At 43.7% G+C, this 144,179-nt stretch overlaps 1 protein-coding gene across 1 annotated transcript; it reads left to right on the top strand.

The window, feature by feature from the left end:
• Nucleotides 1-75,795: 75,795 nt before the first annotated feature.
• LOC141091122 (alpha-1,4-N-acetylglucosaminyltransferase-like) lies at nucleotides 75,796-137,098 on the top strand. Its single transcript, XM_073576512.1, has 2 exons — nucleotides 75,796-76,356; nucleotides 136,131-137,098. The coding sequence occupies exons 1-2, from the start codon at nucleotides 75,796-75,798 to the stop codon at nucleotides 136,701-136,703; spliced, it is 1,134 nt and encodes a 377-aa protein (XP_073432613.1). The 3' UTR covers nucleotides 136,704-137,098.
• The last annotated feature ends 7,081 nt before the right edge of the window (nucleotides 137,099-144,179 follow it).

Here is a 144,179-nt window from a genome sequence, read left to right as displayed (position 1 = left end):
TTTACTGGAAAATATGTTAAGGAACATCCTTTCCAGGGTAACAACTTTTATATAAGGCAAAATAATTAACCAAAAACAAAAATGTTCCTCGATCGCTTGGGCTATGTTCACATGTTCACATGAGTTTTTGATGCGTTTTTCAACTTTAGTATTGCTTTAAATCAATACAAATGCATTCACTGGGAAATGTCATTTTAACAGTTTATAACCTTATCTGGCCATGTGGTGTGCGACACATCATCAGACATATCCTGTTTCATTTAAGAAGGAGGAACTCTGAAAGTCATAAAGTCTATTTTTAGAGGGCCAGCAGTTGGCCCTCACTATTCTTAGAGAGCCATCAGTTGGCTATGCTTTGCTGTTCCCTTTATTAAACATTTAGTCTCTTATACTGTTATTGCGTATGCAGTGAGTGGCAGGGCTGCTCAAAATTTGGACGCACCCCAACAACCCATTGAAGAGATGTCATGGATGACCATATGCAACCATAATTCCCAGCATTCATTTGGTACTCCCATACTGTTTGCTTATGTACTGAATGGAAGGCCTGCCCTTCACTAAAGTTACATGCACCCCAATAAGCCTTTGAACACACGTACTGGATGGCCACAGGAAAGCCAAGTTCACATTATTCATTTGGTACTCCCATACTCTTTGCTTATGCATTGAATGCAAGGCCTGCCCTGCACCAAAATTACATGCACCCCATTAATCCTTTCAACCAATTTACTGGATGGCCACATGCAAACAAAGTTTCCAGTATTCATTTTGTACTTCCATACTGTCTGCTTATGCATTAAATGGCAAGCCTTGCCCTGCACCAAAGTTACATGCACCCCAATAAGCCTTTGAATCGAAGTACTAGATGGCCACAGGAAAACCAAATTCACATTATACATTTGGTACTCCCATACTGTTTGCTTACGCATTGAATGCAAGGCATACCCTGCACCAAAGTTACACACAACTAAATAAGTCTTTGAACACATTTACAGGATGACCACATGAAACCAAAGTTCCCATTATTCTGATTATTTTAAGTCATCTAAAGTTTGCCCATGAGGTGAATACAAGGTCTGCCCAAAATTTGCACACTCTCCAATCCTCCAAGGAAGAAATGTGGAGGATGGTCTCTAAAAAATGTTTTCCCAGTTTAAAGGAGCAGGTCTCCTATACTTGTAATGCCCATACACTAGTTTATGGGCTAAAAAACATTTTGGGATAAAAAACATTTTCCCCTGGGGGGTACACATCAACCTATGGTGTAAATATGTTTTTTACGGCCATCTTAAACACCCTTGCAAAAAAACTATAGTGACTGTTGCATCACGGACCAAGCTAACCCTCAACATAGAGTGTAAACATTTTTGAAATGGGCATCATAAACACCGTAGAAAAAAATTCCTTGGCTGTTGCATCATGGAACCAGTAGAGAAGTGGAGGATGGCCTCCAAAAAATGCTTTCCCAGTTTAAAGGAGTGAGTCTCCTAAACTTGTAATACCCATACACTAAGTGTATAGGCTGAAAAATATTTTCCCCTGAGGGAACACCTTAACATAGAGTATAAACTTTTTTGGAATGGGCATCATCAACACCCTTGCAAAAATTTCTAGTGGCTGTTGCATTACGGACCATGGTCACCAGGGTGATCTAGTTGTGGATGATGAGGATGAGGAGAAGAGGCAGATAACAGCAAATAGCCAAAATCAGGAAGCATATACCCATGTGTGGATGTGAAGAGGGGCATGGGAATATACCTCCCAAGCAAAGACACTGGATTTGAGGTTAGGTTTCACTGTTATCATGCGGTGGTGTACAGAAGTCTTGCCCAATCCAGCCTTTGCTCATTTTTATAAGAGTCAGCCTGTCAGCATTTTCAGTTGACAGACTGATGCACTAATCAGTTATAATTCCACCGACGGCACTAAAAACGACCTCTGACAAAACGCTAGGGGCAGGATAGGCCAGGACCTCAAAGGCGTACAGATCCAGTTCATATCACGTATCCATCTTTGAGACCCAATAATTAAAAGGCACAGAGGAATCTTGGAGGACATTGGTACGGTCAGCAAGGTACTCCCTCACCATCTTTCATAACTTTGCACATCTTGTGAGAGTACCCCTCGCCTCAGGGCCACTGCGATGGCAGGGTCTGAAAAAACTCTCCCAAAACTTTGCCAGTGTTCCCCTGCCTCTGCTGGATTGGAGTTGTGTCTCTCTCGCCTGTACTCCTTGGTTGTCCAATGAAATGTGACCTCTGCCGCCAGTGTTTTCAGATGGGAATTTTTTTAATAATTATGCAACAAGGGCCTTCTGGCACTGCAACATTTTAGTACACCTGTCTGACTCTGGAAGAAGAAATTGAAAGCTCGCCATGTAGTGTGGGTCTAGAAGTGCCACCAACCAGTAATGACTATCAGCCAAAATTTTGACAATACAAAGGTCACGGGAAAGGCAGTGCAACATAAAGTCAGCCATGCATGGCAGACTGCTAACAGGCAAGACTTCCGTGTCCTCACCAAGAGAATGACTGACCATGCTCACCTCCTCCTTCTCCCTGTCCTCAGGCCATCCACGCTGAACAGACGGTATGACAGTTGTGATTGTAGTTCCATCTATAGTGCATGAAAGTAGCTCCTGTTCTTCCTCCTCTTCCTCATTGTCAACCAATCCACGTTGGGATGACATGAGGTTGGGCTGTGTGTAATCATCCTGTATGCTTCCTTGCTCCATCTCATCATGCTCAGTCTGCAATGCCACCTATTTGATTGTGATCAGAGAGCATTTCAGAAGACAGAAAAGCGGGTTGGTGGCATTAGTTATGGCGTCATTGCTGCTCACCATCTTGGTGGACTCCTCAAAGTTTTATAGGGTGGTACATATGTCTGACATCCATGTCCACTCCTGATGTGTTATGTGTGGAGCCTGTACTGAATACCGATGGCCTTGTTGATGCTGGTAGTCAACAACTGCCCTCTTCTGCTCACAAATACTTTCAAACATGTGCAGTGTTAAGTACCAAAGCGTGGGGACATCACACTCCAGTCGGTGAGCCGGAATCTGCAAACGCTGCTGGAGCTGACATTCCAAAATGTGCACAAAGGAGGCGTACTTTGACAAGCAGATCCGGCAGCTCCGAGTAGCTTTTGAGAAATCATTGAACAATGAGGTTAAGCACAAGGGTCAGGCATGGTACGTGTGAGCTGCTCTCACAGCCGCCACCAGGTTCCGGCCAATATCACACATGACCATGCCTCGCTGTAGGTTTGGCAGTGTCAGCCATACATCTACCTGCTCTTTCAGAGCTGTCCACAACTCTTCAGCATTGTGCAGTTTGTCACCTAAGTATATTAGTTCCAGCACAGCCGGTTGATGCTTGGCTGAGGCAGTGCTGCAGTGCTTCCAGCTTGTGACTGATGTGGTCATTTTGGAGATAGAGCCTGAAGAGGAGGAGGAGGATGAGATGCAAGAGCTGTAGACTGTGTGGGCAACCCTGATTGATGTAGGGCCTGCAATCCTTGGCGTCGAGAGGACGCGTTCCATCCGAAGGTCCCTCTGGGTCCCGGCTTCCACTATGTTAACCCAGTGTGCCACCAGCGCAATGCAGCATACCTGCCCACAAGCACTTGTCCACGTCTCCGTAGTTAGGTGGACTTTCCCAGTAACAGTATTGTTCAGGGCATGAGTAATGTTGTGGGAGATGTGCTTGTGTAATGCCGGGACGGCACACCGGGAGAAAAAGTGGCGGCTCGGGACCGAGTACCTTGGGACGGCCGCCGCCATCAGGTTGCGGAAAGCCTCCATATCCACATGCCTAAAAGGCAACATTAAGAGCGCAAGCAGACAAGAAATGTGTGAATTTAATACTGTGACCTGTGGAGCATTGGCTGCCTATTTACACTTGCGTTCCAATGACTGGGTTATGGACAACTGAAGGCAGCACTGAGACAAGGAAGTGGACATGCTTCATGATTGTGATAGTTGAGTGTGGGCAGTGACAGATGCAGGGCAGGAGGCATCTTCAGATGCAACATGGACAGGGGATTGGCTTGTATGCACAACAGTGGAAGAAGCAGTGTTTTCACCCACAGACACTGTTCCTGGATGTTCGGGCCACAAAGTAGGGTGCTTTGCTGCCATGTGCCTGATCATGCTGGTGGTGGTCAGTCTGGTAGTTATGCTGTCCCTGCTGATGCAGGCATGGCAGCTGGTGCAAATGACCTGTTTGGAGTTATCAGCAGAGTCTTTAAAAAACAAGCAGCCTCGGGAAGATCTAACAGTTGTACTGCCAACTTCCGTCATGTTGGTGTTACAAGGAACGGCAGCCCGTCTTCTATCTGCAGTTACCACACTGCTTCTTCCTGCCTGTTGGGGTGCTATGCCTCCCTCCCCCTGTGTACAGCTGTCCTCGTTCTGCATGTCCTACTGCCAGGTTGGGTCAGTTACTATATCATTCACCAGCTCAACGTCCACTTCTGCACTCTGGTCCTCCTCCTGACTTCCTGGCAATTGTGTATCATCATCATCCACCTGTTGTGACATGTTCCCACCGTCACCTTCATGTGAATGTGGCTGCTCAAATATCATTGCATGCGATCTCATCTTGCCCTGCTTCAAGTGTACTGAGCAAGAGGCACAAATCTATAAATGGAAAAGTGAACAGCTCTTCGGAGTGTCCAAGTGTGGGATCGGTTGTCTTCGGGCACTTGGCAGGGAAGGAGGAAGGAGGATCAGGGTGAGGAATATGCGGTCCAGAGTCACGGCTACTCAGACTTGACGGTGTGGAAGACAGGGTGCTGGTGGTGGTGGAAAAGTGACTAAAAGCATTATCCGCTATCCAACCAACAACTTTTGACACTGATCTGGTTTCAATATTGTTGTTCTGCGGTCCCCTATGAATTCGGACAGGAAGGTCATGTGAGTAGATGTTGGTGTTTGTTGTAGCACAATTTCAGCTTGCCCACGGCCTTGGCCTCTGCATGCACTATCACCATCATGTCAAATTCCCTGTCCCTTGCCACGCACCTTGCCCATTTTAATGGACTACAATATTTACCACATTCCCTACAAATGGCCGAATTGAGAGCGATCTTATATGTGATCCGTGTGCGAGAAAACCACACTTTAAAATATCTGGAATGTAGGTAAAAATGTATTTTTTCTTATGAAACTGGTGTCAATAACTAAGGTAAGACACAGAAAATTCAGTGGAATGGAGGCCTGAAATGCCACAATTTGCAGCCCACACATAGACCAGGCGTCTGACGGAGATACCACACTGCTCAATATGTGGCCTGTATTTATTTATTTTTTACCCCAAAATAGTGTATAGACCTAGGATAACAGACAGCAAATACAGTAGAATGGAGGCCTGAAATGCCACAATTTGTAGCCCACAGATAGATCAGGCGTCTGACAGAGATACCAGACTGTTCAATATATGGCCTGCATTTTTTAATTTTTTTGCCCAGCTAAATTGTGTAGGTTAAGTAGACTAAGACACAACAAAAAAAATTCTATAGAGGCCTGAAATGGCACAATTTTGAGCACAATGATATGCAATCCATGTGGCAGACAAAACCATATGCAAAATATTGCCCTGTAGCTAAATATTTTTTTGGCAGCTAAGAATTTTTTGGGCAGCAAAATGGTGTCAAGAAATTCTATAAGACACTCCAAAAAAATTTAACAGAACCACAAAAATGTCAGAAATTTCTGCGCACTCAGATGTGATGGCTGGGATGGGCAAACCTGTTTAAAATAGCTGGATTTTCATGCTGTACTATATAAAGGATCTGGCTGTATTCTGCAGTGTCAACAAGCAAATGGAGAAAACAAGGGGGCTCTGGATAGCTGTGGAATAAAATAATCAGGATTAAGATTCCAAAAAAATAATTCCTGGCCACTGATACCTGGGGCTAGATTTATACTGTCAATATATGTAATAGGCAGCAGCAGACAGTAATGGAATTGAATGGACCCTCTTGATGTATGCAATGAAGTATGGCACATACAATGCCTGCCTACTACTGATATCTATATAGCCACATACAGTGCCTGCATACCTTGCACAGATGTGTATATAGCCACATACCCTCCCTGCCTACCTAGCACTGCAATCTATATACCCCGTAATTAGTCCTTAGCAGGAATGTTGGTTTAGATGCATATGTGGATTCAACAATGGTATACCCACACTAACTAATAAAAGCACAAATCTCTCCTTATCTCAGCAGCAATTCTCCCTACACTGTCTGATTCTGGAGCCGACTATGCTGATCAGGGCGGCGCCAGGTCTGATATAGATCTGATGATGTTGTGCGGCCAGCCAATCACTGTAATACCACAACAAAGATGGCTGTGGCATTACAGTGCTTGGCAGACAATCCCTGCTTGCTGATTGGCACTCTAAATAGCGCCAAACATGCAAGGCGGGGACCCGAGCTCCCTCTAAATAATCCCGGAAATACTCGGTGCTCGCCGAGCACCGCGAGTACAGCGATACTTGGGCAAGTACCGAGTAGTGGCAACCATGCTCGCTCATCACTAGATATTAGACATGTCATCATTCCATATTAGGAGTGTATCGTCTATACACCTTGCATGGTATTTTATAGATTTATAAAAAGGATTATTTGTGTTGTAAATATGACTTTCCTCCCATCGTACCTGACTAAATTTGCAACCGATAGGGAGAACTTCACTCCCAAGAAAACACCACTTTTTTGGAGAAATTTTTTTTCGTTGAACATAAAATAGTCATGAGTAGAGTTGAGCGATACCAGCCGATACTTGAAAATATCGGATCGGAATGGATCGGCCGATCTTAAAAAAAAGTATCGGTATCGCCGATTCCAATACCGGGAACCAATGTAAGTCAATGGGGCCAAAATATCGGAATTAAAAAAACCCTTTCTTTCCTTGTAGGTTAATTCTACATGAAGAAAAACAACTAAGAATAATGTAGAATGTATTGTGGGAGGTGGAGGAGACATTAAAGCCATAGAGGTTTAGCCCAATCAAATGGAATAGCAGGAATTAAACTTTTTTTTTAAAGACGTTAGGAGTTACAAAGATATTGACTATGTTAGCCTCATTTATATTTTGCCAGACATGTATGTCTTCTTCTTCTTTCTTCTTTCTTCTTCTTTCTTATTCTTCTTCCTTTTTTTACCTTCTTCTTCTTCTTCTTATTCCTTTTTTTACATTCTTCTTCTTCTTCTTCCTTTTTTTACATTCTTCTTCTTATTCCTTTTTTTACATTCTTCTTCTTCCTTTTTTTAAATTCTTCTACTTCCTTTTTTTACATTCTTCTTCTTCCTTTTCTTACATTCTTCATATTCTTCTTATTCAACAATTATTATTCTACATATTCAACTTCTTCATCTTCTTCCTATTCTTCTTCATCATATTCTTGTTTGTGTCAGGCATTCCTGTAGTTGTTATCTAGAAAAGTTAGAAGTTTACACCTTCCGTTCTGCCTGTCACAAAAGATTTACAACAGGATTTGTCCCCGCTCAGTTTGGCCTGCAGCAGCAGGCCTTTTCTAGGGGCACCACGAGGAGGAACGGACTCACCCCCATACACTGCTTAGTCTTCTTCTGCTTATAAATAAGATAATATCATTTGCTCAGAGTATTAGTCTTATGCTTAATGTTCTTCTGCTTTGTTTTTTTATGCTTCTTTGTCTTCTCTCTCTTGTTGTTCTGCATCTTGGTGGTTGTCTTCCTGTTCTTTGTCCTCTTGAACCAGCTGACGGTACTGGCACCCGTAGGGGCAGCAGAAGGAACAAGAGCCAATGGCACTACCGAGGACCAGCTGACGGTGCTGGAACCCGGTTACTAAGCAGGAGGTACCTGTGCTACAAAGCACTACCAAGGACCAGCAGACGTTGCCGGAACTCGGATACCGAGATGGAGGCACCTAGGCCAAAGGCTCTGACGAGAACCAGCTGACGGTGCTGGAACCCGGAGGGGTAGCATAAGCTGCAAGAGAAAATGGAAATAGCGAGGACCAGCTGACAGTGCTGGCACCCGGAGGGGCAGCAGAAGGAATAAGAGCCAATGGCACAACCGAGGACCAGCTGACGGTGCTGGAACCCGGTTACTAAGCAGGAGGTACCTGTGCTACAAAGCACTACCAAGGACCAGCAGACGTTGGCGGAACTCGGATACCGAGATGGAGGCACCTAGGCCAAAGGCTCTGACGAGAACCAGCTGACAGTGCTGGAACCCGGAGGGGTAGCATAAGCTGCAAGAGCAAATGGAAATAGCGAGGACCAGCTGACAGTGCTGGCACCCGGAGGGGCAGCAGAAGGAATAAGAGCCAATGGCACAACCGAGGACCAGCTGACGGTGCTGGAACCCGGTTACTAAGCAGGAGGTACCTGTGCTACAAAGCACTACCAAGGACCAGCAGACGTTGCCGGAACTCGGATACCGAGATGGAGGCACCTAGGCCAAAGGCTCTGACGAGAACCAGCTGACGAGGGGTAGCATAAGCTGCAAGAGCAAATGGAAATAGCGAGGACCAGCTGACAGTGCTGGCACCCGGAGGGGCAGCAGAAGGAATAAGAGCCAATGGCACAACCGAGGACCAGCTAACGGTGCTGGAACCCGGTTACTAAGCAGGAGGTACCTGTGCTACAAAGCACTACCAAGGACCAGCAGACGTTGCCGGAACTCGGATACCGAGATGGAGGCACCTAGGCCAAAGGCTCTGACGAGAACCAGCTGACGGTGCTGGAACCCGGAGGGGCAGCTGAAGTTACCCCTGAAAAGCAAAGTTGGCATGCCGCAAGCTGGCCGCAGTTACCGAATCACACAGTCCTACAGGGGGTGCTTGTCCTACTGGCACTACGGAACAAGCCTTTCTTACCAGAACCCGCAGTCCACATAGGAAGCACCTAAACTGCTGGCACCCTAGCCTCGGCTAACCCAACCGCAACACGACATGGCAACTTGGGGTGGCAAACTGACATTGACACTTCCCGGAAACAGCAGGCAGGGCTGGAACCAAGCTGGGCAGGAGGGAGTACCCGTGCCAAAGTCAGTTATGAGCAGCAACTGGCGATGTTGGAGCCCAGGGACAAGCACTTAGCAGGCTGAGGCCTGATGTGCTGTCAATTGGGAGGCAGCAGGACAGATTGCCATCAAAACAGCAGGGGAACAGCTGACGTTACTGAACCCCACAAACACAGGAGCTAGTGTTTTACTCTGTGAAGACGGCACTTCCGAGCTACAACTGGCTGTGTTGAAGCCCAGGAAATAGGAGGGTGTAGGCAGAGGCCTACTGTCTTTGGAATGCGGAGACAGCAGGAGAGACTGCCATCTCCACAGCAGGGGAACAGCTGTCAGTGCTGAACCCCACTAACACTTGAACGAATGTGTTTGGCTCTGTGGAGATGACACTTCTGAACACCAACTGACGCTGTTGGAGCCCAGGATTAGGCGAGGAGCAGGCTGGGGCCTGTTGCTTTTGGCAGGTGAAGGCAGCAGGAGACTTGCCATCTCCACAGCAGGGGAACAGCTGGCAGTGCTGAACCCCACTAACACTTGAACGAATGTGTTTGGCTCTGTGGAGACGACACTTCTGAACACCAACTGACGCTGTTGGAGCCCAGGATTAGGCGAGGAGCAGGCTGGGGCCTGTTGCTTTTGGCAGGCGAAGGCAGCAGGAGACTTGCCATCTCCACAGCAGGGGAACAGCTGGCAGTGCTGAACCCCACTAACACTTGAACGAATGTGTTTGGCTCTGTGGAGACGACACTTCTGAACACCAACTGACGCTGTTGGAGCCCAGGATTAGGCGAGGAGCAGGCTGGGGCCTGTTGCTTTTGGCAGGTGAAGGCAGCAGGAGACTTGCCATCTCCACAGCAGGGGAACAGCTGGCAGTGCTGAACCCCACTAACACTTGAACGAATGTGTTTGGCTCTGTGGAGACGACACTTCTGAACACCAACTGATGCTGTTGGAGCCCAGGATTAGGCGAGGAGCAGGCTGGGGCCTGTTGCTTTTGGCAGGTGAAGGCAGCAGGAGACTTGCCATCTCCACAGCAGGGGAACAGCTGTCAGTGCTGAACCCCACTAACACTTGAACGAATGTATTTGGCTCTGTGGAGACGACACTTCTGAACACCAACTGACGCTGTTGGAGCCCAGGATTAGGCGAGGAGCAGGCTGGGGCCTGTTGCTTTTGGCAGGTGAAGGCAGCATTAGACTTGCCATCTCCACAGCAGGGGAACAGCTGTCAGTGCTGAACCCCACTAACACTTGAACGAATGTATTTGGCTCTGTGGAGACGACACTTCTGAACACCAACTGACGCTGTTGGAGCCCAGGATTAGGCGAGGAGCAGGCTGGGGCCTGTTGCTTTTGGCAGGTGAAGGCAGCAGGAGACTTGCCATCTCCACAGCAGGGGAACAGCTGGCAGTGCTGAACCCCACTAACACTTGAACGAATGTGTTTGGCTCTGTGGAGACGACACTTCTGAACACCAACTGATGCTGTTGGAGCCCAGGATTAGGCGAGGAGCAGGCTGGGGCCTGTTGCTTTTGGCAGGTGAAGGCAGCAGGAGACTTGCCATCTCCACAGCAGGGGAACAGCTGGCAGTGCTGAACCCCACTAACACTTGAACGAATGTGTTTGGCTCTGTGGAGACGACACTTCTGAACACCAACTGACACTGTTGGAGCACAGGATTACGCATGCCGCATGCAGAGGCCAATGGGCAGCGGTTTTTATGGAGGTTGTTGACTACTACTGATTCTAACCATGCTCCACTTAGGCCTCTGGCTCCACTGTCTCTACTATTTACCCTGGCCTCCAACCCCGCCAGCTACATCTCTGAAGTGGTGTCAGCACAATCTACACTTGTTCCTGTGTTACTGGTGCTCAGTCCCGTCAGTTGATCCCCTGATGTTTGTCCGGCAAGTTCGCCAGCTCTGTCCTCATTCCCACTACTGGTTATGGGAATGTGGACAGAGCAGGAGACCTTGCCGGACACACATCAGGGGATAAACTGATGGGACTGAGCCACAGGAACACAGGAACAAGTGTAGATTGTGCTGACGCCACTTCAGAGATGTAGATGGCGGGGTTGGAGGCCAGGGGAAATAGTAGAGACAGTGGAGCCAGAGACCTAAGTTGGGCACGGTTAAAAATCAGTAGTGGTTTGAATGTTGATGGAGCTGGTGACTTTGCCATCCACACAGCAGGGGATCAGCTGGCGTTACTGAACCCCACTAACACAGGAGCTAGTGTGTTTCTCTGTACAGACGACACATCTGAGGGACAACTGGCTGTGTTGAAGCACAGGGATTATAGTTCAGGTGGTAGAAAAATGAACACACCAGCAGACCTGGATACAGTTGACAACCACTAATTTAGTCTGTAAGAGGAATGGCAAAGTCTTTGGAGATCCAGGCCTTGTACATTTTCAGAAAAGTCAGCTGGTCAACATTATCAGAAGATAGTCGCGTGCGACGGTCTGTTAGTACACCACCTGCGGCACTAAAGACACGTTCCGATAATACACTGGCAGCAGGGCAAGCCTGCACCTCCAATGCATACTGGCTAAGCTCTGGCCATGTATCCAGCTTAGAGACCCAAAACTTGAAGGGGGAAGAGCCATCTGGGAGTACAGTGACAGGGCAAGACATGTAGTCTGACACCATCTGACGGAAGCGTTGCCTCCTGCTGACTCGAGGCGTCACTGATGGTGTAGACAATTGTGGTGGACACACAAAACTTTGCCACATTTGGGCCATAGTGGTCTTGCCTTGTTCTGCAGCGCTGCCTCTGCTCCCTCTTTGTGCAGAGTTTCCTCCACTGCCTCGACGCACAGAGCTGCTTTGTAAAGCACTAGCAACAATGCTGTCGGGTGGAATGGAAAACATTATGGACTGCACCAGTGACTCTTCGTACTCCCGCAGTTTACGCTCCCGGTTCAACGTTGGTATGAGCCTTTGTACGCTGTCCCGGTAGCGAGGATCTAGGAGGGTGTACACCCAATAATCAGCCGAGATGAGAATGTGGGCGATGCGGCGGTCGTTTCTCAGGCACTGCAGCATGAAATCAACCATGTGCTGCAGACTCCCAACTGCCAAAGAACCGCTGTCCCCTGTTTGAGGCGTGACCTCGGCCTGCTCTGCATCACCCCACCCTCGCTGTACATACTGAGTAGAGGTTTGTGTACCTCCCTCCTCTGGAGAGATGTCTTCCTCCTCCATCGACTCCTCCTCATCCTCCTCACAAAGTGTCCCCTGCCTAGGCCTTTGTGAGGAAACACGTAGCGCAGACTGTCCAGAAGCAGATGGCATTTGGGACTCCTCATCCTCCACCTCTTCTGAAACCTCATCCCTTAGTGCTTGCAGTGTTTGTTGAAGCAGGCAGATAAGGGGGACAGTCATGCTGACTAGTGCATCATCTGCACTCGCCATCCGTGTGGATTCATCGAAGGCACGCAAAACGAGGCAGATGTCCTTCATAGAGGCCCACTCAATGGTGCTGAAGTGTGAACGACGCACAGTGCGACTTGTTTGCGCCTGATGCAGCTGGTACTCCATGACTGCTGCCTGCTGCTCACACAACCGCTCCAACATATGTAATGTTGAATTCCACCGGGTGGGTAGGTCACATATGATGCGATGTTCCGGAAGGCCAAATCGTTGCTGCAGAGCAGCGAGGCGCGATCTTGCCGTGCTGGAACGCCGCAAGTGAGCGCACTCTATGCGGACCTTGTGCAACAGTGCATCAAGATCCGGATAGTCCCTCAGAAAGCTCTGCACGACCAAGTTAAGCACATTTGCCAGACATGGGATGTGTGTGAGGTTGCCTAGGCCAAGAGCTGCCACCAGATTTCGGCCACTGTCACACACTACCAAGCCCGGCTGGAGATTCGCTGGCCCAAACCACACATCGCTCTCCTGCTTGATAGCATTCCAGAGCTCCTGCGCTGTGTGGCTTCGATTCCCCAAAGAAATTAATTTGAGTACAGCCTGTTGACGTTTGGCCATGGCTGTGCTCATATCGGTCGTAACAGGCTCCTGCTCTGCTGTTTCTGAGGAAATTGAGTAGGAGGAGGAGTCTATGTGTACAGACTGGAGTCCTGCAATCCGTGGCGTTGGAAGAACACGTACAGCGCTACTCTCCAGATCTGTACCCGGCTCCACAACATTGACCCAGTGGGCAGTGAGGGAAAGGTATCGTCCCTGTCCATGGTTACTGGTCCACGCATCGGTGGTCAGGTGGACCTTGCTACTAACGGCGTTTAGTAGCGCATGTTTTATTTTGCCCTCAACATGTTTCTGCAGGGCAGGGACGGCTCGCCTGCTGAAAAAAAGCGGCTGGGCACGTTGTATTGGGGGACTGCCAATGCCAATAAGTCCCGGAAGGTGTCAGTGTCCACCAGCCTGAATGACAGCATTTCAACTGCCAGAAGTTTGGCAATGCCAGCATTCAGAGACTGTGCTCGGGGATGTTTTGCCGAGTAAGGGCGCCTTTTTTCCCATGCCTGTGCTACCGATGGCTGTGATGGATGGGAACGTGCTGCTATGGGTGGAATCTGACAGGGTCTCCGGACAACAGTGGCAGAGGTTCTTCCTTGGCGATCCTGTGAGGAAGCCGAACCAGCAGTGTGTGAGCTGGAGGAAGAGGCCCCAACACGAACTGAAGAGGTGGTAGGTGGTGCTGTACGTTGGCCTACGTATTCAGGGTGTCTCTGCAACTCCAACTCGTGCTTGGTGCGCACATGTTTCCACATATTTGTGGTATTGAGGTTGCTGACATTTCTCCCTCTTTTGACTATCTGATGACACAGCTTGCATTTGACAAAGCAAATGTCATCTGCAACTGTGTCAAAAAAGGACCACGCACTGCAAGTCTTGGGAGCGCCCGTTTTGCCTTTGGAATGAGGAATGCTCCTAACGGGTGCCGAAGTGGAGGGTACAGGCAACCAAGTCTTCCCCCTCCCTCTGCCTCCTGTTTTGGCCGGTAGGGGAATCTCTTCCTCCGAGCTGCTCCCACCACCTTCCTGTTCCTCACGCCATGATGGGTCAAGGACCTCATCATCTTCCCTCCCCTCTTCAAACAGCTGCTTCTCCGGGGTTGTCTCGCCAGCACCGTACGCACCAGAAAGTGGCAACTGAGTCTCGTCATCATCTGATGTGTACTGAGGTGTGCTGACCATAGGCACTGGCCCACTCGCCTCTTCAGATTCAGAGGGACAAAGAAGTTGCGCATCACTGCATACTCCCTCTTCTTCACATTCAGGAATGCTGCTTGGCTGGCCCCCTCTTTCCAAGCCAACAGATTCCGAGAACAGAAGTAGAGACTGTGATGGCTCCTGTCCATGTCTCTCTGACTGCCTGGGCACTTTGGCAGGTGGTGAAGAGACAGATGGTTGCTCTTCGGTGCTCTAGTCCTGAGAGGCTGTGGAAGTAATTGAAGTCGATGCGTTAGCTGCCATCCATCCGACAACGGCTTCAATTTGTTCCTCCCGCAGCAGTGGGGTACGTTGAGGTCCTACAAAGCTGCGCATAAAGGACTGTTGCCTGCTAAAACTGGGGGATGCTGATCCACTGGTGCCCGCAGCAGGCCCAGAATCCCCACGTCCTCTACCTGCAGAATCCCCACGTCCTCTCCCTGCAGAATCCCCACGTCCTCTCCCTGCTGAAACTCCACGCCCACGCCCACGCGCCTTACTCCCTGCCTTCTTCATCTTGCCAGACTGCTTAAGATAGGCAGAAAAGTACAAAGGGGGGCCTTAGTGTGCTTATTCCTGAACAGCTGGTTACAGGTACAAGAAACACTAATTTTATGAAGTGTGTGTGTGTGGACTACACTTTAATAGGAGCTGATGTGGCCTACACAAGTTCCAAATGTAGTGTTTGGTGAACTTTTTTTGTGGTTTCTTTGTTGGAAACAAACTCAAAGTATGTGAACAAAGAATTGAAACTGATAGTATCACCAACTTTTTGGAGCTATTACAATGCAGGCAGGTAACCTACAATGCAAAAGATGAGGGCTCCAAAAAAATTGGGTAATACTAATCTGGCTGCGCCGGCAGGGCACAAGCCAGAAAAAAAGGCTCCTCTATCTACTCCTATATAGTGTTTGCAACCAACCAATGTTGATGGATACGGATGGATGCACACTAATAGGAGAAGAAAAAATGAGCTGCACTCAAAGACAAATATGTGTGAGGCAGTGACACACGTTGAGCGTCCTACAACCAGACGTACAGTAGCTGCAGGACACTCTACTCTGCGTGAGCTGCACTCACACACAGTCAGAGACCTCTCAAACAGCCGTGAACAGTGCAGCTAAGTGGGCACTGGCACTGACAGGCTGCAGAAAGGCTCCGCTGTGTACTCCTATATAGTGTTTGCAACCACCGTAGATGGAGACGGATGGATGCACACTAATAGAAGAAAAAATGAGCTGCAATAAAAGAAAAATGTGTGAGGCAGTGACACGCTGAGCGTCCTACAACCAGACGTAGCTGCAGGACACACTACTCAGCGTGAGCTGCACTCACACACAGTCAGAGACCTCTCAGACAGCCGTGAACAGTGCAGCAAAGTGGACACTAGCACTGAAAGGCTGCAGAAAGGCTCCGCTGTCTACTACTAGTGTTTGCAACCAACGTATATGGATACGGATGGAAGCACACTAGATTGAAATTATGTAAAAAATGCAGCTCAAAAATTAAAAGATGTATGAGGCAGCAGTGAGGCACGCTGGGCAGCCTACAACCTGACGTGGCTGCAGGACCCACTCCACAGCGTGAGCTGCACTCACACAGCCCTTGCAGACAGCTGTGAACACTGCTGCTAGGGCAAAGAAGGCTACAGTGGTGGTTTATGTAGCCTGGGTAAAGCACTAGATGTTTGGTGGAATCGCTATTTCTAACTGTCCCTCACAGTCTTCTACAGCAGCCTGTCCCTAACTGAATTCACAGCAGAGTGAACCAGAAATGGCGGCTGCGGTGGCTTTTATAGTGCATCATGACATCATTTCGGCAGCCAATCACAGCCATGCCAATAGTTAACATGCCTACATGCCTAACAGGATGTGCCCACACTTCGGAGGATTCCCATTGGCTTAATCAAAGCAAGCAGGCTCATAGCATGATGGGAATTTCCGATTCCGATTCCGGTATCCGATATGACAAAAGTATCGGAAGTCAGTATCGGAATTCCGATACCGCTAATATCGGCCGATACCCGATACTTGCGGTATCGGAATGCTCAACACTAGTCATGAGTCAATAGAAATGACAGAACCAAATAGTAAAACTGGAGAGACAAAAAGCGTAAATAGGTAACCAAGTGGTACAGAATATTATAGGTACGCTCACCTGATAGGGTTGTGGCAGTCACAACACCTATAGAAACATGTAAAAGGCTGCAGCAGGACCACCAAGGAGTTATAATGATCATTGAGGTTTCATCCTTGTGAAGGGGTTTGGAAACTTTGAAACGCGGTGATAAATCAACCGCATTCATGCTTCACCTTCGTGTGTGATCGCATTTTTGAAATCATGGGCAGCGTGGAATTTAAACCACCATATTTCTCATTCATTACAATAGAAATTGCAAAACAGATTTAATGCAACCTTGAAGATCTACAGTATAGGGGCTGTGTGTCACGGTTTCACTCCTTAATGTGTCTGGGATGCAGTAACTCACAGCTCAGCCATCAAGTCTGGTGCAGGGGCATGCTGAGCTGATAGTATGTTGATTGACAGCTCTGCTGTCCAATCTGAGACTGGAAGGCACTGGCTGTCTCCAATTGCTCATTGTCCCAGGTGATTGCCAGGCTACTTCACTTGGCTTTTACTCCCAGACCTCTGCCAGACGTACATTCAGCTAAGTGTGGTTTGTTTTTCAGTGCCTTGCGTTCTGCCTGTAGATCTTTCTTTGCCTGACTTTGGAATGCGCTTTGTCTGCTTAACCCCTTCTGCTTGATCCACTATACCCTGGTATTCTGACCTCAGAACGTTACCTGACTACACCTTTGTCTCTTTCATCTGTTTATGACATACCTTTTGGGCTTTTGACTTTTGGCTTTTGGAAACTTGGGCGAAAAGGTGGGAGATGCAGTTTAATAATGATAAATGTAAGGTTATAGACATGAGAAGAAGGAATCAATATCACCATTACACACTGAACGATAAACCACTGGGTAAATCTGACATCGAGAAGGACTTGGGGATCCTAGTTAATGATAAACTTACCTGGAACAGCCAGTGTCAGGCAGCGGCTGCCAAGGCAAACAGGATCATGGGGAGCATTAAAAGAGGTCAGGCTACACATGATGAGAGCATTTTACTAACTCTGCACAAGTTCCTGCTTAGGCTGCACATGGAGTACTGTGTACAGTTTTGGGCACCAGTGCTCAGGAAGGATATAATGGAACTAGAGAGAGTACAAAGTAGGGCAACAAAATTAATAAAGAGGATGGGGGAACTACAATGCCCAGAGAGATTAGCAAAATTAGGATTATTTAGTCTACAAATAAAACGACTGAGGAGCGATCTAATAACCATGTATAAGTATATAAGCTAATTATGCAAATTGTCTCTTCAGAGAGGAAGAGGACTAGAACTCTAGTGCCACCTATTGGAGGTAGCAATCCTAAAAGTCAACGCTGACCCTTGACTTTTAGGATTGCTACCTCCAATAGGTGGCACTAGAGTTCTAGTCCTCTTCCTCTCTGAAGAGACAATTTGCATAATTACCATATTTCCCAGAGGAGCATTGCGGCTTTAAGTCTCCTCACCTCGACATGCTTAGCATGTTATTCTCCGCAAGGAGAAATGATACTTCTTGGATATAAGTATATAAGGGGACAATAGAAATATCTCTCTGAGGATCTGTTTATGCCAAGCAAGGTGACGGCCACAAGGGCATCTGGAGGAGAGAAGGTTTTTCCACCAACATAGAAGAGGATTCTTTACTGTTAGGGCAGTGAGAATTTGGAATTCCTTGCCTGAGGAGGTGGTGATGGTGAACTCAGATGAGGGGTTCAAAAGATGACTTGATGTCTTCCTGCAGCATAACAATATTGTATCTAAGGCTGGTTTCACATTTGCGTTTTTTTGCGCTGCATTTTTGTGCATACGTGCGCATGTGTTTTTTTCCCCTATATTTAACATGGGTGCGCATACGTGCGCATTGGCATGCGCACGTATGCGTTTTTCGTGCGCTGCATTTTTTTATGGTGTGAGTCCTTAATTTCCAGATGCTACATGTTGCATTTTTTGGTCCGCCCAAATGCTTAAAAAAAATGCATGCACACGTATGTGCACGTTTTGCGCAAAAAAATTACCATTATGGTATATTGGTGCGCAAACGTGCGCATTGGCATGCGCATGTATGCGTTTTTTTTGCGCATGCGTTTTTTTTTGGTGTCCATTGGTTAGACTAGTTATAAAAATCCCCACCAAAGAAAACTTCATGTCTATATAAAAGGAGGTGTCTGCCAGCAATGTACCATAACTATAGAGACAGCCTGGAGAGCAGAAAGACTGCAAAAGAAGACTCCATTTTCAATTCCAGCTTCAGCGGCAAGAATGTGAGTATTATTACATATAAAAATGTATGCCTGTCCTTTTAAATAGTATATGTACTAATGCTTTGTATTATTTTTACATGCAGTATGTCTTCGGAATCGGAATATTCATCATCCCGGCAGGAACTGGTGCAAGCAGACCGTGAGGTGATTATTTTCGTGCGTTTGGTAAGTATATCTTCTGCTTCTCAAAATCTCTAATGTTTGTTGGGTTTTTTCAGACATCGTCATCTTCAGCGGACGCGACTAGTGAGGGTGAACAGCATGAGCAGCCAAGCCAAGTCCGGAATGTAAGTATCAAATGATTTGTAATGTTCTTTATTTTTTATCTTCTATATTCCCTCTTTTCTGGATCTTTTTTATAACTTTTTATTCACACAAAATTTGAATATTCTAATGAATGTGCTTTGTCTAGGTTCCACAACGGGATGAAGACGTCTACCTGGATAATGAACACCTTATCCGCCTGGTCCAGGAGCGTGCCCCATTGTGGGACAGCCGTGACCGGCTGTAGAAGGACAATGTGGTGACACGGTGGCTATGGAATGAGGTGGCCGCAGCGTTGATGGATGGCTGGGACAGCGCCACTGCATCCTCCAAAAAGGCATTTAGTAAGTATTTCCCTGCTCTGTTATGCCGCAGTGACTATTGTCCTTGATGCCACTGTTGGGTTTCGTGCTAGATATATTCTAGCAGGAAACCCAACAGTGTCATCTGGCTCAACAGTGACTGCTTTGGGTATTGTATTGCTGTATTGTGCCGCAGTGACTATTTTCCTTGATGCCACTGTTGGGTTTCGTGCTAGATATATTCTAGCAGGAAACCCCACAGTGTCATCTGGCTCAACAGTGACTGCTTTGGGTATTGCATTGCTGTATTGTGCCGCAGTGACTATTGTCCTTGATGCCACTGTTGGGTTTCGTGCTAGATATTTCCTAGCAGGAAACCCCACAGTGTCATCTGGCTCAACAGTGACTGCTTTGGGTATTGTATTGCTGTATTTTGACGCAGTGACTATTGTCCTTGATGGCACTGTTGGGTTTCGTGCTAGATATATTCTATCAGGAAACCCAACAGTGTCATCTGGCTCAACAGTGACTGCTTTGGGTATTGTATTGCTGTATTGTGCCGCATTGACTCTTGTCCGTGATGGCACTGTTGGGTTTAGTGATAGCATATGTCATGCATCATACACAATTGTTAAATGTTGTTTATTTGTTTTTCCAACAGTAGACAAAGTCCGAACACGTTGTCGCTCGATCAAGGACCGCTTCAACAGTGATGTTCGTGCTGAGGGCCAGGTTCGCAGTGGTTCAGCGTCAAGGACAAGAACAAGATACTGGTACTATCAAGCGTTGCAGTTCCTAAGACCGGTCCTTGCCACCAGATCGTAAGTGTTATAATTTTTTGGTTTTTATTTTTATTAATCTGTGCTTTTCTAATCCACAGCTCATGCTTCTTGTAAAGGCATGATAGTAATGATTTTCCTTTCTTCCACAGCACCTGGAGCAGCACCCTGCATCCTTGCACTGGAGCGGTCCTTTATCGGACGACTTCGGACCAATCTCAGTCATCCGACAGCCAGGAAGCACCTTGCACGTCAGCAACACAAACAGCTGCTGACCAGGAAGCTGGTCAATCAGGTGTTCCCCTGTCCCAGGTATCTGCCACTGGTTATGCGGGCACTACCCGCCAGCGGCAGAGGGCCTTGGACAGGAATGTCTTGCCCGAGTTTATGCACTTGAGCGTGGCCTTTAATGCCAGCCTCAAATCGCTGTCAGACAGAGTGGAAAGCGGTTTTTCACTCATGGAACGTGGTTTTAACCGCATGGAACACCACTTCCATTCTGTCGAACAGCGCCTTGACCGTCTGGAGGCCGACCTCAACAGACCAGCGCACCATTTTTTTTAATAAGATTGAAAAGGGCATGGCAGAACACCTTAGTCCTGAGCAACAGCTGAGTGTGCTGCAGGCCTGCAACAATGCTTTTTTGCAGGCTATGCAGCATAATCGGTACGGGCAGCAGTCAGTGGTGTCATTTCCAACTGTGCCACCATTGACTCGCTTCACCTCACTACCGACTTGTGCTGCATACCACTGCAAGGACACCTCTATTCAAAGCCAGGACACCCACCATTACACCACCACAAGTCTGAGTGCTGCTTGTCACTTCACCGACACCACCATGGCAAGCGCTGCTCCTGTATGGAGCACTACTGCCACCCCCATGCATGCTTGGAGCACAGCCACAGTAACCACTCCTCAAACGTGGAACAGCCCTGCCGCAAACACTACAACATGTACTAGCCCTGCCACCACCACTCTGCAAACCTGGACCATCACTGCCACCACCAGTCCTCCAGCAAGGACGAGCACTGCCATCGCCACCACAGAGCACCAGCAGCAGCAGCAGCCACAACAGCAGCAGCAGCAGCATGCACAGCAGCAGCCACAGGAGCAGACGGGGACCCACATTCCTTATTTGTCCCAAGTTCCAGGCGGTGCCAACATTCAAGGTGGGCATTGGGCCCAAGTAGGTCCAGGCAGGCCAGTTTAAGAAGACAAACAGTTAGGACCACTGTAGCTGAACCTCTGTCCTCTCCTCCTAGTGTGTCTAGTTCCATTCCCATAACTGGACTCCCTTCCCCCACAAGTTTTGTTGCCCCTTCCCCTAGAACACCTTCATCGACTATAAGCTGTTCATCTTCACTGCACACCCCCAACTTGCAACCATCTGCCCCCAAACGCAGAAAAAAATAAAGTTTTTTATAACTTTTTGGGTTAAAAATAAATTTACATTTCTGGTTCACCATAACAAAGTTTGATTAATGTTTTTGGCGCCACCTACACACACTGCGCTGTACACACAATGTGCCTTAAACTTTGCAAGGTGTCATAAAAAGTATTTTGAGGACTGGCTGTTTTTACCATCCTCATTTCACTTATTGTGATACTAGGCAAGGGGGATTATACTGTGGGTTGAATCTACTGATGCAAAAAAAAAGTCGGAGTTTCGTTCGAAACCCTACCACAATGTTACTTAATGGGAAATAAAAGTCGGCATTGAGCGGATTACATTCATCCACTCAATGCAGACTTTTATTCCCCATTGACTTGCATTGGGGTCAGGTTTTGAACGAAACTACGAATTTTTTTCCACTAGTCGAACCAGTTTCATTTGAAATGAATTTGGTTTCATGAAACTCGATCCAACTAAAGTCGCTCAACTGTAATCATAACTACTTATCAATCATGGCCTGGTTAATACACATATCATATTTAACCTGCAGCATTGCTTACGTACCAACATAATTCACGCAGACTAGCGATGCTGCAGTTTAACTCATATGTGTATTTACCTGCCCAGGTGTGAGAACATCATGAATTCACAGGTATACATGGGAAGTTTTTTATTTGATTGGAGTGTAAAAAACATAGTGCACTCGGTACTGGTATCAATACAGGTTTTTTATTAACATACACACACGAAAACATTTTTACACCATTTCATCTTGCCAGTGCACCCAACCTACATCAGAGATAAAGTAGGCCGCAAATTGGTCCCTCATTTGGCCAACTTCAACGGATGACCTGAGAGAGTGCTGAGTGAATTCAGGCAATGGGTTAGGAGCAGCATCATCGAGTTCAAAGGTCGGGTGCTCTTTAGCCATCACAAAATTATGTAGAACCACACATGCCTTCACCACCTCATCCACTGTTTCAAGTTTAAGATTAATGGCTGTGCCGAGAATTCGCCATCTGGAGACAAGAATCCCAAAAGCACACTCTACAGTTCTTCTGGCCCTGGTCAGCCTGTAATTAAAGATTTTATTGGTGTGGTCCAAGTCACGGCTGGAGTAGGGTTTCAGTAGGTTTGCGCACATTTGAAAAGCCTCATCCCCAACCATTACAAAGGGCAGTGGTGGAGCTTCGGTGTGGGGAACAGGCCGTGGCATAGGGAAATTAAATTGGTTGCCATACAACCTCCGGCCCATGTCTGAGTTTTTAAAAGCCTGGGAGTCATTACCACGACCAAATGCTCCAATGTCCATTGCTACAAACTTACATCCGGCATCCGCAATGGCCATGAGTACTATTGAAAAGTACTTTTTATAATTATAGTACTCAGATCCAGTTCTTTTGGGTTTGATGATCCGTATGTGTTTACCATCAACAGCTCCCAAACAGTTGGGGAAATTGGAGACTGTCCAGAATTTGTCAGCAATTTCCATCCACTTTTCAGCGGTGGGCAGGGGAATAATTTCTGGACAAAGAACGTTCCAGAGAGCCTGGCAGGTGTCCGCAACAATTCCAGACAAGGTAGAGATTCCAATACGGTACTGGAAGTGTAGTGAAGATAGGGTCTCTCCAGTCGAAAGGAATCTGCTAAACAGAGAAAGAAGTAAAATTAATATTTCTGTACATGGTTTTTTAAAACTATAAAATGAAAAATTAGTACATTCACGAAAAATAATTAGCCCAGGTTTTGAATAGTACATGTAAAAAAAAAAAAAAGACCCCACCCCTTGGTTTTTAAATATTACGTACCGTAATGTCACCAGGAGCCATTCCTCAGGAGGAATCGCATAATGGAGCTGTGTGTCCTGTCTCCAGATGGATTCTTGGACACGAGCAAGCAAATCCCTGAAGCTTTCTTGGGACATCCGGATATAATCTGTAAATTTCTCCTGGTTTGCCTGTAGCTCACTGTAAAGGGTGTGGTAAGCCCCACGACTCTCCTTGAGTTCAACAATCGGATGTATCCACATACGCCACCACTGCCGTCTTCGCTGTCTCTCTCTCTTTCTTTGTTCACGGCAAGCAACTGCATATGCCCTAGCCATCGCAATGTCCAAATGCAAGTTGAAGTGAAAACTCTTCCAGCGCAGATCCATGTTGACACGAGAAAAATCAAGCAAATGTGAAGAATACTGTAGACAGGGTCTATATATTAACATACCCCACCACCACTGACGTCTAGATTTTTTTTTGGTGAGGACAAACAATGTGCAAAAAAACGCAAACGCACTAAAAACGCATACAAACGCATACAAACGCTGCATTTTTTCCTGCATGCGCATACAAATGCTTGAGAAAAACGCAGCATTTGTATGCGTTTTTGTCATGCGTTTGTGTGAGCAAAAAACGCACCACAAAAAAATGCAAGTGTGAAAGTAGCCTTACAGTTGTTAGTTTCTTTAGAAGGCTGTAGATCTGGGGATTTATTCTGATGGAAAATAGGCTGAACTGGATGGACAAATGTCTTTTTTCGGTCTTGATAACTATGTTACTATGGCCTCAGACTCTCAGACTCCTCAGACTGGCCTCAGACTCCTCCCAGCTATGGCTTGGCCATAAGAAGTGATTCAGTGTAACATTAAGTCTGCCCTATATGCTTTTTTTTTCACCAGTATGAAGCCTGTTCACACACTCTGGGACCAGGTGGCAAATTTGACGCAGATAACTCAGGACTTAGCTAAAGCCCCTGTCACAAGTCACTGAGTCACAAGTTTTGTGACACAACTGCGATCTCACCAGCGAGATCGCTGTGTGTGACACTGACCAGCGACCGGCCCCCCTGCCCGTTATCACTGATCGTCCTGAAATGGCCAGGACATTTTTTTGATCGCTGGCCTCCCGCTGGGCTTCTAAGCGGCGCACAGCGCTTAGAAACCCGATGTGTACCTTGGTTACCAGCTCCCTGTACCAGCACGCTGGTATCTAAGGTACACAGTGGGTAACTAAGCGACGTGCGTCGCTTGTTACCCCCGTGTCGCTGGTGCTGATCGCTGGTGAAGCTGCCTGTTTGGCAGCTCACCAGTGATCATGTAGCGACACACCAGCAATCCTGACAAGGTAATATCATTGTTGGGATCGCTGGTGCGTCGCTATGTGTGACGGGGCACTTAGGAATGCCAGAGTCTGAAGTCATCACAATGTCAGTTGCAGTGTCAGATAATTATTTTGATGAATACTTCCTATAGCCCTACACTGCCTGCAGTGGCTCTTACATCAGTATCTCTGATGTACAGATGGGCTCTCCCAAAACTGTTATGGCCCTCACTGATAAATTTTCAGGATGTCAAGACCAGTTTAGAGTATTCAGGGAGCGCTGTAGTTTATTTTTTACCCAGTGCACCTGGTCATCAGGGGAGAAGATCCAGCAGGAGGAAATCGTTTTGTACCTACTATGAAGGGGCCGAAACAGTGGTTCCCCCCACATATCAGGTATCAGCGTACTCAGGACAAATTGTACAACAACTTTGGAGGTCCAATTTCACCTGTTACCCTTGGCAAAATAAAAAAAAATTGGACCTGAAGTAATTTTTTTGTGAAAAAAAGTTAAATGTTCATTTTTTTTAAAATTAAACATTCCAATAATTCATGTGAAGCACCTGAAGGGTTAATAAACTTCTTGAATGTGGTTTTGAGCAGCTTGAGGGGTGCAGTTTTTAGAATGGTATCACTTTTGAGGATTTTCTGTCACATAGACCCCTCAAAGTGACTTCAAATGTGATGTGGTTCCTAAACAAAATGGTGTTGTAAAAATGGGAAATCGCTGATCAAATTTTAACCCATATAACTTCCTAAAAAAAAAAATTTGGTTCCAAAATTGTGCTGATGTAAAGAAAACAAGTAGGAAATGTTACTTATTAAGTATTTTATGTGACATATTTCTCTGTTTAAGGGAATGAAAATTCAAAGTTGGAAAATTGTGAAATTTTCAAAATTTTTGCCAAATTTCTGATTTTTTCACAAATAAATGCAAGTCATATCAAAGAAGTTTTACCACTATCATGAAGTATAATATGTCATGAAAAAACAGTGTCAGAATCAGTGGGATCCATGCAAGCGTTTCTGAGTTATTACCTCATAAAGGGACAGTGGTCAGAATTGTAAAAATTGGCCTAGTCATTAACATGGATGCTTATATACAGCAGAGAATAATATTTTGCATGTCCACAGTTTTCATCCCCCTCACACAATACAAGTTAATCCTGTTGGAGATCTCACCAAAGTGAAAACAAACTGTAGTGACAAAGTCTTTTCATAATGAATCATGTAATATTTAACAACCTTTAAGAAAAAGGAATAATCCCTCCTGGTCTCTGGATCGGTTCAAGAATATAGTACAGTCAAAAGCTGGACAAGATCATATGAAGTCCAAATCCACTAAATCTACTGAAATACTCACAAAAACCCACCTTAGTCCTGACATTAAAAAAATCCTACATAACAGAGAGGCATTTTGTATTTTCCTATTAAATGCACAAGTTCCTGCAGGTTGGAATAAGATAATCCTTTAATCGTCCCACCATGGGGAAATTCAGAACATTACAGCAGCAAGGCAGGAACAAGTACAGATAGAGATGCATAAAGGCTAGTGTTGAGCATTCCGATACCGCAAGTATCGGGTATCGGCCGATACTTGCTGTATCGGAATTCCGATACCGACTTCCGATATTTTTTCAATATCGGAAGTCGGCATCGGAATCGGAAGTTCAAAGTTGATTGACAGCCTGACGTCATCATGATGCGCGGTGTGTGTGCATCATGATGCGCCGTCATTTCGGGCCTTCCGGGGGTCTCTGCCGGCCTGCCGGGGGGCTGTACCGGCCTGCCGGGGGGCTGTGCCGGCCTGCCGGTGGTCTGTGCACCCTGTGGGGGTCTGTACCGGCCTGCCGGGGGGCTGTGCCGGCCTGCCGGTGGTCTGTGCACCCTGTGGGGGTCTGTACCGGCCTGCCGGGGGGCTGTGCCGGCCTGCCGGTGGTCTGTGCACCCTGTGGGGGTCTGTACCGGCCTGCCGGGGGGCTGTGCCGGCCTGCCGGGGGGCTGTGCTGATGTCCGGGGGTCTGTGCAAGCATCGTCCGATGGGACTCCAAGTCCCATCTGGCGATGCCTGCTACCATGACAGTGATTGACACATTAGCCAATGATGGGACAGTAGTAGTCCCATCATCCGGCTAATGTGTTAAAAGTTAAAAAAAAAAAAAAAAAATACTACATACATACTACATACATACTACATGCATGCTACATGCATACTACATGCTACATACATACTACATAACACATATATACTACATACATACTACATACATACTACATGCATGCTACATACATACTACATGCTACATACATACTACATGCATGCTACATGCATGCTACATACATACTACATATATACTACATACATACTACATATATACTACATACATACTACATACATGCTACATACATACTACATACATACTACATACATGCTACATACATGCTACATACATACTGCATGCTACATACATACTACATACATACTACATACATACTACATACATACTACATGCATGCTACATATATACATACTGCATGCTACATACATACTACATGCATGCTACATACATAACACATATATACTACATGCATGCTACATACATACTACATATATACTACATGCATGCTACATACATACTACATGCTACATACATACCACATATATACTACATACATACTACATGCTACATACATACTACATACATACTGCATATATACTACATGCATGCTACATACATACTGCATGCTACATGCATGCTACATACATACTACATACATACTACATGCTACATACATACCACATATATACTACATACATACTACATACAATACATTCATACAATACATACATAGACATACAGTACATATAACATAGAGTAACATACTTACCAATACTTGTCACATTGTTCCCCGAAGCCATTGTCTTTTACGGAATAAATATTAACATAACAAACCACAAAAATACTCACCCACGATCCGAAGCAGTCCACGAGTGTGTCCCACGACGATCTTGGGTAGAGAACTGCAGCATCAGCTGTTGCTGCCGTTCTCTACGGGCTGCAGGAATCCAATGACGGAAGGTAGGTATCCTTCCGCACTGTATTCCTCCGCCACTTAAAAAAAAAAAAGTCCCTAGTCTCACTTTATGCCATTGCTGTGTGGGAAATTCCCACGCAGCAATGGCATAAAGTGAGACTAGGGACTTTTTTTTTTTTTAAGTGGCGGAGGAATACAGTGCGGAAGGATACCTACCTTCCGTCATTGGATTCCTGCAGCCCTTAGAGAACGGCAGCAACAGCTGATGCTGCAGTTCTCTACCCAAGATCGTCGTGGGACACACTCGTGGACTGCTTCGGATCGTGGGTGAGTATTTTTGTGGTTTGTTATGTTAATATTTATTCCGTAAAAGACAATGGCTTCGGGGAACAATGTGACAAGTATTGGTAAGTATGTTACTCTATGTTATATGTACTGTATGTCTATGTATTTATTGTATGAATGTATTGTATGTAGTATGTATGTAGTATATATGTGGTATGTATGTAGCATATAGCATGCATGTAGTATGTATGTAGTATATATGTGGTATGTATGTAGCATGCAGTATGTATGTAGCATGCAGTATGTATGTAGCATGCATGTAGTATATATGTAGTATGTATGTAGCATATATGTAGTATGTATGTAGCATGTAGTATGTATGTAGTATGTATGTGGTATGTATGTAGCATGTAGCATGCATGTAGTATGTATGTAGTATATATGTGGTATGTATGTAGCATGTAGTATGTATGTAGCATGCAGTATGTATGTAGCATGCATGTAGTATATATGTAGTATGTATGTAGCATATATGTAGTATGTATGTAGCATGTAGTATGTATGTAGCATGCAGTATGTATGTAGCATGCATGTAGTATATATGTAGTATGTATGTAGCATATATGTAGTATGTATGTAGCATATAGTATATATGTAGTATGCATGTTGCATGCATGTAGTATATATGTAGTATGTATGTTGCATGTAGTATATATGTAGTATGTATGTTGCATGTAGTATATATGTAGTATGAATGTAGCATGTATGTAGTATGTAGTATGAATGTAGCATGTATGTAGTATGCATGTTGTATGTATGTAGCATGTAATTTTTTTTTTTTTTTTTTTTTACATTCAACACATTAGCCGGATGATGGGACTACTACTGTCCCATCATTGGCTAATGTGTCAATCACTGTCATGGTAGCAGGCATCGCCCGATGGGACTTGTAGTCCCATCGGACGATGCCTGCACAGACCCCCGAAGCCTGCACAGCCCCCCGGCAGACCGGCACAGCCCCCCGGCAGGCCGGCACAGCCCACCGGAGCCTGCACAGCCCCCCGGCAGGCCTGCACAGACCACCGGAGCCTGCACAGACCCCCTGGCAGGCCGGCACAGCCCCCCGAAAGGCCCGTACAGACCCCAGAGAGGCTGTACAAGGGAAAAACAGGATTTTTCTTATTCCGATACCGGAAGTCCCATAGACTTGATTGGGACTTCCGGTATCGGAATCGGCGATACCGATACTTTTTTTTAAGATCGGCCGATCCATTCCGATCCGATACTTTGAAGTATCGGACGGTATCGCTCAACTCTAATAAAGGCATTACATTGACAGTAGGTAGGTACATATACGAAAAAAAAAAAAATGTAACCTGACTGTCACAACTTTGGACCTATCAGTTCTCTGTTTGGGTCGTTCTCCGTTTTGGACAGTGCTGGTTATACAGCCTAACTGCAGCAGGAAGGAAGGACTTTCGATAGCGCTCCCTCTCACATTTAGGATGAAGTAGCCGGTCACTGACAGTACTGCACCTCTTTGTCATAGTCTCATACATGGGATGGGAATCATTCTGCAGCATGTAGCTCACCTTGGCCAGTATCCTCCTGACGCCTACTTCCTGAACTGGGTCAAGGGGGCATGCCAGGGCAGAGCTGGCCCTTCTAATCAGTTTGTCCAGCCTATTCCTGTCCCTGGTTGATATGCCACTACCCCAGCATGCCACACCAAAGAAGATGACTGATGCCACAACAGAGTTGAAGAAGGATGCAAGGAGTGCCCCTCTAACTCCGAAGGCTCTCAGCCTTCTGAGCAGATAAAGCCTGCTTTGGCCCTTCCTGTACACTGCACCAAGTGATGGGCCCAGTCAAGCTTATAATTGAGGATCACATCAAGGTACTTATAGGTGTCGACTATCTCAATGTCATTTCCCTGAATGTTCACCACTACTGGTGGATTTTTGCCCTTGCGAAAGTCCACCACCAATTCCTTGGTCTTCCCAGAATTAATCCTAAGGTGGTTCCTCTGACACCACTCCACAAAAGCTTGGTTAGTATCTCTGTACTCTCTTTCATCTCCTCCTGTGATGAGGCCTACTATTGCAGAGTCATCAGAATACTTCTGCAAGTAGCAGCTAGATGAGTTGCACCTAAAATCCGCAGTGTACAGTGTGAAGAGAAAAGGGTCAAGAACTGTACCTTGAGGTGCCCCTATATTGCAGATCACTGTGTCTGACACACTGTCCCGAACTTTTACAAACTGAGGTCGGTTCGTGAGGTAGTTAAGGATCCAGGTGGAGAGTTGGAGGTCCACACCAACAAGGCCCAGCTTGTCTCTCAGTAGACCTGGCTGTATGGTGTTAAAAGCACTAGAGAAATCGAAGAACATTATTCTCACAGTGTTCCCAGGTTTCTCCAGGTGAGAGAGAGTCCTATCTAGAAGGTGGATAATGGCATCATCCACACCAATGCCCGGCCTGTAGGCAAACTGGAGAGGGTCCATATCTGAGCTCACTAGAGGACGGAGACGTGTGAGAACCAATCTCTCTAATACCTTCATCAGGTGTGATGTCAATGCTACAGGTCTATAGTCATTAAGGTCTTTCAGATAAGGTTTCTTCGGAACTGGTACCACACACGATAATTTCCACAGTTGTGGTACCATACCCATTCTCAGGCTCATATTGAACAGATTTGTAATGATCTCACTCAGCTGGTGCCCGCAGGTTTTGATTAGCCTTGCACTGATGCCGTCAGGACAAGAAATTATGCTTCACTATTGATAAAGCAGGTTTCCTCTCTGTTTTGTATTTCTCATTCACATAGTATTTGTTGCATGCGGTGGTTAACTATGTCCTGGAACACAGCAAAATAGTTCCGGGGCATAGTTAACCTGCGCATGCTCAGTAATGCTTTTTGGCTTTGCCCGCAGTTGAACAAAGCATACTGCGAGTGCGCAATCCAAGATTGCTTCGCGCACGCCCGAAAGATGGAGGACACCTACTCCAATTCAATAAAAAAACTGCGGACAGAGGCCAAGGATGGGGAGGAGGGAAAGATAGGAAACACCGCCCATCGAACCGGAGAGAAGGCATTTAAATAGCCCGCCAAATCCAGGTGACAGATTCCCTGTAAATTTTTCACTCTTTGTTTCATTGCAGCCATTTGGTAAATTCAAAAAAGTTCATTTTTTTCTCATTAATGTACACTCTGCACCCCATCTTGATTGAAAAAAAACAGAAATGTAGAATTTTTTTGGAAATTTATTAAAAAAGAAAAACTGAAATATCACATGGTCATAAGTATTCAGACCCTTTGCTCAGTATGGAGTAGAAGCACCCTTTTGAGCTAGTACAGCCATGAGTCTTCTTGGGAATGATGCAACAAGTTTTTCACACCTGGATTTGGGGATCCTCTACCATTCTTCCTTGCAGATCCTCTCCAGTTTCATCAGGTTGTGTGCAGCAGAAGTATTCAACCATGCGTCTAAAATTATGGATATACCACCAGAATTACGGGACTTAATCCATGAGGTGGAAAAACTTTGTTCTTGGTTTGAGTTGGTACACATGCAGCATATAAATACATGTTCACATGGCCAAAAAGCATACAAAACCTACAAAAGACAAAATGAAAAAAATCATGCATTTGGTGGGATCAAAACACTGTAGAAAATTGAATTCACAAAAATATGATACCACGAGGTTTACATATAAAAAAATTCGAACAACAGTTTATCGTGAACAAAGTGTTACTGAATGGAATTGTTCCTTACAACTGATGCAACTTATAGTTAAATATGAAAACTCTGAACAAAGATTCAATCAAATCTAAAAAAACATTTTTATCAATAAAAACCATAATAACTACTGATGATTTTGACAAGTTTCATAAAGATTTCAAAATCAAAACAATTAAGTTTGAGGAGTCCATCATATGTTTTAAGAAGAACAAATTAAACCGTGATCTTTTTGATTATCAGAAAAATCAAGTTTATGAGTGGGCCGATGAACGACCATCTACATCACCAACCTAAATCAATACTCAAATAATGCAACCATTCTGGCGTCAAACATCCTCAAAGGAATTAAGTGATCGGATATAGAATCCTCGGATGCTTCAACAGATTGGTTCCTCGTCACAAGAAATCAGAATAGTTTTTATAACAAACCATAACAAACCTCAGAATAATAATGCTAGTAATGAAGCATTATCTTTTCTTCATATATACCACTAAAATGTCTTCTATATCATTTGTAGACCTACAACTGAAAGATATTCATGGCAAATTGATAGCCACATCCACTTTCTCCTAGCCCCTATCAGGTAACACCATTTTGCATGCTAAAATTTGCCACCCTCAACACACAATTAAAACAATACCGGTATGTGAAATAACACGCATCATCAGGAATTGCAGTGATACTGTCAAATTGGAAAAAGAGAGAGGAGGTGATGTGATAAATTTTAAAAAAAGGAGTTATCCTCAATAGACTTTGGATAGGGCATTAACCGCTTTCTGTCATGTGACATACTATCCCAGCCATGTGCCCTGGGACTTAATTCCCAGGGACGGGATAGTACGTCACAGCGATCAGTGGCGCCCACGTGGTGAGCGCCGCTAATCGCGGCCGGGTGTTAGCTGATTATCACAGCTGACACCCGGCACAATGTGTCAGGGGCGGTCACTGACCGCCCCGACACGTTAACCCATTGCACACCGCGATCAAACACGATCACGGTGTACCGGGGGTTAAAGGGAAGCATCGGCAGGGAGGGGGCTCCCTCCGTGCTTCCCTGAGCCCCCCACAGCAGCGCAATGTGCAGCGCTGCTGCGGGGTGCTCCATCCCTGCAGGTCCCCGAATCCAAGATGGCAACGGGGACCTTCGGGTGCCTGCAGGGAGCTGGCTTCCTCATGCCTGCAAAGCGCAGGCAAGGAAGAAGCCTTGGCAGAGCCCGAATCCAAGATGGACTAACTGTCCCATTAGTTAACCCCTTTAGCGAACCCCTTAAAAAATAAAAAAAAAACAAAGCAAAAAATAATGATTTATTATAATACCGACAACAAAAAGTGCAATAACGCATGATTAAAAAGACGCATATAAATATGCATGGTGCCGCTGAAAACATCATCTTGTCCCGCAAAAAACGAGCTGCCATACAGCATCATCAGTGAAAAAATAAAAAAGTTATAGCTCGCAGAATAAAGCGATGTAAAAATAATTATTTTTTATATAAAATTGTTTTCATTGCATAAAAGCGTCAAAACATAAAAAAAGACCTAAATGAAGTATCGCTGTAACCATACTGACCCGAAGAATAAAAGGACTTTATGATCTGTGAGGTGACAGATCGGCGATCTGTCACAGGACAGTGATGTCCCACCTGGGACAATGTAATAAAGTAAAAAAAAAAAAAAAAGTGTAAAAATAATTTTAAAAAAAATCGCTAAATAAATTTAAAAAAAAAATATTCCCTAATAAATTCATTTTTTGGAAATAAAAAAAAAAGCAATAAAAGTACACATATTTGGCATCGTCGCATCCGTAACGACCCGCCCTATAAAACTGTCCCATTAGTTAACCCCTTTAGCGAACCCCTTAAAAAATAAAAAAAAAACAAAGCAAAAAATAATGATTTATTATCATACCGCCAACAAAAAGTGCAATAACGCATGATTAAAAAGACGCATATAAATATGCATGGTGCCGCTGAAAACATCATCTTGTCCCGCAAAAAACGAGCTGCCATACAGCATCATCAGTGAAAAAATAAAAAAGTTATAGCTCGCAGAATAAAGCGATGCAAAAATAATTATTTTTTATATAAAATTGTTTTCATTGCATAAAAGCGTCAAAACATAAAAAAAGACCTAAATGAAGTATCGCTGTAACCATACTGACCCGAAGAATAAAAGGACTTTATCAATTTTACCGCACGCGGAACGGTGTAAACGCACCCCCCAAAAGAAATTCATGAAACGCTGGTTTTTGTTCATTCTGTGTCCCAAAAATCGGAATAAAAAGCGATCAAAAGATGTCACATGCCCGAACATGATACCAATAAAAGCATCAACTCGTCCCGCAAAAAGTAAGACCTCACATGACTCAGTGGGTTAAAATATGGAAAAATTATAGCTCTCAATATGTGGTGATGCAAAAACTATTTTTACAATAAAAAGCATCTTTTAGCGTGTGACAGCTGCCGAACATAAAAACCACCATAAATAGTAAATCAAACCCCCCGATATCACACCCTTAGTTAGGGAAAAATAATAAAATTAAAAAAATGTATTTATTTCTGTTTTCCCATTAGGGTTAGGGTTAGGGCTAGAGCTGGGGCTAGGGTTAGGGCTAGGGTTAGGGCTTGGGTTAGGGCTAGGGCTGAGATTAGGGTTAGGGGTGTGTTGGGGTTAGGGTTGGAGTTAGAATTGGGAGGTTTCCACTGTTTGGGCACATCAGGTGCTCTTCAAATGCAATCTCAATTCCAGCCAATTCTGCGTTGAAAAAGTCAAATGGTGCACCTTCCCTTCCAAGCTCTGCCATGCGCCCAAACAGTGTTTTACCCCCACATATGGGGTATCAGCGTACTCAGGACAAATTGCAAATCAACTTTTGGGGTCCAATTTCTCCTCTTACCCTTACGAAAATAAAAAATTGGGGGCAAAAATATCATTTTTGTGGAAAAAAATGATTTTTTTATTTTCATGCCCGGGCATTATAAACTTCTGTGAAGCACTTGGTGGTTCAAAGTGCTCATCACACATCTAGATAAGTTCCATGGGGGGTCTAGTTTCCAAAATGGGGTCACTTATGGGGGATTTCCACTGTTTAGGTACATTCAGGGCTCTCCAAAGGCAACATGACACCCGCAGAGCATTCCATCAAAGTCTGCATTCCAAAACGTCACTACTTCCCTTCCGAGCCCCGACGTGTGCCCATACAGTAGTTTTCTCCCACATTTGGGGTATCAGCGTACTCAGGACAAATTGGACAACAACTTTTGGGGTCCAATTTCTCCTGGTATCCTTGGGAAAAAAAAAATGGTGACTAAAAGATCATGTTTGTGGAAAAAATACAATTTTTTTATTTTCACGCCCGGGCGTTATAAACTTCTGTGAAGCACTGGGGGGTTCAAAATGCTCACCACACACCTATATAAGTTCCTTGGGGGGTCTAGTTTCCAAAATGGTGTAATTTGTGGGGGTTTTCACTGTTTTGGTACATCAGGGGCTTTCCAAACGCGACATGGTGTCTGATCTCAATTCCAGCCAAAAACGTCAAATGGCGCTGCTTCCCTTCCGAGCTCTGCCATGCGCCCAAATAGTGGTTTACCCCCACATGTGGGGTATCAGCGTACTCAGGACAAATTGCACAATAACTTTTAGGGTCCAGTTACCCTTGGGAAAATAAGAATTGAGGATGAAAAGATCATTTTTGTGGAAAAAATATAATTTTTTAATTGTATGGCTGTACGTTATAAACTTCTGTGAAGCCCTTGGGGGTTCAAAGTTCTCACCACACATCTACATAAGTTCCTTGGGGGGTTTAGATTCCAAAATGGTGTCATTTATGGGGGGTTTCCACTGTTTTGGTACATCAGGGGTTTTCCAATCGCGACATGGTGTCCGATCTCAATTCCAGCCAAAAAAGTCAAATGGCGCTGCTTCCCTACTGAGCTCTGCCATGCGCCCAAATAGTCGTTTACACCCACATATGGGGTATTAGCGTACTCAGGACAAATTGCACAATAACTTTTAGGGTCCTGTTACCCTTGGGAAAATAAAAGTTGGGGGTGAAAAGATCATTTTTTTGGAATAAATATGATTTTTTAATTGTACCGCTGTACGTTATAAACTTCTGTGAAGCCCTTGTTGGTTCAATGTTCTCACCACATATCTAGATAAGTTCCTTGGTGGGTCTAGTTTCCAAAATGGGGTCACTTGTGGGGGGTTTCCACTGTTTAGGTACATCAGGGGCTCTCCAAACGTGACATGGCGTCCGATCTGAATTCTAGCCAATTTTGCATTGAAAAAGTCTAACGGCAATCCTTCCCTTCTGAGCTCTGCCATGCGCCGAAACAGTGGTTCCCCCCACATATCAGGTATCAGCATACTCAGAACAAACTGCACAATAACTTTTGCAGTCCAGCTTCTCCTGTTACCATTGGTAAAATAAACAAAATTGAACCTGATTTTTTTTTTTGGGAAAAAAAGTCAAATGTTAATTTTTTTTTAAATATTCAAAAAATTCCTGTGAAGCACCTGAAGGGTTAAGAAACTTCTTGAATGTGGTTTTGAGCACCTTAAGGGGTGCAGTTTTTAGAATGGTGTCACTTTTGGGTATTTTCTATCATATAGACCCCTCAAAGTGGCTTCAAATGTGATGTGGTCCGTAAAAATAAAATGGTGTTGCAAACATGAGAAATCGCTGGTCAACTTTTAACCCTTATAACTTCCTAAGAAAAAAAAAATTTGGGCTCCAAAATTGTGCTGATGTAAATTAAACATGTGGGAAATGTTACTTATTAAGTTTTTTGTGCCGTATCTCTGTGATTTAAGGGCATAAAAATTCAAAGTTGGAAAATTGCGAAATTTTCAAAATTTTCGCCAAATTTCCATTTTTTTCACAAATAAACACAAGTTATATGAATTAAATTTTACCACTAGCATGAAGTACAATAAGTCATGAGAAAACATTGTCAGAATCACCAGGATCCATGGAAGCTTTCCAGAGTTATTTCCTCATAAAGGGACAGTGGTCAGAATTGTAAAAATTGGCCCGGTCATGAACGTGCAAACCACCCTTGGGGGTTAAGGGGTTAAATATTGTACAAACTAAAAAATCGGCAGGAGCTTATTACTCACAAACAAAAAATAAAATTGCAAATGGGAAACAAATCAGTTTTTTCCATTCCATTCATTTTAGTCCCCAATTTGCCAAAATAAAATCAATAATTCAGAAACATATTCTTTTACTGTATGAAGATGCTACTTTATTCACCATATTAGAACCAAAGAGCTGCTATGCTAAGAAATATCATTTTCTCAAGTTTTTAATCCCATTAAAGGGCACACAACTTGGCTAAATTATGTCGTTTTTTTCAGGTATGGAGATGTGGTAAAGCAGGTACACAGGATGCAGTGGCGAGTCGTGAGACTGAGTATACTTGTTGAAAATAACTTTTATAAATGAATGCCACTAGGGCTATACTTAAGCAACCAGAAAAAATAACAATAAATGTCCACACAGGGACTCAAAACAACCAAACACTATTAAAGGGAATATGACTACCCCGGCTACTATAAGGCCGCGGTTTGGCCAGCTACGGATCCTAAGTGTCTATATTGCCACTTATCCGTTCTGTCGTCCCTCAGTGTCTCTGAAGAAGATGCTTTGGTGTCGTAGTTGCTGGGCCCAGTTGTTGAGGATCTGGCGTCGTCTTCGGGTGCTCTGGCACCCAGGGGAGTAGGGGCACAACAGGCCCAGAAGGGGTCCTTTGAGGCGGCGACCTCCTATGAAGACAGCGGGGTCTCGCTTAGTCAAGGGTATTAAGGAGACCCCAGTCCCCCCAAGTGGAGTTGTGTCGCAGTTTCCAGGGGTGGCGGTTTACAGGCCACGTGCACGGCCTGGGCTATGCACTTCGTCTCTCTGCTAGCGAAGAGCAGGCCCCAACTGCCGACTGCAGCGGGGGAATGGCAGCTGTGGGCGGTGATGAACAGGTCGCAGCCACGGGCTGCACCTGGGCGGCAGCATCCACGGGAGGCCACTGTAGGCCACAACTGCTGGCTGAAGTCGAGCGGTAGTCACCACGAGAGGCAGCAGACAGAGTGTGACAGGCTGGAGTACAGCGGCAATGGCCGCGGATGTCCGTGGGTAGGCCGTGACTCCGGACTGGAGTGAAACGGTAGTCTCTGGTCGGTAATCCCGGCGTCTCCTAATGACAGGCCACTGTAAATATCCCCTAAGCTGCTGGCCTCTTCTCCGGTCAGTGTCCGTTGCTCCGGCTTTCTCATGCTCACACAGTCTCCTGCTCTGTCTCTGCCGTGCTGCTAACTGACTCCCCTGCGCGTTTCCTGTCCCTTTTATACTCACCCCTCCCCTTACTGTTCTGTCACTCTCAGCCGTCCACCTCCCACTTTCGCTCCCCGGGTACAGTTCCCTTAGGAACCTAGATGGCGGTCCCCTTGGTTCCGGCCCGGACACTCTGCGGGGGACTTCCTCCCTACAGAGAATTGAGATGTAGAACGTGCAAACATTTTGTAGTGACACGTGCATTCCCCAACACTGTCATCACACAACAGTGTGTGCAGAATTATTAGGCAAGTTGTATTTGAGAGGATTCTTTTTATTATTGAACAACATGATCTCAATCAACCCAATAGACTCATAAATATCAAAGTTTAATATTTTTGGAAGTTGGAGTTTTTTTTTAGATTTGGCTATCTTAGGAGGATGTCTGTTTGTGCAGGTAACTATTACTGTGCAGAATTATTAGTCAACTTAATAAAAACCAAATATATACCCATCTCACTTGTTTATTTTCACCAGGTAAACCAATATAACAGCACAAAATTTAGAAATAAACATTTCTGACATTCAAAAACAAAAAAAAAATTAGTGACCAATATAGCCACCTTTCGTTATGATGACACTCAAGAGCCTTCCATCCAAAGATTAATCAACATTGCGTGCAGCAGCCACCACAGCCTCCCAGACACTGTTCGGAGAGGTGTACTGTTTTCCCACTCTGTAGATCTCACATTTTATGAGGGACCACAGGTTCTCTATGGAGTTCAGATCAGGTGAACAAGGGGTCCATGTCATTATTTTTTCTTCTTTTAGACCTTTACTGGCCAGCCACACATTGTCCTGCATGAAAATCATGTTTTTCTTGAACGATATTGACTTCTTCCTGTACCACTGCCTGAAGAATGTGTCTTCCAGAAACTGGCAGTAGGTCTGGGAGTTGAGCTTCACTCCATCCTCAACTCGAAAAGGTCCTACAAGTTCATCTTTGATGATACCAGCCCATACCAGTACCCCACCTCCACCTTGCTGGCATCTGAGTCGGAGTGGAGCTCTCTGGTCTTTACTGATCCAGCCTCTGGCCCATCCATCTGGCCCATCAAGAGTCACTCTCATTTCATCAGTCCATAAAACCTTACAAAAATCTGTCTTAACATATTTCTTGGCCCAGTCTTGACGATTTATCTTATGCTTCTTGTTCAAAGGTGGTCATTTTTCAGCCTTCCCTACCTTGGCCATGTCCCTGAGTATGGCACACCTTGTGCTTTTTGAACTCCAGTAACGTTGCAGCTCTGAAACATGGCAAAACTGGTGGCAAATGGCCTCTTGGCAGCTTCACGCTTGATTTTCCTCAATTCATGGGCAATTATTTTGCGCCTTTTTTTATCAACACGCTTCTTGCGACCCTGTTGGACATTTGCCATGAAACGCTGGATTGTTTGGTGATCATGCTTCAAAAGTTTGGCAATTTCAAGACTGCTGCATCCCTCTGCAAGACATCTCAAAATTTTTGACTTTACAGAGTCCATCAAATCTCTCTTCTGACCCATTTTGCCAAAGGAAAGGAAGTTGCCTAATAATTAAGCACACCTTATATAGGGTGTTGGTAGTTAGACCACACCCTTCCTCATTACAGATTTGCATAATTGGCAGTTGGCTTTCAAGCCTATACAGCTTGGAGTAGGACAACATGTACAAAAAGAATGCTGTGATCAAAATACTCATTTGCCTTATAATTCTGCACACAGTGTAATTGTAATTCTTGCAACGTGGTATATATGATAAAGTGCATTGATGCAATCAGATTTTTTATATTGGTTACACCACAAGGAATTTAAAAGTAGGCATCTCTGAACATATAACTGAGGTCGTTTTTCTTTCCAGCTCTAATCGTGCTATTTCAATTGCATCTAAGCATTTTATCAATTGTCATGAAAGAGGCACAACATCGTTTAGGATAACTGGTATTGAGAGAATCATGAACTTACCGAGTGGAGGAGACGCCAAGAGACTGCTGATAACCAGAGAGACTTTCTGGATTTTTTACCTGGGAACTTGCTGTCCTACGGGACTAAATGCCCACAAGGAAATTATGTTTAATTATTAGCATTTTGGACTTCCAATCATGTTCAGACAGTTGTGTATATTAGTACATATTAGATAAGTCCACCGATGAAACCTGAAAGATAAGAAAAATGAGTTATATTATACTCACCCCGGCGTTCGTTCGGTCCAGTCCGATGGGTGTCGCCGTCACGTCCTGCGCCTCCCATCTTCATATGATGACATCCTCCTCCTTGCTTCTCCCTCGGCTCCTGCACAGTCGTACTTTATCTGCCCTGTTGAGGGCAGAGCAGAGTACTGCAGTATGCAGGCGCCGGAGCTCTCTGACCTTTCCCAGCGCCTGTGCACTGCAGTAGTTTACTCTGCCCTCAACAGGGCAGATAGAGTATGCCTGCGCAGGAGCCACGGGAGAAGCAAGGAGGAGGACATAATCATATAAAGATGGGAGGCGCCGGACCGGACCACGACACCCACCGCACCCGATCGCATGCCCCCGGTGAGTATAATCTAACGTGTTTTTCTTATCTTTCAGGTTTCATCGGGGGCTTATCTACAGCCTTACAGAATGCTGTAGATAAGCCCCTGATGATGTGGTCGCATCTTATAGTGCTAAAATGGGGTGACAGATCCCCTTTAATGGACTAATTATTTTAAAGAAAAACATTTCATGGAACAGCATAGCCCAATCTGCCTTATGGATCTGAATCCAGATGAAAAACCTTTCCAAGATGTAAGTGCCATCTCTTCATTCACCACAAAAAAATCCGGGTTTGATCCCTGTCCAAGCCCGCACAGTAGTCATGGAACATTTTTAAGATATTGTAGAAAAAGACATTAAAAATCTCTTAAATAGTACTGGTTGCCTTTCAGTTAAATATAATCTGCCTAAACAGGAACAAAATGCTTTAAGTGATTTATGTTCTTGTTAAGACATAATAATTAAAATGTCTAACAAAGGAAGATCAGTAGTACTGATGAATGAGAGCGATTACGTAATGTCCATTGAATACCAATGCTTGATGACACTAATACCTATATTTCTTTGAAATCTGATCTCACTGTTTCTTCTTTTACTTCATGCAAAGACATCATTAGTGAAGGTTTTTCTCTTGGAGCTTTTTTTTTTTTTTTTACAAAAAACAAGTAGATTATATTACTGTAGTTAACAATTCCAATCATTTATGCCCTCCCTAAAATCCGCAAAAATATCTTCCACCTGCCAATGCATCCCATCATTAATGGCATTGGATCAGTGAGTGAGCGCATAGGGCAGTGGCTAGATCTGATGAAGTCCAAATCCACTGAAACGCTCACAAAAACCAACCTTAGTCCTGACATATAACACTCATTATAGGGCGGTGTCCAACATTGTAAACCGTAATTTACACATTCTTAGAGATGACAGCACAATGGATTCAATACTTAAAAATGGCATTAGAATTGTTTCCAGACGAACACCTACTATAGGTAATTACTCATCTTCTAGTTTATATCGTCCACAAAAATAATTTTCCCCTTCATCATTGGCTTTCTTTTAATGGGTATTTCAAGTGCGGTCATTCTTCATGTAAAACTTGTTCATACTCAACTAATATGCAATCGTTGTCTAGTTCAGATGGTTAAAAAAAATTCAAATAAAAAATATTCTCAACTGCAACAGAGAACATGCAATTTATATTATTGAACGCCGTGCCTGCAACCGGAAATATGTTGTCTCCACCACAAGAAAATTAAAATCCAGAGTCAGGGAAAATCAGGGAACATCTCTATGATGATTGTCAATACACCAACCGTAATGTGTCAAATGTCTCAAATCACTTTATCTCAGTTCAAAACAGTTAAAAAATTGCTGTCTATGACATAGAACCCATCTCTAAACATATACACAGTAGTGACAAAGAAAAATTCCTGCATAAAAGCATTTTAGATTTTCCTATTAAGTACACGAGTTTCTGCAGGTTTGAATCTAAAACGAGAAATTATGCTTCACTAGTGATAAAACAGGTTTCCTCTCTATTTTTTCTACTTCTAATGCCCATAGCATAGTATTTGTTATTATATTTCACTTTATTCCATGTAGATACAGGAAAGATGTATATCTTTGTCATCTATTGCATTTTGTCTGTGCTGTATTGTGCATAAATATGTGACTCTTCAGATGTTGTATTAGTCTATGCCTGACGACGAGTCCTGAGTAGTCTCGAAAGCTTGCAATGTGTTACCATCTTTTCAGTTAGCCATTAAAAGGTATCAACCACTGAGGACTCTCAATTCTGAATATTTTTTTATTCCATGTATTGATTTTAAATTGTGTTTTTTTGAGACCAAAAAAACAATGTTAGAAGTTAGATGTTTTCCAGTTACCTAATTAATTATCTTGGTCATGTTGTACTTTTAAATCTCTTTCCTTCCTGTGTCCATTTTATCAAACCGAGTCTAAAGGGGCCTTTACACATAGCGATATCGATATCACTGATTTTGTGACGTAGCAACGATATAGCTAGCGATTTCGCTATGTGTGATACTTACCTCCAACTGGCTCCCGACTGTCTGTCGCTGATCGTGCGAGATCGTGCAGCTCCATTTCTCATCAGGCGCTTCCTGCTGGGCTTCCTGCTGGCGCCGTCGAGCGACGTGTGGATGCGGGCGGGAGGACGTCAGGATCACCGCGTCTGAAAGGTAAGTATTGTCCGCTGCTGCGTTGCTACATCGCTGTGAGGTCTGCCTGTGTGGCTGCTCACTAGCGACCATTTAGTGATGCACCAGCGATCCTGACCGGGTCGTATCGTTGTCGGGATCGCTGGTGCATCGCTAAATGCAAAGGGGCCTTAAGAGCACAGCTAGCATCCGGTTTCCACCCACTTACACCCCTTATCCCCCAACTCACACCTATTTCTATGTGTATGTAGTATTGCTTTATATGTTTTTAAAGAACAAATAATGTTTCTTGGATTTTGTGGATTGAAGCTGAATCTTTACATTTTTGCAAGATGGAAGTCTGCAAAGATGAGCTGTGGATGTGAAAAGTCATTCTGGCATCCGGACAAGATGAATAATCAAAAGAGAACGATTCCAGTTAAGGCCCCGTCTCACTAAGCGACTTACCAGCGATCCCGACACCGATATGAAGGTGTCAGGATCGCTGGTAAATCGCTATGTGATCGCTGGTGAGCTGTCACACAGACAGCTTCACCAGCGATCAACACAGCGATGCCGAGCGCCCGGCATCGCTGGCCATCCTGTAAAAAATAGAATCAAAATAAAAAATATAGTTATTCTCACCTTCCAACGTCCTGTTCAGCCATCCCGCCTCTCTCCACGCTCCGGTCCCAGTGATCCTTTGCACGAATGACCGCGAGATGTCACAGTCTCACGGGATAACAAAGTCTCGTGGTCATTCGTGCAAAGGATTACTGGGACCGGAGCATGGAGAGAGGCGGGATGGCTGAACGCGACGTCGGAAGGTCAGAATAACTATATTTTTTATTTTTTTTATTATTTTTTACACCTGATCGCTGGTCTCCCGCCTGTCACACACAGCGATGCGTGCTGGCCAGCGGGAGACCAGCGACCAAAGAAATGTCCAGAGATTTCTTGCAGCGATCAGCGATACCGGCAGGGGGGCCGCTCGCTGATCGCTGTCACACACAGCGATCTCGCTGGTGAGATCGCTGTTACGTCACAAAAGTTGTGACTCAGCAGCGATCTCGCTACCGAGATTGCTTAGTGAGACGGGGCCTTTAGAGACAACATCATCTATAAGATACCTGGATGTGAAAGTTTATTTATGATACTGACTAGTTCTCATCAGTACTGTGGAGTTTTAGCACATTGCACTTTCTTTTAAGGATTGCCACTTGCAAAGGCTTTTAAGGTTATATTAATATTTAAATCACTGATGGTTTAAGTCTTTATTGTGTGGTGATATGGTAACACCCTGTCCTGGTTTATTTGGTGTCCAGTAGTTCTTTCTAATGTATATTCATTATTTGTATTTAATAAAGATTGAATTTTAAGGATTATACTCTTTGGTGGTAGTTTAGTCACCTACTTTTGATGGTGATATACTGATCTCAATTCTGTGGAATTTTGGGTAGCAGACTGGACCAATGGCAAAAACTGGCCTAATTTGCTGTGAGTATACTGTAATGTTCAACCTCCAGTAATGTCAGAGAGGGGATTTAGCACAGTCAATGGCTATCACACTACAGTAGAAGATTTCATTTTATCCTCCATAAATGGGGAAATCCGACATTTCTGAAAATGAATCAGGAATGGATAATTCTTTCATCTATGGCAGATGTCAATGATTACATCAGTCATACAGTGCCATCTGCCAGCCTGCCTGCCAATTGTCTGTCCCCTATACCGTTCTGCCAGTTCTACCAGGGCTCAGCTGTGCATCTATTCTCTGTTCATCATGTCATCTTAACTGTAGCACCGCTGTTGCACGGGTTGCCGATGCAGGACCTTCTCTGCCAGACGTCTCCTTGCTTGACCCATCATAACAGTGGCAGCTTCTGAATGTGCCTCTGCCTCCAGACATCCACACCCATCTCATGCACTTGTTCAGTATGATGTGTCAATATTCTCCTGTAGGGAAGCATACTGTCTTGAGGCTACATAAGCATGAAACAGCTCTCAAAATAGGGCTATTTTTCATTAGCTTGTTGAGAAATCACTACTTCTTCACTTTGAAAACAGACTGTATTTCTAGCTCCTCAAAAATAATTTTTAGACACTGTGGTGAAAAGCTTTTGCAATTTTTTAATCATTTTGAGAATAACAAAACTGCTGTTGCTCCCCCCAAAAAGCAATTTTTTTTCATTACTAGTAGAGAAGCCATTAATTTTTCACTTTCAAAACAGAACACTTTTTTCTTCCTTGATAAAAATATAATTCTTGTGCAGCTTGTGAAAAATATATCACTTGTTTATTAAGCAAAAGAAAAATTTCTTAATACTGCCCAAATAGAGACAACTTTTTCACCACTCCGTGCGCAAAAAATAGCCATGGCTTCTTCCTCTTGCACTGCTTGTGTAGAAACACTAGCAAGTTATTTGTCCCCAAAAGTGGATAATTTTTGCCCCAATTTCACAATTTAGGTATCTTAAAAAGTCTTATACCAAAATGTGTTGATAAATACTCTATTGGATACTACTGGTTGCCATCCATCCATCCATCCAAAGGAATGCCAGTTGCCGGGCAGGAAGAAAAAGTGAGATGCACAAGGACATATGACATAGTTTCTAGCAGTAAAAAAATATATAAAATAACCCGGAGACCAGGGCAGGGGGGAAGAGTAACCATCTTAACTTGTGCTAGGTCAGACATGAAGTGTTAGCAGAACTGGCTTACAGCCTCATCCAATGGAATGAGAGAGCAGTAGTGCGAGGTCTCGATCCCGGATTAAGAAGTGTGGTTACAGGCAGGAGTCCTATTTAAAGATACATATAATGAAGAATAATTAAAGAGATACAGTCAATTGAGTAAGTGGTTAACGGAATATGGACTATCAAGTGAGCAGTTAAAGGGATACTGATGTTCAAGTGAGCAGTTACCATTGAGTCTTCAACTTCTGTGCCACTGCATTCATATTCCCGCTTACACTGTCCTGGGTCTGCATTGCTTTCTCTGGCACTGTCAATCTGTGGAGGGCAAGATGGATTCAATAAACAGGAATTACTATCAGAAATTGTCTTTTTTTGTGAGAAAGCTGAAGTATCGGTGACATCTGCAACACGGAATCCCAAGAAAATTTGTGAAAATTTGTGATCTGAGGGCCATTGTCCATGAGGCAAAAATTCAATATAAAATCCTGCTGAAGCTGGTGTCTGGTTATGCATCACATTTGCAGCAGGTCCTAACAATGAAAGTGCCCTGCTAAATAATAGAGAAACTACCATGAAGGAGATGAATAATTCTGAGACTAGAGAAGTCATTAAAAATGCCATTTTCGTGATGAACTACTGTATTTAGGCCATGTTCATGTGATGGCTAAATGTTGCAACTTTATAAACCCATATGGAAATTCATTTGAGATTGAACATGTTTTTATTGTCACCCAACATCCTAAGAAACCAGTATTATTTTTTTGAATTTACATAATTGTGGGAAACTCCACTTTGAACACAGACTTTGATTTGCAGATTCTATACTTATCTTGATTTTTCTCTGCTTGTATGGATTATGTTTTTTTATTTTACCTTAGAAAGACAACAAATGAATTGTTATTCTAGCAGTCATTCCAATGATCTACATTCAATAATATTAATATTATCCCGCCCAGAACACCTACAATATTATTTTCCCATGCAGAATATTTTAATGAGAAAATTTTGTTTCCATTTTTTTTCAGCATTCCCACATTATTAGCATGTCCATTGATCCTGTGATTTTTTAACATTTCTACGACTTTTAAACTCTTGGTGTTGCAATTCCAATGTTCATGAGTGTACATATTATTGCATAATAAATAAACTTTTAAAAATATTTAGCTTTTGTCTCTGCAGTTCAAGACCCATACCATTTTTAATTTTCCAATTATGGTGCTGTATGAGGGCTTATTTTTTTGATAGCTTACGTTTTTATTCATGCTATTTTGTGGTGTACAATTTTTTTCTATAACTCTTAAATCCATTTTTAGGAGGCAGGATGAAAAATTAATAGCAATTTTCTCCTTGCTTTTTAGTCTTTCTTTACATTTTTTTTAATTAAAAGCAATTTTGGAAGGGGAAAACAAATATGATTTTCATATTTTAATTTTTGGGATTTTTGTTCTCAGAACACTTTAATGAATATTTTTTTTTTACAATATTAGTTTTATAAATGGACTTGAATTGAGTGCTCTCTAAATGACTATGACTGAAGGTTCCTCTGATCCCAGTCATTAAAAAGCTGAGCACAAAGCCCCCTTCACACTTAGCGAGATCGCTAGCGATATCGCTAAAGCATCACCGATTTTGTGATGCAATAGCGGTATCGGTAGCGATCTCGCTACATGTGACACTTACCTCTGACCCGGCTCCCCGCTGGATATCGGTGATCGCGCGAGAATGGGTTGGTCTATTTCTCGTCGTCGGCTTCCTGCTGGCGCCGACGAGCGACTCCATGGAAGTGGGGGGAAGATGTCACCCTCGCTGCATGTGACAGGTAAGTGATGACCCCCGACCACTGCTGCATTACTGGTGAGATCTACCTGTTTGGCAGCTCACTAGCGACCATTTAGCGATGCCCCAGCAATCCTGACCTGGTCGTATCGTTGTCGGGATCGATGGTGCATCGCTAAATGTAACGGGACCTATCTTCAGCTGATAAGGACACATTCAATTAGGCAACAGCATAGTAAAGGTGGCACTATGGTTTTATAGCCCCTAAGTTTCAGGGTCACTTTAAAAAGGTGTATTTGTGGTCACTAAGAGATTATCAAATCTTTTGAAATTCAAATTTGCCAAGTACTACGATTACCCTTAAAAGATATGTATAACACAGCTGCAGTTTCTTATGACTGTGTAGGGTCGGTGGGCCGGGCTGGGGGGGTGGTCCCTCTACTTACCGCATTAAACATGGATGTGGAAACCACAAAAATACGACCAAAAGATCCTTTATCATGATATAAATATTTCTTTATTAGAAAGGACATAAAAGGACAAGAAGGCAGACATGTGCAAAATGTAAACTAAAGTGCAGATAGTGCCTAAAGACACCCTGGACCCCCACTAGTCACAGAGGAAAGGTAGAAAGATATACCACTCTATTATACAAGAGGCATCAAGTATATTGAGGGCAAACAGAGGCCAAGATTTAAAGTATATCACAGAGCTACACAGAAAAACCTATATCACCTCAAACAGAGGTGCCAGATATGAATAAATATCCATGATCGTATGTATATAGAAGGAACCACTGCCTATAACGTATGGTGTGCTCAAATGAACCTCCTATCCACTAATGCCATGAGCCCACATGTTGCCCACCGGGAAAACAATCCTTCCCAAAAAGGGCTAGAATATAGCCCATCTAGAGGGGTTAAAAAACCAACCCCAACAAACCTCAACACAGTCCTCAGATGACCAGGTGGTCCAGGTGTCACCCCAACGCGCGTTTCGGAGCCGATTGCTCCTTCCTCAGGGGGCCTATCTTGGCCTATGTTTGCCCTCAATATACTTGATGCCTCTTGTATAATAGAGTGGTATATCTTTCTACCTTTCCTCTGTGACTAGTGGGGGTCCAGGGTGTCTTTAGGCACTATCTGCACTTTAGTTTGCATTTTGCACATGTCTGCCTTCTTGTCCTTTTATGTCCTTTCTAATAAAGAAATATTTATATCATGATAAAGGATCTTTTGGTCGTATTTTTGTGGTTTCCACATCCATGTTTAATGCATAGCAGCGACTGATCCATGATGGTTCTTTACATGAGCACCAGTGTGTTATTATTCTATATATAAAATGCTCATATATACCTTGGTTATTTTATTTTGCCTCTACTTACCGCGCAGAGACGAAACAGAGACAAGATGGTGGCAAGTTCAGGGTGCAACAGGTCCAAGCTTTATTCTCTGGCCGTCCACTTGACAGCCTCCACAGTATACCGCACTTCAAAGCAATACACTTTACTTCGCTTCCCTTGTCGGCCCTCCGTTTCCAGAGCCGCTTCTCACACCGTACTTTACACTAGGGACGTGTCTGCACACACCGTCCCCTCCTCACTCATCGATGCTCCTGACAGGTCCGTCACTGTGGCCGCCTTAGGCCCGTAAACCAACAGCGCTTCCACTGATCAGTCGTCGTGTCAAATACGGTGTCTCACACCCAGTGCCTCATCCCTTCTGCGGTTCTTCCTGTCAGGACCTCCCCCTGACATTCTCTCTCCTCAGTCCCCCTGGTTTAGATTCTCCTCACAGCACACAGACTGTCTCAGTCCTCCTGTCACTGGAGCTCCCCCTGGGGACTGGAACCTTCTGGAACCCTCCCTCAGTATTTATAGCTCTCCGGGTCCCCTGTCACTGTAACCCCGCCTCCCATGACCAACGGTTTCTAAAGCCCTAAGCTGTTGTCAAGTCCTTTGCTCACACTCCTCCCTGCCATCTAATGGTCAACCCAAGGTACTGCATGTCCACTACACTTTCCTAGCTGTTTCCCCACTGTAATAACTGACACCTACCTACACTGTGCAAACCTTTCCTTCTTCACTCTGACTAGTCTGTCCGTCCATCAGGTCACCCTCCCTACACTCCTCCTTCCTTTGTCCATTGTCGTCCTCGACAATCGTCATCCCTGCCTTCGTCATTCTGAAGCTTCACCTACACTCTGTTGTCGGACCAGCTGTTCGACCAAACCCACTACCTGCGGGGGGCCGAACCATACTGGGAGCACCATGCTCTGAGCAGCCTACTGCTACTCACCAGCTTGCACGCCACATGACAACGTCTTTCAAATTGGACTAGGTACACCCATATTCTCTCTATGGCGTGTACCTTCCCCTACTCTCCCCTACTGTCATCTTCCACTATTCGGTACGCCATGATCGAGGTCTCATACATTCCAGATCATTACCAGCGCCCGCCTTCCTCCTTCAGGGGTGTCCGTGGTGTTGGGGACCTGACCTAGGACGGCTGTCTCTCTCACGTCTTCCAACTCATTTACCCTTCTTTCAATTACATGTCATGGTCGGCGTCCCGGTCTCCCAGACCTCCTCAACTCTTAGATCCCTACCGGATCTCACACTTTCCTTTGGTCCCGCACACCTTCCCTTACCCGGACCTGTTGCATTTTACTTTGGCATATTATACATTAAACAACTTTATAATAGCACAAGTACCCATTTTTATATATTTTTTTTTTCATTTTCTTTTGCTCATTTAAAACCAACATATAACAACATAACATTGCAGATCCCCATTCGTCCTCCCCCCTTCCTTGGACCAGGACACTCCTCCGCTTTTCCGTATCCCTGTTCTGTCAGGCAAACATATTTACGTTTACTTTCCATACAAGGAACATAGAAAGAAGAAAGAAAGAGAGAAAAATTGTTGCATCAGATAAACAACAACATAACATTTTTTTTTTAAACGCAACTGTCCTTATAACCTGCACAACGCTGCTGCAAACTCCCGACAGTTCAATCCGCCTTCTAGCGGTCAGTAGTGAGGGACCCCACAGCCGTGGAGTTCTGGGAATACTGAGGGTGTCCATTGAAGTCCTCTTTACGGGGGTTCGCTTCCTTCGGGCTCCGCTTGCACTGCCACCGCATAATACCCGCGGGGGCAGTATTCTTTATAGTAGGAAACCAAGTCCCCTTCTCCATCCTTTAAGGCAGGCCTGCCACAGAAGATGATGTATTAGCGGCGGCGATCCTGCCGACTATGCCAAATGTAGGGTCGGTGGGCCGGGCTGGGGGGTGGTCCCTCTACTTACTGCGCAGAGACGAAACAGAGACAAGATGGAGGCAAGTTCAGGGTGCAACAGGTCCAAGCTTTATTCTCTGGCCGTCCACTTGACAGCCTCCACAGTATACCGCACTTCAAAGCAATACACTTTATTTCGCTTCCCTTATCGGCCCTCCGGTTCCAGAGCCGCTTCTCACACCGTACTTTACACTAGGGACGTGTCTGCACACACCGTCCCCTCCTCACTCATCGACGCTCCTGACAGGTTCGTCACTGTGGCCGCCTTAGGCCCGTAAACCAACAGCACTTCCACTGATCAGTCGTCGTGTCAAATACGGTGTCTCACACCCAGTGCCTCGTCCCTTCTGCGGTTCTTCCTGTCAGGACCTCCCCCTGACATTCTCTCTCCTCAGTCCCCCTGGTTTAGATTCTCCTCACAGCGCACAGACTGTCGCAGTCCTCCTGTCACTGGAGCTCCCCCTGGGGACTGGAACCTTCTGGAACCCTCCCTCAGTATTTATAGCTCTCCCAGTCCCCTGTCACTGTAACCCCACCCCCCATGACCAACGGTTTCTAAAGCCCTAAGCTGTTGTCAAGTCCTTTGCTCACACTCCTCCCTGCCATCTAATGGTCAACCCAAGGTATTGCACGTCCACTACAATTTCCTAGCTGTTTCCCCACTGTAATAACTGACACCTACCTACACTGTGCAAACCTTTCCTTCTTCACTCTGACTAGTCCACCCGTCCGTCAGGTCACCTTCCCTACAACTGTACTAGCTACTTTTAAATGGGAGCATTTGAGTAGCAGAGACCATAGTATGATAAAATTGTATGTAATATTCAAAAAAAAAATTCAAAGGGGAAATGCAAAAACCAGGAACTTTATGAAAGTTAAATTCAATCAATTAAGTTGATGTCTTGATAAATGGTGCTACTGAATATAAATGGGTTGTGTTTAAAGATATACCATACTATTAGAATACAGTGGGAAGCGTATGTCCTCTGGTAACAAAATAAAACCTATAATATATAAAAAGATGGTACAAAGTATAATAAACAAAAATAAATGTAGTTAAAAACCTCAATCTCAATAGGAAATGTAAAAAAATGAAGCATTAAAATAAATCCCCCAAAAATGCATAAATACATAAATGCCAAAAAGAAAAAAATCTGATGGCATTTTCCCCTTAAAAGATGATTATAACCAGTTAATTATAGAAGACAAAGAAAAGGCTGAGATGTTAAATATTCACTTTTCATCCATTGAACTGACTGTTCCAGGGAACATTAAGCATGGCAGAAATCAATGTTCACCACCTGATATTCTGGGCACCACATTTTAAAAAGTTCAGTTGAAGAGGTACCAGGATGATGAGCAGACTACAGAGTATGTCCTACAAGGAATGGTTAAAGTATCCGGGAATGTTTAGCGTGCAAACAGAAGGCTGAGAGCAGACTTAGCTGTCTACAAGTATCTGAAGGGATAGAAGGGATATCACAGTGTAGAGGGATCATCCTTATTCTCATTTGCACATGGAAACACAATAAGCAAAAGAATAACATTGAAATGGAGAAGATACAGATTAGATATAAAAAAAAAAAAAAATTGACAGTGAGGGTGATCAATGAGAGGAACAGGTTGCCACGAGAGGTGGTGAGTTCTCCTTCAATGGAAATCTTCAAACAGAGGCTGGACAGATATCTGTCTGAGAAAGTTTAATAAATCCTGTGCTGCATTGAGCAGGGGGTTGGACATGATGACCTTTGAGATCCCTTCCAACTCTAACATGCTTTGATTCTATGATAACTAACACAAGAAGTACGCCTGCATCTGAAATATTGAGGGAGTTGAGCTCAGTCATTGACAGACTGCTGTATCTCTATTTCACTATGGAATTGGAGCTGTGCTGATGTGGTACCAATATTTAAGAAAAGTAGGAAGATGGATCCAGTCAAATACTGGTAAGTTTGACATCTCAGTGGTGTGCAAATTTTTTTGAGGGCATTATAAGAGATGACCTGCAGAAATACATTGCAGAGAAAATACAATAACTGACAAGCAACATGGATTCACGACAGATAAGATGTGAATAACCAACATGTTGGGATTCAATTAAGAGGTAAGTGCAAATCTAGATGTTGGTAATGTGGCTGATGTGATTTATCTGGACTTACAAAGGCAATTGATAGTGTACCACATAACAGCCTTATGCTGAAGCTCCAGAAGCAGGGACTAGTGGACACTGTATGCAGATGGATACTTAATGACTGCAGAAAATGATCTTACAGTACGTCAAGAAGTGTAGAAAATGAATACTGTATCAATAAAATATATCTTTATTGTATTTAATCATAATAAATGATAAAATAGGGTAAGGTGCCACATGCCAAGAGGAGATGCACTAACAAAAATGACTCTTAATAGACAGTAATAGTAGACACTGCACAGTAACTGCCTTTATAATCCTGGTACGTGTGTACAACCTAAATATTAATAGTCTGGACACTAGTAAAGAGTTCAAAAGAAGAAGCCTGGAGTAAATCAATTACTAACAATAAATTTGGTAATAAAATTGTTTTACCTAATACAAGAGTGCTTAGTTATTCCTATCTAGCCAATCAGAGCGCAGGAAACACCCACAATGTCCTGACACAATGGCTTGTGTCAGTGGCTGCTAAAATCACATGTCTCTCTCCATATAATTAGCAGACATCTTGTTTTAGCGCCATTTTGACACTGTAACAGTGCAGAGAGGCTGCTACTGACGCTGGCACTGTTAACAGTAAGATTTTAGCTAGTTAGTTAGGCGGTTGTATATCAATCAGTTAGTGTAGCTAGATAGTGTCCGGTGTGGCTGTAAAATTTACCATCCAGCATTTTTTTATTTTGTCATTACTGAGGTCCACAGGCAAAGCCAACAGGGCACACGTCCTACAAGTGTGTTGTGCACTGCATCTATTGTGCTCCATGCACGATTATAGCATTCTAATTAATGTTTTTTCACTAGGTAAATGTGAAACAGTCTGCTGTATCCCACCTTGTCATTTAATGCTGTGGTGATATGAAACTGTCTGCAGACCAAAGGCACATTACAAAAATATTATTCAGGCCGCCGTATCCCACCTTGTCATGTTGTGACGGTGATATGAACCTGTCTTCAAACCTTACACGCATTTAGAAAATTATAATATTTTCAGTCACTGAATGTGATACAGCCTGGAATCCCACATTGTCATTTTATGGCGGTGATATGAACCTGTCTTCAAACCTTACACGCATTTAAAAAATTATAATATTTTCAGTCACTGAATGTGATACAGCCTGGAATCCCACATTGTCATTTTATGGCGGTGATATGAACCTGTCTTCAGACCTAACGCGCATTAAAAAAAATTATAATTTTTTCAGTCGCTGAATGTGATACAGCCTGCCGTATCACACGTTGTCATTTTATGGCGGTGATATGAAGCTGTTTGCAGACCTCAAGCTCACTAAAATATTTTTTTTCTGTAGATAAGCATGATGCAGCCCGCTATATCCAACCTTTTCATTTAGTGGAGTAAAAATTGTTCTGTGTGCAGAGCTGTTGCACATTAAAATTAATTTATTTTATTTTTTTTACAAACTTGTTACAGCAGCCAAAATCTGAGTTTGAAATTGTTTTTAACCTATCTAACGTGACATCCTATCCATAGATTGACAACTTCTGTTACTGGATGTTGTCGTTTTTAGTGTGCTATATTATTCTTGCGTAATTGCAGTCTCTGATATCTTTAGTAGGGCTTATGTGCCTGCTGTTGCTGCTGCTGGAGATGTTAACACTAATTTGTGGAAATGTGAACAGTCCTGCTTGGATGTCCATCTGCTTGGTTGGTGTAGTGGAAGACCTGTTGGTCCCTATTAGACTATTTCTACTGTGGTGAAATTGATGTCACTTTGTTGATGTGTGCGTATAAATTTTTGTAAATATGCAGATTCTGTGTTGGGTCTCCGTCATGTGTGTTGCCTGTAGCAGTAGGCCCCTGATACCGCCAGTCCTCCACTGTCTTTGAGTCAACTACCAGTGTTGCAACCCTTGCATTTTTCTGACAATAATAATCTACGAAACTGATATGTGTGCCACCTGAGTGTGGCTGAGCATCACTTTCATTTTTTGGGGGGCTTATCACTTACATAGCGCCAATAATTCAACATTCGCTTTTCAGACATTACTGACACTGTCATCATTGGGACTCACAATCTAAATTTGCTGTCTTTATGTCTTTGTAGTGTGCGTAGAAAAATAATTACTGGGAGTAAACCCTGGCAAACACGGGTAGAACATACAAACTCTGCAAGGCTACTAACATTTTTGCGTTGACAACTGAATATTTCTGTGGTTGGAAGGCTATCACTGTGATTCAAATTGTATGCCTCACTGCTGTGTTGGGGAAAAGCACTGTCAAGATTGTCTTCCAGCATGTTTTGATACTGCAGCATGGGTGTGTCCCTTTCCAGGGGGAATCAACTGGCAAAATTTACTTTTGTATTGTGGATAGAACACACTGGCAACCCAGTAGTCTGCATTATTTGGAATCATAACTATACGGGTAACAATCCTGTTGCAGATAGTGCTGCAAGAAGGCACTCATGGGTCAGTCTCTTTCATGAGGTCCAATTCCACAGTGTGTTGGTGGTGATATAATACTCAAACTTTCTTCCTCCATCCCCTCCTGACATCCATGGACAACATAGAGAAATCACTTTATTGTCTTCATCTCCAAACTGTTGCGGGGTTCAACACCTCTTCCTTCTAGTCCTTTTCATGGTCTTTCTCCATTTGTTCCTACCATGGCAAATGTCTGTGAAATTACAGACCTAAACTTATAGATATTATTAACCCTAAATGTGTCCTCTTCTGCTTCCTCATCTTCCCCCAGGACCACCACCATCACCTCCTAACCCACACTATTTAATTTGTGCTCCAGCATGTAGATGACAGTAATAGGGATGATGATGACCACATGATCACCGATAACTATCTTAGTAGCCATTAAGAAAACATACAGAACTGTGCAGAGGTCCTTCATTTGCATTCACTACGCAAGTGTGAATTGAACAACGTCTGTACTGCGTTGTGCCAGGCTATGAAAAGTATCATACTGCACCAGGTCTCAGTTCTGCTGCCACAGTCGCTGCAACATGTGCAGAGTTTAGCTCTACGGTGTGGTCATATCGCATATCAACTGGTTAACCAGTAATCCGAAAGATTTCTATACCTACTAAAGTGGAATGGTGAAAGTCGGCACAACAGTGGTTTCTTCAGCAGTGCATACAGGCTGGGACAGTGGCAGAGGAATTGCTGTACCATCAGGTTGAGGATGCAAGCCTTGCAAGGCACGTTTGTAAGGTTGGCACGGCTTAGGGCCGCCACCAGGTTTGCACCATTATCACACACAGCCTTAACTGGCTCCAGGTTGAGTGTAGACCGCCATTGCTAAAACTCGGCATGGATGGCTGTCCACAACTGTTGATCTGTATGACAGCGATCTCCAAGGCATATTAATGTAAACACTGCCTAATTACAGTGAGCACTGCCTGGGCAGTACGGAGGTGGGGGAGGAATTCTCTTAAATGTGTGTTTAATTAAGGCAGAGGTTGATGGTGCAGGTGGAGGAGGCAGAAGCACTGCAGGAACTGTTACATACAGAGGTTTGTTCCGCAAGCCCTGGGGATTCCAAGACTTGGCACCTAGTGACACCTTGGTGTCTACTGCTTTAGTTCTCCATCCCCTGTAGTGTACAATTTTAGTTCTCCAATCCAAGCTGTTTAGTAGTTTAGTTCTCCAACCCCTGTTGTCTATTAGTTTAGTTCTCCATGTTCTGGTGTGTAGTGGTTTAGTTTTACAACCCTAGCTTTTTAGTAGTTTAGTTCACCAACCCTTCTTGTCTAGTAGGTTAGTTATGCATCTTATGCTGTGTAGTGGTTTATTTCTCCATCCCCATGTGCTCTGCAAGTCAACAGAGTCACACAGTGATCAGCCATCTAGATGTAACTCCCTTGTCCATGCTTGCTTGTTCAGGTGTCATTGTTGAAATGCACCCTGGCAGACATAGAATTTTTCAGGGAATGGATGATGTTGTCTGTGACTTGTTGCTGAAGCGCAGGCATACTTTTCTTAGAGAAGTACGGGTGACTGGAAAACTGGTACTGGGGGGACAGCGATGGCCATCTGCAACTGCAAGCCAGCTTCTATCTCTAGCCAATTCTCATGGCCTTTCACAACTTTTAAACTCTGAGACACCCAAAGACAGTAACACCCCTGATCTAGACTTTTCCCGGCTCAGCTCAATCTACCTAGATGACTCACCTCTTACCCTTTGTCCCCCATAAAATTAGGAGTATAACCACAACTTAGACATTTTTATGTGCTCCCTAAAAACACATCTGCTTAGGGAGGCCTATCACATTTCCTAATCAAAGTCTTTTTTATACATACAGCTCTGGCAAAAATTAAGAGACCACTTTCAAATGTTCAGTTTGTCTGATTTTTCTCTTTATAGGTATATTTTTGAGTAAAATGTAAATTGTTTTTTTGTCTATAAACTTCTGACAACATGTCTCCGAATTTCTAAGTAATACATTTTGTATTTTTTTTCTGACAAAGAAAAATGTTCAAAATTAAAAAAAAACAAAAAAAGTGGTTTCAGACCTCAAATAATGGAAAGAAAGCAAGTTCATAATCATTTAGAAACAACAATACTAATGTTTTAACTCAGTCAGGAAGAGTTCTAAAATCAATATTTTGTGGATTAACCATGATTTTTAATCACAGCTTTCATGCGTCTTGGCATGCTTGCCACCAATCTTTCACACTGTTTCAGTTGCAAAAATTTAAGCAGTTCTATGTTTGATGGCTTGTGACTATCCATCATCCTCTTCATTACATTCCAGAGGTTTTCAATGGGGTTCAGGTCTAGAGTATGGGCTGCCCATGACAGGGTTTTGATGTGGTCATCTCTTAATTTTTGACAGAGCTGTATATAGCTTATTCTTTACTTCTCTGAACATAATTTGCTATCAAACTCAACCGTACCCAAAAGGCTCATGCGTCCTTTATCTACTCCCCATTTCCTCAAGATGGTTGTACCATCATTGTAAATAAGCACCTGTAATTTGTGTCACCCCCACCTCATTGTAGATTGTAAGCTCTGAAGAGCAGGGTCATCATTATTTTTGCTTCAATTGTTTGATTAAGTTAAACTTGGTAACTTTTGACTGTTTTGTATGAATTGCTGACTTGTAATGCTATGCAGAATGTGTTTGCAATATATAAATACAGGTTATTATTACTAGTAGAATTAAGATGGTGAAGTTCAAGCAGTTAGCTTTGCCATGTGCAGGAGGAAAGAATCTTTTATGTGAGCACAACTGCACAAATGAGGGATTGCTGCTGTGTTAACACAGGGTGGAGTAGGGTGAACACGACAGGCTACTTGACTGTGAGAGAGGTGCAGGCGGAGATGTTACAGTGGATTGAGAAAGATGGGGTGTGCTTGGTATGTAAGATCAGTCAAAAACAGCACCTCATTTTCCTCCTCCTCTGCTGAGCTACTCAGTTGCATGCCTCTTGGTTTACACCAAGTGTGATCTACTACATCATCGTCATCCTCTCTGTTCTCCCATTTCTTGCCCTGAAAGTAGAGTTTAGCGACTTTAGTCGGATTGGGTTTCATGAAACAAAATTTGTTTCAGATGAAACTGGTCCGACTAGGGCAAAAAAAGTCGGAGTTTCGTCCGAAACCCGACCCCAAAGCAAGTCAATGGGGAATAAAAGTCGGCATTGAGTGGATGAATGTCATCTGCTCAATGTCGACTTTTATTTCCAATTGACTTGCATTGAGATCGGGTTTCGGACGAAACTCCGACTTTTTTTGCCCTAGTCGGACCAGTTTCATCTGAAACAAATTTTGTTTCATGAAACCCTATGCGACTAAAGTCGCTCAACTCTACCTGAGAGTCATCCTCCTCCTCTTCCTGCCTTGAAAGCACAGTACAGTCTGCAGGGGCCTCAAGTATTTGAGTCTTGTCACGAATGGATCACCTTCATCCAACAGGGATAACAACATCTGTTGAAGAGGGTTTGGTTTATGCTCGGACCAAACTTTGCCCGGCCATGGAACAAAGTGAGAAAAAATTTCCTCATCTTGACTATGTGAATCTTTAGAGTACATTTACTATGCCCATGGCATACAATATGTGTAGAGATCTGCAGACGCAGCCATCTATGGTTGCCAACAGTCAGTTGGGCGCTTGGAGAGTTGTGATGTCTGTAATGTTAAGGTTGAGGAAGAGGAACAGAGGCCACTTGATGCAGCGCTTGCCATCTACTAGAGCACATGTTCTTTCTGTCCCTCATCTACAAAGCGCACCGCTGTATGGCTGCCAAATAAAGGGAGCGGAGTTGCCTGTCTAGTAACAGAAGTTGTAAAAATGCTGTGCAATTGCTCACTGCAGCAAAACAAACAGACTTCTCATCCCTGATATCATGCCCCTCTCACAACCCTAAGCAGCTATTCAGTTCTTTCAATCCTTTCCTGCGTCCACCAGCCCCCCTCCCTCTCCTCTCATCTCAGCTAAATACTTTGCGTCACCACATGTGAACTTGATTCAATAAAGTTCCACCTCATTCCAAGCTTTGCCAGTCTTCATCACAAGCATGACCCACTTCTTTAACCTGTCACTAAAAACTGTTGTCTTCCATCCTAATTGAAACATACCTTGATCACACCATCCTCAAAAAGCCCCCCTTGACCCATCATCTGTGTCTACCTATTGCCCCATATCATTTCTCCCATATGCCACCAAACTACTGGAACAACACATCCATTTTGAACTGACCTCCTACCTCTCTTGCTCCCTCTTTGACCGCTCACAATCTGGCTTCAGACTGCACCATTCCACTGAAACTGCCCTGACTAAAGTCACCAATGACCTACTAACCTCCAAATTAAACCCACGTGAGTTTGTCCTCCTCCTTCTTCTGGGCCTGGCATCTGTCTTTGACACAGTAGACCACTCCTTCATACTACAGACTTTCTGATCTGTTGACATTATAGACTTGGCCCTATGTTGGATCTTCTCGTACCTAACAGACAGGACATTCAGTGTCTCCCACTCATACACCACCTCCTCATCTCGCCCCCTATGTGTCAGTGTCCACCAAGGTTCAGATATAGAACCAGGAAATATGCTTAGAAGGCACACACACATTCAGGGGAATGTTATACAAATTCCCCTGAATGCGTGATTTCTTCTGGTCATTGAGGACCTGTGGATCTGCAGCAGCCGCCAGCCTTTATGCTTTTTCTCATCCTAACCAGGTGAGCAAATTTCTTGTTTTTATCTCTCCTTGTAAGGTGGATAAGACCCCATTGCGCTTTTCTGTCTCCTTTTCTTTGCAATAGAGGGCACACACACATGCTCCCTCCCTCTTAAAGGGATGGCCCGCATCAACCCAAGGTATTCCCAGCCTATAGCTGGACGACACCTTCTATTTTAGGCATCTCCTCCAATATGGGGGTGCATAAGCTACAGTGTTAGTTTGCATTGCATGCTTGCTAGCTGTCAGGTTCCCCAGGTCCGCCTGTCTGCTTGTCTACCCTGCACCTGTCTGCTCTTACCTGTCTGTGCCCTTCTGCGCATTCCTGTCTGTGCTCTTCTGTCCATCAGCCGGTCCAGATCGCACCTGCCAGGGTCCATCTGTCTAACACCTTGTCCAGCTCGCACCTGACAGTGCTTTTCTTTTCCTCAGCCGGTCCCATCTGCTCCTGTGGTTCCAAAGTGCCTGCTTGCATTTTTCATCCTTCCTTCAAGCCGTAGCAGCTTACCCGCTGTAGGGGTCAGCTGCCACCTTCTGTAGGTCAGCCATGGAGTAATAATAATAAATAATAATCTTTATATAACGCTAACATACTCTGCAGCGCTTTACAGTTTGCACACATTATCATCACTGTCCCTGATGGGGCTCACAATCTAAATTCCCTATCAGTATGTCTTTGGAATGTGGGAGGAAACCAGAGTGCCCAGAAGAAACCCACGCAAACACGGGGAGAATATACAAACTCTTTGCAGATATTGTCCTTGGTGGGATTCGAACCCAGGACTGCAAGGCTGCAGTGCTATCCATTGAGCCACCATGCTGCCCACCAACCATATAAGCTCTTTAACGCAAGCATAGCTTAAGTAATGTCAAAGTGACCTCCAGATAGAAACAAATGACCAACTGTCCGTAAATAACACAGTGCACTGTCTAACACTGTAATTAACTTTTGACAATCCTTTCAACCCTAATTATTCAACAATGCCAAATAGGACATAACAAGAAATTCCGGATATGTAGGTAAATGTACAAAAAGCAAAATGTGGCCTGTGTAGGTGTGGCATGTATGATTGTCATATTAGACCAGTAATGCAGATAAGCAAAACATTCATGCACGGATGAATGGTAAAATTTTTCTTTCTTTCTTTGTTTTTCAACAAAATGCAAAGTCCTTACCAAAAATCCAAAAATAAGGGCTCATGCAGATGTCTTTGGATCTCGGGCCAATCATGGACCGCAATGCATTGGCTGACTACTGATCTCCTGACCGAAGCATGCTCGGGTCAAGAAACCCAAGTCCAGTCTGAGCATTGCAGTCTGTGATCAGACTGAGATCCACAGACATCTGCATGAGCCCTAAGAAATGCTAGGTAGGATCATGAACATAAAGCGAACAAGCACATTAGGGTGCTCTATTAGTTTAGTGTTTGGATGCAAAATTTGACTAGTAAAACAGATATTAAAAAATATATATTTGCTATATAGAACGTTGCAGTTAATGGATTTTGAGAAATTTTCTTTAGCATTTAAAAAAAAAAATCCCTTTCCCCTTTTAAAATTATCACAAGAGAAAATGAAAATTTCAGTACAATCACTTGTGACTCTGAAACACACCATCTCACCATAATTTCAGATTTTCATTTTTTAGAATTACAATTGGACTGTCTTGCTTCTGCTTTCTAGTGCATTAAAAATGAAGAAAACAGTCTGGCACTGCAGCTGCTTCTCTCCCCCTTTCAATTAAATCTCTGTTATTTCCAGAATACTACAGCAATTTTGTTCACTGCTGCAATTATACAACATAACTGTCTGGAATATTTATTCAATATTTTAGCGTTTTCTCTTCCTGTTTCTATTGTTGACCTGTAATTTACTCTATACAACTAGTCCCCCATAACTATATGAGGGGCACAGGAAGAGATCCCACAACGATAATAGAATTTAAAAAAGTATATATTTTATTGAAAAAACATCTAAAAACAGTATAGACAAAAGATCCCTGTTGTGTACTGCATTAATTATGCATACCTGCATATGTAAACAAAGCCCTAGTAGTGCTAACAAGTCTTACAAAGAATAGGCCCCATTATAGCGTAAAGCATCCGAATCCGTTAATAAATGTAATTGCGTGAAACACGCGTCAAGGTGAGGGGACACCCGGAGACACAGTGCCACAGGGAGATATTTATCAGGCTCCTTCCTTGCATTTTCTATTTGTTCCATTAACATTTATTAACAGATTTGGATCTATTATTGTTTTAGCTTGTCCATTTTAGCTATCTTGCTAGGGGATTATTCTAAGTAAGATCCCTATATTGCTTTACATGGGATATATTATGCTGCACATGATTACATTTATATGATGCTATAGCCTATTAATTTTAGCTCGGTGTCCTCTGTCATGGCTATCTTGCTTTTGTCTATACTGTTTTTAGATGTTTTTCAATAAAATATATACTTTTTTAATTCTATTATCATTGTGAGATCTCTTCTTGTGCCCCTCATACGGTTATGGAGGACTAGTTGTATAATATGGTTGAAGTGCCCTAATTTACATATCTGGAATCTTTGTTGATATACTGTAATCTACTCTCACTATCCTAAAATCTTCCAATAATGCCTGCTGAATTCCTTTCTAAGGCTTTCATGCAGGCTATGATAGTCCCTCCTGACTGGCTATCTTATAGCATATGATGTGCTAGCTACAGGGCAACCAGGGGAAACTCATGCTAAGGTCATGTCAGCATTTTGTGACTGATGCAATCTTTTGCAATTTGTAAAAAGGTAACTGACTTTTCTTTGCAATTTGCACAAATTGAAATGCAAATTGTTTGCAATTGCCGCAAATTTCATAAAATTCAAATCAAATTCTATTTGTATCAAATTGATTCAAATATCTTAAGTGGCCACAAATGACCCCATCAAACATGCTGATGGTGACTGTTAAATGACCAACAATACGCTATATACAAGTCTATTGGAGGTCATTTAATAGCATTTTTTTCCAGGCCAACCAGAATTCTATGTGCACAGAACATGTGTTAACATAATTGTTCTGAATTTTGCATGTGCTGCCAGTAACATGATATTATACTGTATATGAATAAAGTGATTGACTTTTGTAAAGGAACTAGCTGAAGAGCCTGGCGCTTCCCGAGCAAATTAACTAACTATGGTTAGTTATAACAAATTATAATGATTATATCTATATATATATAAAGCTGAGTGTATAGCCCCGCCCACTCCGCATAGCCACATTCACTATAATATCCCACATCATCCCGTCAGCCAGAGCCACCAGACTACTACCCCTAATATTCCACATCATCCCATCAGAGCCACTGGACTACTACCCATATTATCCCACATCATCCCGTCAGCCAGGGCCACTAGACAACTGCCTCTAATATCCCACATCATCCCGTCACAGACGCCGGACTACTTCCCCTAATATCCCACATCATCTCATCAGTCAGAGCCACCGGACTACTACCACTAATATCACACATCATTCCATCAGCCAGAGCCACCGGACTACTACCCCTAATATTCCACATCATCTCGTCAGAGCCAGCTGACTACTACCCGTAATATCCCATATCATCCCATCAGCCAGGGCCACCAGACAACTACCACTAATATCCCACATCATCCAATCACAGATGCCGGACTACTCCCCCTAATATCCCACATCATCCCATCAGCCAAAGCTACCGGACTACTACCCCTAATATCCCACATCATCCCATCAGCCAGAGCAACCAGACTACTACCCCTAATATCCCACATCATCCCGTCAGCCTGGGGTCAGAACAAGAGAGCTGAGTGGATTGGTCCTAACTTCCATACCAAGGATCCCTTTAAGAGAGGCCTGGGGTCAGAACAGAGCGCTGAGTGGATTTGTCCTGACTTCCATACCAATGATCCCTTTAATAGAAGCCTGAGGTGAGAATCAGAGCGCTGAGGGATTTACCCTAACTTCCGTACCGCAGATCCCTTTAAGAGAGGCCTTGGGTCAGTACCAAAGCGCAGAGTATTTGCCCTCACTTCCATACCGGGGATCCCTTTAAGAGCTTTAAGAGAGACTGGGATCAGAACCAGAGCGCTGAGTAGATTTGCTGTGAGTTGCACACCAATGATCCCTTTAATAGAACCCTGGGGTCAGAATCAGAGTGTTGAGGGATTTGCCCTAAGTTCCATACAGGAGATCCCTTTAAGAGAGCCTGGGGTGAGAACCAAAGCACTGGATGGATTTGCCCTAACTTCCATACCAATGATCCCTTTAAGAGACCCTGGGGTCAGAACCACAGAGCTGAGTGGAATGGTCCTAACTTCCATACCAGAGATCCCTTTAAGAGAGGCCTGGGGTCAAAACCAAAGCCCTGGACGGATTTGCTCTGACTTCCATACCAATGTTCCCTTTAAGAGGGAAGATGTGCCTAAAGAATGGAGGATGTGTGATGCGTATATGGGTATGGGGGGGTTCATTTCTGTCATGTGCTCTGCTCCTTTTTGGGGGGCAGACAATGGCTGGGAGCTTATGTTACCGAAGATTATGGATTTCTCCCACCATGTCAGTGGCTGCTGAGGTGTTGTCAAGTGGGAAAACTTGCTCATAGCAACCAATCACAGCTCAGCTTCTTTTAACCAGCTCTGGTGAAATGAGAGATGCTTAGCGATTGGTTGCAAGGAAAACTGCTGCTCATAGTAACCAATCACAGCTCAGCTTCTTTTGAACAGCTCTGGTAAAATGAAAGATGCTTCGTGATTGGTTGGTGATACACACACACATACATGCATTCACTTTTATATATAGAGATAGATAATATAACAATGATTTATTTGGGAAAAAAATATTTAGTCCATTTATGGTTTATCATTCAACCATTATGGCCTAGTTACATGGGCATATTTAGTAATATATGGGAACATAGTATCATGTTAATGGCAGCAAATTCACAATTTTCATGTGACATTGCACTGCCATTAATACTGATTTTGTGACCCAAGCAAATATTACTTTGCTCATTTGTTTGGTAATTGTCATCCTGGTTAGATGGGATTATAGTCTAGAATAAATATTCCAATGAGTGAATGTTCCACAATCATTGGCTCATCTAACTAGGCCATAAGAGTTGAATGATAAATAAACCCTAAAAAGACAAAATATTTTTTTTTTCTAAAGAAATCCTTTTTAAGTAACATAGTTTTGAAGGCTGAAGGAAGACCTAATGTCCATCTAGTTCAGCCTATTTTTAGTGCAGCTGTTCTGCATTGTTGATCCTGGGGAAGGCAAAAAACCCACAGAGTAGAAGCCAATTTTCTCCCTTGGGAAAAAAATTCCTTCCCCTAAGCTGGGTCAATCATCTACCTATAATATTATGTTATTTGTAACCTTCTATACTGTTACTCACAAGAAAAGCATCCATTCCTTTCTTAAATTCATTCAGTGAGTTGGCCATCACCACTTCCTCAGGCAGAGAATTCCAGAGCCTCACTGCTCATACCGTGAAGGAACCCTCTTCTATGCTAGTGCAGAAATTGTCTTTCCTCCAAACAAAGAGAATGCCCCCTTGTTCTTGTCACAGTCCTTGGTACAAACAGTACAAACAGTTCATTGGAGAGATCTATGTATTGCCCTCTGATATACTTGTACATATATATTAGGTCTCCCCTAAGTCTTCTCTTTTCTAGAGTAAATAGACCTAATTTTGATAACCTTTCTGGGTATTGTAGTGAACCAACTCCATTTATCATTTTAGTAGCCCGCCTTTGAACCCTTTCAAGTTCAGTAATGTCTTTCTTGAGCACCGGCGTCCAAAATTGCACACAATACTCCAAATGTGGTCTGACGAGTGATTTGTACAGAGGGAGAATTATGTTTTCATCTCGTGTCCCCAGACCTCTTCTAATGCATCCCATGACCCTATTTGCTTTGGTGGCAGCTGCCTGACACTGGGCACTCCAATTGAACTTTTTATTGACTAAGATGCCTAAGTCTTTTTCCATGTCTGATTTCCCCAGCAGTTTCCCATTTAGTAAGTAATTGTAGCATCTGTTTCTCCTTCCCATGTGCATAACCTTACACTTATCTGTGTTAAACCTCATTTGCCATTTTTCAGCCCAATTCTCCAATTTACTCAAATCTGTCTGTAGTTGCAAACTGTCCTCCTTTGTGTTAACTACCTTCCATAGTTTTGTATCATCTGCAAATACTGATATTTTACTGTGTAAGCCATCCACTAGATCATTAATAAATATATTAAATAGTAGGGGGCTCATTACAGAACCCTGTGGTACCCCACTAGTAACCCTGGCCCAATCTGAGTATGCACCATTAATAAACACTCTTTGTTTTCTTTCACTAAGCCAGCTACCTACCCATCTACACACATTTTCCCCTAGCCCAAGCTTTCTCATCTTACTTATCAATCTTTTATGTGGGACTGTGTCAAATGCTTTAGAGAAGTCGAGATAAATGACATCCAATGATTCTCCTTTGTCCATTTGAGAGCTTACATCCTCATAGAAGCTGATCAGGTTAGTTTGACAGGAGCGATCCTTCATAAATCCATGTTGATAAGGAGTTAAACATTTATTAACATTGAGATATTCCATAATGGTATCCCTTAGAAACCCTTCAAAAATTTTACCCACAACAGATGTTAAGCTTACCGGCCTATAGTTTCCAGGTTCCCTTTTACACCCCTTTTTGAATATTGGTACCACATTTGCTTGCCGCCAATCAAAAGGAACAGACCCTGTTTCTATAGAGTCTTTAAATATAAGGAATAGAGGCCTGTCTATCACATTACTTAACTCCCTTAATACCCGAGGGTGAATGCCATCAGGGCCTGGTGATTTGTCAATTTTAATCCTACTACGGCGGTTCTGCACTTCTTCCTGGGTTAGGCAGGTAATACTTAATGGGGAGTTTACATTATCACTCATCATTTCACCTGGCAAATCCTTTTCCTGTGTGAACACTGTTGAGAAAAAAGTATTTAAAACATTTGCTTTTCCCACATCGCTCTCTATGATTTCACCCTCATGGATCTTTAAAGGGCCGACACCATCAATTTTAATCATTTTACTGTTTATATAATTAAAGAATAGTTTGGGGTTTGTTTTACTTTCCTTAGCAATGAGTCTCTCAGTTTTCACTTTTGCTAAATGTATTTGTTTTTTACACATTTTATTTTTTTCTCTATAACTTTTTAATGCTTCTTCATTGCCTTCTTGCTTTAGCTTCTTAAATGCCTTGTTCTTCTTATTTATTGCCCTTTTTACATCCCTATTTAGCCACATTGGTGTTCTCCTGTTCCTAGCCCTTTTATTTCTGTATGGTATGGCTAGCTTGCAGTGGGTGTGTAAATCTGATTTAAATATTTCCCATTTATTTTCTGTGCTCCTATTTTTCAGGACACTGTCCCAATCAATTCGGCGAAGGTCCTCTCTAAGCTGATCAAACTTTGCTTTCCTGAAATTCAGCGTTTTTGTAACCCCCTTCGAGGGCACCTTACTGAAGGACAAGTGGAATGGAATTGTATTATATTGTGGTCACTGTTCCCTAGGTGCCCATCGACTCGTACTTCTGTTATTCTATCTGGCCTGTTGCTTACAATTAAGTCCAGAAGGGCTGTCCCTCTAGTTGGGCCCTGCACAAGTTGTGACAGATAATTATCCTTGGTCACTGACAGAAATTGGTTTCCTTTCTGAGATACGCAGGTTTCAGTTTCCCAGTCTATGTCGGGGTAGTTGAAGTCCCCCATAATAATCACCTCATTGTGATTTGCTGCTTTGTCTATTTGTTTCAATAATACATTTTCAGTGGTTTCTGTTATATTTGGTGGCTTATAACAAACCCCTATGAGGATTTTATTATTTTCCCTCCTTGTATCTCCACCCATAGAGACTCTACCTCTTCATTTCCCTCTTGTATATCTTCTCTTAGTGTGGGCTTTAAAGTGGACTTTATATATAGACAGACTCCACCCCCTTTCCTTTTTTTTACAATCCCTCCTAAACAAATCATATCCTTGCAAGTTAGCCGCCCAGTCATAGCTGTCGTCTAACCATGTCTCAGTTATTCCTACTATGACGTATTTTTCCTCATACATTACCAACTCCAGATCTTCAATCTTATTGGTCAGGCTTCTTGCGTTGGTCAGCATGCAGGAAAGAAGTTTTGCTTCCTTTTTCTTAGCTTCCTTCTGAGTAACCTGTCTTGGGTCCTCTTTACCACATCTAGTATCCTTGATTAGTTTGTCCTTCTGCTGCATGTTCTTGTCTGCTGTTTTTCCTCCCATCCCCTCTTCTTCTAGTTTAAAGCCCTCCTGATGAGTGTGGCAAATCTTCTGGCGAATGTGTGTTTCCCAGGTTTTGTGAGGTGTATCCCATCTCTTGCGAAAAGTCCATCGTAGAGGTAATTCACGCCATGTTCCAAGAATCCAAATCCTTGCTGCCTGCACCGCCGTCGTAGCCAGTTGTTCACCTCTAGTATCCTATTCCATCTTCTGATGCCATGGCCATCGACTGGGAGGATTAATGAGAAAACAACCTGTACGTTCCGTTCCTTTATTTTCTTCCCCAGAATTTCAAAGTCTTCGCAGATAGTTGGTAGGTCATTTCTTGCCGCATCGTTTGTGCCTACATGTGTCAGTAGGAAAGGGTAGTCGTCCTTGGATTGGAGGATAGTTGGTATCCTGTTGGCCACATCCTTGATTTTTGCTCCTGGGAGGCAGCATACTTCTCATGCGGTTATGTCCGGCCTGCAGATAGTTGCCTCCGTGCCTCTTAGTAGTGAGTCGCCCATAACTACCACTCTTCTTTTCTTTCCGGACACACTGCTTGTTGCTCGTGAGTGTTTTTGAGTGTCATTTGTTTCCGCTTTTGTTGACAGAGTAACTTTTTTTGTTGATAGTGTGTCTTCTCTTGCAGATACGGTATCATCCTGAGCTGTGCCATTTTCGTTCTCCAGCATGAGGGCTTCATATGGGTTGCTAAGCTGTGTGGGTGGTGATGACCACTTGATCCGTTTGCTTCTTTTCATCACATGGCTCCACTTTTCAGCCTCTGTATGTGCTCTGAAGCTTTTCTCACTTTCCGTATCCTGAATGGTTGCTTCTGCTTCATCCAAGAAGTGCTCATGTTCTTTAATTACCTTCAATGTTGCTATTCTTTCTTCAAAGTCCCTGCACCTTTTCCTCTAAGAGGGCAACAAGTTTGCACTTCTGACAGGTAAAGTTGAGTTTTTGGGCCGGAAGATTCGTAAACATGTAGCATGTGTTGCAGGTGACCATGTGGATTTTCTTCTCTTCCATATTGCTAGTGCTGATGCAGTCTATGATGGGTGGAAACTCAGCGAGACCCGGCAAGTCCCAGCGATCGATCAGCTTATGGCGACTCTTCTCCTCTTCCCAGAATGCCCCGGAAATATGCAGATGAACTTCCTGCTTCTCCAATCTCTAGTTTTAACCAGTAAATCCTTCATAAATGTCAATTATCAATTGAAAACATTTACATATTTGGCAACTGAGATAAGAATATAAACTCATCTTGTGGGTGCAGACAAATGGACATATTTCTCATGCAAGGATCACATTGCAGTGCATGGACTGGCCCGACACCTCTACTGACCTAAGGATGACAGCTGTCAAGATTAGATTAGGAAAGTCCACAGCCAGTCTGAGGATTGCAATGCAATCCTCACATGAGTTATACAGCTCTGGCAAAAAATTATGAAACAACCATATCAAAACCCTGTCATGGGCAGCCCATTCTCCAGACCTGAATCCCATTGAAAACCTCTGGAATGTAATCAAAAGGATGATGGATAGTCACAAGCCACCAAACAAAGAAGAACTGCTTAAATTTTTGCACCAGAAGCAGTGTGAAAGACTGGTGGAGAGCATGCCAAGACGCATGAAAACTGTGATTAAAAAATCATGGTTATTCCACAAAATATTGATTTCTGAACTCTTCCCGAGTTAAAACATTAGTATTGTTGTTTCTAAATGATTAAGAACTTGTTTTCTTGCATTATTTGAGGTTTGAAAGCACTGTTTTTTTTTAATTTTGACCATTTTTCTTTGTCAGGAAAAAAATACAAAATTTATTGCTTGGAAATTCGGAGACATGTTGTCAGAAGTTTATAGACTAAAAGAACAATTTACATTTTACTTCAGAATATTTCTTTAAAGGAAAAAATCAGACAAACTGAACATTTGAAAGTGGTCTCTTAATTTTTGCCAGAGCTCTCTATGGCCATCTGTCTGTGCCCTAACCGATAGACTTTTTCTTATAGTAAAGAAAAATAATGACAACATGACCACCTAGTAACTTCATCTGAATGGTACTGATTTCGTTCTTGGCTATCTACCACACCCAGGCATTCTTGTGTTTGCTCCATGTGTAATGCTTGTCAGGAAATACTGGTTTGAAGTTTTGATTTGTTGATGATGGAGACTTAGGACAGCATCATTAATACTGATAGCACCAGAAATTCTTGGATAATACATAAATACAAAGGTGCAAATATTATGATAATAATGGATTATATCAAGAAATACTGTACTTGTGGGCAATTCTTTATCATATTGGGTGCATACACTTACAGCTCTGGCAAGTAATAAGAGACCACCACATCAAAACCCTGTCATGGCCAGCCCATTCTCCAGACCTCTGGAATGTAATCAAGAGGATGATGGATAGTCACAAGCCATCAAACAAAAAAGAACGGCTTACATTTTTGCGCCAGAAGCAGTGTGAGAGACTGGTGGAAAGCATGCCAAGACACATGAAAATTGTTTTTAAAAATCATGGCTTATCCACAAAATATTGATTTCTGAACTCTTCCTGAATTAAAACATTAGTATTGTTGTTTCTAAATGATTATGAACTTGTTTTCTTTGCATTATTTGAGGTCGGAAAGCACTGGTTTTTTTTTTAAATTTTGACCATTTTTCTTTGTTAAAAAAAAAATACAAAATTTATTGCTTGGAAATTCGGAGACATGTTGTCAGAAGTTTATAGACTAAAAGAACAATTTACATTTTACTCAAAAATATACCTATAAAGAGAAAAATCAGACACACAACATTTGAAAGTGGTCTCTTAATAATTGCCAGAACTGTATATGTTCTGTTAGTTGATAGGATGTACAGAAAGAATGCACAGTTAGCAGATAAGTAGTGCTCACCCAACCTGTTCCCACAAGTACAGTCCCATAAACCCATTTCACAACTTTTAGTGGTGGTTTGGTGACTTCATTGTCAAAAGTGGAGACAGCAAGAAAAGGAAGAGAAAAGAGAAGAGAAAAAATAAGGAACGCAATACAACTGTGAAGGAACAGACCACTGGTTAGTAGATAAAAGTTATTATATCATTTAATTTGAAATTATTGAGCGCCAGAATATTTTATGTCTAGATTATATTTTAGTTAATTTACTTTCAGATTGATTTGATAACATACCATACCACATTCAGAGTTATATTTTTCTAATAGCACCATTTATTTCTGCAGAATTCGGACCAATTACATGAGGTATTTTACAATAAGTATGAATAATATTATAACCTGAGGATGACAGTGATATCGCACTTGTAATTGTGGTTCTATGAGCAATAAAGCAAAATCTTATACATAGTGCAGAACGCCTCTACATGAAATCATTTATTATAAATACATTAGAGTTTCACTAAAAACATTGTAACATGAATGCAGATTTCTTTTTTCATTGACTGACAAGAAATGTGTAGATGTGTGGCTAGGACATTGTAGAGTTTGTGATTGAACTTCTGTTGGTTAGAAACCTTTTCCCTCTCTTTGTTCGTATGGCTATGTTGAGTTTTTTTAGTGACTTTTTATAAACTAAAAGGACATCTCTTGGCATGAAAATTGCAGTGCACAATACACCAGTTTTGTTGCGTTTTTATTTGGCTTTTTTGCATTCATTTGACAAAACACCGAAAAAAATTGATGTTCTGCAGATTTGAAAAAATGCATAAATAATTTAAATACACAAGAAAAAATAGCAGCATGTACGTGAGATTTTGCAAATTTTGCTGCTACATGAAAAGGCAGCGTATTTTACAATGTACTAAAAATCTTGCAAAAATGCAGAGTCTGAACTTTACCCTAAAGAGATGGTCAGTGACCGGCATATGATTCCCTATGAATGCAAAATACTGATATGAAGTCACAGAAAAAATTTTTGTGCTGTATTAAGGGGCTATGGACTCTCATGAGTCTGATTGCTCCACCATGATTCTCTTTATTACATGCTCCACGTTATCTGCTTTGTTACATTACTTCTACAATGTACAGCAGAAGTGAAATATTGTTTCACTACATCTATTTCATGTTAGTTTTCTGGAATTTGTAAGGCTAGGTTCACATTTCCATATGGAGGATCTGCGGCTGTCTGCAGCTTCCTCCATGAAGCTCCGCCCATGGCTGCAACTCTTCCGGTCAGCTCCACCTACAGCGGCATACTTCTGCATGTGGCCTGTGTACCCTATCTTTAGCATTGGGTACACAGGTCGTGAGGATGTATGCGGATGCCTCCGCATGCATAGTTTTGATGATGCGGCGCCCGCATAAAATTCCAACATGATGCGTTTGACGCGGGTCGCCACATCATCAAAACGACGCATGCGGCGGCATCCACATACAGCGGCATGACCTGCGTTCCCAATGCTAAAGATAGTGTATGCAGGCCGCATGCAGAAGTATGCGGCCGTAGGCGGAGCTGACCGGAGGAGATGCAGCCGTGGGCAGAGCTTCACGGAGGAAGTCCGCAGATGGCCGCAGATCCTCCAAACGCAAGTGTGAAGCCAGCCTAAATTATTACAAAGGTGACTCTTAGAAAATTGAGCATTGTCCTGCAAAGTATTACTACTTACATTGATAATAATACTAACTATATTTACATCTGTACTATGGTTTCTTTTTACCCAAGGCAATGATTCAGATTGCTGCCATGTTCCCATTGGGCCCCCTAAGCTACAACCCTGTTTATTTGACTTTGAAACACCTATGACCTGAGCGGCAGAGTGTTACTCACAAATAACAATGTGTACCTTTACTGGTTGTGTCTAGTGCACACAAAGCAGAACTATTTTATAGAGTTTCTCCTCTGTAAAATCTGTGTAACTGTGCTCATCAAAGTAGTTTTCTTCATAAGACATCTGTCTATCTATCCATCTGCAAACAAAAGAACAGAACAGCACTCTGTAAGCATTGAGATGAACAGTGGGGAAAATAAATATTTGATACACTGCCGATATTGCACGTTTTCCCAGCTACAAATAATGGAGGGGTCTGTCATTTTTATTGTAGGTACACGTCAACTATGAGAAAAAAAATCTAAAAATAAAAATGAGAAAATCACATTGTATGATTTTTAAATAATTAAATTGCATTTTATTTTATTAAATAAGTATTTGATCACATACCAACCAGCAAGTCAAGAATTCTGGCTTCCACAGACCTGTTTGTTTTTCTTTAAGAAGCCCTCCTACTCTGCACTCATTACCTGTATTAGTTGCACCTGTTTGCACTTGTTACCTGTATGAAAGACACCTGTGCACACACTCAATCAATCACACTCCAACCTCTCCACCATGGCCAAAGCCAAAGAGCTGTCTAAGGATACCAGGGACAAAATTGTAGACTTGAACAAGGCTGGGATGGGCTACAGGACAATAGGCAAGCAGGTGAGCAAGCAACAATTGTTGGCACAATTATTAGAAAATGGAAGAAACACAAGAAGACTGTCAATCTTCCTCAGTCTGGGCTCCATGCACAATCTCTCCTCATGAGGTAAGGGAGATTCTGAGAAAAGTCAGGAATCAGCCCAGAACTACATGGGAGGACCTGGTCAATGACTTGAAGGGAGCTGGGACCACAGTCTCAAATATTATCATTAGTAACACACTACGTCGTCATGGATTAAAATCCTGCAGGGCACGCAAGGTCCCCCTGCTCAAGCCAGCACATGTCCAGGCCTGTTTGAAGCTTTCCAATGATCATGTGAATGATTCAGAGGAGGCATGGGATAAGGTCATGGTGTCAAATGAGACCAAAATAGAACTATTTGGAATCAACTCTACTCGCCATATTTGGAGGAAGAAGAATGATGTGTACAATGCTAGGAACACGGTCTCACCCATGAATCATGGTGGGGGGAACCACATACTTTGGGTGTGCTTTTCTGCAAAGGGGAAAGGACAACTGCACCATATTGAAGGGAGGATGATGGGGTCATGTATCACAAAATTTTGGCGAACAACCTCCTTCTCTCAGAAAGAAAATTGAAGTTGGGTTGACTAGTCGGATAAAATCCCTGCTGCAGTGTGTGCAAACTTGGTCAAGAACTACAGGAAATGTCTGAACTCTGTAATGGCAAAGGTTTCTGTACCAAATATTAAATTCTGTTTTTCTATTATATCAAATACTTATTGCATTCAATGAAATGCAAATTAATTGTGTAAAAATCTCACAATGTGATTTTCTGGATTTTTTAAAATTCTGCCTCTCACAGTTGAAGTGTACGGGTGGGAAAACTTGCAAAATCGTCCGTGTATCAAATACTTATTTTCCCCACAGTATGCAAACACTAATTATATGAAATGTTAACTGCATTACTGCTATATAGGATATACTTATAAAAATGAAGGTACTTAGCGCATCATGTGGCCAATTCATGTGAGCCCATTAATTACGGCAAGGTGACCTTTTGTTTGATATGCACAAGGAAAGAAATTCCAGCATCCACAAAAGGTAAACATATTAAACCATGACTTTTAATAGCAACTTTAAAAATATCAACATCAAAAAAACATAAAAAAATAAAAAGGAGAAAAGGGAGACAACAGGACGGCGGACAGAGGTCTACACTTTTCAGGCTCACAAGACCTTTTTTTCTGCACTTGGGGAGCTGGTCTCCCTTCTCCCTCACCCCTCTAACACATAATTTCTTTGATAGGACCCTAACCATAATATTTATCAGACATGTCTATCTCAGACTAAAAGCCTACAAATTTAAATGGCAGGTATTATCCAGAACTAATTAAAAACCATCTTAGGTTTCACATTAGAATACACCTATAAAAATGAAGGTGCTTAGCTGTATCTTTTTGTTTGAATATTATGTCCTCATAGCAGCTTGTGCCTATTCACACTTGCTTTATTCTGTGCTTGCTTTATTCTATTCAGTGCTTGTCAGATTTTTTTTCTTTGTAGTATCTATCTATCTATCTATCTATCTACTGTATCTATATAGCTCTCTGTCTGTCTTTTTATCCTTCTGTAAGAAATTTATTGTTTCTGGTGAGTGGAGCAAATTTTTTGAAATTTAAAGAGATTCGCTGAATATGGGAAAGAAATTTGATTTGTAGCAAATTATTCTCCAGAAATTGTAGGTACTTCATATTGAAAGTCACCAAAGCATTTAATTGACCTGAAAACGCATATATAAAACTGTGACTCTCCAACTTTCTCCCATTATCAATTAAATCTATGTTTTTTATTATCTGTTCCTCACACAGTGACACTAAATTTCTTCAATGCCATACTGTCACACACTATCAACACAGTTTCTTCAGTGTGTATGGCTTTTCCACTATCCAGATTCCCCGCCGAATGACTGCTTCATTTCCTGCTTCTGCTTTTATACTGACAATAATAGTTCCTCCTATTGGGCTGTGCTGTATTATATCGTGTCATAACTAAAAGGCATTGTGGGAAAGTTGTGCCTGAGGTCACGTGATCCTCTCTGGCTGGTGGAATATTCTGTAATGTGTAAAATGGTGACAGCTATTCTAGGGGATTCTCGTGACATGAATCACATAATGTTTGAAGCTGCATGTTTAGGGAATTTCTAAAAATTTACGGTAATTCAAATTGGACTTGAGTTGAATCTATTCACTCGTCTTTATCAATAACAGTTCCAATGCTTGATGAGCTGAATGTCCATGGTGTAGTAGGCCACTGAAAATCATTCCTACAATAATCAGCTTTTACAAGATTCCAAATAAATAAAAATATTTATGTGCAATGCAATTTTTTTGTCTTGTTAGGCAAAATGTGTTTTTGACACCTTTACTTTTTTCCATCATTTCTTGTGCTGCATTATATTTCCACTTTGACTTTTTGTAACTAAATTTCTTTATGGATTATCTTTTGCTTTGCAGTCTGACAACATATGCTCCAGAAATGATACAATCATTGAGGGTAGTAATCTTCTTGCTCGTACTGATAACCATCGGTTTCTTTTCTGGAATCACCTACAGAGGGAATATCTTGCCTTACATTTTTTTTATATCAGGAGGAAGAATATTAAATGGATCATCTTTGTTAGTAGATAACATTTTCAATCCCTTTCATGGTTGGTCAAACATCACAAATGTATCAAGTACCAAAGAATCAAGTTTTCAGGAAAAGATGTTATTGAGCAATCCACCTTCAACCATAGCATTCAATGTTACTCTCAGGTCTCCATCTGAAGTATTAAAAGGAGGTGATGGCATCATATTTTTAGAAAGTACAGATCGAATGCAGCCTCCATCATTAGTTTTATGTGCCATTGAGTCTGCAGCTCGTGTGTACAAGAACCGACCAGTGGCCTTCTTCATGAAAGGATTAAACAGTAGCAACATAGAAGAAACGGTGAAGAGAAACTTTCCAGCTCTCTCATCCCTGAGCAATGTTTATTTCTTCCCCTTGAGTATGGAAGAAATTCTTACCGACACACCACTTCACTCCTGGTATCAGAAGGTAACATGGAGCAAAATTCTTTTTTTTTCTGATTCTTAGTAGTGATTTAATTAATATGACTAAATGTAAAGACTTTTATTTCTATAAAGCAAGCACACAAATGCTGTACCTCTTCTGAAGACAGCTCTTCATATGGTCCAATGGCCACAATAAATTTTGACAATAATATTATGTAATAGTGTAAAAATTACTAGCAAAGCCAAAGAGCGGTTGCCCAAAACCAAAAATTATTTCATCCTTCTGCACATATATAACACAATGAACCAAGAAACAAGTGTGGGCAGGATGCAGGAAACAATATGTCTCATTAAAATATATATAATATATAAATAAATATACAAAAATGACAAAATACACACAAAAGAGATGGTGAGTTGGAGAGTGAGCAAAAAGAAATACTATATATTAGAGATGAGCGACTTTGCCTTTCTTCGGGTCGAGTCGGGTTTCATGAAACCCGACTTTCGCAAAAGTTGGCTCGAACGAAATCAGCTGATTTTTGTGAAAAGTCGAAGGCCGACTGAAACACGAAACCCAATGCAAGTCAATGGGGAATCAAAGTCGGCAGGAAGTGGAGGACAGGAAACACACCTACAGTGCCCTTTTGAATGCCAAAAACATCAATTCTTATTACTGAAGCATTTCAACCTTAATTTACTTCATAATACTAGTTACGTACTGAAAAATGGGGGCTATTTGGCTAAATTTGTAGGGGGTAGGGCTGGCTCCAGGTTTTCATGTGCCCTGGGCCAAAGAGCGCCCCTTTAACACATAGCACAACTCATGATGCTCCGATACGGCAGAGAAATAGCAGTATAGTACAATGAAAAATACTTCACTTTTTACATCTCATGACTGATATCCATTTTAAATTCTCCAATAGCTCCAAAAACGGACAGTATATTACTACATACAGTATTATGGCCACCGCATAGTGCGCTATACAGAGTAATGAGGCCCATATATTTCTCCATACAGAATCATTGGTCCCATATAATGTTTGAAACAGTATATGATGAGCTCCACATAATGCTACAGTATATGTTGGTCCCCATGGATAAAGCTGCACTGTCTTATGGGCCCAAATAATGCTCCATATATAATGGGCCCCATTTCTAATGCTCTAGTGTATAATGGGCCCTGTAAATGCTGCTCCAGTGTCTGATGTTCACCTTTGGAATGCTCCAGTGTATGGTGGGCCCCATATATCATTCTCCAGAGTATAGTGCTCCCCAAAAATTGCTCTCCCAACATTGAAATCAATTAAATAAGTCTCCTCAAATAAGTCTCCTTGCTAGGGGATCCCTGTACCAGTCTGGGCATACAGACGTGATGTCATTGCGCTCTCTGATCAGAATATCACTGTCAGCAAATGCGGAAGACGTCATGGCGGTGGAGCAGGGAGAGGTAAATATTTCAACTTTGCATGTGCTGTGATCCTGAGCAAGCAGGGGGGGCCCACTCATTGGCAACGGCACTGGCACAGGGCCCCTTATAGTACGGCGGTGTGTCTGACGGCGGGTGGGCCGAACCTGCACTTTCATCTGCACCTTCCTCTTTGTCACCGTGTAAGGTGGTACAGTATATGGGAATGGTAACCTGAGTTTCATCAGGGTCAGATTCTGGCTGTGTAGAGTGCGAGGGGAATATAGTGGTCTGGGTCAATGTACCAGCAGAATCATTTAGCAGTGGCTGGGCATCAGTGCACTTGTGGCGCCCCCAGGAGTATGGTCGCCATAGTGGCATTACCTTCCTCCTAGGGAGTGTGATGTCATGCTTGGGAGCAATGAAGGATCTCTCTAGCAGTTAAACCAACACACCACACATTTCCCTCTCCAGGCCAGCAGGGAGAGCTCTGAACCTGACTGCTGAGGAGCTGCTCTCTGTGGTCGGGAGGAGGTAAGATAGGGCAGTCTGTGAAAGGAAGGGGAAGTGTGTGGACGTGAGATGGGGAGCTGGAGGATGAGCAGAGTTAAGGCTCACTCCTAGCTGGAGCGCATGGTCCGGATTCCGGTCTCCAAGTTTGTAGGGACACTGACGTTCCTGCAGCCGAAACCCGGAGGAAGTAGCAGTTGTAAATGCTCTATTCCCAACTAAGGCTCGGAGGCCCCAGCAGCGACGTGTGGGAGCCAGAAGGAAAAGGCTATGGCTGCCTGCCATACGAGAAAGTTCCAAAAGAGAGTCAACAGGGGGAACTTCATTGAACTCAGCACTGCGAGTACCTCAGATAAGCGCTAGAATGGAGGCTACACTACCTATCTGCAGAGAGAGAATTCCAAATTGGCTTCCAGGCTGACCAACTCCTTCTCCATCTGTACTCTGGGTCCTGGACGGCACTTACCAAGTACAGGTAAAGGATCTGCACGACTGTGTCTGTCATCTTTCTCCTGTGCCTGGCACATGGCTCTGCTACATCCTGCACTGCACACCATCTACCAACTCTTTCATCTGCCCTGCGACTACGGCCCTACCTGTGCAGGGCTTCTACATCTTAGCTGCACCACAACATCTGTCCCAGAGAAGCGACACTGCAGCGCTGGTCAATCTAATTAGAAACCACAGGTGGCATCACTTATCATTCACCTATAAACGTAATTCACCCCTTTGCATGGACGCCCAGGGCCATGGAATGGGTCACAACCACTGTGACACATCCCTGTGAGACACCGGCCCGGTACCGATTAACCCCACTGCCCTGGCTGGCCACCCACACTCCATGTCAGATTCATCTTGGACTGGGGAATTCACGATTTGACTTGATAACCCAGGCATGGTATGATAGAAAGAGCTACATGGACTAATGTGAAGTGTGGCCTGCTGCTTCATTCACTTTGGGTGGGGGTGCAGGACACAAGGAAAGGGGTTCTTCCTGACCAGGAGCCAGCACTTGACCACTCAGTGCTTGCATTTTTTGAAACTTCAGAAGAGGAGGGCATATTTGCTGGAGTCTGTTTCGGCAATGTAAGCCAAAACCAGTTCCTCATGCTTAGGCTTTAAAAGCGGTTAACCTTCTCCCAGAAAAGGTAGCCTTCCAGGCGTTCCGGAGCCAGACCATGACGCAGGCTCAACACCTCCTGCCTTAGCTGCTATTGTGCTTTTGCCACTACCAGCAGATGCACCACCACCATCAGCACCAGCTGGCCCCCCCACGCCCACGTCCGCGGCCTCTTCCACCAAACTTCAAAATTTAGCACAAAATAACATCAGATATATGGCACTGTATCAGAAGCGTACAGCTCTATTCAGTCAAAGGATAATTGTCAATCTCCATATATATTCCATCAGTCACACAGAGACGCTCACAGGCTCAGTATGGATTAGACAAGAATATAAAAAGTAGACAAAGTGTACAGTATCATCAGATAGCAGGTATATATAGCATAGTTTAAACATTAACAATGTACGTATATATATATGGAGTAGTGTTGAGCCACCCCGCTAGTGTTTTGGTTCGTCGCACAGGAGGCAAGTTCGTCGAATATTCGTCGAACCACATTGAAAACAATGGCAGGCAAACACAAACACATACAAACACATAGAAAACAATTGCAAAACACCTTAAATGTGTCCCAAAGCCGAAAAAATGCTCAGAGGACAAAAATAACATATGGAAAAGGGCAACTACATTTAGAAAAGAGGTGGAGGAGTAAAAGGAGGAGGTGGAGGAGACACAGATATAGGCTTGTCATGCCCTTATGAAGTCAAGAATGGCTGGAATAAAAATGTAAAATACAAACCAAAAAAAAAATATTCTGAAATCGAACACGATCATATACCGTCGGACTTCCCACCAATAAATTATGCCAACTGGCGATCGGGCGATGTTATTCCCACGAACCTCCAAACAGCGTCCATGAAGGCAAAGTGTTTGCTTTCCGGGGGCAGTATGATTGCAAAGCTGAACCTTAAAGGAATGTCCAAAAGGGCACCACGAGGAGTGGAGCCTGCGGCTTAATTGGACTCCACCCGGGAAATCACAACCATTCCACCTCAAGAAAAGATGCACACGTTGAAAGTTTTGTCGATTCTGTGTGTGGTGTGGTATGTCCGTTTGTAGTTGTGCTAGCAATTTGTCAGCTTTATTCCGTTAATGAACGAGACTCCGGCATGCCCCCACGGTACGCGTCAAGCTTACTAGAGGGATACGCGAGGCTCTGGCATGCGAGATTGAGCAATAACAGGTCTAACATGGCCTTATATGTCCGGGGCTGCATGCGTGCTACACTGAAAGGACCAGCTTTTGTCGCTTACAGGTGCAGATAACCCGCTGAACACCGTTAGTGATGGGGATCTGTGATTCCAATTATTCCCCGCGAACGATAATTTCCCAGTAAGTGCAGGTCAACCGCAATTCCTGAATTAGGCCTAACCGGCATTCCTGAAAAAATGCAAAAAATTACGTGTCCAAACCACAGGTGCTGTAGCTTGCTTAACAGCTCGGCAGCCGTTCTCAGGCCCAGTATGGATTCGACAAGATTCTAGAAAGTTGATAAAGGGTACAGTTTCACCGGATAACACGTATATATGTAGCATAGTTTACACATTAAAATCCTATGTCTATATATCAGGAGGCAGGCTCAGACGGTCTCAGGCCCATTATGGATTTGACGTGATTGGACAAAGGTGAGAAAGGGTACTGTATCACTGGATAACAGGTATGTATACCATAGGTTTTTAATGTGTAAACTATGGTATTCATACCTGTTATCCAGTGATACGGTACCCTTTCTCACCTTTGTCCAATCACGTCAAATCCATACTGGGCCTGAGACCGTCTGAGCTTGCCTCCTGATCTATAGACATAGTTTACACATTAAAAACCTATGTCTATAGATCAGGAGGCAGGCTCAGACGGTCTCAGGCCCAGTATGGATTAGACGTGATTGGACAAAGGTGACAAAGGTTACCGTATCACTGGATAACAGGTATGTATAGCATAGTTTACAAATTAAAAATATATGTCTATAGATCAGGAGGCAGACTCAGACGTTCTCAGGTCCAGTATGGATTTGACCAGATTGTACAAAGTTGAGAAAGGGTACATTATCACTGGATAGCAGGTATATATAGCATAGTTTAAACATTTAAAATCTCCGTGTTCTCAGTATGGATTAGACAACAATCTAAAAAGTCGAAAAAAAGGAAATGTATTTGAAGCGTACACCAGTATAAACAATTGGTGGTATTTTTTAATCTTCATATATATTTCTGTCTCAGTAAGACAGTCCAGACTCTCCGCAATAGGAAATGAGATGCATACAATTACTGACATAAAGTCTAGTGATTGCAGAAATCTAGGAATTACTATTCACGGGAAAAACTTCTGTCACAATTCTCAGAGGTGATGCTGACCCTCAATTAATTAGTGTGTGGAGAAAGCAAAAACCTTGTGGTTGCGGTATCGCAGTACCATTGATCCGATCGCCGTTACTCATATCCATCCAATTTTGATCACAGGGAGAGATGTAAACATGGTGCTCACTGCCTATCATGATCTGTCACGTAACTTTGGAGTGCAAAACACAGAAGCCACAGGCCGTAGGCGATTCATTTAAAAATGTGCACTGGAATGTCACACGTCTGTGGGTAGGAAAACTGTGAAAGCTGATGAGAAACCACCACTGCATCTCATTGTGAGTCGACGTCCATAAGAAATGGAAGCCATTGATCATCTGAAGCTAGAGCCCAGCCAGCGGGACAGGGCATAACTACGTCTTAACCATCATCTTCTATCAGTTCACCAAATTTGTAGTGGCAGTCCCAGTGAAGGATTTGACAGCCCAGACTACACAGCGGAGGAGCAGGGAGAGGTAAACATTGCAAATGCTGGGGCCCTGCCCAAGCAAGGGGGGTCCACTAGTGGGCGTCGGTACTGGCACTGGGCCCCTCATAGTACAGCGGTGTGTCTGATGGTTGGTGTGCACCCCCACCGTCAGAGACACTTGATTGCACTATGAGGGATCCTGTGCCAGTGCCCGCACCCAAGAGTCGGCCAACCCACCTGTCCAGGGCAACAGCACCTTCACGGTTGCGTGCGCTAGGTGGTGACCCCATCCATGGGGGGAGGAGGCAGCCCAGTTAGGGAGGTTTACAAAATGGCATATGTTGATGTGGGACATACACCTGCTGCTAAAGGCGAAATTGGTCAAATCCCAGGAAGAGGAGGACCAAAGAAAGCCATTTTTCTGTCACCCTATGTGTCATCAGGGTAAGGTGTGACAAAATCCTTGGAAACCCATGCATGGTTCATTTTAATGAAGGTAAGATCATTCACATTTTGGGTCGAGAGAAGGGTCCTTTTTTCTGTCAGGATTTATCCAGCAGCACTGAAGACTCTTTCCGATAGCACACTTGCAGCTGGGCAAGCGAGCTCCTGTAAGGCATATTGTGCCAATTCAGGCCAGGTGTCCAGTTTAGCGGCCCAATAGTCAAATGGGAATGACCTGTGAGGGAGAACATCGATATGGGAGAAGTAGTTTGCTACCATAGTTGACAAGTGCTGTCTCCTGTCACTTTCAATCGATGCAGTATTACCAGTCGTGTGAGCAGGATTTGAAAAATCAGTCCACAACATGGTCATGAAACCCCTGTCTCAAACGCCACTTCTGATGTGTGCACCACCAACAACTCTTCCAAGTTGCCCCTGGCCCCTATGGCTCGTGTGAGGACCATCACTGCTGCTGTGTGCTGGGAATGCCTCAACCAACCGGTTTACCAGAGTTGCTTGTTTGTTAGACAATATTAGGTCAAGGTTCTCCTGTGGCATGATGTTTTGGAATTTGCCTTTATAGCGTGGATCTAGGAGGCTGGCCAACCAGTAGTCGTCATCGTTCATCATTTTGGCAATGCGGGGCTTCCTTTTTAGGATCTGCAAGGCATAATCTGACATGTGGGCCAATGTTCCCGGTGTCAATGATGCACTGCGAGTGCTGGGTGGAGGAGAAATTTCTGGCAAATCCACATCCCTCCAGTCATGCACAAACCCTGTACTAGACCTTGCCACGCCAACATTTTCTCTTGCCCCATGAGAAGCATCCTCCTCCCCTAAATAATCATCCCCATCATCATCATCCTCCTCCTCCTCTTCCTCTTCTTCCTCCACCTTGTCCTGGAGATTTCCCGTAGCAGACAATGGCTGACTGTCATCAAGGATTCCGGCCTCCTCTTCCTCATCATCCTCGGCTGCAGACGCCTGCTCCTTAATGTGCGTTAAAGTTTGCATGAGCAGACGCATAAGTGGGATGCTCATGCTTATGATGGCATCGTCTGCGCTTACCAGCCGTGTGCATTCCTCAAAACACTGAAGGACTTTACAGAGGTCTTTCAGCTTCGACTACTGCACACCTGTCAACTCCATGTCTGCCCTCAAAGTGCCTGCCTGTGTATCCTCCCACAAATGCATTACAGCCTGCCTCTGTTCACACAGCCACTCAACCATGTGCAGGGTGGAGTTCCACCTTGTTGCAACGTCGATAATTAGGCGGTGCTTGAGAAGGTGGAGCAATTGCTGCAGCTTCTGCATACGACTGGAGTGTACCGGCGTCCGGCGGATGTGCGAGCACAGTCTTCGGACCTTCTGGAGCAGGTCTGTTAACTCCGGATAATTATTGAGGAAGCACTGCACCACCAGGTTCAAGGTGTGAGCCAAGCAAGGTATGTGTCTGTGTTTTGAAAGAGCTATGGCTGCCACAAAATTCCGGCCGTTATCACTAACTACCTTGCCTGCCTCAAGATGTAGACTGCCCAGCCATGACTCAGTTTGTCGCTACAAGTTGTCGGCCAGTACCTCCGCGGTGTGTCTGTCGCCCAAACACATCATCTTCAACACAGCCTCCTGACGCTTTCCACTAGCTGATCGATAGGGGGACACCTCGTGTGCAACACTGGCAGCTGCTGATGGAGTGCTTGTGAGACTGCATTCTGTGGATGACCTTTCGCTTCTGGAGGAGGAGGAGGAGGGTCGAAGGCCTACAGCCAACTGTTTCCTATACCGTGGGCTAGGCAGCACTGTCCCACCACCGCTGTCCCCTGTGGACCCTGCATCCACCACATTAACCCAGTGCGCAGTGATGGACACGTAACGGCCCTGGCCATGCCTACTGGACCATGCATTAGTTGTGAGGTGCACCTTTCCACTCACTGATTGCTTGAGTGCATGTACAATGCGGTCTTTCACATGAAGGTGGAGGGCTGGGATGGCTTTGAGAGAAAAGAAGTGGCGACTGGGTAGGTCATAGCGTGGTACTGCGTAGGCCATGAGTTCGCGGAAAGCTGCGCTTTCAACCAACCGATAGGGCATCATCTCTATCGAGATTAATTTGGCAATGTGGGCGTTCAAACCCAGTGTACGCGGATGAGAGGATGAGTACTTTCTTGTCCTGCTCATAGTCTCTGGTAGGGTGAGCTGGACTTGAGAGCTGCATATGGTCGAACTAGCGGTGGACATGGCCGATTGAGAGAGGGTTGATGATGGTGATGGAGTTGGTGTTCTTTCTGATGGCCTAGATCCAGTCTTTCTTTGCAATAACAGTGTGATTCCCTGACTGATTTGCCCTTGCGACGACAACTCAACATTTGCTGCTGGTGGTGTGCTAACCGATGGGCTAACAGTGGGGGAAACAATGTAGTGTTGCTGACTACCTTCTTTGGGACCAGTTGCACATGTGGTACATGAGTTTTGGTAGTCCGTCCATGCTTGCAAGTGCATGGTGGTTAAATGTCTTAGCATGCAACTGGTATTCAAATTTCTCAGATTTTTCCCTTGGCTAAAGGTTTTTGCGCACTTCTTACAGATAACCTTTGCCTGATCATTAGGATTTTGTTCAAAAAAGTGCCACACTGCACTCTTCCTACTATGGAAGACATTTTGAGGCCTTGCACGCTGTGCTGTTTTGACCATCTGGCCAAACTGTCCTGCAACTCTTTTGGTTTTTGTAACCTGTTTTTGGACTGCTCCGGGCCTGCCAGATAACAGCTGTTGTGATGTCGATGCCCGCTTCGGATGCTCCTCCTCCTCTTCTGAGCTATTGGCAGCGGCACCCTCTTCCCCCAATGGATGCCAATCTGGGTCAACAACTGGGTCATCCATCACCTCCTCTTCAATGTCATGTGCACCTTCCTGTGTGTCACCGTGTATGGTGGTATAGTATGCGGGAAGGGGCATCTGAGTTTCATCAGGGCCAGATTCTGCCTCAGTACACTGCAAGGACAATGTAGTGGTCTTAGTGAATATACCAGCAGAATCATCTATCAGTGGCTGTGCATCAGTGCACTCCATCTCAAATTCATCTTGGCCTGGGTAATTCAAGATTTGACTTGATAACCCAGGCATGGTATGTGAAAACAGCTCCATGGAGTAATCTGTAGTGTGGCCTGCCGCATCCTTCAATTTTGGTTGGGGTGAAGGACACAAGGAAAGGTGTGGTTCATGACCATGAGCCTCCAATCATGACTCAGTGCTTTTATTTTTTAAAACTTCAGAAGAGGAGGCGATAGAGCTGGAGGCTGAGTCAGCAATGTAAGCCAAAACTTGTTCTTGAAGCTCCGGCTTTAAAAGCGGTTTACCTACTCCCAGAAAAGGGAGCCTTCGAGGCCTTGTAGAGCCAGACGATGACGCAGGCTCAACACCTCCTGCATTAGGTGCTATTTTGCTTTTGCCACTACCAGCAGATCCACCACCAACACCATCATTACAGCTGCCAACCCCCGCCCACTTCCACGGACTCTTCCACCACACTTCCTCATTTTTGGGAAAATGTACCCAAAAAAATCACCATCTATATAGTACTGTAAAAGAAGGTACAAGGTGTATATAGTAGTGGGGAGAATTTGAATCTCTCTAGACTTCAGGACACCATTGGATTCTGTCAGGCCCTGTTTATATTACACCACAATGTGACAGGCAGATTCTGGATGGTGTAAGAAAGGTGTATAGAGGACTGGGGAGAATTAGAATCTCTCTAGACTTCAGGACACAGTTGGATTCTGTCAGGCCCTGTTTATATTACACTGCAATGTGACAGGCAGATTCTGAATGGTGTAAGAAAGGTGTATAGAGGACTGGGGAGAATTGGAATCTCTCTAGACTTCAGGACACAGTTGGATTCTGTCAGGCCCTGTGTATAATACACCGCAATGTGACAGGCAGAAATTGCCTAGTGTATGACAAACTACAAGGTGTATATAGAATTGGGCAGAATTGGAATCCCCCTAGAGTGTAGGTCTGTAAGAACGGACAAACTCCTCGGCTTTTCCTTACAGAGTCACACACTTAGATAGCTTCAATTTGGCCGTGATAACAGCCATTACACGGTACTGTGAGAGGAGTGTACACGTACACCGCTGTATGGTGTATGTAAAATTGTCAAGCTCCGTGTTTTTGTGTACGGACTGACACATGCTGTCTCTCTCTAGTTTTGAATGTAATTAAACAGCAAATATACTAAACTTTTTGAAAAACGGACAAAACTATAAGGTGTAGGTCTGTAAGAACAGACAAACTCCTCGGCTTTTCCTTACAGAGTCACACACTTAGCTTCAATTTGGCCGTGATAACAGCCGTTACACGGTACTGTGTGAGGAGCGTACACCGCTGTACGGTGTGTGAAAAAATGAATGCTCAGTACCTCACCAGGACAAAACAATAAAATTTGGATTGCTTTTAAAAAAGCAGTTTGAACACCAGTGTGCACACAGCAAAGCAGCTAGTCTTAAAAGACAGGCTAATCACCACCAGCGCTGCTGCACAAAAGCAAAAATCTTCACCTTTCACTGCACAGTAACTACAGTGAAAAGCGCTGTCAGCAGAAGCAGTTTTTTTTTTGCCTTCCTAACGCTCTCCCTACAGAATCAGCAGCAGCTCTCCCTATTCTGAGATCAGCATGAGTAACATGGTCGGTGTGCACGCCCTTTTATACCCCCTGTGACGCCCCGCAAAGCAAGCCAATCACTTGCATGCCCTTCTCCAAGATGCTGGTGACCGCTGCCTATGTCATCACGTTGCCCACTGTGTCCGTTCTTCCTGATTGGCTGAAAAAGGGCACTAAAGCATCTTTTGAAACTCGACTTTGGCGCTAAAGTCGCCGACCTCGTGGCCGACCTCATGCTGAGGTCAGGTTTCGTTTCATGAAACCCGATTTTGGCGAAAGTCGGCGACTTTTGGATTTTTTCGACCCGTTTCGCTCAACTCTACTATATATATATATATATATATATATATACACACAGCTCTGGCAAAAATTAAGAGACCACCACATCAATACCCTGTCATGGGCAGCCCATTCTCCAGACCTGAACCCCATTGAAAACCTCTGGAATGTAATCAAGAGGATGATGGATAGTCACAAGCCATCAAACAAAGAAGAGCTGCTCAAATTTTTGAGCCAGAAGCAGTGTGACAGATTGATGGCAAGTATGCCAAGACGAGTGAAAGCTGTTTTTAAAAGTCATAGCTAATCCACAAAATATTAATTTCTGAACTCTTCCTGAGTTAAAACATTAGTATTGATGTTTCTAAATGATTATGAGCTTGTTTTCTTTGCATTATTTGAGCTTGCAGACTAAGGCCGCTTTCACACTTCAGGCTTTCGGTATCCGGCATGGGGCGGCAAAAAAACAGACTTCCGGATCCAGCGCCTGTTATGACCAGATCCAGCTTTTTCCCCGTGCTGTATCATTGCTGCAGCATTGCGCCGGAAGGCAATGCGGCGCGTCCGTTTTTTTCCGGATTCGGAGAAACTAGCCGGTCCAGCGTCTGGAAAAAACGTTGCATGCAACGTTTTTTCCCAACGCCGGACCGGTTTTTCGCACTGCGCATGCCCGGAAACCTTCTCTGCCAGGAATATATCCGGCAGAAAGAAGGATCCGGTTTCTGCGTATGCGTCTGGATCTGGCAGTCCGGTTTTTCGCCGCCCCATGCCGGATACCGAAAGCCTGAAGTGTGAAAGCGGCCTTAAAGAACTATTTACATTTTACTCAAAAATATACCTATAAAGAGAAAAATCAGACAAACTGAACATTTGAAAGCGGTTTCTTAATTTTTGCCAGAGCTGTGTATATATATATATATATATATATATGAAATACATTCAATGCAAGAAAGCGGACGGCACCGCTGTTACCGTGCTAAGGTCCGTGGCTGGCAGCAGGCGGAGAGCTCACATCCAGGACTCCCGGGTGCTTGACCTCGTAGCAAGACGAATGTAGTTTCCAAGAGAAAAAGGTCGCACTCTGCGGGATAATGATGAATGTTTATTGACACTGAGTTACATGTCACGTCGGAGATGTGAAGGAGAGTGTGTCAAATGGCTGACTACGGCCGTTTCACGCTACTCGAGCGCTTCCACGGGTCAAAGTGCAGGAGGAAATGACGGATACTTATGCATACCAATCACTCCTCCTGCCAGCCACTACAAAACTAACAAGTGAAACAGACAAGTGTACGTGCAGACATATAAAAACATACAATTTACCGCCTCAGCGGGAACAATACCTTTACATGTAAAATTACAAAAATTACAAGGAACAATAAATCATTATCAGTATTACTGGTTAACCCCTATAATTAAGTTAACTCTTCTGGATAATCTATTCCGGACCAAATATGTGCTCCCATTAAATATAATATAATTGTGATATATTGCAACTATGCCGTAGCTCCTGTCACCAGGATAAAAATCACTGACACCTATCTTTTTGCCATTTATATTATAATAATGTCCTAGAAAAACTATTTTCTCACGATCAAAACGGATTAAGACAAATTTAACTATGTAGTACAAAATTAAGCGAATAATAAACTGCCCCAATTTTATATAAATTTTTTATCAAGCAAAATACCACGCCGAATGTCATAAATTTATATACCACCCAAACATGATTCTTGTGTTATAATCTCATAATATTAAGCAAAATACATTTATTTGAATCAGTTATCATAAAAAAATGGCCATATCTACTTTATCATTGAAACCTGCGGGACCCGTCGCCCGTGTATCCATGATCCATTTCGATTCCCGCTGCAATAATAATTTATGCAAGTTCCCCCCTTGTGGGGGTAACATCACTTTTTCAATACCCGCAAAAGTAAGGACACCCGGATCTGTCCCATGTACAGTCCTGACATGGTCAATGAGACGTGGCACTCCTTTCCCAGATTTTATCGACTTGAAGTGCTCCCGAAATCGAACATAAAGCGGGCGTATTGTCTTTCCTATATAAAAAAACCGACATGTACAGAAGATAACATAACCCACATGATCAGTCTTGCATGTAATAAAGCTGGACACCGTATGTCTAACTGCACCCATTTGCAGTGTACGATCAGTACAATGATACCTGCAATAGGGACATTGTCCACATTTATAATTACCTTTAGGTATTCCTTGATTTAACCATGTGTCACGTTGAGTTATTAAACGATTCTGGACTAAAACGTCCCTAATCCTTGTACTGCGTCTATTGGAAATTAAAGGTCCTCTGGACACTATATCAATCAATTCCCTGTCTTGTTCCAAAACATGCCAATGATTCCTTATTACGGATCTGATTTGTCTATCCATGGGGCCATAACGAAAACAAAAGGTAAATCTTTTTTCTTTCTTACTTTCTTTACTCTGTTGTTTTATTATGCATCTCCTGTTATCATCCCATTGTGATTTCACTTTTTGAAGTGTAGTATCTAATAAATGGTCAGGGTACCCTCGTTGTCTCAATCTCTCATGTAATTCTCTGGATTGTCGTTCCCGACCCTCGACTGTATTATTGACACGAAATATTCGTAAAAATTGACTATATGGTAATGAATTAACAGTATGTGTGGGGTGATAACTGTCAAACCTCAATACGGAGTTGGTGGCTATAGGTTTCCTAAAAACCGATGTACATATAGTATCATCCTTGATCTCCAAAAGGACATCAAGAAACTCCAATTTGGTACCTCCAAAATTATATGTGAACACCATGTTCATGTGATTCATGTCATTTAAATAGTTAACAAATTCAACAAATGTCTCTTTTGTACCCTCCCAGATTATGAACACGTCGTCCACATATCTGAGGTATAATCTGATATGTCTGAAATACCTCTGCATATTATAAACGTATTTCTCCTCAAAAGCTCCCAAGAACAAATTCGCAAATGTGCAAGATACCGGCGTGCCCATCGCAGTTCCCACATTTTGACAATACCATTTCGAATCAAAAGTAAAAGCATTGTGTGTTAGAATAAAACTCAATGCATCACAAACGAAATCTATGAAACCTTGCTCTTTCCCTGTCGTACCTAAAATTTCCCTAATAGTGTCAACTCCCAAATTGTTGAGGAATTCTTGTATAGAGACTTTCTACATCTATTGATGTTAAAAAGAAACCAGGTTGCCACCCAAACCCATGTATTACTTCTAGAAAAGCTTTAGTGTCTCTTATATAGGAAGGGATCTGAATAAGCAATGGCCGTAATAGCCAATCTACATATTGTGAAAGTGCCTCCGTCACTGATCCTATCCCAGAAACAATGGGGCGACCTGGAGGACAAGATAGGGATTTGTGTATCTTAGGTACATGGTACCAATGGGGACGCGTAGGAAAATCAGGCCACAATTTTTCTGCCTTTTTTTCAGAAATAATATTTTTTATGACATATTGCCTGAGTAAAGACCTCAAATCTTTTATGAATTTGTGGGTAGGATCCCCCATCAATTTCGTATATGTGACTGTATCTGATAGATGTCGGTGGGCTTCTGCTAGGTACATATCTCTCGGCAATAACACTGTATTCCCTCCTTTATCTGATGGTCTCACCACTGTGTCTGTCCATTCTCTAATTTCTCTCAATGCTGACTTCTCTGCCACTGTCAAATTTGAGGGAGCTGTGGGATATACTAATGCCTCTACATCTTTAATGACTAACGTCTCAAATAAATCAATAAGATTTCCTGGGGAGACAGGGGGCATATATTGTGATGTTACCCCCCCTAAAAAAGGTGTATAAATCGTTTGTGGATAGTCACCCCTAGATTCAGTGATACTCAACAATAGGGCAGCATCTTCATGCACTTCTGCCAATGTACCTACTCCTGCCATAAATCCCAAAGGACCCACTTCACATTGCACCTCCCCTGATAATGGAGTGTTAATGGGGGTTTTTTGTAAAAATTGCTTATGCAGATGCATCTTCCTAATGGATTTAAATAAATCAATCTTAAATTCTGTCAAATCAAAACTATCTGGTATACAAAAATTCAGACCCTTGGCTAATAATGAATGATGTGAATCATTCAACACATGATCAGTTAAATTTATTACTGCATGCGACAGTGTGTCCCTTATCGTCTCGATCTCCATGAGACTTGCTTTCTCTTGCGGTTTTGTCCATACAGCCTTCCTCCTTCCTCTTCTGATCCTCCGCCTAAAGGGATATTATGTCCAGACACACCTGCTTCTGCTGATATCTGCTGGTCAATTGCAGTCATGGATAAACTGGCTCCCTCTCCCATGCTTGAATCAGAATCCGTTGTTAAATAATCTCTCCTGTTTGGAGCCTGATTCTGTTTACGATAATGGCGCTTATATTTCCCTTTTCCTGATTGTCCAGTATGTACATTCATTCTTTGCTTATTCCAACTGAATATCTGGCCATTCAAAAAATCATGTTTGTCTCGTAAAAATTTGTCTCGTTTTCTAGACTTAATCTCTGCCTGCATTGGCAACAATTTACTGTCCATTTTTTTATTAAATGTAAGCCACTGATTATCTGTCATTCTCGATTTTAACTCTTCTTGTGATTTCATTAAATCCTCTTTTACTGTGTCATAATTACGCAAATTGGTATCCAAGACCAATTGCAATAAATCTTGCGAACATTTAAGTAGAATTTTCTCCCATTCCATTCTAAAGGAAGCATCACCTTTGAACTCAGAAATTTCCTTCCACACTTTCAATCCGCAGGGTACACGTCCACAGTCTCTGTAGGACTTCAATGAATTATTGGTCCAAAATAACTTTGTTTCCCTCTCAGCCAGATTCATTAATTTAAATTCCAAAGCTTTAGTGCTTAAAGCCTGCACTTCATCACACGTTTCACACTCTTTGAAGTAATTATCAACATCCTCCCGACCAGCCTGTAAGCTCTGTCCCAGTGTAGCTGTATCCGCCTCCATGTCCAACGACATGGTTAAACTACTTCATGTGCTGCGTCTGGATAATCCAAACTAACAATCCGGTAACCAAGCGTGCTCAGTCCAGAAACAAATAATGCTAATGAAGTCAATGCAAGAAAGCGGACGGCACCGCTGTTACCGTGCTAAGGTCCGTGGCTGGCAGCAGGCGGAGAGCTCACATCCAGGACTCCCGGGTGCTTGACCTCGTAGCAAGACGAATGTAGTTTCCAAGAGAAAAAGGTCGCACTCTGCGGGATAATGATGAATGTTTATTGACACTGAGTTACATGTCACGTCGGAGATGTGAAGGAGAGTGTGTCAAATGGCTGACTACGGCCGTTTCACGCTACTCGAGCGCTTCCACGGGTCAAAGTGCAGGAGGAAATGACGGATACTTATGCATACCAATCACTCCTCCTGCCAGCCACTACAAAACTAACAAGTGAAACAGACAAGTGTACGTGCAGACATATAAAAATATGAAATAGTATGGTTTCTCCAGTGATCAGTCCAGTGGTGGGGTAAAATATAACTTTTATTTTTCCATTAAAAAGGTTCCATGTTTCCTCAGTAACGTTTTTGCAAATAGTCAATCCCTTTTGGACGACATGTTTCGACACTACATGTGTCTTCCTCCAGGTCCAAGTGAGGAATGAATCAAAACCGCATATATAGTATGAAGCCAGGGAAAAACACCACTGAATTTCTTGGTGTTACCCTTTCTACAAACTAGCTGGTGTGTACAGGAGATTCCAAGTGGATTTAGTTCAGCCAAATTAACCCTATAACTGGCAGTAACCCTTTGCGATGTTGTTCCATCCCCAAGGACTTCACCAACATGAAAAAAAAATTATTAAAATCAATATTAAAAACGAATAAAATCAATCGATACCTATAAGATACAGAAATTTGTATGAAACATTCAGATATTCCACAGCAAAAAGAATAGTTAATATTGGAATTATTTGATACTGGATCAATTACTGTTACTGTGAAACCATTATTATAGTATCACCATTTATGTTTAATATTGCATTATCAAGTCCATGCGGCTATTCAAACTGCACGGTACTCTAGTTTCCAGTAAAAAAAATCCACTTACTTTCCCTTGCCAGGATTTTTTCATGTAAATGGCCCCCCCTAGTGGGCTTGGATGCTTTCTCTATTCCTTTGAAGGAGAAAGATTTAAGATCTCCATTATGTTTGTTAGCAAAATGCCATGAAACTGCAGAGTAAGGCCTCTTTCACACATCCGTCTGTCATCATCAGTCAAAATCCGCCGTTTTGCTAAAAAAAAGGATCTGCCATTTTTCTTGGCGGATCCGTTTTTTTCCCATTGAGCTGCATTACCGGCGGATCTTGACAAATGGTCATCCGTTGGATCCATTTTTACATGGATCTGCCAAAATTTTGGCGTCCGCCGACTTGCCCGGACGGACGATGAAGCGTTTTTTTTTCTGGCCGGATCCGCATTTTATAGTGCGCATGCCCAGAGGAATTGACTCAGCCGGAAATTTAACCCTAAACTAGGTTCTGGCGGCTGAAAAAAAATTCTCTCTCTCTCTCAGGCACAGTTTCCTTTAAATTTCTGCCTTCTCCGGATCCGTCAAAATAACGGTCCGGTGACACCCGTTTGTTTCAATCCGCCAACGGATCCGTATTCCTCCATTTTGGCAGATTTCAACTGAGCTAAAAAACGGTTGTGTGAAACAGGCCTTACCTGCCAGCGGTAAGTTAACCGCATCGGACAAGTTTTTACGGATACGTTTTTTCAGAGGGTTCATAGTACAACCTACATATTGAAGTTGACAGATATTACATTGAATTAGATAAATGACATTATCCGCATTACAATTTATAAAACTGCGTATTGAAAACTCTTTTTTATTTTTAAAGGAGACAAATTTTTTATTTTTTGTGGCATATTGTCAACATTTGCACACATTAGCGGAAACCAGCGGCACTGAGCCAGTTTTTCTTTTGATCTCATTCTAAGTCCACAAATAAGTTAGGAGACAAAGGGTTTTTAATGTAGTCGCTCTTTTTGGCACAAATCGGACTGTGTAATTATCCAAGATCTTTCTGAGAATTATATCTTGTTGTAAAATTGGTAAATATTTCCTTATGATATTAGTGATCTGATTGAGTTGTGGACTATACCCCGTGATGAATGTAATGATATTATTTATGGTTTTATTTTCCTTACATTTATGTTGAAGTAAAGAATCTCTGCTGATGTCACTAACAATAGATTGGGCTCTTTCCAAACACCACTTGGGGTAACCACGATTTTGTAATCGGCTACGAACTTTTTTACTCTCACTTATATATGTAGTCATCAGAACTATTGCGTTATTTCCTGATGAGATCACCAACAGGTAAGCTTCTGATGACATGTGGGGGATGGCAAGATGTAGCTGCCAGTATACTGTTTGAAGCAGTTGGTTTTCGGTAAGGAATTACCAATACCCTATTTTCCTCAATATTAGCAACAAATGTTACATCTCAAAAATCAATATGTGACTTCTCAGAAAAACCAGTAAATTGGGGATTATAATCATTGTTGTTTAAATATTCAAGGAAAAACTGGGCATCATCCTCCATATCTTTCAAAACAAAGACCAGATCATCAATATATCTTCCCATCCACACCATATTTGCTCTGAATAGAGTTGAGCGATACCGTCCGATACTTCAAAGTATCGGATCGGAATGGATCGGCCGATCTTAAAAAAAAGTATCGGTATCGCCGATTCCGATACCGGAAGTCCCATTCAAGTCTATGGGACTTCCGGTATCGGAATAAGAAAAATCCTGTTTTTCCCTTGTACAGCCTCTCTGGGGTCTGTACGGGCCTTTCGGGGGGCTGTGCCGGCCTGCCAGGGGGTCTGTGCAGGCTCCGGTGGTCTGTGCCGGCCTGCCGGGGGGCTGTGCCGGCCTGCCAGGGGGTCTGTGCAGGCTCCGGTGGTCTGTGCCGGCCTGCCGGGGGGCTGTGCCGGCCTGCCAGGGGGGCTGTGCAGGCTCCGGTGGGCTGTGCCGGCCTGCCGGGGGGCTGTGCCGGCCTGCCGGTGGTCTGTGCAGGCTCCGGGGGGCTGTGCCGGCCTGCCGGGGGGCTGTGCAGGCTTCGGGGGTCTGTGCAGGCATCGTCCGATGGGACTACAAGTCCCATCGGGCGATGCCTGCTACCATGACAGTGATTGACACATTAGCCAATGATGGGACAGTAGTAGTCCCATCATCCGGCTAATGTGTTGAATGTAAAAAAAAAAAAAAAAAAAAAAAAAAAAAATTACATGCTACATACATACAACATGCATACTACATACATGCTACATTCATACTACATACTACATACATGCTACATTCATACTACATATATACTACATGCAACATACATACTACATACATACTACATGCAACATACATACTACATATATACTACATGCATGCAACATGAATACTACATATATACTACATGCTACATACATACTACATATATGCTACATACATACTACATATATACTACATGCATGCTACATACATACTACATATATGCTACATACATACTACATGCTACATACATACTACATATATACTACATGCATGCTACATACATACTACATGCTACATACATACTACATATATACTACATACATACCACATACATACTACATGCTACATGCATACTACATATATACTACATGCATGCTACATACATACTACATGCTACATACATACTACATACATACTACATATATGCTACATACATACTACATGCTACATACATACTACATATATACTACATGCATGCTACATACATACTACATGCTACATACATACTACATATATACTACATACATACTACATACATACTACATGCATGCTACATACATACTACATGCTACATACATACTACATATATACTACATGCATGCTACATACATACTACATGCTACATACATACTACATATATACTACATGCATGCTGCATACATACTGCATGCTACATGCATGCTACATACATACTACACACATACTACATGCTACATACATACCACATATATACTACATACATACTACATACAATACATTCATACAATACATACATAGACATACAGTACATATAACATAGAGTAACATACTTACCAATACTTGTCACATTGTTCCCCGAAGCCATTGTCTTTTACGGAATAAATATCAACATAACAAACCACAAAAATACTCACCCACGATCCGAAGCAGTCCACGAGTGTGTCCCACGACGATCTTGGGTAGAGAACTGCAGCATCAGCTGTTGCTGCCGTTCTCTATGGGCTGCAGGAATCCAATGACGGAAGGTAGGTATGTTTCCGCACTGTATTCCTCCGCCACTTAAAAAAAAAAAAGTCCCTAGTCCCACTTTATGCCATTGCTGTGTGGGAAATTCCCACGCAGCAATGGCATAAAGTGAGACTAGGGACTTTTTTTTTTTAAGTGGCGGAGGAATACAGTGCGGAAGGATACCTACCTTCCGTCATTGGATTCCTGCAGCCCGTAGAGAACGGCAGCAACAGCTGATGCTGCAGTTCTCTACCCAAGATCGTCGTGGGACACACTCGTGGACTGCTTCGGATCGTGGGTGAGTATTTTTGTGGTTTGTTATGTTAATATTTATTCCGTAAAAGACAATGGCTTCGGGGAACAATGTGACAAGTATTGGTAAGTATGTTACTCTATGTTATATGTACTGTATGTCTATGTATGTATTGTATGAATGTATTGTATGTAGTATGTATGTAGTATATATGTGGTATGTATGTAGCATGTAGTATGTATGTAGTATGTATGTAGCATGCATGTAGCATGCAGTATGTATGTAGCATGCATGTAGTATATATGTAGTATGTATGTAGCATGTAGTATGCATGTAGCATGCAAGTAGTATATATGTAGTATGTATGTAGCATGTAGTATGTATGTAGCATGCATGTAGTATGTATGTAGTATGTATGTAGTATATATGTAGTATGTATGTAGCATGTAGTATGTATGTAGCATGCATGTAGTATATATGTAGTATGTATGTAGCATGTAGTATGTATGTAGCATGCATGTAGTATGTATGTAGCATGTAGTATGTATGTAGCATGCATGTAGTATATATGTAGTATGTATGTAGCATGTAGTATGTATGTAGCATGCATGTAGTATGTATGTAGTATGTATGTAGTATATATGTAGTATGTATGTAGCATGTAGTATGTATGTAGCATGCATGTAGTATATATGTAGTATGTATGTAGCATGTAGTATGTATGTAGCATGCATGTAGTATGTATGTAGTATGTATGTAGCATGTAGTATGTATGTAGCATGCATGTAGTATATATGTAGTATGTATGTAGTATGTATGTAGTATATATGTGTTATGTATGTAGTATGTATGTAGTATATATGTGGTATGTATGTAGTATGTATGTAGTATGTATGTAGCATGTAGTATGTATGTAGCATGCATGTAGTATGTATGTAGTATTTTTTTTTTTTTTTTTAACATTTAACACATTAGCCGGATGATGGGACTACTACTGTCCCATCATTGGCTAATGTGTCAATCACTGTCATGGTAGCAGGCATCGCCAGATGGGACTTGTAGTCCCATCGGACGATGCTTGCACAGACCCCCGGACATCAGCACAGCCCCCCGGCAGGCCGGCACAGCCCCCCGGCAGGCCGGTACAGACCCCCACAGGGTGCACAGACCACCGGCAGGCCGGCACAGCCCCCCGGCAGGCCGGTACAGACCCCCACAGGGTGCACAGACCACCGGCAGGCCGGCACAGCCCCCCGGCAGGCCGGTACAGACCCCGGGCAGTCCACACAGCCCCCCGGCAGGCCGGCACAGCCCCCCGGCAGGCCGGCAGAGACCCCCGGAAGGCCCGAAATGACGGCGCATCATGATGCGCACACACCGCGCATCATGATGACGTCAGGCTGTCAATCAACTTTGAACTTCCGATTCCGATGCCGACTTCCGATATTGAAAAAATATCGGAAGTCGGTATCGGAATTCCGATACAGCAAGTATCGGCCGATACCCGATACTTGCGGTATCGGAATGCTCAACACTAGCTCTGAATAGATTTGAAGATATGTAGATAAAGTTCTCTTCCCAGGTCGCCATTACGATATTAGCGAGTGAAGGGGAAAATTTTGCCCCCATACTCACACCACTGATCTGCAAAAAATATCTATTGTCAAACATGCAATAATTATGGCACAAGAGAAATTTTGTTGATTCAAGTAAAAAATTACATAGGACCTCCGAATAGTTGCTGTATTTCCTGAGATAGAAAGATAAACATTTATGGATACAGACCGATTACATCACATGAAAACCATGCAAAATTAGCCTCCCATTTGAAAGCTTGCATCATAGTAACCACTGCTTTCGTGTCTCATATGCAGCTGGGAGTCAATGAAACCAGTGGTTGAAGATGTGCATCTACCCACTCACCTAGCCTTTCACCCAGTGCACCAATCCCTGCCACTATGGGTCTCATAGGAGGTGGAAATATATTCTTATGGATCTTTGGCAGGGAGTGATACACTGGGGTGACCGGATGGTTCAAATAGCAGTATTTTTTTATTTTTTCATCCAAAACTCCAATTGTTTCACCTTCCTGGAGAAAATTTACAAGTTCACCATTAAATCTCACAGTGGGATTCTCTTTTAATTCCAATTAAACATCCAGATTCTCTAGATCTCTAAGGTTTAGAATTTTTTACAATCCAGCATTTATCAACACAACTTCCCCACCTTTGTCCGCATTTCTGATTAATAAATCCTTATTTTGTGTTAATTGGTCTACCGCTATTTTTTCTTGACTGCTCAGATTACCCTTGGATTTTTTTATATTTTTACTCAATTCATTAAGTTCCAGTTCAATAACCTCCTGAAATTTATCCAGGACTGCTGGCCTTGATTTTAGCGGATAAAAATCCACGTTTAATGTCAGGAACTTAACAGACTGATCCCCAGTTTTTTGTCAGTCATTTCCAAATCATTCAGATCCTTTAACGAACTCTGTTCTTCAAACATCAGTAGTTCATCTTTTTTCCAGAAAAATTCCGTATTCAGCTCAGTTTCAGCTAGTTCCAGAGTGCTGTTGTCATTAATGTAGTGACATTTTAAAGTTAAATTCCGTGCAAACCTATTACTGTCCATAATGGTTTGATACAAATTGAAGTCCTTAGTAGGGGAGAAGCCCAATCCATTTGATAGCGTCGATATCTGGGCTTGGGAAAGCACATAGCTGGGGAGGTTCCAAATTGGGACATTCACAGTCTCCGGTTTTTACCCCATGTCTGGTACCCCCTCCTTCGATGCTTGCGCCCCCCTCCTCCTCCGTTTTTTGACCTCATTGTAACTATAGCCTCATTGTTCACATTAGGTTTGTCTTTGGAATGATACAGTATATTGTAGCACCTGTTCTGACTGAAGTGTCTGAAGCTTCATCTGACGAATTCACTGATGATTGATCCGAGGTTGAAAAAGTAACTTTGGGTTGACCAGAAACAGGATTTTTCTTATTATTTTTACCTTTTCGCGGCCTTCTAAGAATGGGATGAGGGGTTTTATTCCAGTCATAAACCATATTATTTTTATAATCCTCCAAATCTCTTTTAAATTTTCTTCGCTTTGCTTCAGTTATTGTGCTTTCAAGTTTAGTTAGATTTTTATCCATTTTTCGTTGTAATTTTTTAAAATCCTCATTATTTTGGAAGGATTTAGTCTGATCTTGCAGAGATTTAATAATGGTTTTAATTGTGTTTAATGCTTTTTCTTCCTCTTCAATGATGAGGTGAATAAGATTCATTGAGCAGTTGCTTAAAATTTCCTCCCATTTCAATCTTAACACTTCTCCATTATTTGCAGTTGTTAGTTTTTTTATTCTTAAGCCTCTGGGGATCATGTTCTTGTCTGCATAGTTACTAAGTGAATTGTGATCCCACCAGAGCTTGAGCTCCTTACTCTTTGCAGATTCCAGCTTTCTCATAATGGTTTTCAAATCATTCCCACCTTCTGCTGTGGTTTCATGATCTTCATTAAAAATATCTGCTGATTTATGCAATCTAGCTGTATAATTATCGGTATCCACTAAATACTCATTTGAAAGATCCATGTTGTTTAATATTAATATTATAAAGCAATCGGTTTTGAGCAAGGCTATAAAATCCCACGCAAAAAAAATGAAAAAAAAATTTTTGGCACAGCCAGCTCACCGCTTTGAGGAAAATCAGGAATAAGTCCAGCCTGTGGTAGCAGTTCGCACGGAAAATGGATTGGAATAAATCCTTGCATGTAACGGAAATAGTATGGTTTCTCCAGTGATCAGTCCAATGGTGGGGTAAAATATAACATATTTTTCCATTAAAAAGGTTTCATGTTTCTTTTTTAATGGAAAAAAAAGTTATATTTTTCCATTAATATATACATATATATATATATATATATTTATATACACTGTGTTCCAAATTATTATGCAGAAAGAGTTTAGGAGTGATAAGGTTAGAATTTTTTTGTTTGTCATTTAAACTCATTGATGGTGATGTGTGTCAGGGCTCTTTATATCACTGAAAGCAATTGCAGATACCTGTGCAAATTAGTTTGGCAGGTGTGTCCAAATAAAGGCAAGACTACTTAAGAAGGCTGTTCCACATTATTAAGCAGCCTACATTTTTTGCCAAAATGGGAAAAAAGGATGTGTCGGCTGCTGAGAAGCAACAAATTGTGGAGTATTTAGGTCAAGGCATGACTACAATCAACATTGCCAAGACACTTCATCGCGATCATCGCACAATCAAGAAGTATGTAGCTGATTCCCAGCACACACGTGTGCGTGCTGATAAGGAAAAATTGAGGACTCTTTCCAACAGGCAATTGCGTCAGGTTAAAAGAGCAGCTGCAAAAATGCCTTGTCATAGCAGCAGACAAGTTTTTGAAGCTGCTGGTGCCTCCAACGTCCCCCGAACAACAAGATGCAGGGTCCTTCAGAGGTTTGCAGCTGTGCATAAGCCATCCTGTCGACCACCTCTATCCACTGCACACAAGCAGAAACGGCTCCAGTGGGCAGACTGACTTCCAAACTGTTTTGTTCACCGATGAGTGCCGTGCAACGCTTGATGTTCCAGATGGATGGAGTGGAGGATGGCTGGTTGATGGACACCCCATGAAAACACGGCTAAGGCGCCAACAAGGAGGAGGTGGAGTAATGTTTTGGGCTGGAATCATGGGGAGAGAGATTGTCGGCCCCTTTAGGATCCCTGAAGGGGTAAAGATGAACTCCATAATCTATGTGGAGTTTCTAAAACAGCACTTCCTGCCATGGTTCAAGAGGAAGAACCGTGCTTTCCGCAGCAAGATCATTTTCATGCATGATAATGCACCGTCTCATGCTGCAAATAACACATCTGCATCTCTGGCTGCTATGGGCATAAAAGAGGACAAACTTATGGTGTGGCCACCATCTTCCCCTGACCTCAACCCCATTGAGAACCTCTGGAGCATCATCAAAACGAATGTCTATGATGGCGGGAGGCAGTTCACATCTAAGCAACAGCTCTGGGAGGGTATTCTGTCCACATGCAAAACAATTGAAGCACAAACCATCCAAAAACTGACAAATTCAATGGACGAGAGAGTTCAGAAGCTTCTTTCCATCAAGGGGTCCTATGTGCAAATGTAACATCACCTAGAATAATGTTTTGACTTGAAAACTGTTTGATTTCATTTTGTAATAAGCTGATAATGCTTATAATTTCACAATTGACCATTTTTTTGTTCAAAATAAAAATAAAAAGGTTGAAAACTCTGCTGTGCATAATAATTTGGAACATGCATTTTGAGTGTTTCCTATTTTTTAAAATATACTGTTTTCATAGGCAGTTTGTTCAAAAACATTGTAATTATACTAGAATATTAGATGACTGGAAAATAACAATGACTGCAATGCATATAGGTAATTTAGAGAAAATAAGAGGAAATATTTTTTGCATAATTATTTGGAACACAGTATATATATATATATTTTTTATTTATTTATATTTTATACATATATACACTGACCAAAAAAATAAAGGGAACACTAAATTACCACATACTAGATTACACTGAATGAAATATTACAGCTGCAAATATTTATTCATTACATAGTGGAAGGCATTTAGAAAAATAAAACATAAAATGATCAATGTAAATCAAAGTTAATATCCCATGGAGGCTTGGATTTGAAATGATATGCAAAATCAAAGTACAAAATCAAAGTTGCAGGCTGATCCAACTTCAGTGGAAATGCCTCAAGACATGGAAATGATGTTCAGTAGCTCTTACCCCTAGAGGCATGAGGCGGTGTCTACAACACAGAGAAGTTGCCCATCTATAGAGAGTTCCCTGTGTCAATGTGAGTGACAAGCTAACCTCAATTAGCATAAAAAAAACTAAAATAGTATTTGCTAGATATGCATTAAGAGGATGGATATCATCCAATAACAGACATACAAACAAAAAGAATATTATGTTGAAGATATAAATATACAGGTGAGTTTAGGGAATTACTATCCACGCCCTAGCGTATTACCTATTATGTTGCCTGTCTAACAGTGGAGGTTGGCACCCTAGGGGGGTTATGATAGTGGCGCACTCCCTCCTCGGCAGCTGTCCCTGTTGACCCTAGGTAGCTGTGGATATAGAAAGAGACCTGTAATTGTGTGCAGTCCTAGGTAAAAAGAGCCAATCTGGTAATGGTATAGTAGTAATGTATCCAACAATATATGGTAACCAGCCAGAACCAATATCTCAGTAGGACCAATCAAAAAATGCACGGAGGAGCTGGTGATGGTAAGCAACTAATCATTCATGCTAGTAAACTGCAGTGTACTATTATCTGACACTACCCTGTCAGGACCCTCCACTATTGCCTGCCTATCAGCGGAGGTTGGCACCCTATGAAGAGTGATATTGGCATTCCCGCTGTCCCTATTTATCCCGCGAGGCCCTAACATAGACCCTAGGGCATATTTACATAAAGACTACATGATACATAGCTTTAGAAAATATTATAGGAAGGCTACCCACAGTGACAAACTGGTATACCTTATATCAAAAGTAGAGTACCACATAATAGTAGGGCCATTGGATGATAATGTTTAGGGTAAGTGTAGTGACCCAGTCCAGAGTGTGTCTGTCCCTTTAAGTAATACTGAATTGTGAGTAGCTTCTGTACACTACTGCTCACTCTCTAACTGGCCCTCTACATTATTCGTGAGCTGTAATTCTCCATTTCTAGTCACCTTCAATTTAGATGCAATGCATTTCTTGTTTGCTGTGTTCTGTCGCCATTTAATGGTGAAAGTGTACATTGACTGAATTATTGTTTTGTAAGGATCTGAGATGTGAATCCGGTCTCCTATTGGCCAGCTCCTAGTCACATGGTCAATAGGAGGAGCTGTTTTTCCAGGTAAGTCTAGAATGTTCTTTAGTCTGAGGGATGCCTTCAGGGAGAGCAGAACACACGTGAAGGAGTTTTTTACCTCAAGATCTCCTGCAGACATAAAAGCCTGAGTTCCCTTTAACCTGTACAGACATCATTCTATTTCTGACAGGATTCACCACATGTAAAGTATTGCTGACAGGATTCACCACATCTAAAGAATTGCTGACAGGATTCACTACATCTAAAGTCTTTATGACAGGATTCACCACAGTGTCTACATTCACCTATAAGTACTTGTGCACGTGCTGTGACACACTGTGGAGCTAACCTCTTAAAGCTCTAGACCCCAATCACATCTCAGCATCTAAGTGTGAACTGTAATTGCCGTGGACTACCCATGAGAGACTGTTCCTTATTTGTTCCAAGTTATAATTCCCATTCCTGCTGACGTAAAAGCAACTGTTATCCCCGAGACTGGTGTGTGTCATAATTCCTTCTGCTGCGGACACCGTGTGGAGGTGGATAGCAGGGAACGATAGCAGGGAGGTCATTGCATAAGGTATGGTGGCAGGTAACAAGAAGATAAACTCAACATAGTTTGCAAGAACCAAAACGCCCTCAAATTCCCTACAGACCCATATATTGTTTTGTGGCAAGGAATAGCCCCCTAGATACATAGTTTTGTGCCCCTGCTCACAGATGGGCTATCTATACAAATCCTACAGTAATCTCACAGAAGGCACACTACCAGATTCATTAAACAGACAGTGCAGCCTTATGTGTGCAGCCTTATGTGTGCAGCCTTATGATAGAAACCTGCAATATGACAGGTAGCAGTAAGAAATGTAGAGAGGTAATGAGACAGATGGTACTTATCATTTTGATGTCCAGATCTGATGCCACATTGCCTTTACAGTTTCCAGCGCAACACACAATAAGGCTGAGTGCAGACGTTTTTTTTAGCCCTGCGGATTTTTCCGCGCAGAATGGAAGAAATCTGCAGGTCAAATGACTTGCATTTTTCCTGCGGATTTCTTCCATTTTTCCTGCTGCTTTCTTGCGGTTTTTGTGCGGTTTTCCACTGCAGATTCTCCCCTGCGGATTTGGAGACAGGGGAGGTGGAAAACCGCACAAAATAAGTAACATGCTGCGGATTTTGTACCGCAGGAAAACCGCGCGGAAAAATCTGCAGCGTCTGCACAGCGTTTTTTTTTTATTGATTTTAAGGCTACTGTACATCACAATGCGGATATGCAGCGTATCTGCGCGGAAAAATCCGCTGCGGATCCGCTGCAAATCTGCATCGTGTGCACACAGCCTAAAGCGAATGGTGTCACTCAAAATACAACTTATCCTGCAAAAAACAAGCTCTCACATGGCGATGTGGATGACCGCCATTTCACGCACCTGCACTTTTATGGGCCCATAGAAGCGCAGATGCGCAAAACGGCCATGGTCCAATTCTTATCCACTTGTTCTCACCCTGCCTGTGTGAAGATGTTTTAAGGTTGTACTAATAAAAGACTGGATTTTAAGAACGGTGAGTGCCACTCTTTTTTTCTTTTTTGTTTTGCTTTGATAGGATGGCTTCTTTAAAAGGAACCTGCACATTCCATTTGATCTGAAGACCGCATCGTACAGAGAAGAAGGCACTGAACAGAATTATATACAGTGGGGCAAAAAAGTATTTAGTCAGTTAGCAATAGTGCAAGTTCCACCACTTAAAAAGATGAGAGGCGTCTGTAATTTACATCATAGGTAGACCTCAACTATGGGAGACAAACTGAGAAAAAAAAATCCAGAAAATCACATTGTCTGTTTTTTTTTCCTTTTATTTGCATATTATGGTGGAAAATAAGTATTTGGTCAGAAACAAGCAATCAAGATTTCTGGCTCTCACAGACCTGTAACTTCTTCTTTAAGAGTCTCCTCTTTCCTCCACTCATTACCTGTAGTAATGGCACCTATTTAAACTTGTTATCAGTATAAAAAGACACCTGTGCACACACTCAAACAGTCTGACTCCAAACTCCACTATGGTGAAGACCAAAGAGCTGTCAAAGGACACCAGAAACAAAATTGTAGCCCTGCACCAGGCTGGGAAGTCTGAATCTGCAATAGCCAACCAGCTTGGAGTGAAGAAATCAACTGTGGGAGCAATAATTAGAAAATGGAAGACATACAAGACCACTGATAATCTCCCTCGATCTGGTGCTCCACGCAAAATCCCACCCCGTGGGGTCAGAATGATCACAAGAACGGTGAGCAAAAATCCCAGAACCACGCGGGGGGACCTAGTGAATGAACTGCAGAGAGCTGGGACCAATGTAACAAGGCCTACCATAAGTAACACACTACGCCACCATGGACTCAGATCCTGCAGTGCCAGACGTGTCCCACTGCTTAAGCCTGTACATGTCCGGGCCCATCTGAAGTTTGCTAGAGAGCATTTGGATGATCCAGAGGAGTTTTGGGAGAATGTCCTATGGTCTGATGAAACCAAACTGGAACTGTTTGGTAGAAACACAACTTGTCGTGTTTGGAGGAAAAAGAATACTGAGTTGCATCCATCAAACACCATACCTACTGTAAAGCATGGTGGTGGAAACATCATGCTTTGGGGCTGTTTCTCTGGAAAGGGGCCAGGACGACTGATCCGGGTACATGAAAGAATGAATGGGGCCATGTATCGTGAGATTTTGAGTGCAAACCTCCTTCCATCAGCAAGGGCATTGAAGATGAAACGTGGCTGGGTCTTTCAACATGACAATGATCCAAAGCACACCTCCAGGGCAACGAAGGAGTGGCTTCGTAAGAAGCATTTCAAGGTCCTGGAGTGGCCTAGCCAGTCTCCAGATCTCAACCCTATAGAAAACCTTTGGAGGGAGTTGAAAGTCCGTGTTGCCAAGCGAAAAGCCAAAAACATCACTGCTCTAGAGGAGATCTGCATGGAGGAATGGGCCAACATACCAACAACAGTGTGTGGCAACCTTGTGAAGACTTACAGAAAACGTTTGACCTCTGTCATTGCCAACAAAGGATATATCACAAAGTATTGAGATGAAATTTTGTTTCTGACCAAATACTTATTTTCCACCATAATATGCAAATAAAATGAAAAAAAAACAGACAATGTGTTTTTCTGGATTTTTTTTTCTCAGTTTGTCTCCCATAGTTGAGGTCTACCTATGATGTAAATTACAGACGCCTCTCATCTTTTTAAGTGGTGGAACTTGCACTATTGCTGACTGACTAAATACTTTTTTGCCCCACTGTATATGATTGGTGGAAAATATTGAGTATAACTTGTATTTTCTTTATAGATATCCCTGGTGCTTGTATGTGAATTCAGTGGGTATTTGTACTCTGTATTTGATGGTTATCTCTGCACAGTAATTCAAGGAATACTGTAAAGGCCTCTTTACATTTAGCGATGCACCAGCGATCCGACCCGGTCAGGATCGCTAGTGCATCGCTAAATGATCGCTAGTGAGCTGTCACAAAGGCAGATATCACAGCGATGCAGCAGCGACGCAGCGCACGATACTCACCTTTCACACACAGCGATCCTGGCGTCCTCCCGCCCGCCTCCACGCGTCGCTCGTCGGCGCCAGCAGGAAGCCCAGCAGGAAGCTGACGACGAGAAATGGAGCCGGACATTCTTGCGTGATCAGCGATGGACAGCGGAGGAGCCGGTCGGAGGTAAGTATCACACATAGCGATATCGCTATAACGTCACAAAATCGGTATCGCTATGTGTAAAACCCCCTTTAGTCACTGAATAGAACCACCCACTGGATTCATATCCATAAAGTCACCATGGATGTCATTGACCTAAATTCAAGTTTTACTGAATATTTTACCAAAGAAAGGTATATCAATCTGCCTGGTCAATTTCACATGCTCTATAACATCCTGCCAGCAGATAAGATTAGATAACTAATTTCAACATGACAGGCTCCCTCTAAACAAAGTAAAAATACACCTTTATGGTCCATACACCATAGCAGTGCACTGATTTATGTCTCCACACAGCAACAACACTGTTTCTGACCTCTTACACAGTAATATTGCCCCTTCTGTGGTTTCATACACTGTGCCTGTATGCAATATTTGAGGTTCTCTTTGTGCCTCCATGGAGGAATAATGCCGTCTTCTGTACCTTTACAAAATTCATAATTGCCTGATTTTGTCCCCAGAAAGAATAGGTGCATCTCTGTGCCTCTGCACAATACTTTACTACTTTAAGCCCTTAAACAATAGTAATGATTCTATTTGTAAATTTCCCTTTGGAACAAAATGTTATGGCTCTTTGACAAAGGGGAGAAAAAAATGAAAATTGCTAGAGCGTGAAGAGGTTAAAAACTACAGTTTGTCATGCCCAAAATAAACCCTTATACACCTGCACCGATGGAAAAATTGTAAAACCAGTGGCTCTCAGAATATATTGGCTCAAAAATAAATGATTAATTTGACAAGAGTAATAAAACTATAGAAATGTGGTATCACCATATTGCTACTGATCTTCAAAATGTAGTTAACAATTTATTGGTGCAGCACAGTCAATAGCAAAAAAGAATGAAATGCAGAGAAACAACAGTAAAAATGCCTTTTTTATTATATCTTCCCCATAAAAATGTTTATAAAAGTTTATTGATATGTTATGTACAAGATAATTCTACTGACAAAGGTAAAAAAAAAAAAGCCCGAGATGAGTTGTGGCTGAAAAAATAAAAAAAGTTATGGATCCTGGAACATGACAATAAATAATCTAATCTGTGGATTCCATATAACAATGGATCACATAAAAAACCCAGAAATGATTAAAACTAACTTTTATTAAGTAAGATTAAAAGGACCAACAACAAACATGAAAAAACACACACAATAGATATAATGCCTCACCTTTTGCTTGCCTTCCAACAGAGGTTGGCACCCTATACATTTACGCATTTGGTGCCCCCTGCTCCTCCGCGGCTGTCCCTTACTGCCCTGGAAGGCCTTAAATATGTTATGATGTCATGCAAACACAACCACTAGATGATGGATGCCATCCAGCTAGCCATCATACAAACCACGGCTTTTGAAAGACGCACCTCATGCTGCAAAATACGATGTTAGGCATGGGGTCCTGCAGCTGCACAGCGGGAATCCAGAGCCTTGCATTCCGTGGTATCCCATTCTCTTCCAACCGATCAGGAGCATGCACAGCTATCTTGCCGTCTCAGATGCTCTGCTCTGACCAGCACTGTAGGACTGGCTGTTGCTGCCGCCTCGGGGTCAGCAATAGCAGCGCAGGATGTCCTGCAGCAAGCCAACCCAGTGGCTAAGTCCTCTCGTCGTGCTACTGGGCATGATCACGAGACAATCTCCCATTGGAGATCGGGGGTCACGTGCTCAGGTCCTTCTCCTGATCTGATTGGTCCATCTCAGAGATCTGGAAGGTCCCGGAAGTGCACGGCTATAAAAGGTCTGCATGGCCGCTCGGCCATGCACTAGTATAGTCTCTAGTTGCTAACTGTGTGAATGATGATGGATGCATGTACCTGCGAATGACTCATTAAGATCCCCCTCCCTCTGATATTACGAGTGTGTATAGGGACTTAGCTTAGAGTCTGCTACCGGGCACTGTCGATCAGCGGCAGTGTCTGTTGCCATGCTGCAGTCTGCAGCTCTGCTTGGCGTCCCCAGTAGCGAAGCCGCACGCATGGTACGTCTAGACGGACGCTGACCCTATGCCTAGGGTCCAGCTCCTGTGACCATATACCATGCGTGCACTTCTCTGAGACCTGTGACGCTAACAGGCTCAGCCTTTTGTATTTATTACACTTAGGCGTCTCTGTGATTAAACAGAGATCGCTCAGTGCACCCGGGTGACGTTTAACCAGCGTGCGTCATACCGCCATATTTTACGTTTGCCATTAGCTAGCAGCAGTGTTAACACCTTCTGAATGGTGGACCCTAGGCGGTGAGCGCACTTTACATTATTTAATATTTAGTGCGTTCCACCGTCCCTAACATGCGATTGCCCTTTCAATTCTGCCTGTGCACAGGTAGTGGCAAGAGCAGTCAACCTAGATACACCCCGATGATTTAAAGAGATAAAAATAGAGATAAATTGAAACATAGAAACCCTCGAAGTTTTCACTAGACTGTCTCATAATAAATGGACATCTGCTTAAACAGCGGAACTTGGCACCTTACTTTACAGCAGATATGGCGCCCCAGCTCATCGGCGTCTGTCCCTTGGAAGACCTGTTGTGTACTGGTTCTAGCAGAAGATAGTCAATGTATAAACTCAATACTGCTAGGCTAAAGAATGGAAATGGTCTGCATGCATAAACATTACTAAAGATGCAGCAATTCCCATATACTGTAGAAAAAAACACAAAGATTGAGCTTGGTTTGAGTTGGTACACATGCAGAACATAAACGCATGTTCACATTGGCCACAAAACATATAAAATCTACAAGAGAAAAAGTGAGCAAAAACCCTGCTGTACCTGTAAGTAAATAAAAACAAAAAGTGCATTTAAATAACAGGGTTTTTAGTAATACTTTTTTTGATCAAAAAATAGCGCCATCCCACCATGACAAGATAAGTATTATTGGGACAATCCTACACAGTCTAATATTAAAACCTTACCCTGCATCAATGGCCAGTGTGTGAATAAGGACAGACAAAAGGACTGGGCCCAACCAGTGGACACCAGTCTGATGAAACCTTATATACAATTTCCAGCTCAGTAGAGGGAGGCCACACCTTGGCTTGCACAGAATTCTCATATAGAGTTGTAAGCACAGGACCCCCAAAGAATACTTGTGATTTAAACAAAAAACAGATATGCATTCACAAGTTGTGGTGATTTGTAACTACAATCCTACTCAATGAGGAAACAATTCGAAGAAGAACATAGATAGCATTAGATATGCAAAAATTCCAGTGCATGGAGACAAATTAGGAAACATAAAGGGGAACTTATCAAAATGGATTCGGCTTAGGCCTCAACGCGTTTCGCCATATGGATCATCAGAAGGTGAAATAGGTTGAAACTGCATGTTGTGGTGTGTGCGTTTTTTTCATGTTTATTGTTAGTCAATTTAATCTAACTTTATAAAAGTTTGTTTTATTAATTTCTGTTTTTTTTTCATGTTAGCTGCTGTCCTCATGTGCAAAGGTAAATATATAAATCAAGCAGTTCATAGGTCACATGTCCTCAGATTGTTGTCACTCACTTTTTCATTTTTTCATGAAACTAATCAGGCTGATGTTGAAACTTTTAATTGCCATGTCTTTTCTCTGTGGAATTTAACACGTAGGCATCGTTAGTTCATCGCTTTTACAGCACTTGCCACTAGAGTTGAGCGAAGTCGGGTTTCATGAAACGAAACCCGACCCTAGGATGAGGTCGGCCACGAGGTCGGCGACTTACGCGCCAAAGTCGCGTTTCAAAAGTTTGTTTTGCGCTCTTTTTCAGCCAATCAGGATCCACGGACACTGTGGGCAACGTGATGACATAGGCACGGGTCACCACCATCTTTCAGAAGGGCATGCAAGTGATTGGCTTGCTTTGGTGGGCGTCACAGGGGGTATAAAAGGGCGTGCACGCCGACCGCCATCTTACTTCTGCCGATCTTAGTATAGGGAGAGGTTGCTGCTGATTCTGTAGGGAGAGCGATAGGCAGGGAAGAAGACAAAAAAACTGCTTCTGCTGCTAGCGATTTGGCCTGCACAACACACCAGTCACTGTGTGTGCAGTGCAAGGGGAGGCTATATAGTGGTGTATCAGTGGTGTTGGTTGTTGGGCTGCCTTCTAAGGCTTCCTGACATTCCTGCATTGCTGTTTACCCACTGCTACGCAAACTGCTTTTTTAAAAGCAATCCAATCTCCCTTATCCTCTAGTCACTTTTGTCACAGCTGAGCCATCGAGCCTGTCACATAGCGCTCAGATATTCATTGGGCCTCACATAATCAAAAAGTGTCCAGTGTCCAAAAGTGTGTGCAGAGATTCAAAATCTCCCTTATCCTCTAGTCACTTTGGTCACAGCTGTGCCATCGAGCCTGTCACATAGCGCTCAGATATCAGTGGGCCTCACACAATCCAAAAGTGACCATCCAGTGTCCAAAAGTGTGTGCAGAGATTCAAAATCTCCCTTATCCTCTAGTCACTTTGGTCACAGCTGTGCCATCAAGCCTGTCACAAAGCGCTCAGATATCAGTGGGCCTCACACAATCCAAAAGTGTCCAGTGTCCAAAAGTGTGTGCAGAGATTCAAAATCTCCCTTATCCTCTAGTCACTTTGGTCACAGCTGTGCCATCGAGCCTGTCACATAACGCTCAGATATCAGTGGGCCTCACACAATCCAAAAGTGTCCAGTGTCCAAAAGTGTGTGCAGAGATTCAAAATCTCCCTTATCCTCTAGTCACTTTGGTCACAGCTGTGCCATCGAGCCTGTCACATAGCGCTCAGATATCAGTGGGCCTCACACAATCCAAAAGTGTCCATCCAGTGTCCAAAATTGTGTGCAGAGATTCAAAATCTCCCTTATCCTCTAGTCACTTTTGTCACAGCTGTGCCATCGAGCCTGTCACATAGCGCTCAGATATTCATTGGGCCTCACACAATCCAAAAGTGTCCAGTGTCCAAAAGTGTGTGCAGAGATTCAAAATCTCCCTTATCCTCTAGTCACTTTGGTCACAGCTGTGCCATCGAGCCTGTCACATAGCGCTCAGATATCAGTGGGCCTCACACAATCCAAAAGTGTCCAGTGTCCAAAAGTGTGTGCAGAGATTCAAAATCTCCCTTATCCTCTAGTCACTTTTGTCACAGCTGTGCCATCGAGCCTGTCACATAGCGCTCAGATATTCATTGGAACTCACACAATCCAAAAGTGTCCAGTGTCCAAAAGTGTGTGCAGAGATTCAAAATCTCCCTTATCCTCTAGTCACTTTGGTCACAGCTGTGCCATCGAGCCTGTCACATAGCGCTCAGATATCAGTGGGCCTCACACAATCCAAAAGTGTCCAGTGTCCAAAAGTGTGTGCAGAGATTCAAAATCTCCCTTATCCTCTAGTCACTTTTGTCACAGCTGTGCCATCGAGCCTGTCACATAGCGCTCAGATATTCATTGGAACTCACACAATCCAAAAGTGTCCAGTGTCCAAAAGTGTGTGCAGAGATTCAAAATCTCCCTTATCCTCTAGTCACTTTGGTCACAGCTGTGCCATCGAGCCTGTCACATAGCGCTCAGATATCAGTGGGCCTCACACAATCCAAAAGTGTCCAGTGTCCAAAAGTGTGTGCAGAGATTCAAAATCTCCCTTATCCTCTAGTCACTTTGGTCACAGCTGTGCCATCGAGCCTGTCACATAGCGCTCAGATATCAGTGGGCCTCACACAATCCAAAAGTGTCCAATGTCCAAAAGTGTGTGCAGAGATTCAAAATCTCCCTTATCCTCTAGTCACTTTGGTCACAGCTGTGCCATCGAGCCTGTCACATAGCGCTCCGATATTCATTGGGCCTCACACAATCCAAAAGTGTCCAGTGTCCAAAAGTGTGTGCAGAGATTCAAAATCTCCCTTATCCTCTAGTCACTTTGGTCACAGCTGTGCCATCGAGCCTGTCACATAGCGCTCAGATATCAGTGGGCCTCACACAATCCAAAAGTGTCCATCCAGTGTCCAAAAGTGTGTGCAGAGATTCAAAATCTCCCTTATCCTCTAGTCACTTTTGTCACAGCTGTGCCATCGAGCCTGTCACATAGCGCTCAGATATTCATTGGGCCTCACACAATCCAAAAGTGTCCAGTGTCCAAAAGTGTGTGCAGAGATTCAAAATCTCCCTTATCCTCTAGTCACTTTGGTCACAGCTGTGCCATCGAGCCTGTCACATAGCGCTCAGATATCAGTGGACCTCACACAATCCAAAAGTGTCCAGTGTCCAAAAGTGTGTGCAGAGATTCAAAATCTCCCTTATCCTCTAGTCACTTTGGTCACAGCTGTGCCATCGAGCCTGTCACATAGCGCTCAGATATTCATTGGGCCTCACACAATCCAAAAGTGTCCAGTGTCCAAAAGTGTGTGCAGAGATTCAAAATCTCCCTTATCCTCTAGTCACTTTGGTCACAGCTGTGCCATCGAGCCTGTCACATAGCGCTCAGATATCAGTGGGCCTCACACAATCCAAAAGTGTCCAGTGTCCACAAGTGTCTGCAGAAATTCAAAATCTCCCCTGTCCTATAGACACCTTGTACCTTGTTTTACATTACTATATAGTTTGTTGGATTTTGTCTACATTTCTACCAAAAATGAGGAAGGCTGGTGGAAGAGGCCGTGGAATTGGGCGGGGGTTGGCAGCTGGTAATGATGGTGTTGGTGGTGGATCTGATGGTAGTGCAAGAGCAAAATAGGACCGAATGCAGGAGGTGCTGACCCTGCGTCATCGTCTGGCTACATAAGGCCTTGAACGCTTAGTTTTCTAGGAGTTGGCAAACCGCTTTTAAAGCCAGAGCATCAGGAAAAAGTTTTGTCTTACATTGCTGACTCAGCCTCCAGCTCTATCGCCTCCTCTTATTCAGTTGTAAAAAGTAAAAGCACTGAGTCGTCATTGGAGGCTCATGTTCATGAACCACACCTTTCCTTGTGTCCTTCACCCCAACCAAGATTGAAGGATGACGCAGGCCATACTACTGATTACTCCATGGAGCTGTTTTCACATACCATGCCTGGATTATCAAGTGAAATGGTGAATTACCCAGGCCAAGATGAATCTGACATGGAGTGCACTGATGCACAGCCGCTGATGGATGATTCTGCTGGTACATTCACTCAGAGCACTACATTGTCCTCGCAGTGTACAGAGCCAGATTCTGACCCTGATGAAACTCAGGTGCCCCTTCCCGCACACTATACCACCATACACGGTGACACAGAGGAAGGTGCACATGACAAAGAAGAGGAGGTGATGGATGACCCAGTTGTTGACCCAGATTGGCATCCATTGGGGGAAGAGGGTGCTGCTTCCAATAGCTCAGATGAGGTGCATCCACAGCAGACATCGACATCGCAACAGCTGTTATCTGGCAGGCCCGGAGCACTCCAAAGACAGGTTCCAAACATCAAAAGAGTTGCTGGACAGCTTGTCCAGAGGGTCAAAAGATCACAGCGTGCTAGGCCGCAAAATGTCTGCCAAAGTAGGAAGAGTGCAGTGTGGCACTTTTTTGACCAAAATCCTCATGATCAGGCCAAGGTTATCTGTAAGAAGTGCGCAAAGACCTTTAGCCGAGGGAAAAATCTGAAAAATTTGAATACCAGTTGCATACTTAGACATTTAACCAGCATGCACTTGCAAGCGTGGACACAACACCAAACCTCAAGTGCCACATGTGCAACTGATCACAACGAAGGTAGTCAGCAATGCTACATTGTTTCCCCCACTGTAGGCCCACCGGTTAGCACAGCAGCAAATGTTGAGGTGTCGTTGCAAGGCCACAGCAGTCAGGGAATCCCACTGTTATATCAACGAAAGACTGATTCTAGGCCATCAGAAAGAACACCAACTCCATCACCATCATCAACCCTCTCTCAGTCCGCCCTGTCCACCGCTACTTCCACCATATGCAGCTCTCAAGTCCAGCTCACTCTCCCAGACACTATGAGTAGGTCAAGAAAGTACTCAGTCTCTCATCCGCGTACACTGGGTTTGAACGCCCACATTGCCAAACTAATCCTCGTTTGAGATGATGCCATTTCGGTTGGTGGAAAGCACAGCTTTCCGCGAACTCATGGCCTATGCAGTACCACACTATGACCTACCCAGTCGCCACTTCTTCTCTCGCAAAGCCATCCCAGCCCTCCACCATCATGTGAAAGACCGCATTGTCCATGCACTCAAGCAGTCAGTGAGCGGAAAGGTGCACCTCACAACTGATGCATGGTCCAGTCGGCATGGCCAGGGCCGTTACGTGTCCATCACTGCGCACTGGGTTAATGTGGTGGATGCAGGGTCCACAGGGGACAGCGGTGGTGGGACAGTGCTGCCTAGCCCACGGTATAGGAAACAGTTGGCTGTAGGCGTTCGACCCTCCTCCTCCTCCAGAAGCGAAAGCTCGTCCACAGAGCGCAGTCGTACGAGCACTCCATCTGCAGCTGCCACTGTTGCACACGATGTGTCCCCCTATCGAGCAGCTAGTGGAAAGCGTCAGCAGGCTGTGTTGCAGATGATGTGTTTGGGCGACAGACACACCGCCGAGGTGCTGGCCGAGTACTTGAAGCGACAAACTGAGTCATGGCTGGGCAGTGTACATCTTGAGGCATGCAAGGTAGTTAGTGATAACGGCCGTAATTTTGTGACAGCCATAGCCCTTTCAAAACTCAGCCACATACCTTGCTTGGCTCACACCTTGAACCTGGTGGTGCAGTGCTTCCTCAAAAATTATCCGGAGTTAACAGCCCTGCTCCAGAAGGTGCGAAGACTGTGCGCGCACATCCGCCGGTCGCCTGTACACTCCGTTCGTATGCAGAAGCTGCAGCGATTGCTCCACCTTCCCAACCACCGCCTCATTATCGACATTGCAACAAGGTGGAACTCCACCCTGCACATGGTGGAGCGGTTGTGCGAGCAGAGGCAGGCCATAATGCATTTGTGGGAGGATACACGGCCAGGCACTTTGAGAGCAGACATGGAGTTGACAGGTGTGCAGTGGTCGAAGCTGAAAGACCTTTGTAAAGTCCTTCAGTGTTTTGAGGAATGCACACGGCTGGTAAGCGCAGACGACGCCATCCTAAGCATGAGCATCCCACTTATGCGTCTGCTCATGCAAACTTTGACGCACCTTAAGGAGCAGGCGTCTGCAGCCAATGTTGATGAGGAGGAAGAGGAGGAGGGAATCCTTGATGACATTCAGCCATTGTCTGCTCAGGGACCTCTCCTGGACGAGGTGGAGGAAGAAGAGGAGGAGGAGGATGATGATGGGGATGATTACTTAGGGGAGGAGGATGCATCTCGTGGGACAAGTGAAAATGTTGGCGTGGCAAGGTCTGGTACAGGGTTTGTGCGTGACTGGAGGGATGTGGATTTGCCAGAAAGTGCTCCTCCACCCAGCACTCGCAGTGCATCATTGACACCGGGAACATTGGCCCACATGTCAGCTTATGCCTTGCGGATCCTAAAAAGGGACCCCCGCATTGCCAAATTGATGAACGATGACGACTACTGGTTGGCCAGCATCCTGGATCCACGCTATAAAGGCAAATTACAAAACATCATGCCACAGGAGAACCTTGACCTAATATTGGCTAATAAACAAGCAACTCTGGTAAATCGGTTGCTTGAGGCATTCCCAGCACACAGCAGCGGTGATGGTTCTCACACGAGCCGTACGGGCCGGGGGCAGCTTGGCAGAGGTGTTCGTGGTGCACACAGCAGAAGTGGCGTTGGAGACAGGGGTTTCATGACAATGTTGTGGACTGATTTTTCAAATACCGCTCACACAACTGGTAATACTGCATCGATGGAAAGTGACAGGAGACAGCAGTTGTCAACTATGGTTACAAACTACTTTTCCTCCCATATCGATGTTCTCCCACACAGGTCATTCCCCTTTGACTATTGGGCCGCTAAACTGGACACCTGGCCTGAATTGGCCCAATATGCCTTACAGGAGCTCGCTTGCCCAGCTGCAAGTGTGCTATCGGAAAGAGTCTTCAGTGCAGCTGGATCAATCCTGACAGAAAAAAGGACCCGTCTGTCAACCCAAAATGTGGATGATCTAACCTTCATTAAAATGAACCACGCATGGGTTTCCAAGGATTTTGTCCCACCTTCCCCTGATGACACATAGGGTGACAGAAAAATGGCTTGCTTTGGTCCACCTCTTCCTAGTACTTCACCTATTTCGCCTTTTGCATCAGCTGAATGTCCAACATCAACATATGCCACTTTCTAAAACTCCCTAACTGTGCTGCCTCCCCCCCCATGGCCGGGGTCACCACCTAGTGCACGACACCGTGCGAGTGCCGTTGCCCTGGACAGGTGGGTAGGCCGACTCTTGGGCACGGGCACTGGCACAGGGTCCCTCATAGTGCAATCAAGTGTCTCTGACGGTGGTGGTGCACACCCGCCGTCAGACACACCGCTGTACTATGAGGGGCCCAGTGCCAGTGCCGACGCACACGAGTGGGCCCCCCTTGCTTGGGCAGGGCCCCAGCATTTGCAATCTTTACCTCTCCCTGCTCCTCCGCTGTGTAATCTGGGCTGTCAAATCCATACTGTGCCTGACACCGTCTGAGCCTGCCTCCTGAGACATATATTTTGAATGTGTACGCTATCCATACATGTTATCTGGGGATACGGTACCCTTTCTAACCTTTGTGCAATCACGTGCAATCCATACTGGGCCTAACACTGTCTGAGCCTGCCTCCTGAGACATATATTTTGAATGTGTACGCTATCCATACATGTTATCTGGGGATACGGTACCCTTTCTAACCTTTGTGCAATCACGTGCAATCCATACTGGGCCTAACACCGTCTGAGCCTGCCTCCTGAGACATATATTTTGAATGTGTACGCTATCCATACATGTTATCTGGGGTACGGTACCATTTCTAACCTTTGTGCAATCACGTGCAATCCATACTGGGCCTAACACCGTCTGAGCCTGCCTCCTGAGACATATATTTTGAATGTGTACGCTATCCATACATGTTATCTGGGGATACGGTACCCTTTCTAACCTTTGTGCAATCACGTGCAATCCATACTGGGACTAACACCGTCTGAGCCTGCCTCCTGAGACATATATTTTGAATGTGTACGCTATCCATACATGTTATCTGGGGATACGGTACCCTTTCTAACCTTTGTGCAATCACGTGCAATCCATACTGGGCCTGACACCGTCTGAGCCTGCCTCCTGAGACATATATTTTGAATGTGTACGCTATCCATACATGTTATCTGGGGATGCGGTACCCTTTCTAACCTTTGTGCAGTCACGTGCAATCCATACTGGGCCTAACACCGTCTGAGCCTGCCTCATGAGACATATATTTTGAATGTTTACGCTATCCATACATGTTATCTGGGGATACGGTACCCTTTCTAACCTTTGGGCAATCACGTGCAATCCATACTGGGCCTAACACCGTCTGAGCCTGCCTCCTGAGACATATATTTTGAATGTGTACGCTATCCATACACGTTATCTGGGGATACGGTACCCTTTCTAACCTTTGTGCAATCACGTGCAATCCATACTGGGCCTGACACCGTCTGAGCCTGCCTCCTGAGACATATATTTTGAATGTGTACGCTATCCATACATGTTATCTGGGGATACGGTACCCTTTCTAACCTTTGTGCAATCACGTGCAATCCATACTGGGCCTGACACCGTCTGAGCCTGCCTCCTGAGACATATATTTTGAATGTGTACGCTATCCATACATGTTATCTGGGGATGCGGTACCCTTTCTAACCTTTGTGCAGTCACGTGCAATCCATACTGGGCCTAACACCGTCTGAGCCTGCCTCATGAGACATATATTTTGAATGTTTACGCTATCCATACATGTTATCTGGGGATACGGTACCCTTTCTAACCTTTGGGCAATCACGTGCAATCCATACTGGGCCTAACACCGTATGAGCCTGCCTCCTGAGACATATATTTTGAATGTGTACGCTATCCATACATGTTATCTGGGGATACGGTACCCTTTCTAACCTTTGTGCAATCACGTGCAATCCATACTGGGCCTGACACCGTCTGAGCCTGCCTCCTGAGACATATATTTTGAATGTGTACACTATCCATACATGTAATCTGGGGATACGGTACCCTTTCTAACCTTTGTGCAATCACGTGCAATCCATACTGGGCCTAACACTGTCTGAGCCTGCCTCCTGAGACATATATTTTGAATGTGTACGCTATCCATACATGTTATCTGGGGATACAGTACCCTTTCTAACCTTTGTGCAATCACGTGCAAGCCATACTGGGCCTAACACCGTCTGAGCCTGCCTCCTGAGACATATATTTTGAATGTGTACGCTATCCATACATGTTATCCGGGGATACGGTACCCTTTCTAACCTTTGTGCAATCACGTGCAATCCATACTGGGCCTGACACCGTCTGAGCCTGCCTCCTGAGACATATATTTTGAATGTGTACGCTATCCATACATGTTATCCGGGGATACGGTACCCTTTCTAACCTTTGTGCAATCACGTGCAATCCATACTGGGCCTAACACCGTCTGAGCCTGCCTCCTGAGACATATATTTTGAATGTGTACGCTATCCATACATGTCATCTGGGGATACGGTACCCTTTCTAACCTTTGTGCAATCACGTGCAATCCATACTGGGCCTGACACCATCTGAGCCTGCCTCCTGAGACATATATTTTGAATGTGTACGCTATCCATACATGTTATCTGGGGATACGGTACCCTTTCTAACCTTTGTGCAATCACGTGCAATCCATACTGGGCCTAACACCGTCTGAGCCTGCCTCCTGAGACATATATTTTGAATGTGTACGCTATCCATACATGTTATCTGGGGATACGGTACCATTTTTAACCTTTGTGCAATCACGTGCAATCCATATTGTGCCTAACACCGTCTGAGCCTCCCTCCTGAGACATATATTTTGAATGTGTACGCTATCCATACATGTTATCCGGGGATACGATACCCTTTCTAACTTTTGTGCAATCACGTGTAATCCATACTGGGCGTGAGAACGGCTGGCGAGCTGTTAAGCAAGCTACAGCACCTGTGGTTTGCACACGTAAGTTTTTCATTTTTTCAGGAATGACGGTTAGGCCTAATTCCGGAACTGCGGTTGACCTGCACTTACTGGGAAATCATTGTTCGCGGGTAGTGTTGAGCATTCCGATACCGCAAGTATCGGGTATCGGCCGATACTTGCTGTATCGGAATTCCGATACCGACTTCCGATATTTTTTCAATATCGGAATTCGGCATCGGAATCGGAAGTTCAGTTGATTGACGGCCTGACGTCATCATGATGCGCGGTGTGTGCGCATCATGATGCGCCGTCATTTCGGACCTTCCGGGGGTCTCTGCCGGCCTGCCGGGGGGCTGTGCCGGCCTGCCGGGGGGCTGTGTGGACTGCCCGGGGTCTGTACCGGCCTGCCGGGGGGCTGTGCCGGCCTGCCGGTGGTCTGTGCACCCTGTGGGGGTCTGTACCGGCCTGCCGGGGGGCTGTGCCGGCCTGCCGGGGGGCTGTGCTGATGTCCGGGGGTCTGTGCAAGCATCGTCCGATGGGACTACAAGTCCCATCGGGCGATGCCTGCTACCATGACAGTGATTGACACATTAGCCAATGATGGGACAGTAGTAGCCCATCATCCGGCTAATGTGTTAAATGTTAAAAAAAAAAAAAAAATACTACATACATACTACATGCATGCTACATACATACTACATGCTACATACATACTACATACATGCTACATACATACTACATACATGCTACATACATACTACATACATGCTACATACATACTACATATATACTACATACATACTACATACATGCTACATACATACTGCATGCTACATACATACTACATACATACTACATACATACTACATGCATGCTACATACATACTACATACATACTACATGCATGCTACATACATACTACATGCTACATACATACTACATACATGCTACATACATACTACATACATGCTACATACATACTACATGCATGCTACATACATACTACATGCTACATACATACTACATGCATGCTACATACATACTACATGCTACATACATACTACATGCATGCTACATACTACATATATACTACATACATACTACATACATGCTACATACATACTGCATGCTACATACATACTACATACATACTACATACATACTACATGCATGCTACATACATACTACATATATACTACATGCATGCTACATACATACTACATGCTACATACATACTACATATATACTACATACATACTACATACATGCTACATACATACTGCATACATACTACATACATACTACATACATACTACATGCTACATACATACTACATATATACTACATGCATGCTACATACATACTACATGCTACATACATACCACATACATACTACATACATACTACATACATACTACATGCTACATACATACTACATATATACTACATGCATGCTACATACATACTACATGCTACATACATACCACATACATACTACATACATGCTACATATATACTACATGCATGCTACATACATACTACATACATACTACATGCATGCTACATACATACTACATGCTACATACATACTACATACATACTACATACATGCTACATACATACTACATGCATGCTACATACATACTACATGCTACATACATACTACATGCATGCTACATACTACATATATACTACATACATGCTACATACATACTGCATGCTACATACATACTACATACATACTACATACATACTACATGCATGCTACATACATACTACATATATACTACATGCATGCTACATACATACTACATGCTACATACATACTACATATATACTACATACATACTACATACATGCTACATACATACTGCATACATACTACATACATACTACATACATACTACATGCTACATACATACTACATATATACTACATGCATGCTACATACATACTACATGCTACATACATACCACATACATACTACATACATACTACATACATACTACATGCTACATACATACTACATATATACTACATGCATGCTACATACATACTACATGCTACATACATACCACATACATACTACATACATGCTACATATATACTACATGCATGCTACATACATACTACATATATACTACATGCATGCTACATACATACTACATGCTACATGCATGCTACATACATACTACATACATACTACATGCTACATACATACCACATATATACTACATACATACAATACATTCATACAATACATACATAGACATACAGTACATATAACATAGAGTAACATACTTACCAATACTTGTCACATTGTTCCCCGAAGCCATTGTCTTTTCCGGAATAAATATTAACATAACAAACCACAAAAATACTCACCCACGATCCGAAGCAGTCCACGAGTGTGTCCCACGACGATCTTGGGTAGAGAACTGCAGCATCAGATGATGCTGCCATTCTCTACGGGCTGCAGGAATCCAATGACGGAAGGTAGGTATCCTTCCGCACTGTATTCCTCCGCCACTTAAAAAAAAAAAAGTCCCTAGTCTCACTTTATGCCATTGCTGTGTGGGAAATTCCCACACAGCAATGGCATAAAGTGAGACTAGGGACTTTTTTTTTTTTAAGTGGCGGAGGAATACAGTGCGGAAGGATACCTACCTTCCGTCATTGGATTCCTGCAGCCCGTAGAGAACGGCAGCAACAGCTGATGCTGCAGTTCTCTACCCAAGATCGTCGTGGGACACACTCGTGGACTGCTTCGGATCGTGGGTGAGTATTTTTGTGGTTTGTTATGTTAATATTTATTCCGGAAAAGACAATGGCTTCGGGGAACAATGTGACAAGTATTGGTAAGTATGTTACTCTATGTTATATGTACTGTATGTCTATGTATGTATTGTATGAATGTATTGTATGTATGTAGTATATATGTGGTATGTATGTAGCATGTAGTATGTATGTAGTATGTATGTAGCATGCATGTAGCATGCAGTATGTATGTAGCATGCATGTAGTATATATGTAGTATGTATGTAGCATGCATGTAGTATATATGTAGCATGTATGTAGTATGTATGTGGTATGTATGTAGCATGTAGTATGTATGTAGTATGTATGTAGCATGCATGTAGCATGCAGTATGTATGTAGCATGCATGTAGTATATATGTAGTATGTATGTAGCATGCATGTAGTATATATGTGTTATGTATGTGGTATGTATGTAGCATGCATGTAGCATGCATGTAGTATGTATGTAGTATGTATGTAGTATATATGTAGTATGTATGTAGCATGTAGTATGTATGTAGTATGTATGTAGCATGCATGTAGCATGCAGTATGTATGTAGCATGCATGTAGTATATATGTAGTATGTATGTAGCATGTAGTATGTAGCATGCATGTAGTATATATGTAGTATGTAGCATGTAGTATGTATGTAGCATGCATGTAGTATATATGTGTTATGTATGTAGCATGTAGCATGCATGTAGCATGCATGTAGTATGTATGTAGTATATATGTGGTATGTATGTAGCATGCAGTATGTATGTAGCATGCATGTAGTATATATGTAGTATGTATGTTGCATGTAGTATTTATGTAGTATGAATGTAGCATGTATGTAGTATGTAGTATGAATGTAGCATGTATGTAGTATGCATGTTGTATGTATGTAGCATGTAATTTTTTTTTTTTTTTTTTTTTTTTTACATTTAACACATTAGCCGGATGATGGGACTACTACTGTCCCATCATTGGCTAATGTGTCAATCACTGTCATGGTAGCAGGCATCGCCCGATGGGACTTGTAGTCCCATCGGACGATGCCTGCACAGACCCCCGGAGCCTGCACAGACCACCGGCAGGCCGGCACAGCCCCCCGGCAGGCCGGCACAGCCCCCCGGAGCCTGCACAGCCCCCCGGCAGGCCGGCACAGCCCCCCGGCAGGCCGGCACAGCCCCCCGGAGCCTGCACAGACCACCGGCAGGCCGGCACAGACCACCGGAGCCTGCACAGACCCCCTGGCAGGCCGGCACAGCCCCCCGAAAGGCCCGTACAGACCCCAGAGAGGCTGTACAAGGGCAGGAAAGGGTTTTTCTTATTCCGATACCGGAAGTCCCATAGACTTGAATGGGACTTCCGGTATCGGAATCGGCGATACCGATACTTTTTTTAAAGATCGGCCGATACCATCCGATACGATACTTTGAAGTATCGGACGGTATCGCTCAACTCTATTCGCGGGTAATAATTGTAATCAGTGATCCCCATCACTAACGTTGTTCAGCGGGTTATCTGCACCTGTAAGCGACAAACTCTGGCCTTTTCAGTGTAGCGCACATGCAGCCACGGACATATAAGGGCATGACACACCAGTTATTGGTCAATCTCATGTGCCAGAGCCTCACGTGTCCCTCTAGTAAGCCGGACTCGGACCGCGGGGCATGACGGAGTCTCGTTCGTTAACGGAATTAAGCTTGCAATGTGTGCATCTGTTCTGTAGCTGGCATGGTTGAGGTTTCCCTGGTGGAGTCGAATTTAACCGTAGGCTCCACTCCTGGTGGTGCCCTTCTGGACATTCCTTTAAGGTTCAGCTTTGCAACCATACTGCCCACGTAAAACAAACACTTTGCCTTCATGAATGCTGTTTGGAGGGTCATGACTCGTGGGAATAACGCCGCCCAATCAGTTAACCTGCTAGAGAGATCCTTCGTTGCTCCCAAGCATGACATCGCACTCCCTAGGAAGAAGGTAATGCCACTGTGGCGACCGTACTCCTGGGGGCGACACAAGTGCACTGATGCCCAGCCACTGCTCGATGAATCTGCTGGTACATTGACCCAGACCACTACATTCCCCTCGCACGCTACACGACCTGAATCTGACCCTGATGAAACTCAGGTTACCCTTCCCATATACAGTTCCTTCTTACACGGTGACAAAGAGGAAGCTGCAGATGAAAGTGCAGGTTCGGCCCACCCGCCATCAGACACACCACCGTACTATCAGGGGCCCTGTGCCAGTGCCGTCGCCAACGAGTGGGCCCCCCTGCTTGCCCAGGATCACAGCACTTGCAAAGTTGAAATACTGTGCAGTGAGATGGAAGATGGGGACGACGAGGAGTCCAGACAAGTACAGGGATTCCCTAGCGAGGAGACTTATTTGATTGTTTTCAATGTTGGGACAGCAATTTTTGGGGAGCAATATACTCTGGAGAATGATAGATGGGGCCCACCATACACTGAAACATTCCAAAGGTGGACATCAGACACTGGAGCAGCATTTACAGGGCCCATTATACACTAGAGCATTAGAAATGGGCCCATTATGTTTGGAGCATTATTTGGGCCCATAAGACAGTGGAGCTTCATCCATGGGGACCAACATATACTGTAGCATTATGTGGAGCTCATCATATACTGTTTCAAACATTATATGGGACCAATGATTCTGTATGGAGAAATAGATGGACCTCGTCATGAGATGTAAAAAGTGAGGTATTTTTCATTGTACTATACCGCTATTTCTCTGCCGTATCGGAGCATGATGAGTTGTGGTATGTGTTAAAGGGGCGCTCTTTCGCCCAGGGCACATGAAAACCTGGAGCCAGCCCTCCCCCCCACAGTCTGTAGCCAAATAACCCCCATTTTTCAGTGCGTAACTTGTATTATGAAGTTAATTAAGGTTGACAAGCTTAAGTAAGAAGAATTGATGCTTTTGGCATTCAAATGGGCACTGTTGGTGTGTTTCCTGTCCTCCTCTCACTGCCGACTTTTATTCCCCATTGACTTACATTGGGTTTCGTGTTTCGGGACGACCCCGACTTTTCCCTATAATCGGACGATCTTGCTCGACCCGACTTTTGGAAAAGTCGGGTTTCACGAAACAAAACGCGACCCTAAAAAACCAAAAGTCGCTCAACTCTACTTGCCACTTTTTCCCCCACAAACTAGAGTGCCAGAGAGGTATCCCTCTCAGTAATGTATGCAAAAGAAAAGGAGTACTGTTCCTAGCAGTGAGGCTATGTTCACACATTGCATTTCATTTGCTGTGTTTTTATGCAAATTTTAAGCTGCACTTTACAGTACCAGCAAAGTCTTATGTGCTGTGTTTTTGATAATAGTGACATGTCACTTCTTTCAGCAATTTTTAGCAAAATGCAGCTGAAGATGCAGGTATCGCTTTTGCTGTGTTTTCATGCAAAAATCTAAGGAAGTTAAATCTTGTTTTTTTGGGGCCACTAAACTTTATCAACATGCACAAGAGACAACAAAGACACAGCAATAAAAAGGCAGCAAAATAGAAGCGTGTAAACATATCCTTACAGTGCCCCTTTTTGTCACCAATATAACAGTACCCTATCTGTCCACAGTTCCCCCTCTGTACTTTTACATAGTATGGGCATTACCTTTGTGCTTCCACACAGTGATAGTGCCCCGTCTGTGCCACGCTAGAATAATAGGGATTCCATATGCTTGAAAACTGTAAAAATCCTGTTTTTATGACTACACTTAATTATAAGACCCCTAGATGCCTCCAAACAGCATTAGTGTTAGGCATCGGGTTCCTGCAGCTGCACAGTGGGAATCCAGAGCCTTGCATCCTGCGGTCTCCCATTCTTCTCCAAGAACTCGGAGCCTGCACAGCAATCTCAGCATCACAGGCGCTCTGCTCAGACCAGCTCTGTAGGACTGGTTGTTGCTGCCACCTCTGGGTCAACAATAGCAGTGCAGGCTGCCCTGCAGCAAGCCACTCCAGTGGCTAAGTTCTCTCTTCACGCTACTGAGCATGCTCACGAGACGATCTCCCATTGGAGATCGGGAGTCACATGCTCAGGTCCTTCTCCTGATCTGATTGGTCCATTCCAGAGATCTGGAAGGTCCCGCACAGCTATAAAAGGTCGGCATGGCCGCTCGGTCATGTGCTAGTGTAGTCTCTAATTGCTACTGTGTGAATGATGATGGATGCATGAACCTGTGAATGACTCATTAAGATCCCCTTCCTCTGATATTACGTGTGTGGATAGGGACTTAGCCTTAGAGTCAGCGCCAGTCAGTGGCATGCTACAAGCCACAGTGCTCATCTCCACAGAGCTAGCGTCCGACAGTGCGCCCCTCCTGGGCATTGTTGTTTAGCGGCTGAGTCAGTTGCCGCGCTGCGGTCAGCAGCACTTGTGGGCGTCCGCGGCAGTGACGCCACATGCACGGTAGGTCTAGACAGACACCGACCCTGTGTCTTGGGCCCGAGTCCTGTGACCATATACCGTGCGTGCACACCGCTGAGACCTGTGAGGTCAACAGGCTCGGCATTTATGTTTATGCCTTAAGGCGACTCTGTGAATATAACAGAGTACGTCCAGTGCACACCGGGTGACGTTCAACCCGTGTGCGATATACCGCCATATTGTGCGTCTGCCATTATATAGCAGCAGTTTAACACCACTGCACAGTGGACCCAGGGAAGCGAACACACTTTCTATTATTTTATATTTAGTGCGCTCTGCCGTCCCTAACATTACACTAGTGCCAGGGTCTGGCTGGTAATGGCGGACCTGCAGCAGCTACAGCGGTACAATCGGCAGCTGGAGAGCAGGTTGGCGGCTATTGAGAGCTCCACCTCAGCTGCGAATGCTACAGTGGCTGCTGCTCAGGCAGTCGCAGAGGCTGTCCCACGCGTGTCCACATCCAGGCCTATGCCGACAATAACCTGCCTCCCGTTGCTCGATAAATTTTCCGGTGACAGCACCGCCTGCAGAGGTTTCGTGAGCCAGTGCTCTATCCAGCTGAAGTTACTGGCCACACGATTTCCCACAGAGCGGGCAAAGGTGGGGTTTATTGTTTCTCTCCTATCAGGCAGGGCTTAGAGTGGGCTGCGCCATTGTGGGAGCGTGATGACCCCGTGGTTCAGGGAGCTGCTCAGTTCCTCACGGCTCTGAAGCAGATCTTTTTGGGACCACGGATCACGCACGACACCTCTCCAATCATTGGCCCTAACACAGGGGTCTCTCTTGGTCAGCCATTATGCCGTCCGATTCTGGACATTGGCTTCCGAACTGAAGTGGCCTGATAAAGCACTCATCCCGGTGTTTTGGTGAGGGTTCGCGGAGCATGTCAAAGATGCTCTAGCAACCAGAGAGGTCCCCACAAGTTTGGAGGAGTTGATTGCCATCTCCACCCGCATTGATCTCCGGTTTACGGAGCGCGGGCTGGAACGTGCGCAATCCAGACAAAGGGTTAATTTGGCTCCCACCTTCGAGCCACTAAGACTTCCCGCTCAGGAGCTTACACCTTCTGAACCTATGGAGGTGCCTCGCGCCGGCCCCAAGCCACGTCCAGCGCGAAGCTTCGCACGCTGTTACCAGTGTCGGCAGTTTGGTCACTCGGCTAGCACGTGTCCTCTACGGTCGAAAAAACGATCACGTCCAGTGGTCGTAGGTGGTGGTTTAACTAATATGAAAACCTTTTCCCCAAAACAAGCATTCCGAGGGACATTAGATAGCGGTGCTTCCACCTGGGAGGTAGAGGTCACGGTGGACTCCGGGGCAGAAGGAAACTTCATGTCCTCATCCTTTTCCCAAAAGCACGCTATTCCGCTGGTACTACTGCCTCATCCCTTGACCATCAGGGTGGTAGACGGTGTGCCTTTACCATCCCAGACAGCACCTCTTGGTTTCTCAATCTCACCTTCTCACCACAAGACGTTGTCTCTGTTCATTTTGCCAGATGGCATCGACCACGTGCTTCTCAGACTTCCGTGGCTCCATTACCATTCCCCTCATATAGATTGGTCTTCAGGGAGCATACTGGGTTGGAGCAAGGACTTTGAGGGAAGGTGCATGAGGGGCAGTGTTCAAGTAGCAACCACAGAGGTGCCCACGGATCTTTCCGCACTCCCTGGACACTACCGGCAGTACGTGGACGTCTTCTCCAAAAAATCAGCGGAGACACTTCCGCCGCACCATCCTTACGATTGCCCGATAGACCTATTGCCAGGCGCGGAGCCTCCTAGAGGCCGCGTGTACCCTCTATCTCTCTCGGAGACAGAGGCCATGTCACAATATATCCGGGAGAACCTGGCAAGAGGGTTTATCAGAAAATCGGTGATGCCTGCTGGTGCAGGGTTCTTCTTCGTGCAGAAGAAGAGTGGGGAGTTGCGCCCCTGCATTGACTACAGAGGTCTCATCGCCATTACCGTAAAAAACAAATACCCTCTTCGTTTGATCTCTGAGTTGTTGGACAGGTTGCGAGGGGCCCGGATCTTTACGAAATTAGATCTACGGGGGGGGGCATACAGCCTGATCCGCATACGCAAAGGAGACGAGTGGAAGACAGCCTTTAATACCAGGGATGGCCACTATGAGTACCTGGTCAGGCCCTTAGGCCTCTGTAATGCGCCTGCTGTCTTCCAGGACTTCGTAAATGACGTCTTCATGATATTCTTTCCACTTCGGTGGTGGTCTATCTGGATGACATTCTCATCTTTTCTCCAGATTTGACCTCTCACCGGAGAGACGTCTGCAAGGTCTTCGACCGTTTGTGGGCGAATTCTCTCTTCGCCAAGCTGGAGAAGTGCCAGTTTGAGCAGGAGTCCTTGCCGTTCCTGGGCTATATCATCTTGGCCCAGGGGTTGGCTATGGATCCTTCCAAATTGCAAGCGGTAATGGACTGGCAGGAGCCCCATTCTCTAAAAGCGGTGCAGCGCTTTTTGGGGTTCATTAACTATTACCGCAAATTCATTCCCCACTTCTCCACACTGGTAGCTCCTTTGGTCGCTCTCACTAAGAAAGGAGCCAATCCAAAGGTTTGGTCAGAGCAGGTCTCCACGGCCTTTTCGTCCCTGAAAACCCATTTTGCTGGCGCTCCCATCCTCCACCATCCCGATGTGGATAAACCCTTTATCCTAGAGGTAGATGCCTCGTCCGTTGGTGCAGGAGCAGTCCTTTTCCAGAAGGTCGGAAGCATCCCTGCTTCTTCTTCTCAAAGACCTTCTCACTGGTGGAAAGAAACTACTCCATCAGGAACAGGGAATTGCTGGCCATGAAATTGGCCTTTTCTGAGTGGAGACATCTCCTGGAGGGAGCCCGGTTTCCCTTCCAGGTGTACACTGACCATAAAAACCTGGTCTATTTGCAAACGGCCAAGCGCTTGAACTCTCGTCAAGCTAGGTGGTCGCTCTTCTTCTCCAGCTTTCGCTTCACCTTGCATTACCTGATTAAAAACATATGTAACATGTACAAGCGTGAACAAGTCGGTAAGACAATGCTCACACCACCCAATGGCTGAGACACAACAAGAAAACACAAATTAACAAATTTGAAAAAATACTCTGCAGTAAAAACATGACAGTAATCAGCAAGTGCTGTATAACAAATACAGGGTATTTAGTCGATATGTTTTTTGCAAAAAATATATACCAAGCTGCTTCACCACGTCACGGTAACCCTTCACGAAGCAGTCCCTATCTAATGTATTTAAAACCTGAACATCTGAACAGTGTCTGAAATGAACAGGATTCGGACAGGCGCTTCTTAGTATGTTAAACAGGAGAGGGGTGGAGTCTCCCAAACCATGCTGAGCATGGAAAAAATGGATTAAAAACATATGCAACATGCACAAGTGTGAACAAGTCGGTAAGACAATGCTCACACCACCCAATGGCTGAGACACAACAAGAAAACACAATATAACAAATTTGAAAAAATACACTGCAGTAAAAACATGACAGTAATCAGCAAGTGCTGTATAACAAATACAGGCTATTTAGTCGATATGTTTTTTGCAAACCCCACCCCTCTCCTGTGTAACATGCACATAAATGAGCTGTCCTGCACCACAAGCCCATACAAAGAAGCGCCTGTCCGAATCCTGTTCATTTTAGACACTGTTCAGATGTTCAGGTTTTAAATACATTAGATAGGGACTGCTCCGTGAAGGGTTACCGTGACATGGTGAAGCAGCTTGGTATATATTTTTTGCAAAAAACATATCGACTAAATACCCTGTATTTGTTATACAGCACTTGCTGATTACTGTCATGTTTTTACTGCAGAGTATTTTTTCAAATTTGTTATTTTGTGTTTTCTTGTTGCGACCTTGCATTACCTGTCTGGGGAGAAGAACGTCTGTGCGGATGCTCTTTCTCGCTCGGTGGTCTAAGAGGAGGAAGAGGAGGCTGAGCCTCGGTTAATTGTCCCCACAGAGAGCCTGAGGACCGTGGCTCTGGTCGCTCTTGAGGCAGTTCCGCCGAGCAAGACCTTTGTCCCTCCTCGCCTGCAGCCGTAGGTCCTCGCGTGGGCACACGCGTCCAGGGTGGGTGGTCACTTTGGCATTAAGCGCACCACAGAACTCCTGACAAGGTCTTATTGGTGGCCACACATGGCTCGGGACACTAAAGAGTACATTCAAGCATGCGTCTCTTGTGCTCGGAACAGGTCCTCTAGGCAGAGGCCGGCTGGGTTACTGTATCCCTTGCTGGTGGCAGACAGACCCTGGGAGATGGTCAGCATGGACTTTGTGGTTGGCCTGCCCAAATCTGGTGGCAGCACGGTCATCTGGGTGGTCACCGATCATTTCTCTAAAATGGTGCATCTGAGGCCACTCGCACGGCTGCCTTCCGCTCGTGGTCTCTCCGCACTGTTCATAAAGCACGTATTTCGTTTGCACGGTATGCCAGACAAAATAGTCAGTGACCGAGGTCCCCAGTTTGCGTCTCGATTTTGGAGGGTTCTCTGCAGTCTACTCAGTATTGAGCTCAATTTGTCCTCCGCATATCATCCCGAGACGAATGGGTTGGTTGAGAGAGCCAATCAAACTCTGGTCACATACCTGCGACATTTTGTCTCTGCCAGGCAGGATGACTGGGCATCCTTACTACCATGGGCTGAATTTGCCCTGAATAGCGCAGTGGCTGATTCCACTGGTCAGATGCCGTTCCTTCTCAGCTACAGCCAGCATCCGCGCATCCCTGTTCCGATGCCAGCATCTTCCACTGATTCCAGGGTGGCAGACTGGGCAGTGGAGGCTTGCGACATTTGGGATCGCACCCAGGATGCTATTCGAGCCTCTAAAGAGAGAATGAGAGTGTCAGCCGACACATATCGGCGCCCCGCTCCAACTTTTGCCCCTGGTGACTTGGTGTGGCTCTCTGAGCGTAATATCAAGCTGCGGGCCGAGTCCTCCAAGTTCGCTCTGCGATACATTGGTCCCTTCTAGGTCCTCGAGCGCATCAGCTCAGTGGTCTACCGTCTGGCTCTTCCACCACACTTGGCCATCTCTGACGTCTTCCACATGTCCCTTCTCAAGCCTGTTCACATGGCTCGGTTTTCCAAGTCATCTGCCGGGACATCAGACCTGTCCTCGGATGAGTTTGAGGTCAATGCCATTGTGGGACGCAGGATTATGCGGGGCAAAAAATTTTATTTGGTGGACTGGAAGGGTCATGGTCCGGAGGCCCGGACCTGGGAGCCAGTGGAGAACATCCACGCCACACTCCTGATCGCGGCTTTTGAGCGTGCCAAGGCTCAGAGGGGAAAGGGCCCTAGGAGGGGGGGTAATGTTAGGCATCAGGTTCCTGCAGCTGCACAGCTGGAATCCAGAGCCTTGCATCCTTCGGTCTCCCATTCTTCTCCGACCGCTCAGGAGCCTGCACAGCAATCTCGGCATCACAGGTGCTCTGCTTAGACCAGCTCTGTAGGACTGGTTGTTGCTGCCACCTCTGGGTCAGCAATAGCAGTGCAGGCTGCCCTGCAGCAAGCCACTCCAGTGGCTAAGTCCTCTCGTCACGCTACTGGGCATGCTCACGAGACGATCTCCCATTGGAGATCGGGAGTCACGTGCTCAGGTCCTTTTCCTGATCTGATTGGTCCATCCCAGAGATCTGGAAGGTCCCGCACAGCTATAAAAGGTCTGCATGGTCGTTCGGCCATGCGCTAGTGTAGTCTCTAATTGCTACTGTGTGAATGATGATGGATGCATGAACCAGTGAATGACTCATTAAGATCCCCTCCCTCTGATATTACGTGTGTGGATAGGGACTTAGCCTTAGAGTCAGCGCCAGTCAGTGGCATGCTACAAGCCACAGTGCTCATCTCCTCACAGCTAGTGTTCGACAGTGCGGCCCTCCTGGGCATTGTCGTATAGCGGCTGAGTCAGTTGCCACGCTGTGGTCAGCAGCACTTGTGGGCGTCCGTGGTAGCGACGCCGCACGCACGGTACGTCTAGACAGACACCAACCCTGTGTCTTGGGCCTGAGTCCTGTGACCATATACCGTGCGTGCACACCGCTGAGACCTGTGAGGTCAACAGGCTCGGCATTTATGTTTATGCCTTAAGGCGACTCTGTGAATATAACAGAGTACGCCCAGTGCACACCGGGTGACGTTCAACCCGTGTGCGATATACCACCATATTGTGCGTCTGCCATTATATAGCAGCAGTTTAACACCTCTGCATGGTGGACCCCGGGCAGCGAACGCACTTTCTATTATTTTATATTTAGTGCATTCCTCCGTCCCTAACAATTAGTGCCCCTCTGTACTTAAAGAAACCCTCCTCCTCCAATCACAATTTTTATCCTCTTCATACTGTATATTGCTGTCATCATATTATATAGCACTGTGTACTTACACTGTGTACTTAGACATCACTTGATTAAAAAGTAACTAGCTCAATTCATCTGAGCTCTATGCAGAAACAGGAGATAAATTTTCCCTGTATGACTCATCAGTCACTGCAAAATTCAATAACAGGGGAAGGCGGGAGCAGCTGGGTCAGGAGTTGAAGAGAGGAATGTTTTCTGCAGGGACAAGAGAATTCCTGTTTTTACATAAAGCAGAGAAAGAGAAGAATTAGCTGGGTAGAAAGGCAAAGTGAGAAAATGTAAGTACACAGTGCTGTATAATATGATACTTGCAATATATTAAGAGGATAAAAGCTTTGATGGGAGGAGGAGGGCTTCTTTAAAAGGAACCTGTACATTCTATTTGATCTGTGGACCATATCGGACAGAGAAGAAGGCGCTGAACAGAATTATATATCAATCTGTCCAGTCAATTTCTCCTGCTCTATAACATCCTGCCTGCAGTTGCGATAACCATTTTCCATATGACAGTCTCCCTTTAAACAAACTAACGTTCCCTCTTATGGTCTCTCTCTACACCATAGCAATTTACTTATTTTTGCCTCCACACAGTAAAGACATCGTTTCTGACCTCTTACACAGTATTATTGCCCCCTTTGTGCTTTCATACACTGATTGTGCCTGTACTCAATAATTAAGATTACATTTGTGCTTCCATGGAAGAATAATGCCATCTTCTTTACCTTTACAAAATTAATAATTGCCTCATTTCGTCCCCAGAAAAGAATAGGTCAGTCTCTGTGCCTCTGCACAATACTTTACCACTTTAGGACCTCAAACAATAGTAATGTTTCTATTTGTAAATTTCCCTATTGAATCTGCTCCTGTCCAAGCTAATTCTCCCATAAACCTGCTCTGAAAAATGGTGTCTGGGTCTTCTTTCTTCTCCCTGCAGTCTATTGCCTGGTGCAAGTAGCGCAATTAATAGTCCCAACTTCCAGCAGCTAGTGGCTCATCAGAGTAAGTGTTTGGGAAAAGAGATCTCTGTTTTAGCTTTCAACTAGAGATGAGCAGCTCGATTTGCGTTCCATTGGCCAGGTCATTAGTCTCAAGCATCTGGATGGAAGACTTACAAATCTTTTATCTTCCAGTATCCCCAAGGCATCGCTTTATTGACCGGTATAGTGCAATGTCAGTATTGTTGTATATTGCATGGACAATGTTGCAACAGCTCAACTAATCAAAAGCTGTGCATGGGATCCCCAAAGGTAAGAGATTTCTAAGCTTACCGTCCATCAGCCAGATGACTACTAACAGGGTACATGGACCAAAGTCCTAATAATCGATCCACCCATATTAAATTTCAACGTTATCATGTCCATGAGGATGCAGATACAGTTTAATATGGCACTCATCTAGGGATCCTTATTGAACCCCTTAACCTCTGAGCCCAGTTGTAGTCACACACACTCGGACCACCATTGTTATGACAATGCAGACAGGAATTTACTTACTTGACAACATGACTGATTTAGCTTGTAGGAGAAGACATTATATATAATAGGCAGAGAAGGAAATCAAGCCTCCATCTATATATCTGATTAACCATACCGATTTAGTTACTTGCCATATATTTAGTAATCAACCAATTTTGACAGCCATCATTAAATCCTGGACTTGTCTGTAAAACTAAAGAAACTTTTTTTACAATTTGCATCATAGCAAAATAATTATTAAAATAATATTATGGCATTCAGTTACATTTTCAATTTTATTCTCAGATTGATCCACGGAAACAGTCATACTGGACCCACGTCAGCTCTGATGCCTGCAGGTTAGCTCTCATCTGGAAGCATGGTGGCATTTATTTGGATACCGACGTTATCTCAATACGAACCATTCCCATTAAGGATTTCTTGGCTGCACAATCTTCTCAATTCTCTAGTAATGGTATTTTTGGGTTTTCTTCTCATCATATTTTCACCCAGACATGTATGGTGGACTTTGTTAAGAATTATGATAGCACAATATGGGGAAATCAAGGGCCGCATCTCTTTACTGAAGTTTTAAAGAAGTTCTGTGAAATACCAAAATTTATCGATACTGAAGATGTCATGAGTGGAAACATAACTTTCTTCAATCCCAAGCGCTTTTACCCTATTCCTTACCCAGCATGGAGAAAGTATTTTCAAATATGGAACAGATTGTCAACTTTCAATGACTCCTTTGCTTTGCATCTCTGGAACTTCATGAATAAAGAAAAAATAAGTATGGTACCTGGTAGCAACACATTAGCAGAATATCTCTACAAGGAATACTGTCCTTCTACATATAAGACAATACTTGAGAATTAGATCAATTACCATGGAATATTACCCATTAGGACTACCTTCCTTTAACTGTTTATAACCTTTATCAAAATGTGAACCTATTTTTTCATCAGTTCTGGTATCCAGGTAGCCAGTATGAAATTGTCAAATCCTATAAACAATTATCTAACTATTCTTATTTATATTTTATTGTGTAGCTATTTTTTGTATTAACAGAAAAATCTTCAACATATCTAGAGTGAACATCTGGTGCATACGGTGAGAACATCTCCCAATGTTTGTCTATCAAACCTATAGGCTTCAGTAGCCAAACATATGACAAAAATGTTCTTTTTGCATAAGTATGCCTGATATACATTGATATCCTTTTGCTTTAATTAAACCATGCAGAGCATATAGCTGAGTATATATAGGGCAAAGTTTGGAAAACAATATAAAACAATCCCATTAAATGTGAGTCACAGTGGTACATTGGCTTGTGATGTGTGGGTTGCTGGCTGGTGTAGGACATAAGAAGAAATTATGAATTTCAAAACAGAAATGGTTGACCTTGATCTCGACCACATTCTGTGGCCAGTGGCAGTCTGCAGCTTATAAATGGGGACCATCAAAGTTAGTATAAAAGCTGGGGACCGACCAAGCAGCGCCATTTTATGATTTTACAACATAGAGATAGAGGTCTGTTGTGAGTTCATTTTCCCCTTCATCACTCAGGCCCGATGAACTCCCTCTGCTGGTTAAGAAAGGTAGTGAGCCTGTTATCAAACATCTGAGACTAATGATGATGACTGGCTGAGTGGAGTTACTGACTGGATATAAGGCCGTCGACGCCCTTCTGCCCTGCGGGTGATTTCTCTGTGGGATCCTTGGATACCAGTCTGAATTCCTGCTCTTCTAAAAGCTAAGTTTTCTGCTCTGCCTTTTGCATTTGTTCTTTGTCTTTGTTTTGCTGGATTTCTGCCATTCCCTGCTGGGGTGAGCTGAATTCCTTTAGCTCTGTCTTCAGAAAATACCTGAGTGCTGATTTAGTTTTTGAAGCCTAGCTGCTTCAGGGCCTTTTTCCATTTCAGCCTGTTGGCTTATGTCTTTCGTAGGGTTTTTGCAGATTGCAGACAGCAACCGTCCTTTCCTGTCCTGTTTAGTTAGTTTGGGCCCCATTGTTTGCTCAGCCTATCTTTCTATCTGTGTGAGTGTTTTTTCATCTTGCTTCACCGTCATTACACTGTGTTCCAAATTATTATGCAAATGATATTTTTCTATGATTTTCCTAAATAGTCGGTACAAATGACAGTCAGTCTAATAAAAGTCATCACCTGTTAGATTATACATCGAATTTTATTGAAGAAACCTCCCAATGATAACAGTATAATCTCCAAAATGAATAAAAACTCAAATTGCACTGTTCCAAATTATTAGGCACAGTAGAATTTCTAAACATTTGATATGTTTTAAAGAACTGAAAATGCTCATTTGCAGCATTAGGAGGTCACATTCACTAAATAAAAAAGCTATTTAACTCCCTAACAGGCCAAGTTATATGTTAACATAGGAACCCTGCTTTGATATCACCTTCACAATTCTTGCATCCATTGAACTTGGAAGTTTTTGGAGAGTTTCTGCTTGTATTTCTTTACATGGAGTCAGAATAGTCTCCCAGAGCTGCTGTTTTGATGTGAACTGCTTCCCACCCTCATAGATCTTTTGCTTGATGATACTCCAAAGGTTCTCTATAGGGTTGAGGTCAGGGGAAGATGGTGGCTGCACCATGAGTTTATCTCCTTTTATGCCCATAGCAGCCAATGACTCAGAGGTATTCTTTGCAGCATGAGATGGTGCATTGTCATGCATGAAAAAGATTTTGCTCCTGAAGGCACATTTCTGCTTCTTATACCATGGAAGACAGCTGTCAGTCAGAAACTCTATATACTTTGCAGAGGTCATTTTCACACCTTCAGGAGCCTTAAAGAGAAGAGCCCTACCAGGTGTTTCCCCATGATTCCGGCCCAAAACATGACTCTTCCACCTCCTTGCTGATGTCGCAGCCTTGTTGGGACATGGTGGCCATCCACCAACCATCCACTACTCCATCCATCTGGACCATCCAGGGTTGCTCGACACTCATAAGTAAACAAGACTGTATGAAAATTAGTCTTCATGTATGTCTGGGCCCACTGCAACCATTTCTGCTTGTGAACACTGTTTAGGGGTGGCTGAATAGTAGGTTTATGCACCACAGCAAGCCTTTGAAGGATCCTACACCTTGAGGTTCGAGGGACTCCAGAGGCACTAGCAGCTTTAAATATCTGTTTGCTGGTTTGTAATGGCTTTTTAGCAGCCGCTCTCTTAATCCGATGAACCTGCCTGGCAGAAACCTTCCTCATTCTGCCTTTATCAGCACAAACATGTCTGTGCTCAGAATCAACCACAAATCTCTTAACAGTATGATGATCACGTTTAAATTTTTGGGAAATATCTAATGTTTTCATCTCTTGACCAAGGCATTGCACTATTTGATGCTTTTCAGCAGCAGAGAGATCCTTTTTCTTTCCTAAATTCCTTGAAACCTGTGCCTTGCTTAATAATGTGGAACATCATTCTTAAGTAGTTTTCCTTTAATTGGGCTCACCTGGTAAACTAATTATCACAGGCATTTGAGATTGATTTCAGTGATCCAAAGAGTCCTGATACACAATACTATCTATGAGTTTATTTGAAAAACAAAAAATTACATCTTTATGACACTTAAATCCAATTTGCATAATAATTTGGAACACAGTGTATATGTTGGGGGCTGCCTTTTACTTTGGGGTCTGCTCTGGGGCAGTTTAGATTTCCTTTTTTGTCTTTAGGCTAGGCAGTTCTCCGGCTGTGATCGAGGGGTCTAGGGCACCGTGGGAACCCCCCACGGCTAATGCTAGTTGTGTTGATAGGTTCAGGGGTCTGCAATCTGATAGTTGCCAACTTCTCCGGTTTTCTGGACTTAGCTTCTATTTTTGTGTCTGCCTCCTACGGTGACTCGTTCATAACAGAATCACCCGCCATACCGCAGATCCTAGGGTACTCAGTAGCAGGAAAAGATTGTAAAAAAAAAAAGTGTATATTTTTTCCCTCTTTATTTCTGAGGCCGTAGGGGGAATTTTTTTTTTTTCTCTCTCTATGGAGATAAAGCAATTGTCTGATCGCGTGGAGCAGCTCGCTGCGGAAGTGCGGGGAATTTCCGCCTACCTTGCTCATCCACATGCTGCTGAACCAAAGATTCCAACACCTGATGTATTTTTTGGGGATCGGTCTAAATTTTTGAATTTCAAAAATAATTGTAAATTATTTTTTGCCTTGAAGCCTAACTCGTCAGGGAGCTCCGCGCAGCAGATTAAAATTGTCATCTCTTTGCTGCGTGGCGATCCCCAGGATTGGGCGTTTTCTTTGAAACCTGATGATCCTAATCTGACTAATGTGAACGCATTTTTTCAAGCCTTGGGATTGTTGTATGACGAACCTAATGTCATTGATCAGGCTGAAAAGACCCTGCTGGCATTGAACCAGGGTCAAGATTCTGCAGAATCGTACTGTCAAAAATTCCGAAAGTGGGCGGTACTAACTACCTGGAATGATAATGCCCTGGCTGCTCTCTTTCGGAAGGGTTTGTCAGAAGCCATAAAAGATACTATGGTGGGATTTCCTGTTCCCTCTGGTCTTGACGATTCTATGTCATTAGCCATTCAGATTGATCGGCGTTTGCGCGAACGCAAAACTGCACGAGAAGTGTTGCCACTTCTTGAACAAATGTCTGAACCTATGCAATGTGATAGAGTTTTGTCCAGAGAGCAGCGTCAGGAATTCAGAAGGCGTAATAAGTTGTGTTTTTTCTGTGTAGATGCCTCGCATATTATTTCTGTCTGTCCTAAATGAGAGAAACGCTTTGCACACACGTTTTCTGTTGGTGGTGTTCAACCTAAGTTTCTTCTGGCTATTACTCTGATCTGCTCCCTGTCCACATTTTCCGCCAAGGCTTTTGTGGATTCGGGAGCAGCTCTAAACCTAATGGACTTGGATTTTGCTAAAAGTTGTGGATTTCCAATGACACCTCTGCGGACGCCTATCCCTTTGAGGGGGATTGATGCTACTCCTTTGGCAAAAAATAAACCTCAGTTTTGGACCCAGGTGGTTATGCAGGTCGCCCCAGACCATCAAGGAAATTGCAGATTTTTGGTGTTGCATAATCTGCATGATACCATTGTTCTGGGGTTTCCCTGGTTGCAAATTCATAATCCAGTTTTGGATTGGAAATCTGTGTCTGTGGGGAGTTGGGGTTGTTGGTGTGCCTTTAGTCAGGCTCCGGTGTTTTCCACCTCTCCTCAGTCGCATGATGTTCCTGATTATTTGGCGGACTTTTATGATGTATTTAGTGAGAATGAGTCTGCGTCTCTGCCTCCTCATAGGAGTTATGACTGTGCAATTGAACTGAGCCCGGGGTGTAAATTCCCCAAGGGTCGGCTCTTCAATTTGCCTGTACCCGAGCACGAGGCTATGCGATCCTATATTAAGGAGGCGTTGGAGAAGGGTCATATTAGACCATCCTCTTCACCCTTAGGTGCCGGGTTTTTTTTTGTGGCCAAAAAGGATGGATCATTAAGACCTTGTATTGATTATCGTGCCCTCAACAAAATTACTGTTAAATATCAGTATCCGTTACCCCTGATTTCGGATCTATTCTCTAGAGTTAAAGGTGCTTGCTGGTTTACCAAGCTTGACCTCAGGGGGGCGTATAATCTTATTCGCATTAAGCATGGGGATGAATGGAAGACGGCGCTTAATACCCCAGAGGGACATTTTGAGTACCTGGTGATGCCTTTTGGGCTCACTAATGCCCCTTCTGTCTTCCAGTGCTTCATGAACGATATTTTCCGAGATTTTGTGGATAAATTTTTGATTATCTATCTGGATGATATTTTGATCTTCTCCAAGGATTGGGATTCTCATGTGGAACATATTCGGACTGTGTTCCGGATCTTGAGGGAGAATTCCCTGTATGTCAAAGGATCTAAATGCCTATTTGGAGTACAGAGGATTTCTTTTTTGGGATTTGTTTTGTCTCCGTCAACTATTTAAATGGACCCGGCCAAGGTACAGGCCATTTACGATTGGGTTCAGCCCACTTCTTTGAAGGCCCTTCAGAAGTTTTTGGGTTTTGCTAATTTTTATCGGAAATTTATAGCAAAATTTTATAGTATTGCCAAGCCATTGACTGATTTGACTAAGAAGGGTGCTGATGTGTTAAATTGGTCTCCAGGGGCTGTTTCTTCCTTTCAGGAGCTGAAGCGAAGATTCACCTCCGCCCCGGTTTTGCGGCAACCTGATGTCTCACTTCCGTTCCAGGTAGAGGTGGATGCTTCTGAGATTGGTGCAGGAGCTGTTTTGTCCCAAAAGGATCCTGTAACATCTAAAATGAATCCCTGTGCTTTCTTTTCCCGAAAGTTCTCTCCATCTGAACGTAACTATGATGTGGGGAATCGGGAACTGTTGGCCATGAAATGGGCATTTGAGGAGTGGAGACATTGGTTGGAGGGAGCTAAGCATCAAGTCGTGGTCCTCACTGACCACAAGAATTTGATTTACCTAGAGTCGGCTAAGCGCTTGAACCCTGGACAGGCTAGGTGGGCCTTATTTTTTACACGTTTTGATTTTGTGGTTTCTTTTCTTCCTGGGACTAAGAATGTCAAGGCAGACGCCCTCTCTAGGAGCTTCTTTGCTGATTCTCCTGTGGTGACCAAGCCTGCTACCATCTTAAGCGAAGGGGTAGTTCTTTCTGCCATCTCGCCCGATTTGAGACGTGCTCTGGAGGAGTTCCAGGAGGACAAACCTGAGCGTTGTCCCAGTGGAAAGTTGTATGTTCCTGACCAGTGGAAGAAGAGAGTGATGTCTGAAGTTCATTGCTCTGCTTTGGCTGGTCATCCAGGTATTTTTGGTACTAGAGATCTGGTGAGTCGGTCTTTTTGGTGGCCCGCCTTGTCTCGTGATGTCAGTAATTTTGTGCAGTCCTGTGGGACTTGCTCCCGGTCTAAATCGTGTTCTCGCTCTAGTGGGTTGTTGATGCCTTTGCCTGTCCCCAAGACGCCATGGACCCATATTTCAATGGATTTTATCTCTGATATGCCTGTCTCTCAGAGAATGACTGTTATTTGGGTGATTTGTGATAGATTCTCTAAGATGGTCCATCTTGTACCACTCCCTAAGTTGCCATCTTCCTCTGAGTTGGTGCCATTGTTTTTGCAACAGGTGGTTCGCTTGCACGGGATTCCTGAGAACATTGTATCTGACAGAGGAGTTCAGCTTGTGTCTAAATTTTGGAGAACTTTCTGTTCCAAGCTGGGAATTCAGTTGTCCTTCTCCTCTGCTTTTCACCCTCAGACCAATGGGCAGACAGAGAGAACAAACCAGACCTTGGAGTCATATTTGAGATGTTTTATTGCCGCTGATCAGGATGATTGGGTTTCATTTTTGCCCTTGGCCGAATTTGCTTTAAATAATAGAGCTAGTTCTGCCACTTTGATGTCACCTTTTTTTTGTAACTTTGGGTTTCATCCTCGATTTTCTTCAGGGCAGGTGGAGCCCTCTGCCTGCCCAGGTGTTGACACTGTGGTGGAGAGAATGCACCAGATCTGGGACCAAGTGGTGGATAAGTTATCTCTCTCCCAGGAAAAGGCCCAGCGGTTTTCCAACCGACATAGGACCATGGGTCCCCAGTTTAAGGTTGGTGATATGGTGTGGTTATCGTCAAAAAATATTGCTATGAAGGTGGCTTCTCCTAAGTTTAAGCCTAGATTTATTGGACCTTACAAGATTTTGGAGATTATTAATCCGGTCTCTTTTCGTTTGGCTCTTCCTGTCACATTTAAAATCCATTATGTGTTCCATAAGTCTTTGTTGAAGAGGTTTGTTGAGCCTGTTGTTCCGGGGGTGGCACCTCCAGACCCTGTATTGGTGGAAGGTAACATGGAATATGAGGTAGAGAAAATACTGGATTCCCGTCTGGCTAGACGGAGACTCCAGTATTTGGTTAAGTGGAAGGGTTATGGTCAGGAGGATAATTCCTGGGTCTCTGCCTCTGATATTCATGCCAAAAGATTGGTGTGTGCCTTTCATCGGGCTCACACTGATCGCCCTGGTGGCTTGGTTGAGGGTTCAGTGACCCCGCCTCAAGGGGGAGGTACTGTTGTGAGTTCATTTTCCCCTTCACCACTCAGGCCCGATGAACTCCCTCTGCTGGTTAAGAAAGGTAGTGAGCCTGATTATCAAACATCTGAGACTAATGATGATGACTGGCTGAGTGGAGTTACTGACTGGATATAAGGCCGTCGACGCCCTTCTGCCCTGCGGGAGATTTCTCTGTGGGATCCTTGGATACCAGTCTGAATTCCTGCTCTTTTAAAAGCTAAGTTTTCTGCTCTGCCTTTTGCATTTGTTCTTTGTCTTTGTTTTGCTGGATTTCTGCCATTCCCT

The sequence above is a fragment of the Dendrobates tinctorius genome, unplaced genomic scaffold (assembly GCF_039654945.1).
Source record: "Dendrobates tinctorius isolate UK_male_01 unplaced genomic scaffold, ASM3965494v1 ptg000049l, whole genome shotgun sequence".
NCBI classification, from domain to species: domain Eukaryota; kingdom Metazoa; phylum Chordata; class Amphibia; order Anura; family Dendrobatidae; genus Dendrobates; species Dendrobates tinctorius.
This window is presented reverse-complemented; position numbering and strand designations above follow the sequence as displayed.

Excerpts from the sequence above, each read along its gene's own strand:
- LOC141091122 (XM_073576512.1), top strand. The coding sequence starts at position 75,796 with ATGATACAATCATTGAGGGTAGTAATCTTCTTGCTCGTACTGATAACC. Across the intron at positions 76,357-136,130 it reads TTCACTCCTGGTATCAGAAG|ATTGATCCACGGAAACAGTC; the intron begins GTAACATGGAGC and ends TTTTATTCTCAG.